Here is a 114213-nt window from a genome sequence, read left to right as displayed (position 1 = left end):
AAAACTATATATGCTTAGAAATCTCTATAATATTATTTGAGAAGTCAGTTTCCTATGTGTCGCTCTCATATTAACTCTCACGATGGTTGATTACACTGATACCCTTAATGAATTAAAAATATTAAACACTATTATTTTTTTATTTAGTTTCCTTTTAAAAAATTTCCAAAAACATATACATATAATAAAAAGGGAAATTTTTTATAAAGTTAAAAAAAATTGAAAACGAAAATATATGTATATATAATATGATTTCAAAAAAAAGGAAAGTTCACAAAGTAGTAATATTACATTTAAAAAATATTTTTAAATAAAACAAAATATAGTTTTGAAGTAATAAAATACTTTATTTATATCAATATTTTTGTAGATGAAAAACATAAATTTGTATATAATGTGATTTTATTAAAAATATTTACACGGATAATCTTGATATTAGAAAAAGAAATAACATTTCTTTCAAAACATAATTTTAAACAATACAAAAAAAAATTCAAACTAATAGAAGTATTTTTATATATCTAACTATTTTCTTAGAAGATTACACAAAATAATTGAGAAACATAAATTGATATATGTTTAATTGACTAAAAATAGTTTATAATTAGTATTATTGAAGTGATTTATTTATTTTTCATATATTGTTTTGACTATAATAGCTTCCAATTACATCAAAAATAATATCGATAAATTATATTTTACTTATATAATATTATTTTCAAATAAAATTACAATTTTGTGTACTGCTTATTTTTAATAGATATTGAAAACAAAAACAAAAATCAAATAGTTGCAAAATAGATATATTATATTTTATCATTATTAAAGTTATTTGTTTTTTAATATTAAATTTTCTTTTAAATTTTATGTTTGTGGAACTTAATATAACTATAATCAAAATACCATAGCAAATCTGAATTCTCATTTTTAATATTAATTTAAATAAATTTTAGTTTCCATTCAATAAATCAAAGGCATAAAGTTATTTAGAATTTATAGAATATTTTAATTATTATAAATATTAATATGTGTTCATGAGCTTCCAGAAATGTATCACCTACTTATGTATGTAACTTCCTATTGAGCATCACTTTCTTTTATAATTTATTTTTAAAAACATCAATATATAATTTGATAAATATTATGAAAATACATGCACGTTTAAACGATAAATAAAATTGATTTGATTTGACTTGATTATAATAAAAATAAAAATATATCATTTGAATTTGAAAGAATAACAATAACTCAATATACTCACAACATGAGTGATTCGACTAATCTAACTTATATATAAAATCATAGATTTAACTAAAATAAAATATATAATTTTATAAGAATAGTAATTTATTTTATAAATATAAATCATAGAACAACTCAAAACATATTAAAATGAAAATAAAATATTAAACAACTGTTACAATTTAGTTCTTTTCTAAAATTTATATATATATATGCATGAGACTTGAGAATATTATCGTTATATTAATTTATGTAAATTGGAATCAGACACTTTAGTTTATTTTATTTTAGTCTAAGCACAGAATAGTTGAAGTTATACATAATATTCATAAAATATATTTATATATTTAAGACAATAACCACCTAAATGCAAATAAGAAATTAATCAAAATTTTAATATATTTAGAATAAAAAATATTATAGTTGAATTCATAGATGCATTCCAAATTATGCAAATGATGACTAAATTGACTGTAAAAACAACAAAACCGATTAAATATAACATATATAAAATCATATCTATTCTATTAAATTAGAAACATGACCTATTGATATAAGTTTAGTCCAACATTTTTCCCACGTGATCTACTTAAAAATAACTGTAACTACTTTTTATTAACCCTCCACTTTAATCCCAAAAATCTTGGGAACCATTTCACTCTAATACATATATTAGTGGATGATTATATATTGAGAATATTAAAACTTCCACTTCTATTGAATTCACAATAAAAACAAACTAAACTGAATGGCCACTAAAATAAATTAAGACGGATGCATTGTAGAGAACATATAACTGATGCATTGTTTGTATTTAACTGTCCACTTTATATGTTTATACAAAATTTATGGACACACAAACTAATAATTTTAACCTATTTAATTTTCTAAATATAAAATCTTGCACAGGTTCAAAATTCAGCACTACGAACAATGTTTAACTTCTTTTTAACAATGAAAACACAAATATGAAAATTAATTTTCTAAACAAAAGTTTAAAACAAAAGATTTTACGTGCCTTTTGAAAGAGCGGGTCTGAATCTAGTGTATTATTAAAGTAATATAATATTATAAATATAAATGATGCTTACAAATTATAAATTAATTTAAAATTAAAAGTAAATATCAATCAATTATTATAGTATATTTATTTCAAAAACATTTATACCCGTGCATGAGCACGGGAAAATCACCTAGTATGAGCTTAAACGGGAAAAATAACAGAAAAAGAGTTTTAACGTACGTACCCGTCAAAATTTTAAGTTAAAAGGTATTTGACATTTTGAAGACATAACTTAACTCTGTGTCTTTTGGTCTTTAACTCTTTGACTCCACCTACTCCATTTTATTTCTATCCATGCTTCGTACTATAATGCTTATGAAATTATATATTTGCTACAAAATGTAATAATTGATCAGATTCTATTTGAACTGGCCCAATTTAATTAATTCTGACATATCTATATAGAGATACTTTTATGAATAGATTGACAGTGATTATAGTCATGTTGGCGTACTTTTAAATTCATACACAATATATTCGAAAATCAAAGTAGACTATTCAGCTTTGTAAATAAGAGAATAAAATGTATATAGTCCTTAAATATAAAGTTTGAACTATAATTTTGTAAAAATATACGTTGACTATAGTGGGATAGAGAGCACCAATCACCAAAGTTTAAAAAAGATCCTAGTATATATATATATATATATATATTGCATATACTTAGACACAGTCTGTCTAAGCTCAAACAGATCAACCTATGAGTTTGCCATCCTTTTATATGTTTCTTCGGCATATTCTATTGGTTCCCAAAAAATGCATTTAATACTATAAAATAGATTATCTACATTATCTTATTCGAGTTTAAAAATGTCTTCGGACTAATGCTAATGAATAGATGGATCTAGTGTTACCAGACTACCTGTAAACTGTTTGAATCGGATCTCAAATCCAAACTTCTTTTCATGTAATTGTGATTTTGTTTCATGTGAAACTTGAATCTGCCATCCTTATATTTATTTGACATTTTTAATCATAATTTTTAAATATATATATGCAAAGCTTATATATTATTTCTTCTCGGATATGAGGTTTCAAAACTTGGAAATGGTTAAATATATCAATAAAAAAATATTTTATATTTTTCTCTTAAGAAATCAGGGAAAATGGAAAAGTATGTAAATGATACACTTATTCCCAACGTGAAAGAAAAATCATCGAAGAAATATCGACGAATTCTACAAAATAATTTGGAATAAGGTGTCCACTTCATATCTGGTTAATCTCTAATAACAACCAATACATAATATACATACACACACATTATATATGAATAAAACATCATGTTTAATAAATGAATGAGAAAAATTAAGGTTTTTAACAGCGAGCGAGATAGCCACATTATTCTCTTTTAAAAAACTTCACATTTTAATTTATTGTCTTATAAAATCGAATGATAAAGCAACATATATAAACAACAAAAACAATTATTTTTAGGAAAGAGCGATGATATATATAGTATAATATATACATATAAGAGTGATGATGAATATGCATGTTTATGTATGCATAGATAAATAGTGATGAACTAGAAATCAAATCTATAGTAAAAAAAGTCTGGTGAAAAAAGTGGACGACTGAATCATAAAAGAACATGACGATCAATGGATATATAAATTTTTTTGAAGAAAACAAAAAATTCAAAAACATTTTTTTTTTTGATAAACGATATCGGCTGATCCGGTCGGTCTCGGAAAGAACCACTTAGTGCTACAAAGTGGATTGACTATCAAACTGCCTGATTCGAATTTGGAATACCTTTCGACTAATACCAAAGGGTGAACCGATCATTTATTACGATTCACTTTGTAAATCACTTGGGCCGAAACTCAAGTCCATGACTGATGTGAATACACAATAAATCCCAAAAGATTACCAATAGACTACCACCACCACTTAGTTTCAAAAAATATATTTTTATCCATTGCGGTTTTGTTGCTATTTTCCTCCTCCTTACAGTTTTAATATTCAGTTTTGTTAAACTGCAAACCATAGAACAAATTTTTTTTTGTGATACACTTTATTTTGTGCATCTTCTTTTTGTTAGCATTTGCTTAGTTATTACGTTTTCCTTTTATTTTCGTCAACATCCCTATTCTAAGGATTCAACTGTTAAATTTTTTATTTAATATTTCCATTGTACGTAATCTAATGAAGTATTTTAAGTGGGGTTTGCAGCTAAATCTGTGGACACAAACGGTTCTTTGTTTTTGTCTAGCTATGCAAAAGCCAGCCCTGCCTCCACAGCACACTCGTCAATTTTAGTTGATAATACGTTAATAATCGACAAACACAATCCTAATTTCTAAAAACATAGCGTCAATTCAACTTTGGTATGACCTCAATTCTTATAATCTGTCGAACTGAACTTGATTTAGCTCATACTTTTATGATTGGAGATTTTTAACCAAAACATATAGACGAATCTTCAAAATTTATATGGCCATATGCAATTATATCTAATAAAAATAATCATTGCACCATATGTTTTTCAACAATATATTTTATTTTCTTTGAAATCTATGAAATCAAAATAATATTATACTATTTAAAAAACATGGCATGTTCTTTTGTGTCTCCTAGAGTTACATATATCATTGCACAATAGTGTATATATATATACTTTGAATCATGATCTGCTGTTCTAATGGTTTTTAGTATTCAGTACACAAGCAAATTTCCTAATGTATTTTTTTTCAAACGAAACATGAAAGGAAAGCCACAATCATATACGATGATTATGTATGAAGAGAAGATGAATGGTGAACCAAAAAAAAAGAGAGAAGATGAACGTTGAGACAGGATATTGTTGATTCTAGGCCGTTAACTTAACTTTGATGGGGACAAGACAAGTTTGTGGATAACAGTATTGCATATATGGATACATATCGATACAGATACCAATATAACAAATTATATAAAACGTGAAAAGATTTTAGGCAAAGCATCACAAGACACACACTCGTGACAACGCCAACTGTCCTTCGAAATGAAAAGAAATTAGCAAATAGCAAAAAGGTAAATTAGAAAAAATAAAAACGCACACGCACACTAGAATAATCACCTCCTCTTTACTGCCCTATGCAATGATATGACAATAAATGTGACAGGCCAGAAAAGTCCTTAGATTCTATTTTGTGTTTGTCAAATAAAATAGTTAGATACCGAAGAAAAATAAAAGGAGAATACAAAACGACACATTTTTTCGTTTATTAATCGTTTTTAATGTTTATTTTTTTCTAATAATACCAACTATTAGTATTTTTACTTTATAATGACGATCAGTAATCAACTTCATACAGAAACGATCACGTCTATTAATCGTTTACTTCGGATGCTCCCAAAAGAATAGATATAGGGGAGCATCTGAAAAAATAAAAAAACTCACGTCTGAAAAGTCTGTTAAATAAGAGGGGTGGAGGGGGGGAGATATGAAGAAATTATTATTTTTGGAAGATATGAAGGATTAATTTTGTAATTTTGTGAATAAAAACGAGTTTTGATCAATTAATTCTAACTACAACGTTAACCCAAAAAAACTATAAACATTGCTCAATGACATAACGAAGATGCATACACCTTAGTATAATACTTATGTCCGGTCTAAAATTTCGAGTTATGAAGTCTAACGGTAGAGCGCAAGCATAGGCTTTGTTGGTATATATTCACCGAAGAAATTGTTATTTTGGGAGATATGAAGGATTAATTTTGTAATTTTGTGAATAAAAACGAGTTTTGATCAATTAATTCTAACTACAACGTTAACCCAAAAAAACTATAAACATTGCTCAATGATATAACGAAGATGCATACACCTTAGTATAATACCTATGTCCGGCCAAAAATCTCGAGTTATGAAGTCTAACGGTAGAGACGATTAGTCGGATATTGCTAGTGAACCAATATCGAGGGTGGTGACTGTATTAAAAAGTCAACACATAACGGATGAAGATGACGTGCCGTATCATGATCTTGTTGATGAAAATTAGGGTTTTGAAATTCAGTGTCCGAATGGAGGAACGGGACAAGTGCAGATCTCCTGCACATGCAGTTCTCCTGCACTGTATTCACCATTCACCATTTTCTTTTTACAAAAGCAGTTCAAGCGGGAGATCTGCATGCAGTTCAATATTTTTTGTCTTTTTGTGAAAAAAGCAGGAGATCTGCATGCAGATCTCACCCGCCAATATTTGGTGGTGTTGATCTGCTTTTTTTTTTGTCTGGTCAATAAATAACTTTGTTACAACATATAACTTTAAAAATATATTTATCTAGTTTTATGAATACAATATTTTTATTTTATTTTATTTACAATTTTAACAATATAAAATTATCATTCTCTACTTATTATTTTTTGTCATATAATTTTTAATTTTTATAAATAAGAAAATAAAATAAGTATAAGTATCTTTTAAAACATTTACAGGCATTTCGGTCGATCCTATAATATCTAAGATATTTGTTTAGATATCTAAGTGTCATTTTTATTGTTTTAATATATGATCTATAGTTTTGAACTCATTTTGTCATTCCTAAGTTATAATAAATTATTTGATCCGGTTTTCTCCTGCATGATCCGCTTGATCTGCACTTGTCCTGCTTGATCTGTACTTGTCCTGCTTGATCTGCATGATCTGCTTGATCTGTCCTGCTTGAACTGCTTTTACCATTCGAAGCCTCAAGGTACGTGGAAAAAGTTTCACAAAGAGAGAGAGAGAGAATAATTGTCCGTCGAATATTTCGAGAATGTTTATCTAACTTCGAAAATCCTACTCTCTGTCTTTCATTAAATGCAACTCGATTATGTGTCGAATTAAAAAAATTCTTCTTGTCATCTTATTAAATGTACACACTATTGCTAGCACTACAAATAAGGTTTTTCTAAACCATTTCAATTTTATCGGATGCTCCCCAAAGGAATATAGGAATTTAGTAACATATGAAATCATTAATGATATCGGTGTATCCAAGGCAGAGTTTTCGTGTGGTTAAAGCATCAAATATTAGCTAAATTTATTTTTAAATTTCACTGACACATATAATATCATTTAATCCAATTTGAAAATTTCTACAAAAGTTTTTTTTTTGACAATTTATTTTTTTTGCTGGGAAAACAAAAGTTCCCCTATCCCCCCGCTAATACTTTTTGTCACTGCAAATTTACTGGATTGCAAAAAGAAATAAAAGACTACAAGAGGCCCGCCCAGCCCAATACAATTTTAGTTAGCCCACCACATTGAACCACTAGTAGAAATGCAATTTGGAAAAACCGTGGAAACAGGTTCCTGAACCTCATCACATCCATTTATGAAAACAAAACTGTATTCCAATTTCAAGAACGGACCGCAAGAGATCAATTACTTGTCCTTATAGAAGGATATAGAGTATCAAAGATATTATTAGCAAATATTGTATATTTATTATATAATATATATTACATATATTTGTACTACATAGATTAGGAAAAAATCACTAATACAAAAATGTACGTTGTCCTAATTATTATTCTTACGAGAGTAAATACAATTCTTCACATGTATCTCTCGTCATATTAACATGATATCAAAATCCGATCCTTAAATTTGATCCACACTTATCTAGTTTAAAGTTGGTCCATCGATCTATATAGATTAAGCCTAAAGTTGGTTAATTGATCTTTGTCCAAACACACTGAAATTGACGTTCAAAGAACCATCATTTCGAATGAGCGTGTTAGAGACTAAATCTCTCACGGCTGTTGGAATAGATTTTAAATAATATAAGGTAAATGAATCAATCCACTTATCACCGATTAATTTAATGTTAGAAGTCTTAGCTTAACTGTCCTCATCATTTTCAAGTAAGCCGGGTCATAAAATAGGCTTCTCGAGAAAAATCAACTCATTCCCTCACAAGGCTGAAACAATGCTTGTGGAGTGGTAAGCAACACACACACGCCTTAGCATCCAATGCAACAATCACCAAATGGTCCAAGAGTCTGCTTGTTTCTTCCCCGGTTCTAAAACTCTGGAAAGTAAAGTCAAGAATATTAGAAAGCAATACATAGTTTAGCAGAACTTGTAGCTTTAAAATTAAAGTCATAGCAGCAACGATCGTAGTGGATCCAAATTCACAAGAACAATTACAACCCACATGCAACCACAAACAATCGCAATACTGCTATTTCCCATAAATAATTTAAATTTCTGCTATCACTTTTTCCCGCAAAATTAACGGTTATAAATTTAATGCGTACATAAATTAAATTACACCAAAAAATAATTACACCCACTACTTAACGGTAAAACGTTGCCTTTAATGCTTCTTTTCTGGAATACATATACCAACAAAGATTAGGCAAACACACTAATCACCGGATGAGCCATTAATTTTCATTCAAACAAAAACAAAATGTAATCCTGTCTTCCCTCTTAACATGTCATGTAATCCAAGTGCTTCATGTGAAAACCAAATCTAATCATAAGTTTACAACCACTCAAATTGCTTAGGCTCCAAATCGACCGTGACAACGTACGAAGGCCCATAAAAACATCGCGAACGAGAACAAATCTAGAAGCCTAGCTAAAACACTGCGTTAAAAAAAAACCTAAATGTTCACTACACTAATATTGAAAACAAAGGAACAAATATTCAGCTAAGAAGAAGAGGAGGAAAAGGAGAGATTAAGATTAAGATCAATCTTTGAAGAAGCGAAACAATCCCTGGAAATGAAAGCAGACGAGACTGCTTCGCTGGTTTCACTAAGTGACGACGACGTATTGCTTCTCCAACGTTTCTGAGAATTATGAGGATGATTCAACGATAGAGACAGTGTTAAATCTTCTTCTTCGTTGACCCAAATGTTCTTCGTTCTCTGTACCTGAATAAGCTCAAAGCCACAAGTTCTTAGTTCCTGATAGCTATTTTAGCTTTAGTTGTTAAAAAAATCTCTTATTATGTAATAGCATTTCACAGTCGAAACTTAAGACAAGTCCACAATGTATTAGTATAGTCTAAATCATTTAAAATCTCAAATGATATGGGTATTAGTTATTAGAAGCTGTAGATTATAGAATAGGAAAATATTATGATTAGGTTATAAAATCAGATTAATTCACTAAGTAATATTGTGTACAGAATTTTGATCTGTAGAATTTAATGTTGTAGTTGTAATTAAAAAAAATAAAGTTCAACATCAAAACATCAAATTTGGTGCTTTTTAACACCAAAACATCAAATTTTATTTTGGTGTTTCATTTGACCTCATCCATATCCTCTAGTGTTGTCATTAGATTATTTCCAATGGAACACAAAAATTTACTCTATATTTCACTCTAAAATAGAGTAATTCTATTATAGAGTTGAATTTACATCAATAATTCACTCTATAATAGAGTGAAATATAAAGTAATGTTGTTTTTTTACTCTAAATTCAATATAGAGTAATATAGAATAAAAAAACAACATTACTCTAAATTTCACTCTATTATAAAGTGAACTATTGGAGCAAATTCAACTATATAACAGAGTTACACTATTTTAGTGTGAAATATAAAGTAAATTTGTGTGTTCCATTGGAAATGTTCCTACACTGCTCAATCGTTTTATATAATGAGTGTTAATCTGAATCTAAAATACTGTTTTACTTCGTAAATGCTATTTATGAAACCATATTCTGAAACTGAATATATTTTTATTACCTCGAGAAAGTGGTTAGACTGAAATTTGTTGGACTCGCCAATGCCTGCAAATGTCTTCGTTCTCTCCATGCTAATGTTGTTGAGAAAGTCATCGTCATCATTATCAGCTGAAGTCCGCCCTCTTCTCCCCAAACAAAAAAGGAGAAAGCAAAAATTAAAAAAATTCGACAATTCATATTCAAACAAAAATATATGATAGCATACCTATTTTCTGGAATAAAATTAAAAGACTTGTCAGAAACAAATTAATATTCCCTTTCCATTTCTGCCAAAAAGTAAAATAAAAAAAAAATTAAAAAAAAATTACCTAAAGTTGAAAGAGTGAAAACCCAAAAGACAATCATTCCTTGCGTGTTCAGACAAGTTGTCATAAAAATGATCTTCATTGTCTTGTCTTCTTCTTCTTGAAGATGATGAACTCTCTTTTGTCGCCCAAAAATATATGATAAAAACATTAATTAATTAATTGACCATCAAATTTAAGAAGCATCTATTTACCTACAAGACCATAGATAAATTCTTTTTCCCTTGTTATAATAAATATTTCACCAGTATTTATACTTTTATGACAATGGGTCCAGTGAAAAATACATTCATGCAGTACAATTTTGATGTGAATGGTGGGAACAAGACCAACTGTATGACTGAATTACCCTATGTATATGTATGACAATGGTCTAACACGACTTAAATTTATAAATTACAGTTTTGATGCCTATAGTTGGAGTTTGAAATTAACCGTCATAGTCTTGACTTTTGGCGTAATAAGTGTAATTGACTGCCTTAATATGTGATCCCAAATATTTCTAAAATTTATTACCTGATCGTCCAAGAAGAGTGTGTTTGTATCCTCTATACATCTGCGGCATGATCAAAACAAAAAAGAAACGTTTTAAATATTCAGATTACTAAACAAACAATCAAATTATTATAAGCTAAGGTGAATAAAGTAGTATGATGGCCAAGATAATAAAAATAATAAAAATGAAATGTTTCATCATTTTGTTTGACCTGGAGATGGCTCTTGACGTGTGATATTGTTAGTCCCTTTACATCCATTATCTTAAGAACAAGTTTTGGAGTTGCTTCTGTTTCATTCAAACCCAAAAAAATACAAACATTTAGATCTTGAAGATGACGATTGATGAACTTTTTAAAAAAACTTTTAAGACATGTTTTTTATAAAAAGGACAAAAAGAAATAAAAGTTGGTTTGACAAAACTGACTGTATTGACCACCGAGCATATCAACGGCGTGAACGAAGTTCTGGTGAAGCTCCGGCGTCCATTTCAGGCGAGGTACCGGAGACCGTACGTACGGTCTAGCTCCACTAATCCCTCCGTCGCTGCTCCTTCCGCATCTACCCATTTAGATATTAGCCCACGAAAACCCTAGTCTTTTTGTGGTGAAGAAGAGAGATTGTGAAGAAAAAGAAGTAAAGAACCCTACGAGTGGAGAAGGTTATAGACTAATAAGGACGATCTTTTCTGTTTTTATAAAGGATAAAGGTTTCTTTTCCTTCTATTCGCTTTTGTCTCTTTTAGAAGAACTCGTGCTTATTTGTGTGTTTGTGTTCGTGTTTATGTTTGTTCAATGTGAATATTTATATTATATTTGTGCGTGTGTATAAAAAGGTAAAGAAAATAAAATTTCAGAAATTATGATATATGATAATTAATTTCTTGGACGACCAAAACAGAAAGAAGAAATATGGGATATTTTTTTAAATTACCAGCTGGAATGTTGTTATACTCATATAGTCTGAGGTGACATGTGTTTTGACCTAACAGAATAGAATACATACAATCTTGATAGAAAAAAGAATAGAATACATTCAACGCAAATTTATCATCCATTTGACTTTGCATGTATTAGTAGAAAATAGCTTTTCAAGAATCTTTTTGGATTTTGGTTGGTATCAATAATCCATGGACCACTCCCGTTGGAGAAAAGTTGTCATGCAAACTATTATCCAGATAGTAAAGAGGTTAGAGCTTTTGGTGTTGACACAGTAAGTGTCTATGAAAAATATGAGATTTGCATACTTTGAAAACTAGTCTACATACAAAATTCATGTGATACGTGTAATACAAAGTGGTTCTCTTATATCAGAATATTTGCTTTCGATTTGTCCAATCCTAATTGCTTACAATAATTACCTTATTGGGATTTGGGATTTACCCAAATGAAAAATTTCCCTAACGGTGTCAAAACTTCTTTTTTCATCATAACTCTTTTTAGATCAGATTTTAAAAATGTAAATAACCCAACTGCAATGCTTTGACCTTAAGATCATCATTCTTTTTTTTTAGTTTCCTATTTTCTCATCGTTTTTTTTTGTTTTTTTTTTACGTATTTAAACCAACTTTTTTACTTCATTACCCTAATTTCCCTTTTTCATATTCGTCCATCTCCATTTCATCACTTTCTGGTTCGTTTCTAATAGTTTTTTTATGATCAAATTTCGTTTTTAATAGTTTTATATACGCAGTTTTCATTAAAAATGTAATGATATTCACTACACAAGCCCCTATGCTTCTGCTTCTTTCCTGTCCTCTTACCTTTTCTGATTTCTTGCTGCATGTTGAAAACAAATTTAAATCATTTCCCTATGTGGTAGCCCAGTAAAATTACTGGTTCGTGATTGCAGTAATTCGGATCCCACATTGTTATAGATAAATTAAATTAAAATTAAAATTAAAATAGAGAGAAGAAGAGGAAGAGAAAAAACGTAGGAGGTTGCTTAAAGTAGGAAGGTGGTGGGACGTAAATGTCGTCGATGACGAAATGGCCAAATGGGTATGTAAGTGGTGCTGTGCACATCTTCTTGACCGTAGACCCGGTTTGTCATCAGCTTAGTTTTTATTACAATATATATTTCAGTTTTTCCCCTGGGTTTATTCTATGTTTTTTTGGGGTGTAAATGTTAATACTTCCGTGTAGGATCAAAAACTAATCAAAAAGTATAGGGTTTAGTAAAATGATTACTGTCATCATTTTTAAAGTAAACAAACCTATATAGATTTTATCAATCAATCCGTTTGTTTGCAGTAGGCGGAACTTATTTGGCATGTTTAACTTATTTTACACCCTTTCTTAAGATGTACCAATAATACCTTTTTCAACTGTGTATTTTATTTAGATCCTAGATATTCAACAAAACTGCATATGCAAGAATTCCAACAAAACCGACCAAAAAGAGAAAGTTGCATGTATAACACTACAAAAATCAAACCAAGCCGTAATACCAAAATCAATTAGAGGTGATTTTAGAGGTTACGTACGTCCAAAGTAGACCTTTTACCCCATATAAATCACGAATTCTAATGTAAGAATATTTCAAGGAGATGTTTATTGACTTTCAAGATAAAGACTTGTTGTAACACATAAAATACGCTATGATTTTCTTCACGCTGCACCTAAAATCTAGCCGTAGTGTCGTATACGTGATATAATACACATGTAAAATATGTACGACATATAAGTCAAAACCCACTTTTCTTTTATGCTTTCGAAAATCAAAGTAAATTTTGTGAAATTTAACCTTGATTAAATGGTTAATCAAGTAAAATATTTAAATATTGGTTTTACACACAAAAGACATACGAGTTACCTATTATGTATGTAAGATGATCAAGCATTAGCTTTAGGGCCAGTTAAGTCAATAATAATTTAGGGGCCAATTGATCACAAAAAAAAATTAGGGGCCAATTGCATTAAAGATCAGTTGGTTCTGATGGTAACTAAACTTGGTTGGTAGTGTATTCAAAGTGCTAAATTCGAACCCATATTTCTATATATTATAACACTACTTTTAGTTATAAAATGGCAAAAAAAATTAGTTGCTCCTAACTTTATATATGTTGTCAGGCACGGCCCTGATCGCATACGAGTTAAGCAATTTCTCACATATAAAGTTGGTGCGACGAAATTCATTCGGTGGGTACATGTCGCGACATTAGTTAATTGCTCTCTGAAATAATTCTTATGATAACGAAAAATCAAACATGCAATGAATTCCCAAATAGATCCAAAATCAATTTAATGTGAAATTGACCACAGGTCCATGATTCATGGCTTTTACTACAAACCAACATTCAATAAGTTTCTTCAACTGATACATATTTGTGTCTGTGAGTTGTATATATACATGCAGCTTGACAATAATATAGGATTGTTGAAAAGTTTTGGATTATCATAACAGCTAAATTCTATTTTGATTGGTCAAATTTCTTACCGAACCATTTTATTAGATTTGACCACTATAATAATCAATACTATTAAAAAAGGAAGAAATTTTAATAAATCTACTTAAAAAAGTTGTTTGAACTCTTTCTTTTTTTATTTTCTTGGACTTCTCCTATATATTATAACAATACGTGACAAGATATTTACCTATATAAGCGATTTTTACTCTAACTATCAAACTGGATACATTATTATTTATTTTTAACTATTTAAATCATTGATTGCTAAACCACCATACCCAAACAAAATAAATTACACGAACCAAAACCAAAGCACAACCTATTATAACATAACTTTATCGAAATATTCATTTTACCCACAAGGAGCATAGTACCATCGACTACACAATTAATTTCTAACACAGATAAACTCCAAATTAATAAAACCAAAAACTTAAACATAATTAAATTGAGACTCACATTAAATTTAAAATAGAATAAAGCCTAAATACTTAAGAACATAACTTACAAAAATATATGTGAATAAAACATTCTTTTTAAAATCTAACTTTTAATAATGGAACATATGTCTCTGATACTCTTATAAAATAGTAAATTCTAGTTTAGATTTACATTATATATACTTTTATATAAAAAAATTGAAAATATTCTAATACTTGGTTTTATAATTGGTAGTTTGATTGTTAATAGACATACAATTAAATGTAACATAAATCGTTACTAATAACACTATATTTATCCCAGTTTCAAATTGCTATACTATTTTTACACACGAATGAATCTTAAAACAAACTTCAAAAACACAAACGCGTAATCTAATTTCATACAAATTAATTGTGCTTACGCAAATGACCTATATATTAGTGATATAATCTTCAAAATTATATGATTCAAACCTTAAATTTCATAATTATAAAAAGCAAAACAAAATCAAACCCGCGCTTTCAAGCGCGGATCAAAATCTAGTTATCATTTATTACTCCATATGTTTCGGAGTAAGTGTCATTCTAACTTTTTTTGTTATACAAAAATATCACTTTACAATTTCATAAAATTATACTTATTTTCAATTGAAAATTAATTGAAAACTGTATTAATTTTATAAATAATTTTATTTATCTCAAAAATTATTTGTTAAAGAGGTAATTAATAACAATTTATATATATTTCTACTATTTTTTTTAATTTGTGTAGAAAATGTCAAATGACACTTATTTAAAAAGGGAAGGAGTAATTGATTTCAATCACATATATAACACATACACGAGGGATCTAAAATCGAAAAAATATAATAGTAGAAAGGTGCAATCACCCGAGAGAGAAAAACACCTAGAGAGGGTTTGTTTAAAAGTGTGATTTGAGAATAGGTGGGTCACCAACAAAACATATTTAATACATAACTTTTCTTCTTAAAACGGTTTAACAAAAAAAACTTTTTGCCAGAAAATATGTTATTGTTACTAATCAAAATAATGAAATATACAATAGTATAGATGTGGCAATGTGAATAAAATTTATGGTAGTGGATGTATATAACAAGCTTAGTAGGGGATAAGGACCAGTTAAACAAACAATCCGTGATTTTTCTTTCCTTAAAAGAAAAATCATCTTACCCCTATATCTTTAGCTCCCTTGTCCAAATATATCAAACTATGAATTCTAACTCAAACAAAAGGATATCGCAACAGGTAGAAAATTCAGTGCTATAAAATTAGTCTAGGTGCCACCCGGATGTCCGCCTAATCGACAAATCGGATTTAAACTGGATCTAAACAAAACAATTTTTTTACACTTTTTCAAAAATCGATCTAGACATTAAAAAAATTGGTCTAATCACCCGATTAATCAATAATTTCATATAAAACGCTTAACGACCGCCTATAAATTTCTTGATCATTGAAAAAATTCAAGAGAAAGTGTAGGTTCTAAAGGCACCACACATGGTTATAATCATGGCAATATAGAGATAATTGAAGAACAACACAAAACTGATTGTGTAGGTTGTAATGTGGCAGGTCAAAAGGAAGAAGGAGAGGGACATAGAATAATAATCTCCCTTTACAGGCTTTGTATAAGTTCTCTTATCCACCAACCATTATTGCAATTTTTGACGAATTTCCTATACAATGCAGAGTGTTCAGGCCGGCCGGTCTAGTGTTTATGGAGCCCCTACAGGAAACTTAAAACTTCTGACAATTCATTTTTTCTTCAAATGTAGACAAAAATAATTAAAAAAAAATCAACATTTGTTTCATGTGCTCTAGATCGGTATGAGAGTATATATGTTCCCTGGTTCTATATTCTTTTCTTGGAATGCACAACATTATATACAGGTATGAGTTGTTGGAGATGAACAAATCATAAGTTTTCATATCCAGATAAAGGGTCTGAGAGTATGTATCAAACGTTAATATACAAAGCTAATTTAATTGGAGTCCTGGCCAGGCGAATAATTATAACCTTTTACCTAACAAATGATCTCACCAAAGAGAAAATCAGACACTTACCTGATGTTCCAGGGAAAGCGGCAATGAAGTATAATGGGCACTAAGACTTATGTAAAGAGTTATAAGAGTGAGCATCATTACATCAAAGAATGAAGGGATACCAAATATATGTTAGATAAACACTTTGAGGAAATGAAAAGGCTGCAGCAAAGTAATCGTGGGTCCAGTAATACTTATTCAAGTTATTGAAAGCAGATCAAACGTTTGATAGAAAAAAAAAAGAACAGAAAGAAAAAGGAAGATATTTTGTACTAGAGATGGAATATGGCATTTTATGTATACTTGTCTTGCAAAATTGTCAAAAAAAAAACTTAAACTATGGTTGGTTTTTTGTCTGAAAACATTGCTAACATTAGGTTCGTTTTCGGTTTGAGAAAACAACAAATAAAATTGATGAATTTCTACAGATAAGTTTGATAATTTTATATTCTGATTAGACAACAACAACAAAAACGTGAATAAAAAGTAAAAGTTTATAACGTCTTCTTCTGTTTGTAATTAACAGCAGAGAAAACGTAAACCACCGCATTCAAAATGCTTAAACCGGCCAATAACCAGAAGAAATAATCAAGATGTCCTTCATTGAGATCATCCGTAATCCACCCATCTCCACCGTCCAGGGTCGTGAGATACGTCACCACCGTGAGCAGCAACGAGCTCAAGTAACTCCCAAACGCATAAGTCAACAGTCCCAATGCACAACACAGACTCCTCATCGACTCTGGTGATTGACCATAGAAAAACTCAAGCTGTCCTATACAGTAGAAAACCTCGGCTGCACCGAGTATGAAAATCTGAGGAACCTGCCACAACACAGTTAAAGAAACAGCTGTTCCTGTTTCCACCACCCCAAGCCGCACCTTCTCAACGATGGCTGCTGATACAATAGAGAAGACCGAAATGACAAGACCTATTCCTATTCGTTGAAGCACGGTGAACCCATTGTCGTTCCTTGTAATAAGTTTGGCGAGCGGGACGTTGAAACGGTTGTAGAGTGGAACCCAAACTAGGACGGTGATGCAGTCGAAGACCCCGAGGGTCGCTGGGGGGATCTTGAAAGAGCCGATGTTGCAGTTCATGGCTCTTCCTTGTTGGACAAACATTGTGGAGACTTGAGCGTGGAGAGATGAGAAGAGGATACCTGAAGCCCATATTGGAAACATTCGTATAAGAATCTTGAGTTCTTCGACCTGGGTAACAGTGCATAGACTCCAAGGACTTAAAATATCTCCAGAGTTCGCTTCTTGTGCTGATATAACAGCAGCTTTGTCAAGGTACCTACATTAATATACAAATATTTTTTTTATCAAATTGTATACCGTCAAGCGGTTCCCATAGAGTGGTGCATTCATGTCTTTCGTATGAATGCAGAATTATCGAATGTATAATCGTCAATAAAATTTTCATAATTTATAATAACATAATCCATCGTAAAAAGAGTGTATATATAGAACCAAACTAAAATTGATCTTCAATCTTGAAATCTATTTTTAGTGAGTTTCAAATCATTAGTGAGTTTTAAATGATTTTGGAGGTTATTAATATTTTTTAACTAATAAACTATATATATATAAAACTTTCAAATCACTATAAATTTTCTTAAATCTACAATTTAAAATGTTTTCAGTGTTTTTTAAAAGAATCCTTCATGTTTGAATAACATTAGAATTGTCAGTTAATACAAATGATTTCAAATGTCATTTTGAACAAAAAATAATCATGAAAATCAAAGATATGATGAGAAGAGAAAGGATTACTTGTAATCATCTGTGTGCTCGAGTATCCTACTTTGGACCACCGCGTAACTCAGGTTTTGTGTTTCAGTTTCATATAAGAGTGTTGTGTCTTCAGGGACTTCGAGATATATCTTACGAAACGAAGCGACAAGAACTTGACAAATCCGTGTGATGGGACTACCTCTAGGTTTCTGAAACCTATAAAGTGGCGTGCCAAAGAAGAAACAGATGATAGCTAATCCCATGAAGATAGTAGGTATCCCGAAACCTAACCCCCAACCGATATTCTCTTGAACCAACACTAGACCAGACGATCCAAACGACCCGATATTGATACAGAAGTAAAACCAGTTGAAAAAAGAAGACTTTCTCACTCGTTCACTCGAGTCGCTGTCGTCAAACTGGTCTGCACCAAAGGTTGCAACGCACGGTTTGATTCCCCCGGTGGCAAGAGCTATAAGGTAAAGCCCGAGAAAGAATGTTATGTTCTGAGCTGTGGTCGGTGATGGGCAGGAGTCTCCAACGCAGTCAGCGGGTTTCAGATATGGAACCGTAGCAGAGAGAGTCAGAGCAGACATTCCCTGAACATCAAGTAAAGAATGGCAAATTTCCAAAACAGCATTTTTAAAATGTTTATTCAAAAAAAAAATCTAATGATAGAAATATCAAAATAGCACTAATTTGATAAGAAAAACACTAAATTATTTTAAGTCCTAAACTCTAATCTCATCCCACCACTTTAATACTAAACTATAATTTCTATGATGTTGTATTGTTACCCAGTGTTAAAAAGGAAAATCAATAAATCTAAACTAAAATATAAACAAAAAATGTATTTTTAATTTTTAATTAATACTATTTCTGTTTCAGATTAATTACCGTTCTACAGTCCGCAATATGTTTCATTTCAATTGTCATTTTATGTTTACAATTCATTTAATTTCAAAATTTTCAATTTTATCTTTATTCTTTTAGTTCATATAATCAAAATAATAATATAGTAATTGGGAGTAAATTAAATTTAATAATTTTCAATGTGTAAAAAAACCAACGACAAACAAAATGAAATGGAAAGTGTATTTTTCTTGTGAGCTAGTTTTGTTATAAAACATTATTTAGTGTTATTTAAGGGTATTTATCGATAAAGAACAAAACCGCGTTCAACACACACTCCCCAAAAAGACTGGTCCAAACATAGTATAGATAATACTTACGAGGAAATAAATGGAGGAGAAGCAAGCAATGGTCCAGTATCGACCCAAATAAGCATCGGCTAAGACGGCTCCAATGAGAGGAGTGATATAACAAGTCCCTTGCCATGTTGTGACGTTTCTAGCAGCGGAAACGTTTCCTTGGTGCAACTTAGTGGTTAGGTAAGTAATGAGATTGATAGCAATGCCGTAGTAAGCCAACCGCTCACAACATTCATTCCCTGCACATTTAAAAAAAAAAAGAGAGATCAGTCTCTCGGAGCAGTTAAAGACAACGAAAACAAAGTGAAGAAAATTTATTCACCTAGAATAAACGGACAAGCTTTCCAGTTTCCGGTTCTGTCTTTTAATGGTGGGTTTCCTTTGATGTCGACTGAACCATCTTCAGCATATAGTTTCAGTTCCTCCTGGTTAATTTGAAAACTTGTTTAGCAAACGCAACTGATGTTTGTATCCTTACAAATCTTTTATCATAATGATGTTGACTGAACCTGTATTAACACTTGTTCGATGAGGGACTGCTCTTCTGCAACGGAACCCATAGCTTCGTCAGAGAAATTCCTGTTATCAATCACTCACGCTTCTAGCATTTTCAAAATTCTCTATGTTAGACAATTGGTCAAGTCCCAAGTTATAAAGGGTCCGTTACAGAACTTGATGATGGCATGCAAGCCACGTGCTTACTTCTATACAAACCCAATTCTATACATCTCCAATGTATTTCTCTATTTTTTCCTCTATAATTGAAAAACTCTATAATAGATATGAGTTTCTCTCCAAAGTATTTCTCTATTTTCTCATCTAAAAAGGAATATTCTTAATAGATTCTTTTAAAATTTTACAATTAACACATTTTAACTTATAAATATTAAAAATTGACCCATTCATTATATCTTTTGGATTTTTTTCATAAAAGTGCAATATTATTTAATTTAAACAGTTTGTTACAAAAAAAACATTAAACAAAAATAATAAAACAAAGTATACATTATCTAACCATCATTATGGAGATCCGGAAGTAATTTACCATAATATTAAGGTGTTTTAATATGTTGTATTAATTAATATTTAAATAAATATGTTATCAATATGTAAAGTTTATGTAGATTTTTTTAGTAATTAAACTATAATTAATATTTTTAGTTTTAAATATAAAATTAAGTATTATTTGTTAAAAATTAGACTTTCACATAAAATAATATTATTATTTATTTATTTTATTTACTTATAACTGTAAAAATTAAAAATATTATGTAAACAAAAGATAATAGGGTTTTATATGTAAAATAATGTATTTCTACATAAACATGTATTTTAATTATAACCACAAAAAGTTAAAGGACTATTGTGTAAATAAAAAAATGTCTCTAAATATAGAGGAGAAAATAACAATTTCTATTTTAGAGTAAGAAATATAGATGTGATGGAGTAAATTTTCCTCTATTATAACATATAGAGGTAAATATAGGAGTGAGTTGGAAATGCTCTTATTTATTTCTCCATATGTTTTGCTTTGTTCACATATATGACCCGTAACTTTTCTAATTACAATTATTTCCCTTCAGCAGCCTCCCCGGTCGAGGCTAATTACGACTTTTAACAACAATTCAAGTGAGTACTAAAAATTTTACCAAAACAAATGGTCTCTTGACTGATCTCTTCACAACTAAACAAGGTTTTGCAATAGTCAAAAACCAGTTAACAATAACATCAAACTTTGTTTCTCAGACCTCAATTGTTTCATATGCTTTCGTCCAATGCAGGACATAAACTGTGACTTTGTCTTTCACTATTGCTCATTTCCTGTCTCTGCAACGAGACGAGCATTTTCCTTCTCAAAGAAATCGAATTCTTGGAGAATCTTAGCAAGCTTTGTCGCGTTGTCTTCTTTGATGTTCGCAGGGACCTTCTCTTCGTACCCGGACGCGCTCATCACCTTCTGCAACTTCTCCTTTTGTCTGATGAGACACGAAAATCAAATGTCAGATGAGGACTTACTTTCAAACATTTTGTTTCGATTCAGTTGATGGGTTTAGAGGGGCTTTACTTTTGTAGTTCGTCAATCTTGTTTCTGATCTTTTCTTGTTCAGCTTCTGTGTTAATGGCTCTGTTAACTTTGAGATATACCTTGAGGTTCTCGTTCACCGTCTCAACTGCGGATCCAGGTGGGGCTGCGTGTTCTCCCTTTAACAGAACCTATACCAAAGCCCCAAATAAACTAGGAAACAGGAAAAAGAAACAGTAGAGAAACCATAAGAAAGAAACTAAAGGTGGGCTTGTTTACCTCCAAGGACGATAGATTTGCAAGGGTTCTGATCTCCAACTCGTGAGATTTTACAATTTCAGATGTTACGTTGTTTTCACACACAGCAAAAGCAGGTAACCTGAGATAAATGTACACAAAATGACCAGTTATTCGAAAAATGCAGAATGGTTATAAAAATGTTTCGAAATGTTCATTTTAGTTAACTACTCAGACCTTTCATTCTTCTGTTTCTCCATTAACCCAGCCCGGAGTGCCCTCAGGCACTTCACGCTCGCTAGAACGGTTTCCATTTCGGTCTCCACTTTTTCATTTGTCCAATTCTGGGCTCACAACAACACCAAGAGGAAAAGAGAGTTAGAAAACCGAACAAGCTAATAACAGACATAAGTCACTTTGATAATCTTACTGACCTCTATTGCAGATGGATAGTCACATATCATAATAGAAGCCTTCCTTTCAGTGTTTTTGGGTGACGGCAGCCATTGCCATAGCTCTTCAGTAACAAAGGGCATAAGCGGGTGAAGCAGTCTCAAACCAGTCTCCAGAGATACCCAGAGAGCATGTTGTGCATGAGCCCTCTCTGAAGCAAACGCAGGGTTGTCGCCAGCAAAATAAGGCTTGATAGCTTCGATGTAGACATCGCAGAATTGATATTGCCACCATGCATAGACTGTGTTGGCTGCATCCGAGAACTCAAATGCATTCAGTGACTCCACTGTCTTTGCTATTGCCTTGTTTAGCACAGAGAGAATCCACTGGCAGCTGAATGGCATCGTTTCAGGGGTTAGAGTCAGCGGAGGCGAATAATCATCGCCAAGCCTCATCATCGCAAATCTAACGGCGTTCCACAGCTTATTACACCATTGGCGGTAACCAACCACTCGGAGGATGTCCAAGTTTATTTTGTCAGACTACAAAGAAAGCAAGAGTAAAGAAACATTCTTAGAGTACAAAAATAAAGAGGTTGTGAGGCTGTGTGCAATGGATTGTACCTGAGCAGTGTAAGAGACGAGTGCAAAGCGAAGAGCGTCAGCACCACATTCAGAAATACCATTTGGAAAGTCCTTCACTTGTCCTTCTTTGGCAACAACCAGCTCTTTTGGATCCAAGTTGCCCTCTTCTAATCTCTTATGAAGAGCATCAAGAGTTACCCCGTTTATTACTTCAAGCGGATCAATGACATTTCCAAGAGATTTTGACATCTTACGCCCATGTGCATCACGTATCATAGGATGGAAATAAACCTACAGCAACCACAACGAATATGTTTTGGTATACACAGACAGTCGCAAGATAATGGAAAAGATAAGACTTGGATCGAAAAGGATTGATTTAACTAAAACTTTTATGTACCTTACTGAATGGAACATCACCACCTAGTTTCATTCCCATCATAACCATACGAGCAACCCAAAAAAAGAGAATATCGTGTCCAGTTTCTAGGACAGATGTTGGATAGAAAGCTTTGAAGTCTTCAGTTTCATCGGGCCATCCCAAAACAGATAATGGAAAGAGCCCAGAAGAAAACCACGTATCAAGTACATCCTGATCTTGCGTCAGTTCAAACTTTTTCCCAGAAAATTTTTCAGCAGCCTCTTTCCGAGCTTCTTCCTCAGTTCTAGCAACAACCCAATGGTCATTGTACGCCCCAACCTCCTTGCGCTCATCTTCCTCTAGAGCGGCGTACCATGCTGGAATCCGGTGGCCCCACCAAAGCTGTCTTGAAATACACCAGTCACGTATGTTCTCTAGCCATCTGTTAAGGTCCATTGTGATTGTTAATAGATTAATAATAGAAGAACCATAAGAGTAAATGACAAATGAAAGCAACCTTCTCCATTCTGCAGTGTACTGCTTTGGTACAAACTCGAGCTTCTTGTTCTCATCATTGATAGCAACATCGAGAGCCTCCTTTCCAATCATGCTGCAATTGACGTACCATTGAGGTTTAATCATAGGCTCAATAACGTCACCGGTTCTTTGGCAAAGTCCAAGCCTCATTTCATTGTTTTGGGCACCTCTGTAAAGCCCCTGGAACATATAAAATTATATTAACGAAAAAGTTAAGGTACATCTATCTCTGTACAAACAATATCTCCTCAAACGAAGAATAATCAAGTTGCTATGATATGTTTACGTGAAGTACTAATGAATTACCTTCTTGTTCAGAGCTTCAAGAACTGCCTCACGCGCTGCAAAGCGTGGCATCCCTGTGAAGTCAGACCCGCCATTTGTGTTGATTTTTCCATCATCAGCTAATATGTTTATAAATTCAAGATTGTGACGCTTTCCGACCTCACAATCATTGGGGTCATGGGCAGGAGTAATCTACAAAAGAAGAATAAAAATACTTTGATACAAGAAAAATCAACTAATAGGGGCAGAAACATATACAAAAATATAAGAGCACGTACCTTAACACAGCCAGTACCAAAGTTTGGATCAACAAGTATTCCATCACAGATGATTGGTATTTTCCGTCCATTAAATGGGTGCACAGCAAATTTCCCATGAAGATGCTTGTATCTTGCATCATCGGGATGAATAGCAATGGCAGTATCTCCAAGCATCGTTTCCACCCTTGTAGTGGCAACAACAACCTCTCCCAAGCCTCCCTCCAGAGGGTAAGCAAATGACGTAAGAAGACCAAATTCTACTGGCTTATCATAGCCAGGAACATTTAGTAGCGTTTTTTCTTTGATATCGATATGCTCCACCTACATAGACACACTCCGCATAAAAAGGATGCCATCTAATAATCATAGTCTAACAATTGTTGACTTACCTCAACGTCAGATACGGCTGTTCTCAAAACACAATCCCAATTAACAAGCCTAATGTCCCTGCGTAAGCCATGGTATATGTTTCAGTTAATTGTGCTTTCTTTAACCAGTTAACTGAAAAGGTAAAAAGAGCACATTTCCTTTCTTTTTTTTGTATATTCCTGTTTCTAAGGATTTTTACATACCTGTAGATAAGCCCTTCCTTGTATAACCGTACAAAGCCCTCAGTGACAGCTTTTGATCTTTGCTCGTCCATTGTAAAACACTACAAAATACAAGCGTAAACAAATCTGTTATATAAATAGCCAGAGATACAAGTCACGATAAAAGGTCCATTTACATATAAGTTCACCTAGTGGCTAAAGAAACTAAACATTGCCAATTTTCCATAACACTTGTCCGGGAAAGGTCCGGTCATTGAATTTTACCTCACGAGACCAATCAAGAGAAGCTCCTAGACGCCGAAGCTGTGTCAGAATCGTGCCACCATGTTGGTTCTTCCACTTCCACACCTTTTCCATGATCAAAAATGAACCACAGATAAATTTTTAAGCAATGCAAAATGGAAAACGATTCATGAGCGTGTATTTATTTTCAACTTACTTCATTTACGAATTCTTCGCGGCCAACGTCATGCCTAGTCAATCCTCTTTCACGCATGAGCTTCTTTTCAACCACAACCTAGAATGTACATCCAAATAAATAGCATCAACCAATGTGCAAAATAAAATATTCTACAACCATGCCAAACATGGAGTTTTACACTGTAGACTGAATTTTTCTAATACGGAAATGATAGGGAGAGAACAACGATGTAAATGGCGAACCTGTGTAGCTATACCAGCATGGTCCATCCCGGGCACCCATAAAGCATTATACCCAGACATTCTCTTCCAACGAATAATCGTATCCTGCATCAAAAAAATTCAATCCGTTGATCATCAGGAGAAGCATTTGACTGAGAAATAGCACCAATATATTAGTGCAAATGAAACCTCAATGGCAGATGTTAGGGCATGGCCAATATGCAAGGCTCCAGTCACATTTGGAGGAGGAAGAACCTGCAGAATCAATTAGGGACGATTTAAGAGCTAGAGAATACAATTAAAAGAAAGGTATAATCCAGAATGAACATGGATTCAAGAATCGAGTATGGTCTTACAATAACAAAGGGCGGCTTGGAACTCTTAGCATCCGCCTTAAAAAGGTCAGATTTCTCCCACCAAGCATACCATCTGACCAAATCACAGAATAACACAGAGGTTATGTAGAGAGAAACTTTTACAGAATAAATGAACACCACGCCTCAAATCTATACACACTTACGATTTCTCAACGGCAGCAGGACTGTACTGTTTAGCCATCTGAGATGAGAGCCTTTTCTTATCACCAAGAGGAGTTTCAGGGTCCACAAAATCCGCAGGATTCTCATCTGACGCGTCTCGTTTGGAACTCTTCTTTGCGCTCTTTTTAGGGGCACTGGTTCCATCTTTCGCCTGTTTCGCCTACACCATGATTTAAAACTAAGGATATACCTTTCACCCGAGATGCATAACTGGAGTTCCTTTAGAAACTACCTTCAGTTCTGCAAGCTTCGCTTTCTCCAAAGCTTTGAGCTTCTTCAACTCCTTTTCTTTAGCCTATAAAACGTTGTTTAAAAATCACTTTTAAAGTAAAGTGATGTAGTCATAAGCAATAGATATAAACAATTAAGAGAAGTATTCAAGAGTCAAGACTATTAGTGTAGAACACTTTGATTCTTGATATAGCAAAGATGATGGATCAGACTTTCCTATCTAAAGAAAACAAACACATTCGATCTATCTACCTACGTTCTCATCAAATTCAATTTTACATTGCATCACTATCCAATCTCTAGGCTGATTGAGCATTTTATGAGAAATTGGAGAAAGAAAAAGTCAAACCTTGTCATCCTTCTTCTTCTTGCGCTCAAGCTCCTCTTCTGTGAGGATCTTCTTCTCTGCTTCGGACTGCGAATTAAGAAAAAAACAAAAACAAATTGGATTCTCAAGACTTATACACAATTCGAGAATCAGGCGATGATGATTATCCTCCGTACCATTGTTGCGGAGCCGTGAAAGGAGCGACGTAGTAGATTGGTAGGCGCCGGAGAGAGGAAGGAGGAGAGATAGCGAGATAGAAATAACGGCTTGGCTCTCGTGAGGAAGAGCAGTGACATACAGACACACACCAACGAGATTTGCTTCCTAGGGCTTTACTGAAACTCTTTTTTTATTGTTATTGACTGATGCTAACAAAAAGAAAAATGAAAATTTTGATTTGAGATTTGGGTTTGTAAAACGAAGCGGGCATTATCGTTTTCAGCCCAGTGGGCTATGGACTTACAGGTGTCTTTTTTTCAATCGGAAAAGGACTATTTTATTCAAAAGAAAAGGAAATATCTAGTCGGCTGGTTTTAAAAAATGAAATATCGAGTCTCCTTGTTTTTTTTCTATAAAGAAAAGCATATATCTAGTCGGCTAGTTTTTTCAAAAATAATAATATATATATATATATCGAATCTCCTTGTTTTTAAAAAAAAGGATAGTCCTTGTCGTATATTGTCGTATATGTTGTATGTAAGAAAACCTTGGTTGAAATCTATCCCCACCAAAAGAAAATTTGTTTAAACAGAGTATTAGTATATAATTAATCTCAATATTCTACAACAGATTTTTGAAAATCATCTCGGACCCATACAAAACAAAAGATGTTTTATATCTTGGATCAATCATATCGTTTGAATTTATATTATTAGATACTGATTATCACCTTGCTAGTATTTTCAGTGCTGTGTTCGCGGTTTTACAAAACATAACTATTTCTGAAATCATGCAATTAAGTAGACGAGTCAATGGTTGAATCAAGTGAGTTTTGTTGTGTCTAAACAAATAGAATGCTGCAAGTTTCAATTATGTTGTAGACTTCGGCACACGAAAAAATACTACTACTATATTATCAGCCAAACTTTAATTGGTAGCCTTACCTAAAAATATAAATGAAACATCATAAATATTGTATTATTTTTTGAACTTATAATCGTGAGATTAATATAACACGCACAATCTCTGTTTATAGTGAAAACCAAGTAAATCGCAATCATCAGATTTGATTAATAAGGAGTATATGTTTGAGTTGAGTTTTCGTAATTTGTAGAATGTCTCAGACCTCAATGTGCGTTTGTTGGACCATTCAAAGTCGAATTTAAAGAAGAAGGCCCCACAATTGATACGATTGCAATCTTTACAATTTTCCAAATGGGCCCCGCCGGCATGCATACCTTCGGGCCCACTGAAATTCGTATGCCGGCTATATGCATTGCAATCGGGACAAAAGACAAATATTTTTCCTTTGTCGCACTAGTAGACTGTAGACATTGTATCTAAGAAACCACACTGTATAAGATTGTATTGATAAAATGCCAAGTAATTCTCCCCTTTCTAGATTAATTATCCGTAGTGTGTGGCCAGCTACTACTATAATCATATGATCCAATGAAAAACATAAAATTTGAACACTTATCATCTCTAAATAGAGTTAGTAATTAGTATGCGTCGGCCGATTATTCTCATCATACAGAAATATATGGTACATGAAAGAAAAAAAAATGTGGAAATTATAAATAACAATCAGTTCAAAAAAAAAGAGAAATTGAAATAAAGGTATGTAATGATGGAGTAAACGTGATAGGTATGATATGACCCCACGATGTGGAAGAAATGAAAGTAAATAAACCTTAGAATTTGTTCCCAAAAAAAAAAAATTAAAACCTTAGAAAAAGTACCTAATAATAGAAGAACAGATTGTTCCCCAAATCTTAAAGCAAAAACTATTTTGAAGAATATACATACAAAATACAAAGTTAAAGCTGCAAATTTGAAATCCTCTCATGTGTATTTTTTTTGGGTCAACAACTCCGCATGCATGATCTTGATAAACCATCTTTCTTTACTTCATTTCCTGGTACATTTATATATATTGGTACATTTATATATATATATATTAATGGCTTTTCACTGTATTTACAAATTACATTATTTCTTTAGAATGTGAACATTTCACGTAACACACATTCAATTATGGTATTTGGAACCAAAGTTAATTATATAATTAAGGGTATAGCCTTGATATTTTTTATCCTTTTCACCTCTTTCGTTTTATGATATTGTCAAACCCATTATCTTTAATTTTACCATGTAGCAAATTTATATGTCTATATATCCGTCTATTCAAACTTAAAAGCCGAGTTCAAGGACAATATTTTCATTTAGCGATAAGTTGCTTTCGCATTCTGAACCCATCATAAATATATTATAGATGCTATCTCATTGTATGTGTACAAACCAAAAATAAAATAGCTTCTCATTACTTTGTTAATCGTACTAATAGTCTAGTACGTAACAGGACTAAGAAATCAAGTTATAGATCATCGTTCTCTCTCTTCCATGAGTAACATGCACGAGCAGCAATAGAACATAGACATCATGATGATAGTATTATCACCTTTAGCCATTATTCAGTCCCCCATTTACCTAACCCCACTCAAATTTCAAAACGTTAATGTCCATCGTTTTCCATTTTTGTTTTGTACATTGGTCAATGTCGATTTTTTTAGTGACCCTGCATATAGTTCATTTCGTACACTATGCAAACCATATGCATCATAGTTTCAATTATTCAATTTAATATACTTTTTTGTTAAAGGCAATCTGATATACTGACCAAAGCGTTTACAACATGGTAGTTTCTGGAAAACATGGTAATTTATATAAGCATTACCATTATGACAATTTAATCCTGCTTAAATGTGGTATACATATTGCATGGAAAGGTAAATACATACCACATTGTTCAGTATTCACTCTAGTAAACATACTTTTGGACCAAATGATCAGTCTCTACAAATTATACACCTGTACATATCTAAAAGCACACTTACTTGTCTAGTTGTTTTCAGCATGCATATATGTACGTCTGTGATATTTTGGTTTTGTAGTCTATGAAATGATCTTTTTGGTCAAATGAAATTATTTTATATCATTCGTTTCATAACAACGAATGAGTGATAAGGACGTAATACAACCGTTACTATTACCCCATAACACTAACAGTGGGGTTTATATTAAATTACAACAAAATAACATGGTAGACTACGTAGACTTCATTTTTTTGAAAAATAGACTCATTTTTTTTTAACACAATTAATAGACTTCATTTTTAATGCTTTTTACTTGTTGATTTTGATGATTGTAGAATTCTTAAAACAATGCGGTTAATGGGAAACAGTATAGCAAAATGATAGTTTCACCATCTCACGAATAAACTATAATATTATATTATTTTGGCTGATATTAATCTTCATGACACACTATCCAACCATTATTGTTATTTGTCTTTTCTTTAGAGTTGACCGTGTTGAGTACTAAATTTGATTTCTTCTAAATTTCTTCAGTGCTTTTACTTTTCTCTTTTTTTCCCACCACGTCGTTTTATTCATTTTATTTAATTTTCACCTTTTTATTCACAACCCATCAAGATAAATAGGCAGCCACAGGATAGCCCCCTAATTCAACACACTCACAATCAATCAACTATATTAGAAAAAAAAAACAATGAGTGAGCTTTTCTACTCTCTCCCCACTTGGGATCTCCATAACCTTGGATCATTCTTCAACCAAAACTTCAGTTTAGGTATAAACGCACACATAAATCTAAATGTACGCATACATGCATTTTTATAGACATGATTTATGCTGAGTTTGTTGATATATAAACGAGGGTGGCTTCAAGCAGACGATAGTGCATTCTTTTTGTTGAAATGTGAATGTATTGTACTGATAATTCAAGGGATTCATATGATGATGCGACATATTTGGCTGTGCAATGTATTTGTAGATTCATGTGGCCACATTGATGGATCGCCGGAGCATATATTACATTCGCCGGAGGAGGATATTATCGGTGCCGTTTCCACCGGCTATCTCGAAGACGCACTCATCGAATTCAGTGTGAAAAGCAAACGGAGACGTCTTTCGTTCAACGCCGAGGACAAACCAACTAACCACTTTGATAATCACCAGGTTTACATAATTACTTCGTTTTTTCGGTAGTCATTTACGTAATTGTTCAATAATTTTCTTAAACTTATAAAAATATAATTGTGCAGAATAATTGGGGTATGTCTGAGACTTATAGTTGCACGAGTAGTCAGTTTGCAGGTGAGACCTACTTTATTATTGTCACCGATATACTATATAATATATATATATATATTAATTATTTATATTTAATATATATTAATATTAATATTACTTTATTTGTGATCGTTCATAATCTTCATGAATGAAATTTCTTATATATTGAGCAGATGAATCTCCACATTCATCCATCAATATTTGTTCAGAGGCCTCAAATCACTCGAAACACTCCTTCGAGCCATCTACGTCCAATTCAAGTACGTATGCTTTATTTCCTTCCGAAATTATGGTAGCATGCATATAAAATCAGATTGTTTTTCTTGTTTGCGTTAAGCGGATTTAAGTTTATATTTAGCTGTAAGCTGTATACATTAATACTATAATATCTTTGTGTTAATTTTTATATATATATACTAATCTAACACATGTGTTACAGAGGAAAATCTCTATGACAAGAAGAAGAGAGTGGTGGTGTATCCATTTGGAGTGGTGAAACCAGGTGGTCGAGAAGAAGATGTAACCCTAAATGACATAAATAAGAGGATTCTCATGCCATCGGCTCGGCCAGTTCGGCATCCCGTTGGAGCCTTTGCCTGCCGTCCGTGTCTTTCTGCTCATGGACCGGGTCTCTCAGGCAAAGCCGTGGTTGCTTTCACGAAGATACACACATTAGGGAAGGGTACAATTACCATAATAAGAACTAAGGGGTGAGACATGTAATTAGACTGGGTCGTTATAGTGTGTACTCGAGATGACGTGACAAGAATAAAAGACATGTTAAACCTGTTTTATTTATAAAGAAAAAGATGTTTTCAATAATCGAATTAGATTTTTCTTTTTCAGTATTTGTTTATTTGAATAATTGCAGATTTTAGTATAAAGTATCATTTAGGAACTTATCAACCAAAAATTTGAATCACAAAGAATATCGTTTTGGTTTATTATGTTCTTGCATGTTCGTACTTTTTGTTCTTTACGCTTTTCCCCTTAGGAACCCCTTTGTTCTTAAATAAACATTCAGTAGAGACTAGCAAATAAATAAACGAAGCGTGAAGAAGAATAAATAATAAAGAATAAAAAGCAAAAAGGGAAGAATGTGCTGAAAAGCAAGTAAACAACAACTGAAAAGAGAATGAGAAAATGTAGTACATTATCATGAAATTTTCGTAGGTGGTTGTAACGATTTTTAAAAAACTTTCTTACCATGTTAAATATTTGAGTAGGTTTACCATATAGTAAGTACAACATGGCATAGGTAAATTCTGAACTAAAAGAAATGTTATACTTATTGACCAACAAATTTTAAATCTGTATAAATTTGATGGTTTTTATTAAACTAGTATATCAAGAATCTAAAAATAAACATATAGTGAGATACACAATAAATCATTTTTAACATGAATAATTATGCTATTACAAACTATGCAGGACGATTATACGTATAATTATTTATGAAGATCCACGTCTAACTGAATCACTTAAATTGTCCTATGAAACTCACACTTGACGGTACTATTTGCGGCATGATACAAATCTCTTGTAAACATTTTGTCTATGAATTTGCATAATTTCAGTGTCTATAGGATTCGAAACTCAAATCTTTTGGCGTAGAAACATTAATGAATTTAAGATCATTGGATCAAGGGTTTCCGTAAATGGGTTTGCTTATGGAAATTTGAATTTGAATTACCCTTTTAATTCAGATATTATGCAAAAATGTTAAAATGAAACCAAATCAACCTTTTAACTATTTTATGATATCAGTGTCTTCATGGGCCCGATATGTCGTAGGCCCAGCTGGATTTGCACACAGTCAGATACATGAGGTCATGTTTATGTAATGTGACGTTTGTCGGCATGAGTTTATACGGCAAAAAAAAAAAAAAAAAAAAAAGAAAAAAAAAGGCTGTTTCCCCCCCTCTAGCAGTCGTAACAGGAAGTGTTTAGCATGTGCGAAAAAAATAAACACATATTCAGGTGGTAAATGACGTGGATTAGTAATAGTAATAGTATAATTTAATGCTCTATTTCTTAGGATAGCTGAAACTAAATGGAACATTAGTTGCAAATTTACTGGTCATCACCATTGTTTTTCCTCTACAAAGGACCAACCTAGCTTTTGACCTTAGTGGGTTGGGTCCATTTAGGCAGACAAGTAGCTAAAATTAACAATGATGAAAAAACAATAGTAGTTTGCATGTTCATCTTTCTCCAAATATTTGTAATAATAAAAGTTTACAGTGTCAGTGTAAATCAACAGGACAATTTAAAAAGCTTTGTAAGTTTCACTAATCTATGATGAAACAGATGAATTTCAAAATCAAACGTGTGAAATGTTACTAGCAATGTATTTAGAAACCCGTTTAGAGTAACAATTTTCACCTTGAACATTGGATTTTGTATTACACATTTTAAATCATTAAGTCTTGTTAATCATGATCTGATTAAACACACATTTTTTAGCAAGACGTTTTGTTAAGGTCTGGTTAAACATAGGCCGCCTAATATCTATAGGTTTGGTATTGGCTTATATCAAATGTAGGCTTGTGGATTTTCTGTTTTTCCCTTCGCCTTGTTCGTAAATGGGCCTAACAAATTACAGCGGACCAAAGTTAAAAGCCCAACCTGAAAACGGCTTTCGCTCAGAAAAGTCAATAACGACTGTTCTCGCGGCGGAGCTGTTCCTTACCGGCTCAGGTACGGTGTTTCTTATCTATCTTTTTTCTCTCTCATTAATCATTATCTCAAGAAAAACTCTGAAGTATGATCTCTTTCTTTCCGTGCTCAAATCAAGATGGAGCTCAGGCTACAGATACAGATGGTACAAATCTTCAACTGCTTCTGAGGGTGAAGGAGATGAAGATGCAAAACCCTACCCTACCTTCAGGCTCAATTTAGGGTTCCTCCTAAGCCTCTATAACCTCCTGAGCCTGTGAAGAAGAAAGGTTGTTACTGACTTAAGTTTGTTTTGGATTTGCAGCTAGTTCTAGACTAGGCAACGTTTTGGCTCTGTAGTCTTAAGAAAACCTCTCTTTTACTATGTGATCTTTTGTTTTGTCTTTGCCTGGATCATGTTTTTTTCTTACTATGGTTAAGTTTATTGTGCCTTCTCTGTAGGTACTTTAAGAGGATGCTGTTTTGCCTTTTTCTCTACGGGCTCATCATTGTCGCAGGTACACAGTTAGAATATAGATAGCTGAAACATTGAGAACCTTTTAGGATTTAAAATTTAAATATAGGTTTTCTTGTTTGTTTGTACTAGTTTGGTAGGCAGAACTACGTCATGTCTCTGTTTCAAGTCCTTGGGATAAAGTTTATTGGATAAAACCTCCCATTTCGCATTTCTTACTTTTACAAAAACATTTGAAGTTTAAACGGTAACTGAAAAATGTTTTTTCATTTAAAAGATGCGAATATTTTTTTTCATAATATTTGCATAAATTGCGTTTGAAACAATGGATACCTAGGACTAATGAAATCACACACACCACATAGCATTGATTTGCCAGAAAGCTCTCAGAATCATATGCTCTTGCTTTAACCATGGTACTAATTTTTCTTCTTTCACTTTAGTCACTCAAAAACGTTAGACTTTATTGAACAACGTTACAATGATAGATGATAAATCTCTGAAACAACATGAGAAAAGAGCAGACACTTATACTTTCTATTTTGAGATTTACGACCACACAAAAATAAACACTAGAATGACTCTGAAGTCTGAACCCATCTTGTATCGTTGTAAAACGCCCTCTGGATGACTCTGAAGTCTGAACCCATCTTGTATCAAATGGGTCTTTGACTCTTGGCTAACAAGTTCAAATAAAAAACTGAATAAGAGAGTTGGGTTTCGTTCTTATTTGTTTTTTATTTATTTGATCCTAGTGCTTGATGACATCAAGAGAATGTGTGACAGCAGAAGATGATCGGAGACGAGACTGGCTAGTTTTCCGGGAAGAGAAACAAAGACAAGTAAAGAAAGCAGCTCTCAGAACTCTTCTAAGGACTTCTCCTCTCCTTGGGACTAGACTAGTAGCTTCTCTTGCACCCATTTCTTTCTCTTTCTTGCTTGGTTTTTTCCGGTTTGGTTTGTTTTAGTTACTTTAGTATTGGAGCTGATGATCTGTCTGCAAGCTGGAACTGCCGACTTGTGTCTATATAGGTGAAGCGTTGGAGAGACAATACAAGACCGCGTGGAAAATCTCAAGACGCGTTGTTGGCTCGTTCTTCGTTTCATGGAAATTCATTTTTATTTGTACATTGACATATTTTGGATTTAAATTTGTTGCATATAAGAGAATAATATAGGTTTAGTTTTTGAAAGTGTTAGTACTGTTTAGAGTTTGAAGTGGTCAGGACTTTCTTTCTTTGGTACCAAGTTAACGCGTTTTGCTTAGGGAACGACCTGGTTTTAGTTTTGTTATTATTGGTTTTATTTTCCCTTATCCTAATTAAGCCTAAATTTCAGTTTTTATATAAAAATATATATATATATATATATATATATATATATATATAGATTATGAACTTTTACCAATGGTTGTAGATTTACGGACAAAAGTGTAGGTTCTGAAACTAAGTCTCCTCTGATTCTGACAAGAATACTTAAATCTTGAGCCGCCACTGAAGGTTTGATGAACTCGTTCATGGCCAAACTCTTAGGCTAATATTGCTCAGAGAGCTCTCACTAAACGATTGGTGGCAATCAGATCGTTTTACAGTTGGAAGTTTCAGTGAAGGAGGATTTCTCGGGAGCTTCTTATAGTCTAAGAGACAAAAGATAGAGCATATAGCATAGAACATGGAACAATATAATCTAGAATTGGTGGGTAACAGTACATGTGCATCATCTTGAAGATGAGAACCATCTTTCCCTTCTAACAGTCCGACCTTCTCAACTTTCAAGGTTATGATATATTCCCAAAGTCATCACTGTCAAAATTACAGAAATCCTAGCTCACTCTTAAGCCTGAACATGATAGAGTAATTCGTACGCTCCGGACTAGTTTTGAGCAAGGAAATTGATTATGAAACTCCACTCCAGTCAGGGCTATTCCCCATCACCATGATGGTAAACATAAGAGTTTAGATGATTGGCAGCAAAGTTTAACATGATTACTCGTCATTCTAGTGAGAGATTTAGAAGATCAGCCCAAAATCAATGGTAAAATTAAGGATGTATATCAATATTTTAGAATAGAAAACTTAATTATCATTATCTATAATGTATTATTTCATATTAGTTTAGGAAATTAAGTTTATTCATTTCTATATAAATCTATGCATATTGTAATCTATTTTCCATGAGAGTCAATAATAATTCTTCTATATACTCACATCAGTATTAGAGGCAAGATCAAAATCCTAGTGGTGTAAAATAATGTTTCTATAGTTTGGTGTTCTTTTTTAAAGAAACAAAAATGTTGGGAAAAAAGAAAGTCACAAAACTTCCTCTTCCTAACGTGAAGTCACTTCATGAGGTTATAATGGTTTCTTTTTTTTCCTTTTTTTTTTCAATTATTCCCACTTAGTTTCTAATGTTGATTTGATTTATGAAAGTTTTCTGATAAATTTATTTGTTTATGGAGAGAAAGAAGATTTTGATGAAGGAAATTTCTAGATTATGTGTTGGAAAACTTGAAGACTTTGAATGCTTTGGAAGAAAACTTTTTAGCATATGCAATTGCAATCATCGCACTTTCAATTGCAATCATATGCACATACATTTGCTGATACTTGTGAGTCAAGTTCCAATAATAACATCAACAATAGTTTATGAAATCAATTGATAATTTCCTAAATCAACGTCCACGTCTAACGTTGAAATCTTTTTGAAAATTCTAAAATCTAATTGAGAAACTACTCATATATAAAATAATCAAAACAAAAGACTAAAAGTGCTCCAAGCAACAGAAATGTTTCCCAACCCCAGTTATATGGAAAAGTGGGGTACATGAGCATAACATAATTACAGCTTAGTGGATAGTCATTGGTCACGGTATGCATATCCAAACAAATGCATACCTTCAAAAGAGATCAAAACTCCAGAGGGCCAGCAAGCAGAACCATTTGTCCAAAACATTTCTAACAAATGATGTAGACAATCAAGAGCAAGGTCTTAAAACACAAACAAGTAGCTCAAACCACATACTTTAGGAAAGTTCAACGCCACACAGAAGGTAGAATTTTTTTTTTTAGTTACTTGCATGGCTTTATGATTAATGGATCCATAATCCATTAGAAAGGTAGAAACGTTGTAACTTCTCACTGGTTCCTTACAAAATCGAAAACCAGCTTGCAGTAATCATGCCGCATAAAACGTTGCACGGTGTTGTATTGATGAATGCTTTAGATTGTTTAATGCAAAGTAATTAATTTAAGTATAATTTAAATGACTTGAATCTTGATTATGGGAAATTTGGATTCATAACGATTAATTTGAACTGCAGCAAGTTGGATATTTTTCTTTATCATATAACATCAACGGTCATTCTTCATCGTCCCTACAATTTTTTTTATTTTAGTTAGCTTTCCTAAATTTATTTTGTAACATCTAAAACAATTTAACAGTTATAAACGATTATTAGAGAAAATTATTAAGCACTTTGCAAAGATAATTACACTTAACTCACAGGTGGGACAATTTAATATTCTGCCAAACCTTTCTTTTGGGCCAAATTATTCTGCCAAACCTATTTTCAATTAGTGAGTAAACAAATATTGGTGTGTCAACATGCAAATATCATCATCGATCGATCAAATGCGAATAAGAAGTCTATCTTCTTCCACTAGTTTCTTCTTCTGCCTCCTTAAGAATTTTGCTAGAATAAAGAAAGACAAAGACATAGGTTGTTAGAACGAATAGAGAGACACAATACATTGTTTGATTATAGTCTAAAGAAGCATCTCTTCTTTTCATTAAGAGGTTTCTTTAGGTGTGAGTCTCTCTTCTTCTATATAGTATATTTTACAGATTGTAAAAGATGATCAACACTGCTTCATTGTATATCTAATCAAATGTCAGAACACTTATCAACTCGTTGTTGTGTGTTTTGATCTCTTAAGAGTCTCTTGCTCTGTGTGCACAGTGGCATATGGGCTTTTATATTTCGGCCCAACCACAAAAAGTTCATAGAATAAATAGAACCTCTTCAGTTTTGAACCCTAGAGTTTGAGATTTCTTTTGGATCAAGCAACAACGGATCTCCCGCGAGACGTGGAGACGACCAGTCACTCTTTAGAGATTCCGATCACCATGGATGCTCTCGAGAAGAAACTCTTCGCGGCTCAAGGGTCTCAGCTTCGTCTATATGAACAGTACATGTCTTCGGTTTCAAGATTGAAGGAGAAAGATCAAGTCATCGACCTCGTTAGATCTGAGGCGAGTATCAACGCGCAGGCTCTGAAGAAACTCGTTGAAGAGGAGCAGATACTGAGAGGTGCGTACGATGATTTGGTGTATCAGTGCAAGGATTTGGAAAGAGAATGCTTCATCTATCGACTAGATCTTGAAGCATCGAAGCGTTCTGGGAACGAATAAGAAGAAAGGGCCAGGGAAGCAGCTTGTCGGGTTCAAGAAAAAAATCAAGAACTGAGACACGTGTGTTCTGTAATTAAGAAGCATGAATCTTTAGTTGATTCAGTTTTGGCAACGATCGTTAGTGAAGACGAGACTAAGTTGAGCAAATGGGATCAGAAACCGTCAATGCAAAAGGCTGCGTCTTTGGTTTCATTGGTGACAGAGATGCACAACGAAAGAAAGTTTCTCACCTTCAAGCTGGATAGAGCGGAGCAAGAAGTGGAACGTGTGAGGGAGCAAAACAGAGAGCTGAAAAAAGAGTTGCGTAGGAGTCATCTTACTTCCAAGAAGAGAAAAGAGAAAGTGGCCTAAGAATGATGAGGATCTATGGATGGATAATCTCAGGTAGTGATGAAACCATTTTACAGTTTATGTTTATTTGAATTTGAATTTGATTGAATAGAATGTTGTGAGGGACAAGCTCTGACTATGATTAATGCAAGTGTATAGAATATGGGAATGAAACAGATGCAACTCGATAGTTTTTAAAATGGTCCGTCTCAGTTTGGAAACACAGAACATAGAAAGTATATATATTACCAAAATTTTTCGTGCTCTACACAACTAGAATTGGAAATGTTTTTTTTTTATAAATAGTAAACATGTTATATCCACGACCCATATGTAACAAAAGATTATAGTAAGAATAATATTCATTCAATAAATGTATAGTCTCCTCTCCCATCGTAATCTCCTTTAATCAAATGATCTCGTTGCCTTTTAAAAAATTGGTAATGAAAAGATGTGTAAGGAAAGACTTTAATGTGCGTGGGCTTTGGTTTTTGTCTTCTTCTCAAATGGCTTTCCTTATCTTTTATGTTCCTTCACAGACCAAACATAAAAATAGTCTGAAAGAAGCCTTTTAGGATATTTATTTTAGAAACAGATAATAATTTTTTATTAGAAAATGTTTCAATTTTAGGGTTCTCTTCTGTTCCACTCAAAAATAAAAACCCTTTCCCTTTCTTCAGATCTCCTTTTTTTTTCCCCTTCTCCTTATCATATCATCTCTCTCCTCTCTCTTCAATCTCTTTCCCCAATCTCTCTCTCAGGTTTCTCTCTCCTCTCTCTCCAGAAGGGAAAAAAAAATTCCCTTAAAGAAACCCGCTTGTTTGTTTAACCAAATCTCTCTCATGTAAGTTTTCTCTCTCCTAATCCATTACCATCTATCATGTCTCTCTCTCCTTTGAATTTACAATGGGACCTTTCTGTGTACTGTTGCCCCCTCTCTTTTTCTTTATATATATATACAGTTTCATTAGATTTTGGCTGTTGAAATACTCGATCCATGTCTAGTTTCCTTAGATCTAGCTCTGGATTCTCCAGATCTATAATCTCTATTTTGTATCTGCATGTTAGTTTCCACAAGATCTGATACGTTTTTTACCTATTGGTATAAGAAATGTTAATTTTGCTCTGCTGCATTCCGACACGAACAGGAAAGAAACTGAGCTTTATGTTCTGTCTGAATTTGGATCTGAATCTGTTTTTTATTTTATTTAAAACTTTTTTTTTTGTAGATCTTTGCGATGGATGACGATGGGTTTCGCAATTGGGGTTACTACGAACCAGCGGCTGCTACATCGTTCAAAGGTAACCTCGGTTTGCAGCTAATGCCAACCATTGATCGGAACACTAAACCGTTTCTACCCGGTCGAGATCCTAATCTAATGATCGGCCAAACCGGTTCATACCACCACCAGCACCACCACCCTGAGCCTCACATGAGCTACAATTGGATTAACCAACACAAAGACAAGTTCTTCAACATGTTACCCGTCACAACCACTCCTAATTACGGAAATGTCCTCCCCCAAACTTCCTCATCCCCATCCATGCACATGAATCTCCACCATCACCATCATCAAACCGATGAACACCCGGTTAAATGCGAACCGGACATTATCGAGACCAAGAAGAGAAAGCCTAATTCAAAAGCCGGTGGGGCCCCAACAAAGGCGAAGAAGCCTCGTAAACCAAAAGAGGAGAACGGTGACAGCAACAACGCTAACATTTCGCGAGTCAAACCGGCTAAGAAAAGCTTCGACCTGGTTATCAACGGAGTGAACATGGACATTTCCGGTTTACCCGTACCGGTCTGCACCTGCACTGGAGCTCCTCAGCAATGTTACCGTTGGGGGTGTGGAGGTTGGCAATCTGCGTGTTGCACCACGAACATATCGATGCATCCGTTGCCGATGAGTACTAAGCGGCGTGGGGCGAGGATCTCGGGGAGGAAGATGAGTCAAGGCGCGTTTAAGAAGGTGCTCGAGAAACTTGCTTCTGATGGGTTTAACTTTGGGAGCCCGATTGATCTTAAGAGCCATTGGGCAAGACATGGGACTAACAAGTTCGTCACCATCAGATGATTAGTTATCGTTACTTTGCTTTACTTTTTTGCTGAAGTCTCTGTTTGTTTGTTTGTCTGAGAGGAAGAAAGCGACTTAGAAAATCTGCAGGGAAGTTTGAATTCTTCTTCTTCTTCTTTTTTTGTATTTTTTTCCTTCCTTCCTGTTATCGTTATAAACATTTCACTGACTTGTAATAGTAAGTTGTAACAGATAATTCTTTTCAATTAAATGTTTTTATTTCTCAGATTACCATTGACCGTGCAATAATTTGTACTAGTCGTTGAATTTGTTCTCCTTAACAATCCAAATTTAATTAATAATAAACATGATTAGAGACAAACAGAGTAGTAAGGAAAGCATGTGGTTTGAAATCTAATGCTACCAAGTACTAAGGTAATACGTGTGGTTTGAAATTGGGGTGGGAGTTTAAGACAGAGAAAAGATAACAGAGAGAGAGACGTCTGCTTATGAACTTTTTTGTATATTTGATTAGACTGTCTCTATAGGGTGTGATTGTTATAATTTAACTGTAAACTAACCACTTAGTTTGCTAATTACACAAATGAAAAGTAGATGCAATAAACATGCGGCCAAGATATTCAACTTGTGGGTCACACAATTGCTTGAAAATTCATAACCGGTTTTGCTAATCATCTAAGAAAAAGAAAGCTTTTCGGACTCTTTTCCTTACAAATGAAATCTGAATGGTTAAGATCAACTCATCTTTGCTTTTTGAAGTATCAATACTGTGACTAGTAGCATTTAGTTGAAATTTTTGTTTCTCAATGTATTTAGAAAACATGTGACTAGTGTTTACAATATTTTTTAAATTTAAACTATAAACTAGATTTTGACCCGCGCTTTTAAAGCGCGGGTTTATTTTTGTTTTTTTTTTCAATTGACAAATATTTAGTAAATGTTACATTTTCATATATTTGTGCTTTATTTTATAAAAGACTTAAAATTTTTATCTTTATTTATCGTATTTCATTTTAAATGACTATTTATGTTTAAAAAATTAAATTTTATTTTTTAATGAATTAAGTTGGTATAATTCTGATAAATTAATTTTACTATGTGGTTAATATTTTAATTAAAAAATTATATACTTTTAATAAATATTTATACTTTTCAATAAAAAAATCAATTATTTTTATGAATGCTTAAATTATATTAAGAAAAGAAAAAAATAATAATTAAGAATAGTTGAAAAAAAATTATTTTAACTTGGACTCAATGGCCCAAAGGAAAAAAAAGTGAGAATTGAATCTGATTTTTTAATAGGCCCAAATGGCCCAAGAGAGATTTGATTTGGGCTGGATAATGACCCAATATAGATTTGTTATTAATATTATTTAATTGCACTTAATGAAACATACAATGTTAGTGAAGGAAACATGCCCCTAAGGTAATTATGACAATAGAATCCTGCTTTAATAGTATAGATATTCTGGTTATCATATTTAGAATACATGTGACCACTCAGTCGCTCATACAATCCAAACTCATGATATTATTCATTACTAATAAATTAATCTTTTCTTGATTGGTTTAGTTTAAAATTAATAAATCTTATTACTACAAAACAGTTTATAGATTTGTCTATAGGTATTTTTCTTTAGATGCCAAAAATGAAAAGATACTTTAATTTATTAATACAACTATTTTTTGTCAACAAGTCTACTTCATTTTGTTTTACAAAAAAAAAAAAAGTCTACTACATTTTTTGGTTACTACTGGTTTCTCTAATCTCTTACTTATTTGTTAGAAGCTATCAAAACCATTTCACCACACTAGCTAAAACTTGGCTACAACCGGTTTCTGAACAATAATTATGGGTAAATGACAACTCTATGAGCTAAAGTTAAGATATGAAATCAATTTTGAAAATTATTGGACGTAAGAAAAAAGCAAAAGCCAGTAAAACAGTTCAAAAAGTAGAGGTTTCACATTTATTATGACACCTAATAAACATGTAAGTACAAAATCTTAAGGCAGTAATTTTTGCCTTTTTGTAACTCCCAACTCCTACTTTCTGACACACACAGCATATCATATCTTAACCCAAACCAAAGCCTAAAACCAAGTTTTATTTACTCAAAACTCTCAAAAACAACTATTAGAGAGAAAGAAAAACAAGAGATGCAGAGTTCTTGTCTCTACAGAGAATGCATGCGCAACCACGCGGCCAAGCTCGGCTCTTACGCTGTCGATGGCTGCCGCGAGTACTCTCAACCATCCACGGGAGATCTCTGCGCCGCCTGTGGTTGCCACCGGAGCTACCACCGTCGCATTGAAGTACAACCTTCTGGTCAAGTTACTCGCGCGCGGTTCCCTTTCACGAGCTTGAGGCGCGTGAAGCAGCTGGCGAGGCTGAAATGGAAAGCAGCTGCGGAGGACAGAGAAGAGCAAGAAGAGCAGGAGGAGGAGGACACGGAGGAGACTTCTACGGAAGAGAGGATGACAGTGAAGCGTCGAAGGAAGTCGAAATTCACGGCGGAGCAAAGAGAGGCGATGAGAGATTACGCGGCGAAGCTGGGATGGACGTTGAAGGATAAGAGAGCGGTTAGAGAAGAGATAAGTGTCTTCTGCGAAAGGATTGGTGTTACTCGTTATCTTTTCAAGACTTGGGTTAACAATAACAAAAAGTTTTATCACTAATCATTAACTAAATCCTTAGTTAAAAGTAGCATAATTCTAGTTCCATTTCGTTTTCACTCCTAATGTTATTCTTCTTGTCATCCTTGATGTTCTTATTTTAATGCAATAATCTTGTTACTATTACTAGGAGTTTATTGCGTGTGTTTTTATTTAATGATGTCCTTAATTACTACTGGCTTCACTCCTTAATCGTCTTTATTAATCCTACTTTTACGTCGGTGGGTTTTGAGTTTTGACAAGACAACTAGCTGACGCTTAATTTGTGGCCACTACTGCTAACCAATCAGAATATTATGCGAAAATAATTTTTAAGTAGTTGAAATGCACCGTGGACTAATAACGTTAACAGCGACGGACAATGAGAAACAATAAATACATGTCTTTGCTTTTTTGAACAAAAATACATAATTATTTGTTTTCACCACGAATTATTACTGAATATCTAATTTATTTTTTTTGTAATCGAATAATGAAAAGACAATTGGTTACGGAAATAACTCAACACTGAATTTGTCTCTTTATTTTGAGATTTTGTTACTAAAAATTTTAATGACGTAATCAAAGTCCAATAAAACTTGTAATAGTTCCTTTTAGAAAATAATAAAAATAAATTATATAATATTCGCAAAACCATATTAGTTGACTAAAAAGAAAAATCTACAATAATGAACATCTCAACTCGTATATGGGCCCAGAAGGATTATAGAATGTTATTGGGCATTTCAATACCAATAAGAACTTTTTGGAGAAAGCTCGTTAAGCGATTTTTCAAATTAAAAAGTCTCTGACCATTGGCTCTGTAATCAAACAAACAATATCTCTCAATACCTGCATCTGGTGAGCAAACAAAGAGCACCATATACACACACACACACATTACACAAATTCACCAACACACCAAAAAGAAAAGACAATCTTGAAGCTCTTAATAAGAACATAACATCCATCAGTTTCTACTCTTCTACTATTAATATCCTAATGTCAGTCACAAAAAGTCAACTCAAAGTGTCACACACACATAACGGTCATTAATATGTCAACAAATTACACCTCCTTCTGATCACATTCATCTCTAACCTCCCAACTCCTACTCCGTTAACTGCTTCAAACAGACACTCAGTTATGTAACGGCGAATCTGGTTCAGAGTAAGTGTATGTAGAAGCAGAATCTTCCTTTGGTATAGCCACAAAGTTTAAAGGAGCTGTTGACAGTTTCCTCACTTCCTTGAAATAACCATTTTGACCTGAGTAAGATCTTGGGGTCATCATAACGTCGCTATTTGCTGCTCCTGCTGAGTTTCTGCGCGGCGTAGGAGGCATAGACACATTCCCACTGTAACCATTAGCCTTTCTTATGCTGGTGCTTCTTCTTGGACTCGGTTTTGATCCATAAATGGACTCCCTCCGGTTTAGTAACAGATCCTGCATCTTCTTCTGATCCTGCAAAGGAAATAATAAGCTCGTTTTAACACATGCAAGCCATATTACAAACCTTTAAAGAGAGCATTATGACAAACCCTGTAACGTTTCTTTTCCTCTTCCTGTTGTTTCCTTGTCAGTTTATAATCTTCAAGTATGGATACAAGTCGAACCTGGAGGAAAACAAGTAAACCATAGTCAAAGGAGTGAACTTTCAAAATCTAAGAATGTGTCTACTACTTTAATGTTTACTTTTTACTTACACCATCGTATAGAAATGACTTCTGTGTTTGTTCCTCCCATAAAAGAGTTTTCTTGATGAGATTGTCAACCATTGCTACAGAAAACAATAATAAGCTAAAAAGATCTCATGTGAATGTAGTGGACAAGAGACAAGAAACATACATGGAATCTTGTTTACTGTAACCCTAGCTCTTTCAGCATGCTTTAGGTTCACATGTCCTCCTCTTCCAGCGCTGTAGCGGTTCTCATCCTGAAACCAAAAAAGGTACTATAACTCAGTTACACCCTTCAACAAACCAGAGTTTCAAGAAAAGTTTTCTTACCCGGTTGTATTCTTCTAGCCAGTTCTCCTCTTCACAAGCAGATAGCCAACGGTCAATCCTATCAATAATCTCTTTCCGGCTCTGTGCCTCTTCTTTGATTCTGTTTATCTGCGCTTCGATGTTAGCAAGAAGCTCTGAAGGGTCCACTAACCCTGAAGAAACGTCAGGATCATCAGCAAGTGAACCAGCTACTCATATTTGTGAGGATAATAACACAAAACTCTGATTAGTATTTTTACCAGAGTTAATCAGTGCAGTTGATTTCTCAAGAGATGTGCTTGTGTCAGGTTCAATGTGAGCCAATCTGCAAAGATCCTCTAACTCAGACCTTCTTTTCATCACCAGCTCCTTCATTCTACTAGATTTCAGCTTGTTGAAACGGTCTACTTCTGCAGAAACCTAATAACGTAGAAGGCAAATACACAAACTCAGAGATCTTGAATGAGATTAATGGCATTTAAAGTTTGTAGTAGTAACCTGTTCAATTGTTTCAGTAGAAAGGATGTTTGGCTCAGTGACATCAGATTCAGATGATCTCACAACACAACTGACTCTTGCAAATCTCATTCTCTCTTCTTGAGATGTGTCCATTAGATTCCATAGCTCCAAAAGTGACTCCACCACATCCTTCAACTGCAACACAAAAGGTTAAAATCCTAAACCATACCATTGAGATTGAAGACATGTTTTACTATCTAACCTTTTGAAAGCGGAGTCTCCTCTCAGTTTTCAGCTTTTCAATCATTTGCTGTAAACCATCCAACGTCTCATCGCTAATGTTTGTAGACTGCTCGTGGTTAGTCCTATGTAAGCTCGGGTGAACCTCACTAACAGTCTGACAAAAGTCAACTCCAAGAACACCGCATAGACAGTGAACCTCATTCACATAATCCAACACCTTGTTTAGACGATCCGCCTGCAATTTAAAAACAAAGAACAAATGAGTAATTCATCTTCTTATGCTTTCATGATAAACAAATCTTCCCCACCTTCTCCTTCTGGAGAGAGCGGAGATGTGTTTGATACTCGTTAAGCTTCCTAAGAGTCAAGTCTTGATCATCATCAAGAGTCAAAGAACCAATCATGCCACTGTAACCAGAGATTTCACCGCTCATCTTCTCAATCTGCGCCTTAACATCCACAAACTGCTTCACTCTTTCTTCCTTTTGCAACCTCAAATCCTCAAGCAGAGGTGTCACATAGGCAAGCTTCTCTTTCAATGATTTTGAACCTTTCTCTTTAATCTGCAATGACCAAAATTAAAAAAAGATCAAAACTTTCCCTTTTGTTTCCAAGATAGTAGTGATAAACTTGCACATACCGGTGAGTGGATGTTTAAGACACCAAGAGCAGCCATTATAGAAGCAATCTCAGCTTCAATTGATACAAGTGATTGATGAAGCTGTGCCTTGGAGTTTGCAGCTTCATCAACTTTTCTTCTGTAGATTTCAAGACACTCCTTCTCCAACTCCATTAGCATCCTGTCTTTCTCAGCGTCACTCTCACCAATATCAACCCATATCTTCTGCTCCATACCCAAAAAAAAAAACAAAATTTACCATTAAACCCATCCAAAAACAGAGTTCTTACAGAGACATGTAGAAGAAAACTCTTAAACTAAAAAAGGAGAAGACTTTATTATTCTATAGAAAAAAAAAACAGAGTTGTTCTGTGAAGCATCGTTTTCAAGAACCCTAAATATAGAAGAAAAGGTGAAGACTTTATCAAATAATTTGAATACTACACAAAAAAAACCCAAATTCTAGAACGAGATACAAAGTTCACAGTAAACCCTTAAGCCTAAAAAAGGAGAAGACTTTGTCCTATAGTGACCGTTATCAAGAAACAGAGGAGAAAGGTTGAAGAAGAGACCTGAAGCTCTTGAAGCAGAGCATTACAAGTAGTGTTTGTACGGAAACAGAGACTCGTGGGGCTTCCAATCTCAAGCATTTCACCGAGTTTTGCTTCTCTATCTCGCTTACTTTTCTCTCAAAAGTTAGAATCTTGAACCAGAACAGAGAGAGCAGAGCTTGTGAGAACAATGTCTGCTTGAAAAAATCAAAGAAACAACACTAGTCAGCAGAGTTAACAAGTATCAGATCTGAAGCTCTTAACATAGAAAAATGCTTTTCTCATTACTTTTGCAGAGAGGAGAAAGATTGATCAGCGAAGCATAGAATTCCGAGCTAAAGTTGCAAGAAAAGAGAGAAGAGGTTATGTTGAAGAATGTATAAAGAAAGAAGTTTTTTTCCTTTAATGAGAAAAAAAACTGAGCTTCTTTTTGTCATATTACATAAATGTTAATTTTTTGGCCGTTACTTAAAATGTTATTTAATATCCTGTTATGTTACATGAAAAAATATAAAAAAGGGGAGCCAATTAGGAAAAAAGGAATGAGATTTGGCTTCTTTAATGAGATGTTGTATTCGAAGTATATAATATGCATTACATTACCCTAGTGTATAGTGTCATCATAGTGTATAATATGCATACGTTGTATGATTTGAGCTGTTACTAGAATATGCCAGTCGTGGACCAACCAACCAATATGTATTAACTATTAAGTTAGTATATGCATCATATGATTAAAGTGGTATAAATTATAAACTAGTTGATTTTCTAAGCAAAACAATTGCAATGAATAGACTAATACCGACATTGCAATGAAGCTTTTATCATGAGAAGAAAAAGTTAAAGCACTTGCAAACATAAATTCTTCTTTTTTTTTTGGTGTATGGAGCTTTGCATTAATGTAAAGTTGTAATGTTTTTTTTACAAGAAAAATACGCCAAAGTGGCCTAATCAAAAGGAGGATGTGGTGGTGGCCAATGTCACACCACTCCACTAGTTTCCATTAAGAAGTTGAAAATCTTATTCTCTTTATTAAATCGGCACAAAGTTAGAATCCTATCCAAACCTTTCATTATTGCGCTCCGCAACTACTAATCAAATATGCAATTATTATGACACTATTTATTTATATTCTGATTTTTATGTGTGTATCTTAACCCATACTTGACCATAAACATACAAACATAACAAGATCAGTGTACAGAGAAGTCAATTTCTAATAAATTTAGGTGGGTGCTGATATAAAAAAAGAAGTCAAAATCATTTTGGTTAACAGCAAAAAAGGCGACCAGTACTGGTAAACAATGAATTATTAGCCGATAGTTTAAATTCTAACCACTCCATATATGAATTATTAAATTTCATGCAAAGTTGTACAATAATATTGTCTTGGCGCATCAATGATAAACAAACAATATATAAAGATCAACAATGGAGTTTTTTTTTTGCTAAAACGTTAATATCATATAATATGAAAAAAGGAACTTACAAAGTTGTAATCCTAAATACAACACTTCCAAGGCAAAAAAGGAAAAACAAGGAAGTATTACAAAGGGTTTTAGAAAACAATGGAGTTTTTAGTCAAAAAAACAAGATTGACAATGGAGTAGTCATAAAAAAGATTGTGTTTGTCTCCTGTTCCATGGAGGTTGTTAAAATCTAAACATATTTAATTCTAGGAACACGTTTGTTTTTATTTCCTATGGCTCGCTGAACTTTAATTATTTTTCGGATGTGCGATTAAAAAAATACTTAGTAATACTTGGTTCATGAATATAATTTCAATTTGCGTATGTGTTAGTTATATGCATTTTATATATGATTATTACACAAATCAATAAAACACACACGCAAAAATGACACATATCATTTGAGAACTTGCATGGATTCTGCGTTAAAGAAATAACAAGGAAATGATGAAGATTGTGTTCTCTAATTTGTTTTGAAGGGTTAAGATAATTTAAAACTAAAATGGGCGTGTGGTCGACCCCACATGTCCGGATACTAATTGCTTATTATATCGTATATTATATAGATTCAACTTATACAAGAAGTTAAAGATGTAATCATGTAAATGAGAACTGGAAAAAAAAAATTATTAGTGGAAAGAGAAAAGGATAAAATGTGATCATCACAAAAGGCAGAAGGGGTTTGATTAGAGAAAGATAGTATATATGAATATATGCATCATTTCTCAAATGGCTCCTCCTCTCCACTTCCTTTATTCTTATTTCTCTGTTTACACTTGTTTTTACTTCATACAATTGTAAGAAGATTAGTGACAAAGTAATGATCATTAAGAAGACTACAAACCAATGACATTGAACAATAATGAATCACGTTCCTAATAATATCAAAACTTCTATCAACAGAAAACATGCAAAACAAATTCATGTTGTACTTTACATGGTCCAAGTTATAGATATATAGATCTCTAATCGCCAATTCATTACGAGAAGAATCCCCTTGAGATCAATGAGTAGCTGACAACATGATTCAGTTTCTTTGGGAAGCATTTGCTTTCCATTCATCATACACAGACTAATCAACACACGTGTAACCTGAAAAGAGCTTACGTTTTGTTAACGTAAAGACACAAACAGCACATGGATCTAATAGTATATAGTCAGTCATATATTGCATCGAGGAGGAGGAAGAAGAGGTTGTTGAATAAAATGATTTAGGCAATTACATCAGCAAACCCAGTGCTGTTTCAATAATTTTTCGTTAGGTGAATACAAGATATGTGTGATTGTGAATACAGCTAGAGAATTCCCATCCCCAACGCTAATTGGTCAAAACTTTTGACTCAAAGATAATGCTGACCTAACTTCAGAAACTGACAAAAGACATGTCCCTATCTGTACCGTCCGGTTTGAGACTTTCTTAACCGGATTGATGTTACAGTAGGGGTACTGTCTAGGACCACCATTGATTCAATGGAGATTCAAGGGTCACATAAGTCAACCTTGCAGACTGCATCATGCTATAATTAGTAGTCTGAAGCCCACTTACTAAATTACTAGAGGAACTGGACTAAACCAGCAATAAGCCCAAACATATGATTATTGTAGATGAAAACGATGGACACTATAGGAATGGCATGGATACAACTCTATTTTGTGGATGAGTTGTATTGACAAGTATAGTTCACAAGCACGTTTGATTGTAAAGTTGATAACTAAGTGATTTTAGAGAGAAGAAAACGTCAAAACATGTAAATTTCGCTCGTTCTCTTTGTTCCTAATAAACAATTTTCTGAAGTAGCAAACAAAAAAAAAACAAAAAGAGATAACGTTTCATAGCAGTAGCTGCTCTTTTTATAGTTTAAAAACTGCAGCTCCAAGTTTCTATCTCTGCTCTCTATATCTTTCCTTCTGCACAGTTGCTTCCATTGCTGTCGTTGGATTTCTCTGTGGAGCCTAGTACAACCTGTTGTTGGGCTGAACCTGGTGGGAGGAACACACCAGTGCCAGGGACAGGCACTCTTGGCTGAGGTGGTGGCAGTGGCCAGCTCGTTCCCACAGGTAAGACACCACCTGGGAACGGCATTGGAGAGGCAAGCGGAGGAGAAGGTACTTTGAATATCGGCTGAACACTGTTGTGATGATTCTGCGGCGATCTGCTAGGCGGTGGACTCCAGTTAGTTCCCCCTATAGAGTTTCTCGGCTGAGATTTGGTGAAAGTGATGAGAATCCTCTTCTTTGGGATTGAGTGAATAGCAAACTTGGCAAGATCTGCGGAGTTGCCTTCCACCAGAAGAAGAGATCTGTTCAAACATAAACGGATTGAAAGATCAAAAACTTAACAAACTTGAGAGTGAAGCTTGAACCAGTTATATATACCCTGGAGTGAGAGACAGCTTGAGAGAGCCCATGTAGTCTCCCGGATAGTCAGAGACAATGACTCTTCCAAATGTGAAATCACATTCAGACAAGGACAAGATCCCAACGGGTCGTCCAAACCAGGGAACAAACATATGAGGCTGAGAGTGATCTCCCTATAGTTTCAGAACAAGACTTGCACTTAGTTATAAGAAAAACAGATTAATTAGTTAAGAAAAACTAATCTAACCTCGTTGAAGAAATCAATGATGCATGCGTCTGGTTTCACAGGTATGATTTGCTTTGAGACCAAACGTTCAATGATGTCTGAAATAAACGATGGGATTGGCTCTATTCCTCTATCTGCATTTTAAAAAAAACTCATGTTTTAACCAAAACAGTTATTATAAAGTAAAAAAAAAACATTTTTTTAACAGAACTTGCCTTTGACTTTGGCACTCTCATCATCATCAGGCATTGTATCAGCTATAGGGAGACCGAGCTGGATCATCTCGCGTCCATGTCCTCTATTTGGACGTTTATAACTCACATATGCCTCACCTGTTTTTGATCATGAAACAACGGTTTCAAGACCTGAGATTCAAATCATTAGAAGAGTGTATAAAAAAAGATTCTTACTTTGGAGTTGACCTCTTCTTCCAGCGTTTCTCAGATTGTTTGCAAGAGATACCAGTTGAGAAACTTCACTGACGTCAACCATTTTTTCATATAGCTTTAATCCTTCAACAACATTGACCTAAACACACACAAAAAAAACAAAAACAAAAAAAATACAGAAGTTAGTATTGTAGGTGTGAAGTGTAAACAAACATTAAAGAACATACAACTCACCAACTCACAAACATTAAACACAAAAAACAAAAACAAAAAAATAAGAAATACAATGTAGGTGTGAAGTATAAACAAACAGTTTCTCAAAAAAAAAAAGAGTAAAAACAAACATTAAAGAACATACAACTCACCAACTTTGCTTCATACATCTCTTCAACAACAAAAGTCTTTGCCATGCTTGCAGGACACTCTTTATCTTTCTCTTCCTGTTTTTTCTTAGAACTGAGATTGTTATCTGAAAGAAAGTAACAACACATAACCATAACATTTCAATGAAAGTCTAATATCAAGTGAAAAATCAAAGAGTCTAGAGCTTCCACTATTAACATGTTCCACAATATACAGCCAAAAAAAACTTTACTTTTCTTACAAGCAAGCAAGCTAATAAGCCTACACCAAAAGACTATTCACATTACCTATCTTCTCCTCAGCAACAGACAATGCCTTATCATCACTTGCTACTTTAATCTCACTCTTGTTTCTCACCATAGACTCAGCTCCTCCTCCTCTGTAACCACCACCACCCCCACCATGATGATGCTTGTTAAATCCAGGCCCTGATCTCCTCCCTCCAAACTGATCAGAACTGTAATAATGCCTTTGCTGAGGCCTTCCCTGTTGCCGCCGCTTCAAAGCAGCTTGATGCAGAGAGTGAGAGATGTCAGCGATCGAGTAGAACTGCTGCATATAAAGAACTTGAGACCAGCTTGCTTGACGGTGTTGGATTGCTGAGACAACGGATTCGTATTCGTTTTGATCTCCGACAGCTACAAGATGTTGGCAGAGGGAGTCGATGATGGCGTTGGCTGCGGCGAACTCCCCACGAATTCACGAGATGAACCCGTCTCGCCCGTCGGGGATCCAGTTACCCGGTGGCATTGCCATTTTGTGGTAAGTGGTAACAATAAAGTTTGATTCTTTCAAACGCAAGGCAAAGGTTTTACTTCAAACAGATCTGCAGAAAACAGAGGAAATATAATGAGCTAAATAGTGTAAAGATGTCGACTTTAACGTGATTCAGATAAAACCCAGGAAGAAAGTTGTTGAATTTCGGATTTTTAAATTAAATTAAAAAATTATAGAATGAATGACCATTAAAATGTGAAGGTTTTTATTATGAGGCGAAACAGAGCAGATCTGACAAAAAACGAGAATAACGTCGTGATGGTGAAGCTGAGTAAATAAAAGAGGTGTAATCTAGTTAAAAGTGATGATGTATAAAGTGTTACGGGGGAAGCTTCGTAAAAGGCAAGACGAGAGACGGATCTTAGGTTTTGTTTTTAGGACAAGAAGGGGTAAGTGATAAGTTTAGCCTAGTTAATACGCATGCGTTTTAACAGAGTCTAAAATGGTGGCTTACTCAGATCACTTCACATCTCTCTCAATGAGTCTCAATCTCATTTTTTCCTCATTCATGAAAACTTTATTGGAAATTAATATTTTCGGTCGTCGATAATCTCTACTAATAAAAGGGAGCTTTTGAGGCTCCATAGGGCGTCCACATCAGCGGAAAAAATTTATCCCGAAAGATGACACGTGGCATAAAATATAGTTTTACATTTTAATATTAATTATTTTCAAAAATTGTAAAAAATATGTAAACATACAGCATTAAAAAATGGAAAAACTACATTAAACATATGTAAGATTACTATTTTTCACTTAAAAAAAAGACGGCTTATCTCAATAATGTAACATTACCGTTTTATAAAAAAAACAAAAAACATTATATATAATTTCGAAAATAATAAATATAAGTAAAACATACAACATAAAAATGGAAATACTATATTAAACATAAATATGTTTGACTATTTGTCCAAGTTCTTCTATTAAACATTGCCGTTTTACATTAAAAATAGAAAAATACGTAAAGATTTAAACATCTATCTTAAAATATAAAATATAGACATTAACTAAATATAAAGTATAAAAAAGAGAAATACTCAATATATAAAAAAATAAATAATAAGTAAATATTATAAATATATAAATATATGAATTATATATACAATAATAAGTAAATGCACAATTTTTTAAAAATGGAAAGAGTATATTAAATATTAAACATCTATCTTAAAATGTAAAATATAGATATTAAGTAAATAGAAAATATAAGAAAAAGAAATACACAACTTAAAAACAATGGAAAAAGTATATTAAGATTTAAACATCTATCTTAAAATGTAAAATATAGATATTACGCAAATAGAAAGTATAAGAAAAGGAAATACACAATTTAAAAAAATAGAAAAAGTACATTAGTATTTAAACATCTATCTTAAAATGTAAATCAATCTTAAAATATAAAATTATTAGTAAATAGAAAGTATAAGAAATAAAAATACACAATATAAAGAAAAATAAATAATAAGTAAATATATAATATAATCTCGAAAGATGACACATGGCATTAAAATATAGTTTTACATTTTAATATTACTTATTTTCGAAAATTATAAAAAATATGTAAACATACAGCATAAAAAAAATGTAAAAACTACATTAAACATATGTAAGATTACTATTTTTCACTTAAAAAAAGACGGCTTATCTCCATAATGTAACATTACCGTTTTATAAAGAAAACAAAAAACATTATATATAATTTTGAAAATAATAAATATATGTAAAACATACAACATAAAAATGGAAATACTACATTAAACATATGTAAGATTACCATTTTACATTTTTATTTTAAGAAAATAATATGTAAACATACAACATAAAAAATGAAAAAACTACATTAAACATATGTAAGATTACCATTTTTCACTAAAAAAAAGACGGCTTATCTCCATAATGTAACATTACTATTTTGTAAAAAAAAAAATTATATATAATTTCGAAAATAATAAATAATATGTAAACATACAACATAAAAAATGGAAATACTACATTAAACATATGTAAAATTACCATTTTACATTTAAAAATAACAATAATATGTAAACATACAACATAAAAAAATGGAAAAACTACATTAAACATGTGTAAGATTACCATTGTTCACTAAAAAAACGGGTTATCTTCATAATGTAACATTAGAATTTTATTAAAAAAAAAAAACATAAATATAACTATTTGACTATTTGTCCAAGTTTTTTTTTTTTTTTTTTGACAGCAAGACATTCACAGACTCATGTTGACTCTGTAAACCAAATCGGTAACTCCGCATCCATATGAACGACGAAAGACGGTTGTTTCCTAGCACTACGTGCCAAGCTATCCGCCCTTTGGTTCTCTGTTCGGAGTACATGGATGATGTCTGAGTTGAGGAAACTTCTTCGTAAAAGCTTGATATCTTCCAGGTAGCTTCCAGGTACATGGATGATGTCCAAGTTCTTCTATTAAACATTGCCGTTTTACATTAAAAATAGAAAAATACGTAAAGATTTAAACATCTATCTTAAAATATAAAATATATACATTAACTAAATATAAAGTATAAGAAAAAGAAATACTCAATATATAGAAAAATAAATAATAAGTAAATATTATAAATATATAAATATACGAATTATATATACAATAATAAGTAAATGCACAATTATTAAAAAATGAAAAGAGTATATTAAATATTAAACATCTATCTTAAAATGTAAAATATAGATATTAAGTAAATAGAAAGTATTAGAAAAGAAAATACACAATTTAAAAAAATGGAAAAAATACATTAGTATTTAAACATCTATCTTAAAATGTAAATCAATCTTAAAATATAAAATTATTAGTAAATAGAAAGTATAAGAAATAGAAATACACAATATAAAGAAAAATAAATAATAAGTAATATATAATATAAGTGAATACCAAATTTAAAAAATGGGAAATTACATTAAGATTTAAAAATATATATTAAAATTTAAAATATAGATATTACGTAAATAGAAAGTATAACAAATAGAAATATACAATTTTAAAAATGGAAAACATACATTAAGATTTAAACATCTATCTAAAAATGTAAAATATAGATATTAAGTAAATTAAAAGTACAAGAAATGGAAATACATATACATGAAAATAAATAATAAGTAAATATATAATATATGAATTATATATGTAATAATAAGTAAATACACTTTTTTTTTTAAAAATGGAAAAAGTTCATCAAGCATTAAACATCTATCTTAAAATGTAAAATATATAATATAAGTAAATACACAATTTAAAAATGGAAAAAGTGCATTAATATTTAAATATCTACTTAAAAATATAAAATTTAGATATTACGTAAATAAAAATATAAGAAATGGAAATAAACATATTAAAAAATGGAAAAAGTACATTAAGATTTAAGCATCTATCTTAAAATGTACTTCTATCTTTAAATGGTAGTAAATTATATAAAAATGGAAATACCACATTAAACAAAAAAAAATGTATAGTTTTACATTAAGAAAGTCCCTATAAAACTCATTATTCCATCCACATCAACCTCACACTATTAAGCAAAATTTCAAAGCACTCGAGAAAAAAAATAGTTTCACTATCAACTCTTGCCGTCCCAGAAACCTTTAATGACATTGAATGATATTTTTTTATAACAACAAACTTTTTGTTAGGTGGATTCATTGTTGGGAAACCCGCAACTTCCAAAAGCCAAACTTATTCATGGGAATTGAATTGATTTTCATAGACTCAAAGGTATTCTTACAAATTTAAATTAATCTAATCTATAATTTTATTGTTAATATTCATACTAACTCTTTCATAATCAAACCATTTCAGTTGATAACCATTCAAGCGTTTATCTCGAAACACTTCCTTCCTCGCCGAATCAGGTATTGGTTCATGTTGGTTTAGTATTGTTTTTGGTTTACTAACCGGTTTAGGATGGTCTTATTGTAAATATAATTTAAGTTGGTTTAGCATATATTATGTTTAAAATAACTTAAATTAAATAATAATAATATTATGCTTCAAATATAATTTTAGAGAGTTTTCAAATATAGTTTACAAAACATTATAGGTGATGAATTTAATTTATTAAATTCGTTTATTACTTAAAACTAAGTTTTTTAAAAAACATACTGAGTTATAAATATCAATGATGGATTGGTGAGTATAACATGAAGACAAAAATATAACTATCTGATTTTCAAGATAAGAAATTCAGCTTTTATTCAGATACTCAATATATAATATCTTAAATTATGTTTTAAAAAATATACATAATTTATATATATAGATTAATCTTCCAAACTTAAACTATTATATTATATATGAATAATGTTTTTAAATAAAAATAATTTCTGATTTAAAATAAAAATAAAAACAACAAATGTTTATTTTCAAATAATGGATGTAATTTACATTATACTATCATTTAACAAGTATTAGATACGTTTTGATATATCATTATTTTCTATTCCCAGAAAACAATAAATTGTTAAACATCAATATCATCTAGGTTAAGTATACGAACAACAAAAATTCAAACATCACAAAAAATATTTACATAACCATTATAATACAATAATTTAATCAAAAATACAATTAAAAAAATATTAAAAAGAATAGTTATATACTTAATATTTGAAAATAAAAGATATTTTTGCTAAAATTGTACTTACCTGGCCAAGGAGATCGACCATCTTTTTACGGATCAATCGAATGTTGAGCATGTGGTCGATCCAAAAATACTCTGCAGCTTAATAAAATCTCTAAAACATTTATTCCAACACTCAAAAGATAGTTTTGCTAAATATGATAACTAAATAGCCAATAAAATTATAAAAAAATATTTAAATAGTAAAAAATATGTTAATTTAACGTGTTAAAATTTAAAAATAAATTTTAATTATGACATGCATTTTAACATTTATATAAATATAAATCATAGCCTAAATATAAATAATTTAACAACTTAAATTAGAAAAAAATAAAAATCCCGGGCGTAGCCCGGGTTAATCCCTAGTAATTTCGAAAGATTACATTCACATTAGTGAGTTAAGGTACGTTTTGTGCAAATCATAATCGAGATTCCGCATCTTTTTTAAAGATGCTGATTATGATTAAGATTGATTTTTCTTCGATCAAATGGGCCTAGTGACCCGATATGTTATGATAAGATTTACATATGGATCAAACATGGGCCTACAAGATAGGTTCTAGGTTTTGTTTTATTTTCTTGCAACAGACAGATTGTAGGCTTTGTTGGAACTTAGAAGTTATGTCCCTTTGAAATTGAACACACAATCCCAAAAAGAACTTTCGTCACTTGTTTAATTATATGAGATTTGTCTTATGGTTGTTTCCAACTTTTATTGTGTAAAATGAAACTTTAGATAATTCAGATCAGTAGTTATCGACACGTATAATAAACATATATACTATGTGAAAGATGAGTCAGCTGAGTATGACTAGTAATCCAATCTTATTCTTACACTAACTAGGCAAAGAGCCCGTGCGATATCGCACGGGAACTCATTTTATAAAAAATATATTATAATCTATAATTTATAATTTTATATGCCTGATAAAAAAATTAAATCATATAAATAATTAAATTTAATTTTGATGATTAAAATATGATTTACAAAGTATTCAAATATATATATATATATATATATATATATATATATTTTTTTTATAAACCTTAATGTTCCCTTTAATTTTTTATCAAAACACATATTGCATACACAATTGTGTCTTCATCCTTTTTAAGTTTTTTCATACATTTTTCACATGATAGTTATCTTCAACCACTTTTTGAACAAAATGCAATTTTTTTTTTGCATGATATATAATTTTTTTCCTATTTAAGACATAATATTAAAATTATTAGTTTATAATTTTAAACAATTATAATTTATATGTTGGTAACTGTTATTTTGTATATTTATCTACCTGCTTTATTTATTGAAAATGAATATTCAGAAAATTGAATATTGTAATAAATATATGTTGATTTACGTTAATATGACCCGTCTCATTTATAATATTTTTTTTTTTAATTTTTGGGAGAGTTCTTATAAAATACCAACACTTATTATATATAAACTAACACATTACTTAAATAAAACCAATATTTTTTAAAGCAATCCTACTTTGAGATGAAAAGACACCTTGTTTAGATGAAAAGTTGCAACTTTGACATTATTTTTTTCACCATTTTATTATTAGTAGATTAGTGAAAATTTGATTTGAAAAATGCATGGGAGAGACTATTTATAGATTTTTTAAAGCCTATTTGAATAGTCACAACCCTTCAATATGAATAGTCACATTCTTCTAATACTCACAATTTCTCACTTTTTAAAAGACGATACTAGTGAATAGTCACAACTTTTAGACTATTTTTAAAAGGACACAACCTTATAACATATAACTTTTAGAAAAGACACAACCCTCTACACATATTTTTCAAAAGACAACCTTTCAACATAATTGAAGTTCACAACCTTAGGAATTAATTGGAAAAGACACAACCTTACAACATAGAACTTTTAGAAAAGACACAACCCTTTACACTGCTTTTTCAAAAGACACAACCTTTCAACATAAGTGGATTCACAACCTTAGAAATTAATTGGAAAAGACATAACCTTCCAACATAGAACTTTTAGAAAAGACACAACCCTTTATATTTTTTTTTCAAAAGACACAATCTTTCAACATAAGTGGACTCACAACCTTTGGAATTAATTGGGATTGCTATTATTAGTAGATTACGGATTTTTTCTGCTTTCCTTAGTAAAGTCGTTGATTAATTAATGGGATGTAATTGTATATAACCGCGTCCACATATAATAAGACGACACGTATAGATATCATTGTTGTTGACGTTTTATCTTACTCTTATTTTATGTGATCCTCTATAACCAAAAGGTCCAAAACACTAAGTAAAAGTAAACATGTCATAATGGCTCAATGGGTATCTTCACCAGGATTCAGGAAGATGCCATCTGGAGACACCACTTGTTAAAACTTACAAGGTACACGACATGGTATTCGACAAATATATACGATCTTTTTTCTCGAACAATTTAAAGTTTGTCACAGATTATCTTCAAGGTGCCATTTGTTTTCGCCCAAGTGCTCCATGTTTGAATGTTTCTACACTGAAAAATAAGTGTAACTCGGAAAACATCGCACGAAAGTCATCCCAAACGGACCCACAATTTCTAACGTCGATGCACCTTGAAATGACACTGTTGATGACGCATTGTGTATATGTGAATGAACTGAAATGTGCAATGTGGTCACCTCACGTAAAATAGACAGTGAAGTCAATAATATATGCTGGCAGGACCAAAAAGTCAATAATATTTACTGGAGCCATTGAAATACTTGTACAGGATAAACAAACGTACTCATTTTTGTTGAAAACCAAGAATTATGAGGACCATACATGCATAATTCATAGTATGAAGAATGAGAATATATGAAGAATGAGAATAGCTTACGAAAACAAAAATTGATATCTTATATTCCATCTGCTTATTTTATGAATATTCGTGTTTGATTATTTATTGCCACTTTCTCCAGTTTGACATTGTATTCCTAAATTTTTAGCTTACAAATAACAATTCTATTAATTTATTCGTGTTAAATAAAATATTCAAAATATTTTATTATTATGTTTCACGACAATTTTTAGTGGGGGTAAATAAAAATATCTCAGTACTGTCAATCCATCGCTCAGTCCATAATTCATATTCCTATACAAGATAGAAAATGCCAAAAAAAAAACCCCTCTAGCTAAAATAATACACACCACCAAATCATATCGACTGGCGGCTCTTGCTACGGTGCTTCCCATGACGGTGACGGTGAGGGATCCCACCGAACGTTACCGGATCATAGACCCTAAGCCGCTTAGCCTCCTCCGGGTTCACCACACACTCCGGCAAAGCCACCTTGTACCTCGTACGGTCATAACAATACGAATAAGTCATGTGTTTCCGCCGCAAGCTGTCCATTTTCTTCCTCTGAGACTCTGTTATCTCCGACGCTAGCCGTAGATCCTCTGCGGCTCCGTCTTGGCAGCTCAGAACCTTCTCGATAGGGTCAACGGCGCAGCCGTGGAGGATCATATCGGTGAACTGAGCAACATATGGGGCAAATTTGTAATTTACACCATACTTGCCACCGTTGGTCGCCCATTTGGAACCATCCCATATGGTTGCGTATAAAGACATAGGCTTCGCCGGGAAGTCACCGCCCATTGACGCCGTACGTTTGACCTCTCTGATCGGAATATTGTCTACATAAAATCTGCCATAAATAAAAAAAATAAGAATCATAATTTGAAAATTATCTTAAAAATATGACATTTTTGGTTACAAGATTCCAGGTTTTTTTTAGTGGACTGGATTAAGATTCTCTCTTCCAAAAATACTCTGTTTAGGTCTCTGATATTGCCAGGAACGAAAGCTGTAAAGCACATAAGTTTCCAGAACAAGAAACCAAACTCCACTCCACTAGCTTTACGTATAAAGTTGAATGAAACAAAAAAAATTAATTCATCACATAAAACCCATTTGGCTTTCTTTTAATAGAAACATCAGGCGACGGTTAAAAAGTCTGATAGATCATTAAAAGACTCATAAAAGCCCAAAACTATCAAGTGACTTGGTTAACTTTTCTAAGCTGAACCAGAGACTTAAGAGGATGATTAACTAGTAATTAAAATTGGTTTTGTTTATAAACTTACATGATGTGAGAGTGAGACCACATGATACTGTACTGGTGAAAATCTTCTGTTGGGTCGAACCAAAGATTGTATCTTTCTTCTCTGCCCAAATGCGTGCTTCCGTTACCATATATGTTGGTCTGAATCCTCCATTCTTTGCCTCTGATGTTCCCGAGAAACTCAAAATCAATCTCGTCATGATTCTTCTCATATATGTCCCCATTTGACAGCTGATAATGAGAAACATGCATAAACACACACAAAAAAAAAGATTTAGCCCTTGTATTCCTTATCTAATCCCATTGAAATAGTGAAACAAAGTCTTCAAGAAATATGTTTAATTAATTAGTAAAAGAAATAGAGATTAGATTTATGCTTACATAGAAGGCAATAACAACTCCTGCAGAGTAATCTGCTGGCAATTTGATAGAAGAACTGAAGAACCCATGTAAGTAAATATCATTTGAGACAAACCCTGAGCCTGCAAATTGATTACAGGTCAACATAACACTAAGTAAAAATAATTAAAAAAGAAAGCAGAAACAAAAAAGACCCAAGAGGGACCAAGAAGACAAACCGGTTCTCTCATCAAGTATTAACCGGACAGATTTTCCGTCTCTGTTAACAATCATATTCTGGTCACCGAATAGATGTGTGTAACCTTCGTCGAACTGTATAAGAGGAAGCTTTTGCAGAGCAAATCCGGAGACTAAACCGGTAAAGAGTGACATGAAAACTAAAAATCGAGCTACAAACCCCATTTTCTTGAAGATTAATTTCAACTGTGTATAGTATTACGAGGGGGAAAAGGGGTGAATAGATATAAATGGATAGCTGAGCGTGTTGAGGACGAGCGAGCTATGGAGGTGTGTTGAGAAAGAGAAAGAGAGAAATAGCATGCATACCAAGATATCGACTGCAGAGTACGTCTGGCTATAAATGGTTCATATTTCTAAGAATTTAAGTTTTTATTATAATGTCAACTTACTTCATAATTACTTTTAAATTTAGTACACTGAATTAATAGTACATGTTGACAACAACTAAAAAAAAGAACAGAAAACAAAAAAAAATTGGTAGTACATTGGACTGAAAGAATCTTGAGACATGAATGTAAACAAGTATAATCAACTTAATAACTAAGCACACTTTTTATTACAAGATCAATTTAATCACAGAAAATTTGATTAACAATTTAACTAGTAGTTATATAATTGAAAAATCTATATAATCACGTTGAAATTTAGGAGATCATAAAGAAAAGAACAAAAGATATATAAAAGACGGAGAGAAGCTGACAAAAAATAGCAATAAAGCACAAGGTGCTTTGGTGCTTACACATGTGTCCCGCCCGACAAATAGTCACAGGTAGACTCACTCACACCTCAAAATTATTTTATTTTCAGAGCAAAGAAAGAAAATTTATACAGATGAAATACTACAAATACTGTAGTATAAGTATTTGTTTCAATCATTACAACATTTTTAGTATCAATTATAATTTTTCTATAAAATACTAAGATAAAACAGGAGTTAAAAGGGTTAAAAATTGTGAAGGGAACAAAAAGCAGAAAATAATTAGAAACCAAGAGTACTTCTCGTTTATATTTACCATAACACAGCCCAATATTATTTTTTATGGATAGAAATAGTCACACTTGAGAACAAAAGGGGTCCCATTTAAAGAAAAAGTTAAATCACTTGGGTGAAAAAGTTGGTTCGACGCTTTACGATAATAAAAACAAATAAAAAGCCAATTTGATTAGCCTCCCCATTTGCCGTCCCGTTACATTCCCGACATGACCAAGTGATTGAATATTTTAAGATTTGCCCTTAATAAAGAAATCAATCCGCGATCGAAGGAGAATCGCGTAAACCAATCGCCAAAATAGTTGAAAACGCAGCTGTGACCTGACGGTAGCATCATGGAGCAGTGGCCAAGATGTAAACGTTTGACACGGCGGAGAAAAGCCAATTAATGCCTGAAAATTGCCGGTTGTTTTGAGAAAAGCGGTATGGTACGAATCAGCAGCGAAGTAATTGCAACTTTGTTTAACTACAAGAACTAGAAGTTAAATCTATGGTGGTATCAAAAGCATATATTCATAATATACTGCAAAGTTAAATCTATTAAACCCAACATTCTAGACTTATAGTTACACATATGCTATCAAAACCAGCTAGTCAACCACACAAGCTTGGTCGAGTGGTACATCGAAATTTGGAAAGGTGATAAGCACCCCATATTCGAAAACGAAACAAACTAAATTCAAATTTATCCGTTTCTGTGGTCATACGACATGTATATCTAATTTTCATTATGATCAACCAGATCTATTTGGTGTCGATAAACAAACCTCCCAATGACTAGACGGTTGGGTCTCGGTCTGCCAAATACCTCTGGATTATTAAAAAAACAGTGAATCGACTAGATTAATTGGTAAGAGCACCTTAAATACTCATAATCAAGATTCAAGACTATAAAAAAATTTCTCATACTTTTGATTGTTTTATATTCAAGCATAAAATTAAGGGAACTAGACCTTCCAAACTGTAGAGTACATAATTTTGTCTTTGTATAAAAGATACACACTACACAAGTACACATAATGTTGGGGGGGGGGGGGGGGGGGTGATATTTTTTCGGTGAATGATGAGTAATTTGATCGGCTTGTGACTCTGACGTTGTATAAGTCTGGCTTAAATTTTGTTAGGTAAGTACTGACGTATAGAAATTTACTTCAAGTCAGCATCAAGTAGCCGTTGGTCCTTGGCATAGTCTCACAGCTAAACTACTCTCTGCAACGCAATTTACGGCAACATTGACGCCGTTAATACTCCTCTGTAGATGAATATAAGTGTTTGTCAGCTGAGATGGGTCCATGCATAAATAAACCAATTTACAATATCATTGTTATGTATAGTACTATATGTTTGGTAGGTACATAAATAACATTTTGTTTGTTTTTAAAGTTAACTTTGGGAACTCACAACGGTCATCATCCCAACAAGTATGCTGGGAGCAAATTAGCGAATAACACAGTTTTCTGCTAACGTGTGCGTAGTAATGCACGTGAGCTAATGGAAGATCCCAATGAGCATCAGTGCATGAAATATTCACGTGCGATATTTTCCTCCCATGCATATCGGTAATTATTTTGTTGCTGGGTCCAACGGCTAAGATCCGAGATTTGGTTTTGTGCATTAACCCAAAAAATTAGCCGAGTAAATGGTAACCAATAATGTCTGATTCGCGTAGCAATATAAAGACGTTGTGAGGGCAACAAACCGGTGATATGATTTCATATACAAGAGGCTTCTTGTCAAGGACCCATTTGGAATTGAAATTATACTCGAAAGCTTATAAAGGCCATACAATTATATCAAAGCCCAATATTTAACATATCGTCACTATGAAACAAATATTAATCATTGTTTACAAAAAATATTATCCTTAGTTTTCCTTCTCCGTACATGAACTCATATGGTCAGGTGTCATCTAAATAATTAATTGACAAATACTCGATTTGTTGAGAAAAATAATATCTTCTCCATCTAAATTTGACCATGGATGCTTTGATATAATTATGCTATTTGAATGATTATGTTAAATCATATATTCAAAGAAACGAAATACAATGAGGTATGAATGCCCTTTTTCAAAAAAAAAAAAATATAAAAAATACAATGAGGTAAAACAAATTAAATTAGAGGGAGAGTCTGACCATGGACTCTTTGATATAACTATGCTGAATTCAATTGAAAAACTATCATAATACAATTCTCTGATCATACATTGAAAGAAACATACTTCGGGTCAAAGGATTAAGATTTAATCGCAAAAAACATTTAAACGATATTTTGCAAGGTTAGTCATACTTTTGAATCGTTCAAAGTATATATTTGGTCACGATAGTTGACCATAAATTGACATTTTATAAAATAAAATACATGTCGGTCTATATATTGACCAAAAGTTTTCTCGAGTCAAAAAGAAATTTCTAAGTTTCCTGGTTTCGGCGAACCAGAGATTAACGGCGTGTAAATTGAGTTATAGGATGAGTCCTAGTTTTTAGTTGGAGATTCCTGGTTAGAGTAAACTGTTATTAGCTAAAAAATCTAAACGCCTGTGACATATCCACTTGATTGGCGCATTAGCCACATATATAGGCCTGTGATTTAAACTCCATCTTCCCACTGACTGGATAAAAAAGGACGGTGATGTGGAGTCGTACAAAGTTTTAGTTTGGAATTTAATCTATCTAAACCAAATTAATACTCAGCTGAAATTCTGGTTCAATTCAATAATCTTATCCTAATTAACTTTAATTGTTTGTGCCCAATCCTTAGCCGTATAGTTATATAAACTATCAAATGTTCATTATTATCTGAAAAACGACTTATATATTTTGGCTGCGGATGATTGCCTTGCCTCAACCTTAGTTGAAACTTGAATCCATCTATATATTTTGCAATTTTTATAAGATTTACTATTATGCTCAAAAATGTATCAGTAGCCCTTGTTTCTTCCATCTTTTAACTCTTCCCTACCTCTCTCACATTTTAAGAATAAACATATTTGCTTTTATTGGACGTAGTAACTGGACCCAATCTCTTTCCTCTATTTTCCGTCTTGGAGCTCTCTCTTTATACAACTTAAAAGATCAATAATTTCTTACATCAAATAATTAAGGTTGGTTCTAGAAAAAGGCAACAGAAGGTAGGGCCAAAGTGAGTTAGATAGATGAGATTAGAATCAAACGTACGAAAAAATCCAAAAGTGTGTAACCTTAGCTGTTTTCGTTGTAGAAACCCCATTCATTTTTATTCCAAACCCTTATACGCAAGCAATTCATTCGTTCACCAATATCTTGCATGACCAAGTTATACTAATTTTAAAATTCTATAAATAAGTGATACTCATAAACTAATAACAAAGTCGAGCTAAGTTATGTTTTTGGTCATAGTTAATTAGTTATAGGTCACCGAACGATTCAGTTCATCAAAACAAATATGCATGTATAAGTCTTATATATTAGATTTTTGTTTTTAACTAGGGGAAGTTTGGGGTATGGACCTAATCTCCCCTAACCCGGAACTAGGGATGGGACTGAATAGAAGCAAGTGAATCATGTCCTTCAAGGCCGGCGAGACATATTTAGTTTAGGGGCCAAGAATAACCAAGAATGTTCCTAGCTCTAATGATATTGATGAACATAAATGTCTTCCGGTGATATTATAAATTAGATTTATATATGGCTTAAACACTTGCGTATGATTTTATGTTTCATATTTTGATTAAAGGCAGTCCTATTTATATATTGTTTTGGGTTGTTTTCACACATCAATTATATTAGTATAAATAACCCTTTAAGATATCATCCGTACCCGACAGAACCGATACGCAATACACAATCTAGCACATTCCCTTCTGTCATGTTCTCTCTCAGTATTGCTTGACTCATCATCGTGTTTAGCAAGAGAACCAAACTAAAATCAGATGGACGTCTCAGCAGATCGAACACCTTTTAAGCGTCACTCGTCGCTTTCAACGCTTGTGGCTCACTTCTTTGGCATATTAGCCGTTGTTCTAATGCTCATATGGCTTCTTCATTACCGCGAAGGCATCGAGTATGGCTCGGACAATCCCCTTAAGATTTTAAATGTAAGTTTGTGTCTTTACAGTTTGTGTGTATATAAATATATACTTCAAACCGTTCAGTCATGTTTTAACTAGTTTGTCATTTTTTTCTAATTACTCTTTTTGGTTCGGAAATGGTTGATATATATAGGTGCACCCATTTCTCATGTACTGTGGATTTCTCTTCCTCGTCGGCCAAGGTAATTCAATCACGACTTAAACAAATAACAAAAAAAAAAATGATAAAATGGTAGTTTTCTTGCATATACATAATATAACCAATAAAATGATTTAGGTTTCCAAAAAAATTACATTCGTGATTATGCATGAATTAATTATAAAAACAATAATTGACAATGATTGTGCAGCGATGATGACGTACAAAACGGCATATGCCTCGCACCAAGTACAGAAAATGGTTCACGGTGGGCTTCACTTAATAGGATTAGTTCTAGGTATTGTCGGAATCTCCGCTGCCTTTAGATTCCACGACAAACTAAACCTTAAAGACATGGTATCTCTTCACTCCTGGATCGGCCTCACCACTTTCATCCTCCTCGGCCTCCAGGTTAATATCAGTTCATAGACGTGGATTTTAACGTTAATTAAACCATCGCTTTGTTGAAAATTTGTGGTGGTGATGTAACTTTACAGTGGCTACTTGGTGCATTCACATTCCTTGCGCCACAATCTTCATCAGGGACAAGAGCAAGGATGATGCCGTGGCACGTCTTAGGTGGTCGGGCTCTATTTTATATGGGTATCGTCGCAGCACTTACCGGACTCATGCAGAGAGCCACGATGCTTGGTCAGAGCACAAACGCTGAGTCACGTCTCATTAACTTCACCGGCTTAGCCATTCTTCTCTTTGGCGTTTCCGTCGACTTCTCCGTCGCTCTTGGCCGTTATGGTTGACGGATTCCTATATTAGCCTACCGTTAAATTGATTTTTATGCATTGTATCATTGAATGAGTTCTTGTTTGATTGTTTGTTTTGGTGTGTAAATGTGATTGGGAGATATCTAATTGGGCCCTGAGAGTGTGATTGTTTGATATTTTGATTCTAAATTTTACTTATGTATGTTTTTTCTTTGTTGTTATTTCATCTTTGATGCTTACTAAAAGTCATTATTTGCATATTTTAATTGTAGTGATATATTCCCACGTCAGAAAGCAATTTAAACGGTCCGGAAAACTTCATGCCATTACCTTTTCAATTGTCTATAGTTTTATCATCTTTCTCAAACGAATATCTTTTAAAATGTCTAAAATGATAACCCAAAATGTGTTGAATGGTATATGTTTTAATGAAACTAGAGAAACAACAATTTTAACTTTTATATGCAAGTACTTATCTGAAATTTTAATGTTAAGACTTGAGAGTGAATGAATTCTGCTAAGTTCACATTGAACAGGATCTCAAGCTACTAGTGTAGATATAAACAAGAGATCATGTGAAATGATGTATTCCATAGAATTGTCAAATTTTGCGCCAGGATTCAAGCATTGGAATATAATTCCGGTGGCAACAATCAGCAATTATGTCATCATTTCATATCGTAGTTGTACCAAAAACCATATATATAATCCTACAGTCCTTCCAATTATATGTTTTATTTATTTTCAGACGCTAGGTTATTTACCTTAGAGACACAAAAAAATTGATCTTCTAACCAATATAAAAATGACAGTGATGACTGAAAATATAAGAAGTCTTTCACACCTTATTAAAGAAGAAATAGGAAAAAAAAGTTTTAATAAAATGAGATTGTAATGTATTGGACAAAATAAGCAATAAATGTGTGTGGCAGCACAAATGTGGCCTGATAATTGGTACTAGTAATGCAGAGACAAGAGCTAATTAAAGTCCAGAGATTAAGCATATAAATCTGTAGAGGCATTGGCTTGTTATATACCTTATAAAGGTTCGTTGCGTAAATGGTAATAATAACCTGTGAGTTCGTATTGGAGTATACTGTATTTGGTTTGTGGTGTAATTTGTTCTTGTGGATTGCTTACTGCTCAAGCAACCATTCCAGGCTCTGTATATAGAAACGCGAATTTAAAACACATCCGTCAACTCTTTTAGTGGAAAAAAGGAGATCTGATTCGATGAGAGTGATGTTGAACAAAATACCTCGACGCATTCAGGCAGGTCGTTATCTTTTGTTCTAACGTGAACCTGCAGAGAGAGAGAGAGAGAGATGGAGGTTTGGATTGTGAATGTTCTGTATGTTCTTTGAGATCAAAAAATCTTTAAGTATGTGTTGAAGAGATTGGTACCTTTATGACTCGTTGGTAGGCTGAGATTTTGTTGTGTTCACTGCAGGCGAGAACTACAACCCCGGCTGCTACAGTTGAGGGCCAAAAACAGAGTTGAGTGTGATCGGATAGTGAGGTTATGGCCAAGGATCTTGCTTTCTTTTCAACTTCCGGATTGGCTCGTGCAGCTTTTAGGTAAAACCTGAGATGTATCAATGATAATTATATGTATATTTCAGTCAGTGTGTGTATGTGTCTTGCAACAGAAAATAATCTTCAGTAATAAAGGATTTTACCATAAGAAGTTAAAGATTGTGGGTGAGAAGCATCTGAAGTTGAGAACTTCTTGAACCAGCCACTCCATTGCCACCACTTCATGCCGGCTGTACTTTAGGTTCTGGATGTAGAAGTTCCTTCTCCGGATGCTAATCATATGGAGAAAGTATCAGGTGAGGAGCTCAAGAAAATTGAACTATTAATATGTGTGTGTGTCCAGAAGCTTTTGTACTACAAAGCTTTTGAGAAACAGATTCCAATGTTTGACATACATGACCATATAAGATTTGTATATGGAAGCCATGTAGTCATCTTCTTATTGAGACCATTTTACCTAATGAACACTAGAAGTCAGAATAATGAAAGATGGAACATGGTTTGTTACCTATTGTAAGGTTGGTTTTCTTCAATTCTGGTGGCTAGAGTAAGACTCGCAATCCCGACTAGTACTAGAGTCCTCTCGCTTTTGAAGGTTCCTTTGCTCAGGAAACGATCCAGCAGACTAACTCCTAGAAACAACGTCTCTGGCTGAAGCTCCATTGCAGAGCATTGCTGCGTATAGTCAGGGAGAAGACAAATCAGCAAAACAGAAGAACACCATACACACATTTAGAATCGTTCCTTTATTAGACGGTTCAATCAAATGCAATGCATACAAGAAGAGAATGATGATAAATGTTCAACCTCCACAATCCATTGAACCATGATCAAGCGTAGCTGAGGGATGAAATCAGCATGATCCATCATGGAGCAGTAAGCCTTAGCGCAGTCACGCAGATACGCATGACTTCTCTCTCTTTCCCTCAGCCTTTGATAGCTCTCTTCCACCTCTTCATCTTCAAACCTTAGCAGCTAAAACAATAATCGAGTGATCGTTTCAAGCAATTAACAACACCTTCAAGCTGTAATCAATAGCAAGAGATATGAGAAAGCATTATACGCTTACGTCAGATTGAGTTTCACGGCTTAGTTCTTCGCGAGAGGATTCGAGATCGTTAGGGATCGTGGATCTACAGAACTGTTCCTTGAACGCGAGGTACAGAGAGCGAGTATGTGAAACAGGAGAATCATCAGAGCTAGATCTCTCCGAGAACTCGCTGCCAGAGTCGGAAAAAACTGAAGAAGTGTAATCCGATGAGTACTGTGAAAATATCTCCGACGACTCATCCTCTTCGTCGGAGAACGTCTCTTCGCAAGCGAGATCGGAGACGAATCCGATTGTCTCAAACTCCGTCTTCGCTTCCACGTGTCCGCTCGGTTTGGAGATTTCAGTTTCTTCGTAATCGCCTCCTCCTCCTCCGGTTACGCTCCCGAACTTGGAGCAAGACTCTACTCCCGAAACGACGTCGCTCTCCTTATTCTCGGCAAACGTCACGTCGGATCGTGTGAAGGACGTTTCGCTTACTTCGATCTCGTCTCCTTCCTTCTCCTTGGTTACCTTAGAGTATGACCTCGTGATCCTCCGAAGCTTCGGATCAGCAGCAGGTCCCCAAACTTCTTCTTCTTCCTCTTCGATTCGAATCTTCTTCAGCTTCGAGCTCTCCTCGACTCTGCTGGAACCGCATGAGACATTGTCATCGACTGCAGAAAGCAAATTGGAGCCGGAAGCAGCGGATAGTGGAGAGATCAGAGCTCTCTTCCGGATCGAACTCATCGACGGAAGGTTCTTCGCGGCGAACGGCGTCGCCCCAGCCTTACGCTTTGAGTTTCTCGACGCGATCACCTTCATCGACGAAACTTCTCCGATGAAAATTTGAAATTCGAATTTGAAAATGGAAACTCGTTTGGGTTTGTTAGAGTGGGGGATGCAGTTATAGTGAGAGAAGTGGTGATGGTGGAGAGTGAGAGAGGTTCTTATACGCTGCGGGTAGGTCCACGTGAACGTCCTTTTCATTCTTGTTTTATTGGTCGCAAATCGCATTCTTCGGACGCTTGTCTTCTTTCAGCGTTTGCGTTTGAATTTATACACTTTGTTTCTCAATGGCTGAAAACATGCGTTTTGATAATTACTTCAACTGGTTGGTTGATATTTTTCAATTAGTTTCTCGCTTTTATCAGCATACCGTCTAATCATTTTTCTTGGGTCACGTTCACATGCAAGTAATCGTAGCCAGAAATGTAGGAAATGAATTTCATTTTCTTATAAATATTCCAAAATTAATTTCTTCCATTTTTTTTACGGAACAACAACTTTCATTAACCAAATTACAAAGATTTTAACCTTAATGTAGTCCCAATCTCTCACTTTGACAAATTGTAATATTTTCCTAGTTAAACTATTCTTATAACAGAAAAGCATCTTTTTCAAACAAAAAATCCTATATTTTCTTTACACACAGTTTCACCTAGACAAAACAAAACGTCCCACTTACTATAGAATTTATCAAAACCTGCATAATCATGAAGGAACCTCCCAGTTTTCATTGATCTTAAGTGAGTAATTTAGATGTAATTATATATAAATATGTCACAAATTCCTTATGTATTTCTTAATTGTTTGAGGTGCCAGAGAGATGAGAATGAATTAGGAGAAGAAAACTTGTCCTGTATTCTGGCCATTAATGGTTCCATGCGATGCTAAAAAATGCGAGAAGATGTGTCTTGACTTTTACGGTCCACCTGTTTCCGCTTACTGTGATAAACCCGGATCATCAAACATTAATTGTCCATGTCTTTCACAGACTGTTAAGTCTTTTGATCGGTGTATTATTGTGTATTTATTTATCCAGATATAAGTAATGCAACAACCGTTAATTACTTTGTTCTAAGACACATAAATAGCCGCATGCGCATCCTAATGGTTTATGCGCATTGTCTAAGTCTTGGAAGAAAACGTCTACAGTTTGTCTTTGTTTATAAGGAGTATTAATGTATAATGTACAATACTTTTCCATAAACTTTTATTTTTCTTAAATGCAAAGCAGGAGGGCGTGATATATATAGTGCATTTTCTCAGATTGTGATTGCCGTTAATCGATTCTACAATAGCGTTTCTGAAAACGCAGCACAATAAAACACGAGTACACTAGTAATTTCACAATTTGGAAAATGCGTTTTGACATAATAGCACCGAAAGAGTTGTCATGTTTCCCCCTTATTAAGGGGGTGGTGACGAGAGAACAATGTCGTTTAGCTGAGTGTACACCGTATCTACAAAACGGTGCGCTTCGATAAGAGGCTTCTCCACGGCTTCCTTCAGCTCCCGTAGAGTCGAGCAATACGCTTCCTATAGGTGAATAATATTAGTTATATATCATTATTTTTTCTTCAACAAAATTCAATTAATTAGATATAGGTGAAATTTTAAGAAAGATGCAAAAACGACATGTAAAAATGTTGTTTGTTGTGAAATATATTTCGGCGGAAATAGTTTTAATTTATAGAAAATAATATAAAAGGAGAAAAATAACCATGAATTGATCAAGGTCTGAAGAGGTAGCTTCGAGTGAAGAATCAGGGTCGAGAGAGAGTTTGGTTAGGTCAAGATCATCCGCTGTGTTCATAATCTCCGGTAAGTCAAAGTCACCGGAGCACACCTGCAGGTTGTTGTGGATCCCGATATGTTAGAAATTAAATTAATTATTTTAACAAAACAAAGTAGTTTAAGAAAAGAGATATATAGAGATAGAGGACTGGACCTTTAAACAGCTGAGATGTGATTGAAGAAGAAGTCCATACAGAGGGTGGCTTGAGATTCTCTTCTTAAGAATCTCGTATTCTTCTTTTGTAATCTGATCAATATCTTGTTTCATGTTTTCTAAAAAACTGTTCTCACCTTTCTTCACCTCCATGTTTCAATCGTCTATCACATAAGCTCTACAAGCCCACATCATATATAGAGTATAGAGCCATGTAACCTATTTGGGAAGCTAGGGTTTTAAGATTACTTTTTGGTCTGTTTGTCGGTCTATGAGACTCTTATTTCTGTTACAAATATTTATTGTACATATATAATATTCATATAATATGATTACATTAGTCACTGGTCAGCGGTAACACCATGCGGTCAACATGTCACATATATATACATTGATATATTAAGCTGTTGTTGGTATTCATATTAAGAAAAAAATAACTATATGACCATTTTATTTATTAAAAATGAATACTCTCACAATTAACTGTCATTTGTATATACGAAGATAATAATTAATTAAGAAAATAGTGTGGAAATAAAAAGGAGTGATGAAGCGAAAGGAGAGGGAAGAGTGGAGGAACAGTGGAGGCAGAAAAGGGTGAAGCATTATTGTGTTATTGCTTACGAAAGCACTTTGAGTCAGACTGTCGATAAATAGAGTTATGCACAAGTCTCATTGCTTCTATTTTTGTTTCCACCGTGTTGCCTAATAATATTTGCTAATGAATTCTGTTTATATGGAATTCTATATTAAAAACGAAAGGAAATAAAAAAATGTTTGTATAATTTATTTTATTTGCAAGTAATTTTAAAATGCAATTGAATGAATATTTGGACAAATAACTTGTCTATACACGATTATAAATTTTATATATGATAAACATGAAAAATATGGGCACATACATCTCTAAATCCATGCATCTGCATATTAAAAGCTTATGAGTTATGACTACTACATAATTAATAAAATATCTGAAATTTACAATAATCTATACTTTGATGGCTATTTGGTGTGCTTTTGTATACTAACATGAAAACGCTTTAAATAATGATAGAACCAATAAAACAACACAGAACGAAATGTTGATTAGATTGACGTCTTGATTTTTTGTGCAAAACAACCTTTTTTAGATTGACGTCTTGATAAAAATGTATCCTTTAACAGCAAAAGAGATAGCTAGAAAAGAAGGTCGTCTTGATATCGTAGTCCGATAATCTAGGAGTGATTAAATTCGTGAGTTATTGGGACTGATCTTAACATATTTGCAAAATCTTGAATATTTGGAGGAGAGAGAGCAACAAAGCTTTTTTTTTTTTTTTTTGAAAATTGGCTTTCAAAATTAAGAGCAAAAAAGAAAACGTTTACAAGGCCATTAAGGTCTTAAGTGAGCAATACCCAATAGTGAAACTAATAGTTTAGAACTTTCTTTAGCCCTAAGCCCAGTAAGCCCATTTGATGGAGAATGGTTAACGACTTCTGGTCTTTTCCAGCGGAACAGAGATGATCAACGATCATACAGAGGAAAGCGGTCGCAAGTGAGATGGATGAGAGACGAGGCTTCATGCAAGATGGAACCATGTCTGCATCATACTAGAAGATAGGCGTGGGTTTGATTCTCTGAAACTTTGAATCCTGTTTCTGATTTGTAAATCTACAACCCGGAAGAGGCGATCAGCAGAACGAAAGGAGTTGGAATGCAGTCTGGCGTTCCTTTCATTCCAGATCCAGTATATTGTTGACTGCCATGCCAGTAGGGTGAGTAATCGAAGTGCCCTTGAAGCTCTGCTAGTTGGTAATGTAATCATCTGATTAAGCGCGTCCGGCCAGTTGCGTGAGGGTGTAAGGGAACATCTTCTGGAGCTTTTCAACCATAAGTCATAAGCAAATTCACACTCAAAATAGAGATGATCACGAGTTTCGGGGAAGCTGTTACACAGTAAGCAGACAGGCGGAACCTGAAGGCCCCAACGTAGAAGACGATCCCGTGTTGGGCAGCGATCCAAAACTACTAGCCAAGTGTGAAAATTATGTCGGGGGATTCCGTAAGATGTCCACACCGCAGTCGTCCAATTTACTTCGTCATGCGCCCCTCTCAGGTAATGATACACTTCACCAGTAGAGAACTTGCTGGAGATCCTTCCTTCTATCTCCCATTCAAAGTAGTCTGGCTCAGTTGTGAGGTTGACTGTGGTTAAATGTGCTTGAAGTTGTAGCTGTTGCTCTGATCTTGCAGGTGGAAGACGCCATGATCCATTACGGAATAGCGAAGCCACTGTTGCTTGTTGAGGAATGCCTAACCTTGATGATTGAGCGTTCAGCAGCGTAGCAACATTACCTAGGGGGGACCAGTTGTCATGCCAAAATCTAGCAGATAGTCCATTCTCCAATCGCAGTTTAATCAATGGGTAGACAACATCTTTGAATTTGAGGATCTTGTTTGCGAGCCAAGAGAAGGAAGCCTTTGGCTTGGTAGTCCAGTAGTTGTGGATCGATCCCTTAAGTACAACTTCTCTGAACCAAGCCACCCACATCGATCCTGATCTGAAAAACAAAAGCCATACTAGTTTCAGACAGCAAGCTTTGTTCCATGTATAAAGATCCTTCACACCGAGACCTCCTTGCTGTGTTGTTAGGACCACTGTCTCCCATGCGACCCTAGCAGTGTTATGGCTATCAATATCACCTCTCCAAAGGAATACACTACAGAGGGAATTAATTCGAGCAATACACGCCTTTGGGAGGACGAAAGCTGAGCACCAGAAGGTAGTAATACCAGCTATAACCGTTTTGATTAGAAGTAATCTGCCAGCAAAAGACAGGGATTTTACTGACCAGGATGAAAACTTCCTTTTGATTTGATGTATCAGGGGCTCACAAGTGACGAGGTTGAGCTTTCTGGAGTTCAAGGGGACGCCTAAATAACGAACAGGAAGTGTGCCACAGATCATACCCGTTGAAGCCTGAATGGTATCCACTTCTTGGTCTGTCATACCTGAGGCATAGAAGCTTGTTTTCTGCATACTGATGGCCAGTCCTGATCTTTTCTCGAATTCCTTCAGGACTTGCAGCACTTGTTGGACCGAGTGGAGGGAACCGTCAATGAAGATCAGTAGATCGTCGGCGAAAGAGAGGTGAGTCATCTTCATAGACTTGCAGTTTGCATGATACTTTATCTTTTCCTGAGCTGCTGCGGAGTTAAGCATGAATGATAGACAGTTCATAGCTATTACAAAGAGATAAGGGGAGAGGGGGTCTCCTTGTCTCAAACCTCTGCTCCCTTTGAAGTACCCGTTTACAGTTCCATTATAACCGACCATGAAGCTCGTTTTGCAGATGCAAGCTTTAAGCAGTTTGACGAAGTGAGGAGGAAGTCCCAAGCTTTCCAGACATGAGAAGAGGAAGTCCCACGAAAGTGTATCAAAAGCCTTCGCTATGTCCACTTTAATGGTAATCCTCGGGGTCCCTTTGTTCTTGTGATACCCATGTACGAGCTCGCTAGCTAGTATGGTATTTTCCACCAACAGACGGTCTTTAACAAATGCAGTTTGACACGGGAGTATCAAACCTTGTAGTATTGGCTTAATCCTTGCAACGAGAAGTCTGGAGATTACTTTGTAGATAGTGTTTAGGCATGATATAGGTCGGTAGTCCGTGATATTTGTAGCTCCTGGGAACTTAGGAACGAGTGATAGAATGGTTGCATTCGTTGTCGCTGGCAGGAACCCCGTCTCAAAGAAATTAGTGATTGAAACTATCACCTCTTCACCCACAGTTTCCCAAGCATGTTTAAAAAATCCAGAAGTCAATCCGTCCGGCCCTGGAGCTTTGTTAGGATTTAACTTGAAGAAAAGAGCCTTTATATCCTCTCCCGTTGGGACTGTAAGCATAACTTGTGTTTGTTGCAGTGTACATTGGAAGTTCATGAGGTTGTGAAACCATTGATGAGGAGAGGCCAGCATTGGTCGGTAGCCATTTTCTGGCCCGAGAATTGATTTAAAATGAGCAACAGCCAGCTTACTCATTTCCACAGGGTCAGTCATCAGTACTCCATCAGCAGCTAAGAAGCAGCGAATGGCATTATAGCTTGCTCTTACTTGACACATTCGGTGGAAGAAAAGTGTGTTGAAATCTCCTTCTCGAAGCCAGTTTATTCGAGATTTCTGTCTGAAATAGCTCTCTTCGATCTCTCGCAGGAAGAGCCACTTCTGGTGAAGGTCCTTTTCTTCTTGGAACAGCTGCGGAGTTGGTGTCTGAAGGGCTTGCACCTGCACACATTGAAGTAAACTGTAAGTTTCGCTCACTCTCTCTTGAATTTTAGAAAAATTCTCTCTGTTTAAAGTTTTTAGATCTTTTTTGATGTTCTTTAGTTTCCAACAAAGTTGTGCTAGAGTCGAGCTTGTGCTTCCGGCCTGAACCCACGCGTCTGATACAACCTTCAGAAAGTCAGGGTGTTTGGTTAGATAGTTTTGAAATTTGAAGGGCTTTGTTCCAGTGGAGGGGAGGCTATAGGCTAGGTCTACAATGCAAGGGCTATGATCGGAGAACAGAGGGGGGAGGAAAGAGGCGTGGGCATGAGGATGGGTAGATATGGTTCGCGAATTTACGAGGAGACGATCAAGCTTTTTCCCCACCGGTTTTACAGGTTGCTTATTGGACCAGGAGTGTGAGGGTCCGTTAAACCGCAGGTCAAACACGCCACATTGCATCAAGCAGTCTTGAAACTGGTACATCAAGCTATCATGAACAACTACAGATGGAGAAGAGTGTTCATGTGGATGTAGAATTTGGTTGAAGTCACCACCAATCATCCACTGATTGTTGTCCATATCTAGGGTCGCATGAAGATGCAGAAGCTCAGCCCAAAGGTCCACTCTTTCTTCACTGAGATTTGAAGCATAGACAGCAGTGTAATAAATGGGATCCTGATTGGGCAGAGAGAGCGTTACAGTCATTGACTGGCTGGACTGATGCATTATCTGAAGCTTGAGAGGGTCTTTCCATATCAAGATGATTCTTCCGTCCTCGTCAGAAGAGTGGTTAGAGACATAGTTCCAGGTATTGCAGAGAATGGACATTAAGGGAGCCAGAGAAAGTTCTTTGATATGAGTTTCTAATAAAGCACCAAAAAGAGGCTTATGGGTAAGAAGCCAAGAAGTAAAATTCCGATGTTTTCTCGGGTCATTTAGACCACGAGTGTTCCAAAAAAAGAGCTTGACACTCATTAATTAATATAGGGGTGGTCACCACCATGAGAGATGGCTTCCTGGTTAACAAAAGATGTAATAGGGGCAGTTTTTGAACTGGGAAGGTCACCACCATGAGAGATGGCTTCCTGGATAGCAAGAGAGGTTGGGGGGTCAGTGTTTATACAAGGAGGGGGCATAGAGGATGATTGGTCAGACAGCGGAAAGGAATTAGTTTCTGTGGCTGAAAATTGTGAAACTAGAGGAGGGGAATTTTTTTCTGTGGCTGGAGGTAGTTGAAAGACTGTTAGTGAGGCTAAGCCAGAGCTAGGGAGTACAAAAGGTGAGGGAGGACGAGAGAAAAAAGGATTGGGATTTTGGTTAGAGGTGTTTGGCGGGGAGAGTGTTGGTGAAGATCGGCATCTTTTGAGTGAGGGCCTAGGGGTTGGATCAGGGGAGGTCGAGGCGTAATTTTTCAGGAATGGGGTAAGTTGTTTGTCTACTTCCATTGCATCAGCAAGTGGAGAGTTTGGGGTGGCAGTAGGCAGGTCCGTAGGCAGTGAAGAGAACTTGTTGCTAAGGATTGGAGCATACTTTTGAGGAGTTGGGGCGGGCTTAGAGTTTTTCTTTTTGGGTAAGGTTTTTTTTGGTTGATTGGGTTGAGTTGATCGAAGGATCAATTGGTTTTTTTCCTTGGGCTTTGGTTTGAGTTTCTGGGGGATCATTTGGAGGAGAGTAGGTAAGGCAATTACGGACAATGTGTCCAAGCTCATGGCAATGAGAGCAAGTCGGAGGAACCCACGGATAATGAACATTGACTTCGACAACTTCTCCACTCTCTCGTTCAAACTCAACAACTGGTGGCAGAGGCAAGGTGAGGTCAACCTCTACTTTAACATGAGAAACCGTCAAGCTAACAAGATTCTTTGTGAAGTCATCGGTCTCTTTGGGATCTCCAACAAGTCCAGCAACTAGACTTAACCCTTCTTCATGCCTGAGGTCTAATGGTACCCCAATAAGATGAGCCCAGATTCTTATAGCTTTGAGAGACGGAGTAGAGGCAGAGTGTTGTGAGGACCATTGCGCTGTGTGGAACATTGAATCTCCCACATACCAGATGTTCTTCTCTAGGATTTTTTGCCTCAGATAATCACTTGGGATCCTTACAATTGCAGATCGGTTGAGGGGGTTGTTGTGGATTTCTAGTCTTTTCCCTTTCCCCCACATATGGTTGAAAACACTTTGGATTTGATTAAAGGGAGGCGCTTTTCCATTGAAATAGCAGATGATGAAATCTTTGTGCATCTCTGCTCCTTTTTGGAAAACTGAGTCTGGGATGAGCACTCTTGGTCTTCCCGAAGGTGCTAGAGTGACAGGACCTAACCGTCTCAGAGTCTTATTCTCAGAAGCCCTTATTTTCTCAACAAGGGAAGGAGGATCGGGAAGAAGAGAATGTGAGGTGGAGCTGAGGGGTTCAACAAGCGGGGATGGGGTTTGAGGAGGTGGAGTGGTAGTTTGAATTTGTGGAATGGGAGGGTTTTCAGTTGAGTCTTGTAACTGTAGTTGGGCGGAAAGTGATGAGGCTTTGTTTGCTTGAATCGGTGTGGAGTGTTTAGGTTCAAGGATTTTGAAAACTAGGTTATGGTTTTCTTGCTGGGAACCAAAAACAGTACTTTGAACAGTGATGTTTTCAGATCTAGGAAAATATTTTTCTCTAGATTCAATTATAGGTTTCTTTGTGCTTGCAGGAGCCACAGCTGAGGCACCAGTTGAGGGGAGAAGCTGTTGCGTTGATGCAGCAGCAGTTAGTGGGGGAGTCAGGGTCCTTGTCTCTCTTTTCTGAGAAGAGAATGACTTGGAACCAGTTGAAAAAGCAGAGGAGAGGGGTGGAAATTGGATTGGGGATAGAGGGGAGGCTGGATCCGGTGGGTCAGGTGGGATAGGGGGCGGAGGGATAGGCTCACTGGAGGTGAACGACGGTGGGTTCAGGGCGGAAGCCTTGCCGGGAATCTTCCAAGCATTCTTCATTGGGAACTGCGCCAGAGAGAGTCTGACTTTTACAAATTTAAGAGCAACAAAGCTGGAAAGAGAAAAGAGAATCAAATGAGTAAACAGTGAGAAGATCATAAATAGGAACAGAACTGTTGTATCAATGGGACAGTTCCATTTTTGATGAGTTATGTTTTTGCCAGTTTCGGTGCCCCAAAACCCTATTATTGATCTCTGGATAACGACCTTTCGTGCTATCCACTTTAGTCTTTTCTTTAAACACATTGAAAAATAAGTAAATTAATCCCATCTACAATTATCACAACCATAAGATCTTACGCTACCTCATTTATTGGCCTCTTGATCAAAGCTGAAAACCAAAATTAATTTCCATACAGTCTTACGTTACTTCATTGATTATTTTTTTGGTGTAAAACTTCATTGATTATTATCTTTTGTTAAAAAGGTTACTTCATTTGTATGGCTACGCTCCAAAAAAAAAAACTAAACATCTGGCTGTGCATGGGTTGTATTTTTCTCTCTTATGCATTTAACCAAGAAAAAAAAGCTTTTAAAATGTTACTCCATTGATTGGTTTCTTGATTTATGCTGAAGACTACAATCTCCATACAGAATACTAAATACTTCTAATTTGACACTGCACCAAAAATATATGTAGCTATTAGGTATTAATAACTGGAAAATATTTTAGAGATACATATCTTTGTATGAATGTTTTTAGAAGACAGAAGAAGAATAGCAAAGGTAAAATTGAACATAATACCGAGAAGCTTGGTTTAATAGTTGCAACTGTTAGATTAGATTATCTAGAAGATGTTTAAGTGGTCCTAATTTCAAGCCCTTTTAGAAGGTATTTTCTCCGAAAATTGTTTTTAATGGTTTGAACATCGTGCTCTATGAAGATGCATGGCATCACCAGAACCGGATTTGGATATAGCCGCATAAATTATTGACAGACCCCCAAATTGTTTAACATAAGGATATGACCCCAAATTACAAAATAAAAAAAAATATTAAAGTTTTAAAGAAATGTTTATAGCTCCAAACTCATATCTGGCCTAGACATAACAAATACCATTCATGCTCGTAGTTCTGATACTGGAATCTAACATTTGATAAACAAAAGACTACAATCTGAAACCCATATCAACACATCCTAATTCTACTACTGCTAGTCAAAACAATGTATAGCTCTTTCAGAATTGCTCCTCTGAGAACATCGGTGTTGCTCAAAGACAAATCAAACTCAACTATTTCCTATGAACTAGAAGCAACACCAAGACCCCTAGAATCATTCTTACTCATCAATGTTCATCAAATCTGAATCACAAGAGATTTCCTGATATAACACCTTGCTCCCAACATACACATACGTATTCAATACACCATGACCATTAATTGGGCCGTAAAGGCCTTGCATGTTAGGTTAAATTCCAATTAGTATTATTATATAAAAAGGCTTGGCCCACTTAATTGGAGTCCGTTCTGCATGCAAATTAAACTAAAACAAAAAAACGAACAACCAAAGACGCGTCGTCGCGAAAGCTGGCGTTCACACAGACGCAACACGTAAAATTTGATCATGAGAGCAATCTTCTTTTTTTTTTAACTATTTCTATCATGTGAGCAATCTTATTGGGATAGTAAAATGGGTTCTAACAAATATATAACAGTACAGTATTTTAATATAATTTAGTTTTAATGATGCAAAAAGAATTGGACTAATTAGAAAATAACAAGTGTATATATGGGTAATATGGTATTCCATGAGTATTTCATAAGAGACTCATTTTCCTTTTCTCTCATATTTTTACAGTTTTTAATGTTAAAATACTCTCTTTGAGAACCTCTCATTGGAGATGTTTGGATTGAGATCATATCCGGGGACGAACGCACATTGGATCACTTGACATCATAAAAAAAAATATAAATCATACTTTATAAACTGTGTCCACTAGTCTGACAGATATGCATAATTGGTTGAACATGGTATAATGAAACCCCTAAATTGGGGTTCGATAACCCTCGATGACCTTTTTATAATTTTGTACCCCTCGTCACTGATCATATCATCAATCTTAGTGATAGATAGTTGCACCTTTTTGTGTGTCAATTGTATGTATCCATCCTTACCTTAAAACAAACCACCAAACCCCATTCTCACTCAACCACTTATTAAAATGGTACAAAAACCCAAATAATATCGAGTAGAGAGGTAGTTGCAGATCGAATGTGAACTTTTTGTCACTATACCGACATAATAACATGTATCCCTTCTGCGTGTACGCAAATCTGTATAGTCACATCAGCTAAATGGTGTGTGTGTGAAGACAAAACTGGTTAAGTAAGAAGAATAAGAGGCAACTTCTTATGTTTGTTCTGTAGATGTTTTAATTACGTAAGAAAGCGACGTTGGACATTGCTATCCAATTTCATAAAAAATCAGTCAAACAAGTTTCGAAATAGAGTCATGTTCATTTTACATTCAGTGTTATCAGTAGCATTGGGGTACTGGTACTGGTACGGGTTAATTGACCGTACAAACTACTTCTCCCCTGAACAAATATAATTTATATAATTACTATTCACAACTGAGATAAACGGTTATTGCGTTTAAGTACAGTTTACCAATATTCATAACAGTTATAGAATGATCAAATCTCGCATATGGAACCTAGAATATAGACGACGAAATACAGAGGAAAAAATGGCAAATACTATAGTAAAGAGAATAACAGCTTATTTGATTGGTTGTGAAGCTCATATGCAAAATTGTTAAAATAAATATAACCGATATAGGTTTGACTTGGGGTATGACATTTGAAACATTCTTGTTCTTGAGACGCGGGTTCTATGGTCAAAGCTTTTTGTTTTGTTTCTTTAATGGAACTATAACAACAAAACATTTTATTTTTTATATTTAAAATTACCAAGTACTAGTTCAAATTTAAATAAAATGTATTAGCCATTTTTTTGGGTCAAAGTATTACAGTCAATAAAACCGTATTTAGTATACACTTTCTATATTTGATTCCCATGATTTAGTAGTCATCATGACCAACCAAACAAATAGCAAAATTTGCAAAATAAAAGTAACTTTACTAATCAGGGGATTCGGATAATAAATGTACATATAAATCAATGTAACGCATCATGATAATGTTTATTAAAATACACCGGTGCAATTAATCTATTTACGTGTTCCTCCGAAGACTTCATAAACGGCGCTGTTAACCGTCGTTTTCATACTTTAATCAAAGTATCACGTTCTTCTCTTCTGTTCAAGATTATATATATACTAATACTAATAATAATAATTAAGTTGATGATTAATCAACATTACAAGCAATAAAACATTATTTAGTTTTTTTGTCTCTATATATATGTATTCCTTCTTTCCCACAAAAGACTCGGTGCTTTAACTACCACATCCACAGGAAGAGATGAACAGAGCCGGCGGCGGCGGAGATGTGGTAGAAACGGTGGTAAAGAGTCTTGGCAGAGGGTTCGATATCACGACGGATTTCCGGTTAAAATACTGCAAAGACGGAGACGGCGGTGATGACAGGTTGGTTGTCCTCGACGAAACTCAAAACAGAGAACTGCATGTTCCTGGTTTCGGAGCTATTCAGAATGTCTCCGCCGATATCAACTGCGACAAAGGAGAACGTACTCGGTTTCGTTCCGACATTCTTGACTTCAGCAAGGTCGTCCTCAATTAAATCATTTTTACTATTAGTTTATAGCATAGATGTTTATACGTGTGTGTGTGTGTGTTCTGTTTTGCAAAACAGATGTCGGAATATTTTAATAAGAGGTCGTCGGTGACCGGAAAAATACCGTCGGGGAATTTCAACGCGACGTTCGGGTTTCAAAGCGGGTCATGGGCCACGGACGCCGCAAACGTCAAATCTTTAGGTCTCGACGCGTCTATCATAACGCTATTTAATCTACACATCCACAATCCCAATCGTTTGCGTCTCACTGATCGCGTTCGAAACGCTGTTCCGTCTTCCTGGGACCCGCAGTTACTTGCCAGGTATTACAATTCGTTTTTTTCTTCTAGTCTCATTTAATGAATTACTTGTGTGGCATTACATTACAAGCACAAACGTATAATCATCAAAGTTTTTTTCAAATTTGCCAATTCTTTGACTAATTCTATGTTATCATTTAATAATGTAGAATCCCTTTCTTATTATTTGAGGAGCATTAGATAAAACTAACCTTTACTTCATGTGTTTATTACATGTGTGCCATTTCCTACGTGGCATCACCACAAGCTCTCTCACACCTTATATTCAAACACCCTTTCTTAACTAGACTAATTACAAAATTTGCCATTGCTAATTACATTAAAACTTCCGTATATACTATAAGCTTATTGACTAACAAAATAATTTATCCCATGCCCTACTACTCTTTGATTACAAACGTTTTCATTTTCAAATACGCAGAGATTTTATTACCATAACCAAAGATTCGTCATAATTATCGATTTCAATATGGAAATTCGTATAAACTGACTTAAATATTAATATCTTTCTATATAGTTAAACTACATAAAATCCATTGTGTACGTATGTATCTACATATCTACTTATATCTGTGTTGCTATATCACGAATTCGTTATATATGTGTTGTCAAACACAATGTTCAACAATTCTTACATAATCGCAAAATCTTATAGATATATACATACACTTTTTCAAAAAAATTACATAAAATGATCTAATATATAGTATTTTTAAAAGCTAAAGCTAATAATAGTTTCAAATCTCCTCCATTGTATGTTAACCACGTTTATTGTTTCCATAATTATCAATGCAATTGTAATCGACGATCATTTTATGATAGTTTAGATTCAAGGCAACACAATATAATACATTACCATTTCGAATGTTCCGATAATATATGAATCAAAATTGATTTGTCAATCACGGGATCAAATATATTATTGTCAATGGCAATGTTAACGTAGGAAATTGCAACACAATTGACGTGAAAAGAGGAGTTTTCTATAAAATTTATGATACAATATTTCAAATGTAAATGTAGATTTTGTTTTCAAACAAAGACTTCCTTTTTGGGATATGTAATTACTGAGTATTTTTTTTACTCTCAATAAGCCATATATAATAACATTGCTATGCATTTTAAAAATATAGTTTACATGAAATCCTTGCTATGCATTATAAATATCATTGCTATGCATTTTAAAGATTTTCTTACAGCAATAATGGCATTGGTGAAAAGAAATATATATTAAAACTTACATATTACAATATTTTTCTACTTTCTTAATAATATAAGTTTTCACCTAAACGAACGGATTGTCAATCACGCACCACTTAATGGGACATACGATGATCTCCATGATATTTCAAATCAGGAATGTATAAAGATAAATATGACGCTATTTGAATAAATGTATGTTATAGGAGTTGAACTCAATAATTTATATACAAAAATTGCAACGAAAAATGAAAAGTTTCAAAATCAGAATTGATTATTGATTTGAGATCGATTGATTTTTTCAATCAAGCTGCAATCTTTGTTTCCTTATATTAAAAATAAGAATAAAATATTTTCTGATTTTGAAAGATCAATTCGCAAATGGAGTAATAAGGCGAGTTTCAAAATAGAATTGTAGAGAAAGTTATTCAGTATTAATTATTGAATATTACATATATTTAAAGCGATTTCGAATAAAGATAGCAAACCCTAGACCCAAAACTTTTTGTATATAAATATGTAGCCGATGTTAACATCTCCTCACCACAGTCTATATCTCAAAACATTGTTACCAAAACATTAGGTTTTTCTGATTTTACCTAGGTGGTAACATTGTCATTTTACCTAGGTGATAACATTGTGATTTCACGTCATCATTAAGTTAAGTGTGTTTCTTATGGTGTCCTTGCTCATGTTTTTCAAGAATTTTATTAGTTTATTGCTTATATTTCGTTTTATCTTATATGTATATTTTATTTTATGAAAACAATAATTTTATAGTATGTGTTTTTTTTTTCCTTCATAATTTAGTTTATATAAGTTTTTGATTACTCTTATAGATTAGCTTTCATCCGAATCACATACGCTTTCATCATCGTATATATAAACAGATTGTTTTGAGCACATCTACTCATCACATTCTTCTTCCCAAACCTTCATTACAAATTCGATCTTGCAAGCAAAACACTTATGGTGGGTCTCAACTCATTATATAATATGTAATCTTGTGACTATAAGTTTTGCATTTCTAATATTTATAGATTAAAAGTTATAATCTCTTTTAATCCATTCACTCCGCGCAGGGCGCGGCTATCACCTAGTATTTCTGTATTTCTCCAATATTATTATCTACTTAACTACTAAAATCAATTGTCAACGATTTCAACTATGAACGTACCCGAAAAATCAGGAATAAACTTGATTTTCTAGACACTTTTTAATTGAACCGGAGTTGGAAAAGTAATATAAACTTAGAATAACTGTAAACTGAAGAACTGAATGTTATTTGCAAAGACTTTGAAACAATAATGTAAACTATAGCCACCAAACTTGATTTTAAATAGTTTTATTATAAATAAATAAACATTTTTTTTGTTCAAATAAAAAATAATAATAATAATAAACATTTTAAATGGACAGGTTTATAGAGAAATATGGAACACACGTAATAACTGGGGTAAGCGTAGGAGGACAAGATGTGGTTGTTGTGAGACAAGACAGGTCCTCTGATCTCGACACCGACCTCCTCCGTCACCATCTCTACGACCTCGGCGACCAATTGTTCACCGGAACTTGTCTTCTTTCTTCACACCGGCCTAATAAGGCCAATCACTACTCACAATCTCAGCCCAAGGTCAGCTCAGTTTAACTTAAGCACAACATATTTCATTTGTGTTCACAACTAGAGTTCAATGTTGCAGTTTCCGGAGGCGTTCAATGTATTTGATGACAAACAAACGGTTGCTTTCAATAATTTCTCTATAAACTCCAAAGATGTAAGTAAGTTTCATATAATCTAAACAACAAACTGTATAATGTAACATTCTCATTACTAGAAAACCAATTTACATTTTCAGGGGATAACGGTCATATGCGCGAAAAGAGGAGGTGACGGACGAGCAAAAAGCCATAGCGAATGGCTAATAACAGTCCCGGACAAGCCAGACGCGATCAATTTCAACTTCATTCCGATCACATCACTACTCAAAGACGTTCCTGGCTGTGGTCTTTTATCTCATGCCATGTCTCTCTACCTTAGATGTAACTTCTTTCACTTATCTTATCTACTCTTTGTCCAAAAAAAAAAAATCTTATCTACTCTAACCTTAATAGTTGACTATTGAAGGGAGTAGTATGGTCAATGATTGAAGGTGTTAAATTTGGTAATTTTGACAGACAAGCCGCCGTTGATGGACGTACAGTACTTTTTGGAGTTTTCTGGGCCTAGAACGTGGGCTCCGATTCATAACGACCTTCCGTTTGGAGCAGCGCCAAATATGGCTTCGGCGTATCCGTCACTTCACATCAACTTCTTGGGTCCAAAACTATACGTTAATACCACTCCTGTACGTAACATAAATATACATTTCTAATTCTTGCTTGTGTTTTTTTTTTATTCCATTCAATGACGTCACTTATACTTACATGAACACATATTAATAAGTTTTACTAATCGTTGTATTTTTTTTCCTTAACGGGGTTAGGTGACCAGTGAGAAGAATCCAGTAACGGGAATGCGGTTTTTCCTCGAAGGCAAGAAATGCAATAGGTAAAAGTCAACCAAAGCAAACTTAAACTTGATATTTGTTTTCCAAGTCTTGGCTAGTAGGCGAAAGAGAACGAACTATAAGTCTAACTTCTTGGCTATCAAAAAGAGAACTACTTGGTTATAAGAAGTAAGAGCTATAGAGCTAGGCTTCAATAGTATGGCTCAAAAACATAAGTTTGGCCTAGAAGGGACTAACATAACACTTTGCCAGCTAAAAAAATTATAACAAAAATACCATATACAAAAAAACTTCGAAATAATATCAATTAAAGGATATTAAACCTTAAATTACTCCAAACTTTAAACCTTTATTTTAACCTCACCGTTAAATAATATAACTTTTATTTTTTTAATTATTATTATTTAAAGAATTTCTCAATTGTGTGATATTTTAGAATAAACAATGTTTTAGTGTTGTCTTATGATATTTCTCTTTCATAATTTGTGTACAAATGCGGTTTTCAATAAAGTTTAACCATATACATAGCTATAAATGTAACGAAATAATAATGAATTTCTGTACATCAGGTTGGCTATACACTTACAACATTTAGAGAATACGAGGACAACGGTCAATGAAAAGATCACCGACGATCACATATGGAGAGGCTCCGACGAAATCTCCGACAGCAACCGCTACTTCGAACCTTTAAACGGTAAAAAGTTCTCACACGTGTGTACAGCTCCAGTGAAGTACGACCCAAACTGGATCACAACAACAACAACAACCAGCAAAAACTCAAACAACATCGCTTACATAGTCACCGGAGCTCAACTAGAAGTGAAGAAACACGGCTCAAAATCCGTTCTCCATCTCCGTCTCCGTTTCACCGGAGTCTCTGATCATAACGTTGTTCAGAAGGAATGGGTCCATGGACCAGGAACTTCAAAAAAATCTGGTATCTTCTCAACAATGAGCTTACCGTTGACTAGTGGGAGTGTTCATCATAATATGGTTGATAACAAAGACAAAAACGAAGTCGTTTTGGACTCCGGTGTTTTCCCAAGAGGACCTCCTGTGCCGGCGAATAACAAGATTGTGAAGTTCGTGGATCTTTCGCAGTTATGTAGAGGACCTCAACATAGTCCTGGTCATTGGTTAGTCACTGGAGCTAGGCTTTACTTGGAAAAAGGGAAACTTAACTTGCATGTCAAGTTTGGTCTACTACATCGCCAACGCTTTCTTGCCTCTTCTTGAAAAAAATAGCATTATTTTTTTTGTATACAGTGACTTTTTTTTATTATTTCTTCCTAAACTGCGACATATAAATGGAGATTTCTTGATTTATTTAGAGATAAAGTTCATGATTGAAAAATAACAAAATTGGTCAAATATGGAAACATAAGAACTTCCACAGCGCGCAAAGATGAGACAAGTTCTTGGCTCAAATCTGATCATGCCAAGAATCAGAGAAGCATCTCAGCGATCTGAACAGCATTTAGAGCAGCTCCTTTGCGTATTTGATCTCCACAAACAAATATGTCCAGCCTGAAAAATTCAAAAAGTTAAGCCATTATTAACCAAATGACAAGAAAAAACACATTTGGTTGGTTCAGATTCAAAGGCAAAGAGTGTGTGAAACTTTTTACTTACCCGAAATTACCATCTTGAGACACATCTCGCCTGATCCTACCAACCGAAGCATCGTCTTTGTTAGATACATCAAGTGGAGTAGGTTAACGAGAAAGGGCTCCCGTGGTTCTTTGGGTAAAAAAATTTTGGACCCCAAAAAATACTTGTAAAACTTCAGTTCAGTTTTGGATAGGATATTTTCGGATCGATTCGGTTCGGGTTTTCGGGTACATGTTAAAATACTCAGGCCTACTTAAAGCAAATACTCAGCTAATCACTTCTCTTCAGTCTTGAACTCTTCATGTAGCTTGATTTAGACTATAAGTCTATAACACATCATCTTACAATGTGTTTAGTTGCTTCTTCTTCCCACTTCAAAAACCAAAAACAGGAAGAATGTTTTGAAGTGGGAAGCAAAACAGATCGTTTACCAGATTGAGTATACTATCACAACTTTCTCAAATGTTTCATTGATTCTCTAACGAAAGTTTTGTTATAGTCATTACATAATAGAAACAATAAAGCATAACTGATCCTTAAAAGTTAAACATTATTATTGTTTGTTGTTAACATTTGTGGAGACGTCTGAGGAAGAAGAACATCTTGGATTAGTGTGAGCTTAGCACTACCACCATATTCTTCCGGCAAGGCATCTACTCCGATCTCCTCCTTGAACTTTCTTTCTTCTTCTCCGTCCGTTACAATCACAATCTATACAACAACAAAAACAAAGACTAATGTTCTTGAGATTTGCTCAAGAACCTGTGGAGGTACTATTAAATCACGAGAATATTAAAGATCTCAAACCTTTTCCTTAGTTGCTTTGTCTAGAAAACGGCAAACAAATCTCCAAACGGTCAAGAAGAATCCAGGCATGTGCAAGATGTAGCATTTTGCAAGCCGTTCCGGGTAGTAAGACTATAGAAACATTTTCAATTTTTTTTTAAAAGAAAGATGAGACTCTTTTTGTGTGGATGTGTAATCTTACATTATTGAGAGAGAGAAGAAAAAGGAGATGATTACTTGTAAGAATTGGAAGCCAGTGATTAGTCCACGAGCATCAAGGTTCTTGTATGTAATGTTTGACAGATCGATAACGGCTACTAACTTCTCATCTCCTACTTCTTTGCCTTTGATGCCACTGTAATTACAAAAAAAAATGTGTGTAATACAATTAAAAACATGAATATTAGCGTTTTGAAATGTTTTGGTTCCAGTGATGTCTACACACCTTGCGATTGTTTTGTCTAGCACATGAACAACAAACTCTGCAGCACCAAACACATGAAAGATTAGTCCATATGTTGATCAATACAAAAAAAGATTAATCCATATATACTTTTTTTTTTTATTGAACATCAGTCCATATATTCTAAACTCAATGCTCCACTAAAATGAAACACATAATATGGACTGAAAAAAACTTGAAACTTCCTGCTTCTGTAGTGAACTGGATCACAAACAGAACATGTACATACTAAATGAACAGTTTACATTTAATGAAAGTCAAAAGTCTTGAATAGAGTGAGAGATGATTACTCTTGAAGATAACGTGATCCTTAGCAGGAAAATGCTTAGATGTTATGACAAGAACCATAGGGTGTCCTGATTTTGTTGGACCTTGAAGACAGACCTTTCTGAAATCCAATTCATCCTTCACTTCTGAGTCTGTGATCCCATTTGGAGGAACCAAGGAGGCTCTCCATTTCTGCCAATCCACAAACATCTTTGCTGCCTTGTCTGGATTCATTGATCTTGCAACCAAGAACCTCATCAATGTGGGTGCTTCGTATCCCTTCAAAGGAAACAACACGACAAAAACAACACAGGGATCATATTTTCTGATGTGAATGCCTTTTACTTAACTTCCTCTACTGTTAAGGTTCTTACCTCTGTGGAAGAAGAGAGTTTCTCGACCGATTTTCTGAACTGGGTCAGAGCAAGTTCTTGACTTTCCTCCATAATCTTTTGGCTTTCTAGTCCTCAAAACTCAAAAGGCTTGGGAGCAGAAGATAGAGAGTGAGGGAAAGAGAGAGACTTTGATGTTGATGTACACACTGCCCAACAGATTATAAAGAATCTTTCTCAAAAAAAAAAAACAGATTATAATGAATGAGAGAAAGCTAGATATGTGGACCGTACACATGCACACGCAAAAGTCGGTTTAAAAAAGTAAATAGCTTTGATGAGATTGACGTTGACAGAAACCCGGAAACCATCAAAAAGTCCAGAAACAGATAAATGATTGTGTGTACTTTGTGTCTTAACGGCACCGAAAATAGACAGGTGGATGTTGAAACTCTCGTTATCTCTTTTGACTTTTGTTTTTAATTACCTCATCACTACACAGCTGTGAGGATATCCCATGACTTTACTACTACTAAATACCGAATCTTACAAATTGAGATCTATCAATGAGATGTGTTTACTTGCTTCTTTTTTTTTTGTGCAACGTTTAGTTTAGTTGCTTCTTATGGAAGGCTAAAGTAGTTGAAAAGTTGTAATAACAAAAGTTTTGTTATAATCATGAAAAGCGCCAAGTTTTAAGGTTTTAAATGCTCCCAAAAGAAATAAAGAGCTACGCATTAGTGTTTGGTGTTAGCATTCATGGAGTAGTCAGAGGAAGAAGAACATCTTGGAATGCTGTTAGCTTAGCTCGTCCACCGTATTCTTCAGGCAATGCATCTAGTCCTACTTCCTCTTCTAGTTTTCGCTGTTCTTCACCGTCCGTTACTATTACAATCTAGTCAATGAAAGGTAAATGTGCTTGAGATTTGCTTATTAACCTGTCGAGATAGATAGATACATCACGAGAATATTAAAGATCAAAACCTTTTCTTTAGTTGCTTTGTCTAGAAAACGGCAGACAAATCTCCAAAGTGTCACGAAAATTCCAGGCATATGCAAGATGTAGCATTTTGAGAGGCGTTCAGGGTAGTAAGCCTGTAGATTAGTTTGTATAAGCTATTGCAAAGAAGTGATCTGCGTTTTCTAAAAGAAAAAAAAGAGGATATGATTGATTACTTGTAAGATTTGAAAGCCGGTGATAGTTCCACGAGCGTCAAGGTTCTTGTATGTAATGTTTTGTAGATCAATAAGGCATGCCACCTTCTCATCTCCTACTTCTTTTCCTTGGATGGCACTGTACCAAAGAGCCTTGTCAGGTAAAAGAAATCAAAAGGATATGCTGCTTTATAGTTTTGGTTTCAACCTTGCAATAGATTTGTCTAGCACATGAACAAGGAACTCTACAACACAAACACACACAAAAGATCTTGAGAACAATCAAGATTTGGAACAAGTGATAGGTTATAGAAGTTGATGATTACTTTTGAAATGAAGTTGATCCTTGGCGGGAAAATGCTTGGAGACTTTGCAAACTACCAGAGGTTGTCCTGATTTGGTTGGACCCTGAAGATACATCTTTCTTGTTTCCAATTCATCCTTCACTTCTGAATCTGGGATGAATCCGGAGGGAGGTATCATGGAGGCTCTCCACTTTTGCCAGTCTACAAACATCTTTGCTGCCTTGTTTGGGTTCATTGATCTTGCAATCAGGAACCTCATCAATGTCGGTTTCTCATATCCCTTTCAAGTGTAAACAACAAAACAACCAGTGGATCAGATTTTCTGATTTTTGAATGCTTTCTACTAAACTTTTTGCAATGCAAAGGTTTCTGATGTGAACCATTAGGGAGACAGAGAGACAAGACGCACGTCCTAAGAGTGTAGACCAGAAAGCTCATGGAAACAAATCTCAGAGCTTTCTCAACTTCTAAACTACATATTGTCAGTGAAACCAACCTTAAGAAGATAACCAAACGGCCAAAAGATTCAACTTCGTAATATGAAACTAAAGCATTGACTTTGATTTACCTCTGTGGAAGAAGAGAGTTTCTCGACTGATTTTCTTAACTGAGTCAAGGCAAGTTCTTGGCTTTCCTCCATGATCTATCTCTGCCTCTCAAATCCTCAAAATTCAAAAAAGCTTGCGCACAGGGGAGAAAATGGCGAGAGAAAGAGAGAGACTTCGTGAAAAAGGTCAACTGAAGAAAGTAACAGGAGGGCAAACACCAGAGACAGAACAGACAAATGATTGACAGCTGGAAGTTGAAGCTGTTGTATTTTAAGCATTACAAGTACAAACTCAGCTGTGATGATGATTCCATGACTTTGCTCCTACGTTTAACATTCCAGATCTTAAGGAGTACTTAATGTAAGTTTGAATTTGTCTTCTTGTCTATTTTCAAACGAACCATGTGAAGAATGCTCATTAGTTAAATCATTAAGGATTTGATACGTTGCAAGAGATTTTAGCTAATTATTAGTTCACTCCTTTAAAACACTTATGCAACCACATGCATAATCACACATGTAGAACGGTTGAACTAATGATATATAACCTGAAATAAATATCTACAATTTTAAAATAGTTAGATTTGAATATATACACATTTTTTGTGTTATAAGAGTCTACATTGGTTTCTGTTATCAGGTAGACAGTAAGTGGCAGTAGCCAGTTGTGGAGACCTTCAGAATACAAACACGCGGCTCAAATTCTTTCCTTATCTTAAAGTGTTCATAGTTCAATCATCCTTTTGTCTTAACAATGTAAAGAGTGCCAGAGACATCAAATATGACTCAACCGTTCTAAAACAGTATTCAAGAATCAAAAATACAAACCAAAAAAGTGGGAAACAAATATTAGCGGCAAAAGAAAATACGAGTTATCGTCTGTATGTGTGTGCAGCGATGGATAGGAGGTTAGAACTTCCAACATAAGTGCCCACACGAGCAAAGCAATTAAAAGATATAAAGAATATTTTCTTAGGAAACCCTTTTTGATCACACCTTACTTCCAAGCCACAGCATCGATGTCGTCTCTAGCTTGTTTGTAAAGCTCGAGCCGTTTGGCTAATGTTCCTCTTCTTTCCATCAGCTGTGGGTCTTCGTCCAACATCGCCCCCAGCTTCTCCTTCTGCACCCATTTTTTTATTTGATCATTAGAAAGTGTTCTTCACTCTTTAAAATGATTCAGATATTCTCTGGTTTTGAATTACTTACCTCTTTCCTGCCTACTTGAGCGTAGAAGAAGTTGAGGAGCGATCTCTTAGCTTCTCTAACTTGGCAGTAGACAACAGCTTTTGGAAGAGAGATTCTCAATGTGTCGCAGACCATGTTTATGTATGCACTCACGTTGGATCCTGAGTTATATTCAAAAGTCAACACACATTTGATATGTCTCATTCATTCATAGTGAGGTAAGCAGAGACGTACCGATCTTTCTGAAGTGACTGTCGGAGTATATGTCTGCGTTTGGCTGTGGGGCATTCCTCGGGTTTGGTTTCTCTTTCTCGGGTTCCATGTGAAGTTTCCTGAAGAACTCAACAGTGAGGTAGCTGGATTCCATGTCCACCAGACGCAGAACTGTTTTCCTGCTTTCGTCTCTGAATCTTTCAAGAGCTTCATTTGCAGCTGCTGCTATATCGCTAGCTAGAGTTGGGAATCGCTTCAGCTCCTGATCGAGAAAAGTATACACAATGTTAGAACTGAAACAGAACGTAAAGAGCTAAGAGGAGTTCTCACAACAGAAGGCCTCTTCTCACCTCTGTTTCGGAAATCGACTTTCTGACCAGCTCTTTCAATACAAAATGCACCTAGGAGATATCAAACAGGAGGCAAAGATCTGTCAATTTGTTGGAAAATAAGTCTAACAGGTAACTGAATCTAACAAAGGTTCAGAAGCATACTGCATCGACAGTGGCTTCAGCTGGCCCCTTGAAATAGCTAATGGATCCATCAATGAGCCTTCTGTATCCTTGTTCAGGAGCAATAAGATGTGGCTGATAACCATCTGCTTCTGAAACAACCTTCTGAACATTTTTGGTAGAGAGATGTCGATCAAAGGGAAGTTTCTTTAAGGCTGCAGGTAATTGATGGTCAAAAACTCCATAAATCCGGTCTCCACCAGGTCGTCTGGTACAAACAACATAATAATAAACATGAGAAAACTGACTTTGCCAGACTTGCAGACTTCTGAAAAGTCGCTGATTTGTAAGCCATTCATAGACTCCAAATTGATCTTCGTAGTTTAATATTACAGATAAATTTTTGAGCTATAGGACTAAGAAGCAGAATTACTAAATCACTTACCCTCCATCCAAGTGCTCCTTAAACACACGATCAAATGCTCGACAAAGTTCCAAAATTGTGTAAAGCTGAGCCTGTATAAAAAAAAATTGGAGAGTAACTATCCATTCGATTCTGATGCGACTCTGAATAGTGACCACATCATGGTTTAAGATCTTACCCCTGAATCTACCGCAATAGGTCTCCCAATCCTATCTAGCTCTGCATTGATCTCATCGATGCTTTTGTTGATCAAAGCAACAATACTGGGGATTTTCTGCCTGATGACAGTCTCCAAGTGCTGTCAGAGAGGAAAAGAACAAGTTGGACGCAAGTAAATCACTATGCATTCGGTGAAATCGGGGTTAGTAAATCACAAGGGTACCTGAGACAAGAGTTTTGCTAGATATTCTGATCCCATCCTACTGGCTAAGTGCCCGTATTCAGGACTTGTTTCAAAATATTCACGCTCCTTCCTCCGCGCAGCAATCATATCGACCCTCTTATTGATATCAGCCTGGGAACGATTCACAATTCCCACCCAGGGATGTTGCAAACGGTATGCCCTTCCCTCAAGAACCTTCATCAAATACCGAGAGGAAGTGTCAAAGTAATTAAACAAGGAAATGATTTATCTGAGTTGCAGGAGTAAAGAAAGATACTTACATCTAGACAATCTGTTCCTTTATCCATGATATCAAGCTTGGTTGCCACTCCAAAAGTCCTTTCTCCTACGGATAATATAGTAAGTAAAAATATTAGAAAATATTATGGAGAGTGAAAAGTAACTAATTATTAGCTACTATGAGACTACATCTAGATAGTACCTGTAGGATCAACCTCTTTAGCAAGTTTTATAGCGTCTGATGTAGCAATGTCTTGATTAGCTGGAGAAATAGCCAATATGATGCAATTTGGCTGCAGAAAGAACAGCTCATAGGATTAGATTCCAGGGTAAACATTATATAATATTATGAACCTTCCGAATCACTTTAGTACGTGTGCGATGCACGCTTCAATTCAACTTGGTGGGAAAAAAAATGACGAGAGCTTTAAACCTTCTAATCAATAGCTTAGACTAAAACTGACTGACCTTCTCAACATAAGAGCGGACCATATTTTCAATGTCAGCGACGATACTTTCCGGCTGTCCCTCTAAAAGAGTAACATCCATGTCAGTGAATTGTCTAAGAAAGAACCAATTATATCACGTATCAAAGTCTTACCTACAGCAACCTTGGTCAAACCCGGAAGATCTATGAGCGTCAGATTAACAACTGCAGAAAATAGTGTAAAAATGAGATATCAAGATATCTAACTCATCGCTAATAGTACCAACAATAAGGACGTGTTACATGAAAAAATAGGTCTAAAGCACAAACCATTAGGCGAATATATGCTCAGCTGAATTGGGATGTTTGAGATTGCTTTGGACTTCCCAGTCATACGATCTGTTTCATCCTCGATTTCCTTTCGCACAGCAGCTGCAAAAACAGAATAATATTTATCAACCTAAACCTTACCTTTCTATCTAGATCTCATTTTGAAAATCCCGATGAAAGATTCAATGAACCTACCAAAATCAGTAAACTTCTTCCTAGGAGCATGAAGAAACTCAGCATACTCGGTTGTCCCGTCCTCGGTCTTGTGAAGCTGTAACACCAATGGCCTCCTAGTAACGATACCTAATCAATCAAATGTAATCTAATCAGTCAACCATTAACGAAGAGCTAGTGTGTAGGTTCAATGGGAGAAACGAAAATTTTACCAGATCCACGAGGGAGAAAGTCTCTTCCCACGACGCTTTCGAGAACTGAAGACTTTCCGGAACTCTGATTCAAAAACGTTAAAGTGAGATCGGATCTTAACATACACAATCTCTATATGTGCATAGAGGGAGAGATCAAACCTGGCCACCGACGACGGCGACGGTTGGGAGAGCTTCCCAGAGGGACATTCCTTCGCCGCCGTGATCTCCGAGGACAGTGCACGCCCTCTGGATTTTGTTAATCAGACCTATCAAACTTTTCATCGTCGCCATTTTTTTTTCCCTGGAACGGATCGAAGATTCAGCGAAGCCTCGCACCGACACTTGGATCTAGATCGAACGGAAGCTAGGAGAGGTTATCGAACGGTGGATTTGAAATCTCTTGAGGCGGTAGAGGAGGTTGATGAATCTGGGAAAGAACCAATGGAGCAGAGCACGTTAATGGAAACACACAATTTCAAAATGGGAAAAGTGGGCCCTACTTATGCAAATAAAGAATACTTTTGGGCCAAAAGTGAAAATAATATTTAATTCCATGTCGTGGAATACGCGTGCCGGTCCATGATTCGAAGCCGGTTCAATTAATGTGGTTTTGTTCGGTTAAAGTTGTGCTTAACCAAACATTTGACTAACATAACTAAGGGACAACAAACAATCACACTAGAAGCTTAAAATGTTACATAATACAAAAGCATACCTCTTCTATACCAATATAACAAAATAAGAAAGCGGTTTTCACACCTAATCAAACCAAACCGGATTTTTCCTTTACATGCTTTCAAATCCAATGTGTTCATCAATTTGGCAAGAATAGAGATCAACCGGTTACTGATCGAAATGCTTGGGGGAGTGAGCTTGTTATTGTGTTCTCTTTCAAATATATAAATACTTTTGGGCCAAAAGTGAAAATAATATCAAATCCCACGTCCCGGGATATGCCTACCGCTTCATAATACGAAGCCGGTTTAATTGATGTGGTTTTGTTTGGTTAAGTTGTGATCATCTCTCTTTTTGCAGATTATGTTACCAAATATTCCCTCCGTTACTAAAAGATTCATATTTTAGAATTTTCATATTTTTTAATAAAACATATTAAAACATAGCTATAAATACATAGTTTTTTATAATTTTATATTTCCTATATTTTTAAACTAATAAGATTTTAAGAAATACAATGAATATTCTTGAACTTAATAATTTATCATTATTAGTTAACAAAAATTACATTAAAAATATAAAATATGTATTTTTTTGAAACAAAATTTTTCTCTAGAATATAAATCTTTAAAGAACGAAAGGAATATTTAACTTAAGGGACAAACAATCACGTGCTAAAAGATTAAAATGTTACATAATACTCCCTCTGTTTTTAAATGTAGGTAGTTTTAGCAAAAAAAGTTTGTTTCACAATATAAATAGTTTACATATTTCAATGCACTTTTTCATTTATTGGATATTGTGTGACCAATAAAATAATGTTAAGCTTTTTATAATTGGTTAAATTAATTGATTAAATGATATATTTTTTTAGATAACAACTTTCTAAATATTTGTGCTTTTAAGTAAAACTACTTATAATTAAAAACAGAGGGAGTACAAAACTTACCTCTCCTATACCAACATAAACTGTAACACACACATATCCCACAAGAGACAATTTTATATCTGCAGCACAGAAATATACAAGAGTATACATCTCTATAAACGATAAAACAAAATTAATATCTAAAACACTTGACGTAAACACTTTTTTTCTTCTTATTGTTAATGTTAAGAGTTGTTGTCCTCGAGACAAGAGTAGGATAAAAGGTCAAGCAAAGAAGGGGAAGCAAAAGCTGCCAACAAAATTCGACTTTGATTCTATGAAAATGTGTGAAATGGAATCCAACGTCGAGAAGCACGAATGGTCTTAATCGAAAATTTCATGTAAAGTATACTATTTCATTTAACCAGTGTGCAAATGTTTGCAACTTGCAAAGAAAAGTGATTGTGGCTCAGAAGGAGAATGTAAAGAGCTTCTCATCCATCATGTTGAGGTTTAAGTTTTAGCGCACATATACCATAAACTAACCAAATACTTTAAATACTTTAATCCTCATTACTTGTGATCTCAAATATCAACTTGGTTTGAATATAACAACAGTTACATAATACAAAGAAATGACACACAATGCCTCATATCTAAGAGCAACTAACAGTATTATTCTTTTCATATCTTTTGATTCTCTCTGAACTCTAAAGAAGGGGATATTTTCCCAAGAGTGATATAATAAAGCAAGATCAAAGCTGGTAAAAACTCCCTATAAAGCGAAGAAAACTGATGCAAATTAAAAGAGAAGAAGAGTGATGGTGGATCAGAAGGAGAATGGAGTAATGAGAGACTCGTCAAGTTCTTTGAAACCTGCGTATACACTCTCCGTCTTCGTCGGTGGTAGCGTCAGTCTCCTAACCTCCGTCATGTATCTGCCAAGATCCCAAAAGACATAAGAATTACACTAACTTTTATAAGCCAAGACTATATAATATATGATTTGGTTACAGTTCAATCATATATACAAAGATAAACTTGCCTGTTTGCGGCGTTTGCGATCTTATCACGGACCCCTTGGTTACGAACGGCCTTGTTCTCGTGCGCAAACGAGCCACCTAATATCATCAAAGAAGACCTGGTTGGACTCTGTCCCATTCTGTCTGACAACACAGACATTGCCCATTCAAGTAGCACCACCAGAACCGAACGAAGGAGCCGGATTCTTAGATTCGGCGATGGTACAATGGCTGCATTGGATAATAAACGGTCATAAGCGTTAAGCACAGGTTCGGCTGCGCCTTTGCAGGCGGCTAGTAGAGCTCTGGCTATGTCTTCATCCCCAACAATTTCATTCCTCTCTGCTCTCTCCTGTAAAAATTTGTCAGTAACTTCAATTCAGACCCAGCTCATAACCTGATGAAAAGAATCAAGAACATGACGTGTAGGAGGAGCTTACAAGTGCAGCTTTCTCGAGGTTGAGGCACAAAACATCGAGCGGTAAAACAACTCCATCACCAGGATATATATGGGAACCGACTCTCTTGAGAACTGAACAGGCTTCAGCAATCCCGCCTTGTGAAAGAGCTTGCTCCATGAGTCTAGCCCATGTTTCCCTTATGATGCTTGAATCAGCATCACCAGAATAGTTGGCAAAGTAGAGCATTTCCAGACAGATCTGCATATATGAGAGAATCCCAGAAAAGCATACATTCAGTATATGGAGAGCCTTCACAGAGAGTCAAAGACACTAGCAACATATGATAGTTTAGGACTTACCTCCCAAAGCTCAAATGGGACGGCATATTCATTATACAACTGCGTTATGTTTTTAAGTTTCAAGGAGAGCTCCATGGCCTTTTCATTTGCCGCATTTGCTAAGCTGGAATCATCGCTAGAATCACCGTCAAGTACTGGTTCATTCTGGTCAGAATCCTGCATGGCAACAGAGGACTCGAAACTAGAAGCAATAGCTTCAAGTTTGTCTCTGATTTTTATTTGGAACTGGAGAACTGCGAGTTTTCCTTCGAGCAGATCAAGCAACCCACTGTCAGAAGCACCTTGGGCAGAACCTACTAAACCATCACTGTTACTTGCATTCTTGGCCTGTAAAACTGCGAGGCTAAGGTATTGTCGCCTAAAATTCACAAAGCAGCAAACCATTATAGATGGAAAAGGAAGAGAGAGTAAAACAATCAATGTTCTTTGTGAATTAAGAGAAAATTTTCAAGACAACATACAAGATAGATACCTTTGTTCAAGAGTAGGACTCTCCCCCGGAATAATTGTGTGTCGTTCTGCAAGCCTTAAAAACACATGAGCAGCAAGCACATGCTGTCTCTTCGACACGTAGTATTTCGCAAGCAGATCAAAGTATTTTGCTTGATCAGATGAAATCTGTGTCCCTGATGATCCAGACGAAACGGCACCGACCTATAGCATAAGAAGAAATGAATAATTTTTCAAAAAAAGATGCAGTGTCTACCACTAAACCTTATTTGTTTTATGTTTTGCAGTTGGTAGCCGACTGAGGCTCCTAGTTTTCAGCTATGGAGGTTTTTAGGTAAGAGGTAGACAATATTTTAAGATTCATCGCTATGTCTTATTTATTGAGAAATTTCCATAGAAATCCTGACCATAAGATTTGAAATAGTTTAAAGGACTAACCTCTGATGCAGGACTGCCAGCATTCTTGAGAAAAGGTACCAAATCTGGACCTCCATACTCTAGCAGCTCGTTTTCAAGACCTAGCTCTATCATGGTCGTGTAGAGATACTCCCGGAAGGCTCTGTCAGTTGATTGCACACCAAGATGAACGATCTGGGATATAAATTGTCTACGTGAAGCCTCCGCGAGCATGGAACTAACTAGAGATCGCAAGGCATTGGCGATAATTTCGTAGCATTGTTTCCGCTGGGCAAGAGCATGCTCTCTAATGGAAGCATCAATCTGGTCATTGAAAGCATCGCCGTCAGGATCAAGGGCTTGGGCCTTCTGCAAAGGCAAGCAGACAACTGCTTCATAGAACCTGTAGAAAATTATTCATATTTCTTGAAATTCGTTTCAGATAGGTATAAGGGATTCAACTTCTTTTTGAGTGTCATCAAGAATAAAAGCTAACCAACCAATTGTGTAGACATCTACTTGAATGAAAAACTAACCTCAATTCCTCAAAACGTTTGCAGACAGTTCTGAGATCTGCGGATCCAGGGACTTTACTCAAGAAACTGAACGCCTCTCTAGCAACATTCTCTTTCTCCTCAGCATCTGAAGCTAACGCAGCTCTTTCAAGGCGTTCAACAGCTAAGAAGAATTTGTAATCAGACTCCTTGAAGTAACTTGGGCAACCTTCACGTAGTCGCCCACTTATATCATCAACTGTTCCCCTGCCATCTAAGCCAGTATAATACTGGGGCACCAATAGTAGCAGATTTAAGTTAGGACATTCAAAACAATTAGTAAGAGGACACTGACGTTAATTTTAAATTACAAAGTGAGGTACCTCCATCACGGCAGATATGAGCCTTGTTGCAATTTGGTCACCCTCTTCAGAACACACTAACTGATGGAATGTCAACTGAACCAAAGCTTGCTTTAAGTTTGCGTCAAGCCCCTGAACTAATCTAGCAACATGATGTTGAGAAAGAAGTTGCAGTAGGAAAAGGGCTTCTGCAGATCTGAGAAGCAACTGCCTAATACACTCCATCGCCCTCACCTGCAAGAGGGAAAGACTAATTAATCACTTCCTAAAAGGACCACCTGAAGAGAAAAAAAGTACACTAGATTTATAAGAACTCGACAAAGCTTACCTCCGTGGCAGCCAATTCAGCAGGACTATATGGCAACCGCTGTCTTTTATTTGCTGACTCGCCTCCATTAGAATATGCTCCAAACAAGTTCCTAACCATATTCCTTTCAGTAGCTCCCAACTCTGAACCAGTACCATACAAAATAGAGCCAGTCACACCCCCTAACCCAGCAACATATCCGTAAAGACCCCTTCTCTGGTTCCTTCTAGATCTTAAGAATCTCTCCAACGATCGAATCTTGCTTTCCAGCACATGCATAGCACTGGTAGAAAGACGACAAATCACCAGTCCGTCCGCACACATGGCATCAGAACTGGGTTTTTTAGACATTACAGAAAGTTCCCATATGGGGAAAAGTAGTCTTGAACTGCAAAGGCAGAGCCCATCGTGAGCGCCTGAGAAAATTGGCTCGGCTTCTTGAACGACTTGGCCCATGCTGAAACCTCCAGTTGCTGTTCTGGTGTTTGACAATCCACTACTGCCATCAAATTGTGGCATTCCTACAAGTCTAGGATCCTCAAAAGCCTCAGCTGCTCTATCGGCAACAACGTTACTAATTAAATCTTCAAAATTAATTATGCGGGCAGCCAACATCAAGCACATTGCAGCGGCTTCACCTGCTCCAAAGCGAGTGAAAAAATCTTCCAAAAGAGACCTTGGAGAGTTGGATTCTAGAAGTCTTCTCAATATATCAACAGGCCTATTAAAGATCAGTTCCATCATACCCATGGTGGTGAAAACGACTATCTTTCTTCTTGGCAAAATGTGCTGGGTTGAAAGATCACCTCTGGCCCAGAGTTTTCCACAAGCCTTTTCATAAGACTCTCCAGAGACTTCAACTCCACAGTATTCAAGTTCTGAATATAATGACTGAACAGTAGCAACAGTGTCGGAAGAGGGGAGGACGTCTGCTACAAAAAGCATACGGCCTTCAATGGGAAGAGAGGACACAACTTCCCGTAGTGCCCGAGAATTCCTTGAACTTGACCCTGAAGTGCCGCCAACCTGAGAGTGAACACTTGGATCTCTGCTAACAACCAGAAGAGAAGACATAGCAGGTGGCGATGAATCTGAAAGGACAAGGGTTCCAACAGAATAGTATGCTGTTTCAACCTTCATGGAGAGATCCTCAGTCTGAGTTCTACCAGCAAGAGATGCAGCTCCAAAACCAAGCCCAACACCAGCCCCCAATGGTGGAGATGGCCTAGTGGAAATGACTTTTAAGCAGTTTGGAGACTGGCGGTGGTTGCTGAAACCGCTGAAACTACTTCCACTTGACGAGGTGGAGAGATACATCCTCCTACCATCTGATAAGGAAGCAACAAGGTGCAACCACTTGGACTCCAGCATGGACAATGGTGAAATGCTGACTATGGTTGGCTTGTTAGATCGACCTGCCGCTGTCGACTGTCGATTCCCTTGGCTCACATCCTTCTGGTTTAACATATTCCTTTCTTCTGCAACCATCTTGAGAGGGCCTTCCCCGTTTGGCCCAAAAACATACGCTTGAAGCTTCATCTCTTCAGTGCGGGCATATAAGATTTGCCTTTCATTATCAACAACCATCTCTACAACAGGATCTACAGCTCCAAACTTGAACACATTTGGCACAACCCACCTATAATCGGCAGAATTGAAGATAAAAGTTTTAAGAACGATCAGAAAGGACAGAAAGAATGTCAAAAAAGGAAGAGGATATGTGTACCTGGAGATAATACTACCAACACCAGCAGTAAGGCACACCTTACGACAACGTTTATTCCAGCCCGAGCCAGTAGTATATAGAAGCTCATATATGTGCCCATCACGTCCAGCCATGAAAATGCGCCCTTTACTAGTACACGTAACGCATGTCATCGCCACTCCATCAGATGAAATCGTATAGTCAGGCAGAGGCTGTACTGAAATTTCAGCATAAGGATCTCTACCATCAGGTCCTTCAGTGCAGCAAACTCCCACAAGAACCAACTAATGAAAGCAACAACTTTTTCCTTCAGAAAAAAAATTATAGACAATACACAAAACTAAAGAATGAAAAACTGAATAGCTTCACCTCAACAGGAGTTGCCAACACCAACAGATACTGAATAGCTTCAACGAAAACTCCTGGTCTACATTTAGCTAAACCAACCGCACAAATAGCCTGGTCCTCCCCGCTATACTCAGGACATTGCCCATCCCTAATTAACATACCAACAACTATGTAAAAAAGGCATCTCTGTTAACTAAAAATTTTTAAAAAGCCAAACCTTTTATCGAAACGCCAAAGAAAGAGAGAGTTATCAACGGATGCCCAAGCCCGTCGAATCTCTGGGAAGATCCCACATAAAGCCGTCCCTTCACCTCCAGCTGTATTATACCTCTCGATAAGCACAGAAGGCAGCTCCCAAGTATCACCCACCTCTATCAACGGTGGCCACTGCAGCAAATTAAAGAAAAAAAAGGAGAAACCTTTTCGATTGTAATTGCTCGAATTCAACTAATTCCCCTTCGAATTCGAGAACCCAAATAAGCTAATCGCTTCAAAATAAGGTATTAACCTCTCTGGGATGAGTGGAGTAGGGATGACTAGCGTATCTGGAAGCTTCGAGAGCCTCTTCTAGATCGAGCTGAGACGCGGCTTCTCGGCCAATGCGGTCGCCGATGCAGAGTCCCGCGTTCGTCACATCCCGCATCACAATCTCCTCCTCTTGCGACATCTTTAATCGGGGTAATGAAACAACAACAACAACAAAAACCAAAACCCTAGATCGATGTTAGCTCCTTCGCGAAACGAAGAGAGCGGGAGCAGGAGAAAGGTTCGAACTTTATGTTCTGGAGAGAGGGGAGAAGGAGGAAGAAAGTGTTTGCGAGCAAGCAAAAGCCCACAGTAAAAAGAAAAAAAAACAGGGTTTATGTACGGAGAGTTTCGCCTTTCCTTTTCTCCGGCGACTTTCTCGGGTCGAACTTTTTGTTGTTTTCCGGGTCGGGTCAATTTCCTTTTTTTTTAATTAACAGAATTTCTAACCACGTGCTTAATTAAACTCGTCACGAAAATTGTAAAATCCGTGAGTTTCAAAAGTTCGTCAATTTAGTAGGCAACAAAAATTAGTTGATCCATTAAACGGACATCCAAAATAATTTGTGTATTTTATTAGTAAATGAATAGTAGTGCAGAGTTGTTAGTTGGAAATTTTTTTCTTTATCTATTGATTTGAACCTTGCTGAAATTTACTTCTCTCTATCCTTTTCAGGTTTAATTTAGAAGAAAATTATCATAAAATGTTGTGCACTATTCTGTTGAGAAGTATAATTAAAGGGTAAAATACCATGTCTCTACATGTTATCCAATTAGGGAGTGTCTCAATGCCCGCTTAATTGCGAATGAAAGTATGTTTAGTCCTCTTTGCATCACATTTACAACAGGTACTCGTCTTTAATTTTCAGTCCCTCTTTTGATAAATATTACCTTTTTCGTTTTATGTTGAGATCATCAAAAATAGTAAATACAACAAGATTAAGCTAGTGAAGGAGTTTGATGTATTTTTATTGCTATTCGGGTGAGAGTGGGAGGTACAAAGATGTATTAGAGGGAAGATAATAGCTAAGAATAAGGAGTTGAAAATTTTGAGTTATATGATCTAACAAAATTAACTTTCTTCCATGTTTGTACAACAACTTATCAGGAACCATTCGAATACTCTCATCCCGCCGTAGTTTTTTTTTTTTTTGAACTTAGCTTAATTACAAAACAAGCATATGTCATAATCTTTGGTCAAAACCTAGATTGTAATCATCGTTGATCAATATGTTTCTTTGTTCTATTAATTTTGTGTGTAGACACTTGGAAATGTTTCATATGATTGGACGTTTCCTGTGTACACAACATTCACATTTGGTAATTCTGACTAAAAAAATCGTTGAACATCGATGCATCTAGTTACAATGATACAAAAACGAATGCAACTACATACCTATCCATATTTTATTCGTCTAGGTACAATGGCACGCCACTGGTAGTAGTAACCAAACATGATTATGATTATAGTTGAATGATCCAACTTTAATCCTTTAAACTTTCAAGATGATAAATCCTTCAATCAATAAACTACTATGAGTTTGTTAAATGATAAATTGTTATTAGTTTGCAAATTTTCGAATAAATTGTAATATATAAACGAAGCTGGCCAAAATTTTGGAAAGTGACATTTTGCACTTTTCAGGATTTAGTGAAACCATTGTTCCATGTCGGTAGTTTCGATCTTACCCATGGGCTATGGACACAGACTCAGACTTAGTGGCATACGCGGGAAATGAGAGATTGCGATCAGAACACGTCCCTGGAGGGTGCACGGGGCATTGGGGCTTGATGCACGTGACGTCGTCCCGCCGCGTAAACATTAACCAGCCGCGTATGGATAGCGACTTTTATATATTTTGTTTTCTTTAATCATATATAATAGAGTCCCACCTAAACCTGGAACAAGAAACTACAGAGAAATTACATGCGATGACTACTCATTACTCTCCAATTATTATAACTGTTTTTATATGCCTTACTCTCTTGCTACGTAACTATGTGGCCCGCCATTATTTACGTACGTTTCATTATTTTACATCTATTAATATATCGAGATGAGTCGACATATTTGTTGGCTCCTTCCTGTTCACATTCGTTTACTCAGTTTGGTTCAGTTAGCTTTTTCTTTGATGTCCATCAAATATCTCGACCAATATGTAAATACTGAACCAGATTTAAGCACAAAAATTTAGATATAGAATAGTGGACTCTCGTTTTGAAAACAATGAAGTGCATTTCTTCAGTGATCATTAACGTTTTTACTAAAACATATATATGCTTAGTTGATGATGTGAGATAACGTAATTCACCATTCATAATTTCTTGTGCACTGCTTTATTTTCTAATTAATTATTACACCAAATTAAACTTAAAATTACCAAATACGATGGGAACAATAAAAAAAGAAAAAAGGAAAAAAAAATCGACCGTTTATCTATAAGAAGGATAAGCCATACGAGGCAGAGACAACGGTTTTTGTCTCATCTCAATCTTTTCTTCACTCAACCATCATATTTCATATCTCCTATCCACTCATTTTCTTATAATTAACACTTAAAAGACTTTGTAACTTCGATCTCCGAACCGACTAAACATTCGTGGGTTCTTCTTTCTTGTGAAGATTCATCCTCAGTCCAAACAAAACCGTGATCAGTCGTCTTTTGTACACACAAATGGTGTGTGTGGTCTCTCGTACGGGTCGTCAGTTCCAAAGATACAATAAGGGACGCCGTCAGGTCGTAGGGTATGTATCTCGGATTTGATTTCCATCTGAATTAAGTTTCTGAAATTTGAAATTTGGGTGAAACTTTAGGTGTATTCCGTATAGACTCAAAACTTCAAGCGATGGCATAGTTAGCGATGAATTTGAAGTGTTGGTTATCTCATCACAAAAAGGTCATGCTCTAATGTTCCCAAAGGTACTAACTCTATGTACTATGCACCAACTAAACCAAACAAAAAAATAAGCCCTAGCTTTTGATTATTAGTCTTATGGAAATTAACTATTTCATTACTCTGGAATAATGTCAGGGTGGTTGGGAGCTTGATGAGTCTATAGAAGAAGCTGCTTCAAGAGAGTCTCTGGAAGAAGCTGGAGTTATTGGAGACGTTGAGGTATATAGTTAATACTGATCTTATGGTACCGTTTTGACCTTATTTTATTTGGATTGTTTAAATATATGTGATGGTATTTGAGCAGAGACAACTTGGAAAATGGGATTTCTTAAGCAAAAGCAGAGGAACATTCTATGAAGGACTAATGTTCCCAATGCTTGTGAAAGAAGAACTTGAACTTTGGCCTGAACAACATCTTCGTCAAAGAATGTGGATGAAAGTAGATGAAGCAAGAGAAGCTTGTAGAGACTGGTGGATGAAAGAAGCTTTAGATGTTTTGGTTCACAGGCTTTCTTCACCACCACCATCAGTTATGAAGCCTATGGAAGAAGACAAGACAGTTCCATTGATCTCTATCTGCTGAAAAGAAAACTAATTTGATGTGCGCTTCATCACTTTTAGGTTAATCTCTGTAGAAAAACATCTTACGCCAGAGCAACGAAAAGCTTGTAGATTTTAGGTGTGTGGAGCTAGACTAGATAATGTGATCTCGTGGGGATTACTCTGGTTCGTTGCCAAAGAACAATGTTTTGTGATTGTTGTTATAATGCTTGTGTGTTAATATTCAGAAAATCACTAATCACAAATAAAACTATCTGAAATAAATTGCAATATAATTATGTAGTTCAAATTTTTAAATAAATACCAATAATAACTATTTCCGTTTCATTTTAATTGTAATTTTAGGTTTATGCTTATAAATTAAAAAAAAATATTTAGTTTTGCATATTTTCAAAATAAAAACATCTTTATATATACACCTAACCAATAGAAAACTAATTTAGAGAATATTGTTAATAAATTTTGCATTAAATTTTTAAAACAACATTTGTTTTGAAATAAAGTTTACTTGACTGAAATGAAGGGAGTGAATATATATGTAACCATAATTCTAATTTTATGAACAAACAAAAAAATATTATAAAAATATAATGATTTTGATAATTAAAAGACTATCAAATAATTATTTATTAAAATCCTATTTTTAGTTAAGACAGATATATAGACCACGTAATCGTTAACATTAGATTAGAACTTATAATGATGGTAGTACTAGCAAGTAACACGAAGAACATGGTGGTGACATCATTGATGATGGTTTGAGTACACGTGATAAGCTAAAGAAACTTGATGAATCATCCCTTGAATTTTGGCCTAATATTTTTTGCTTTATTTTATGGCAAACTTCCGTTCATAATTGTAAATTAGTAACCTGTATTTTCCACCTACTTCTAACTGTCATCAGCCAATGACATCGATTATTGGCAGAGGGGTGCTTACCATGGTTTTGATAAGGCTTCTACCTTAGGCCCCCTCAAAATGTGCAATTTTTAGAGCTTTTATTTTCATAAAATTATTCTGTAAAACTAAATGTATAGTTTTAGATATATTTTCACATGATTCTGAGTTTGACTTTTGTTTTCGATGAATGCTTTTATTCTAATAAATTTCAAAATGTATTATAACTAAAATGCAAAGCATTAATTGAAGAACTGACTATAACTCATAGTTCTGATTTTTGTTTTGCTTTTGTTACTTATTATAATCAAATTTTTTCCTTACCAAAAGTTAGCTATTTGTATTTTTATTTATACATTATGATAGTTTGATGAAATAGTTTATAGAAAAAATAAATAATACGTTTTAACATACATATTTTTTTATCTATCATCATTTTTTTAAACGACAAAATGTTCTATACTTAATCTACCATTATTTTTATTCAATATTTTTTATTATTACTTTTATTTTTATTATTTACATTGTATTTAAATGATTGTTTTTATCTTTCTAAATACCAAATCATTATTTTAGCTTTCTCTAAAAATACCAGTTTTCTACTTATCATTTTAATCTTTACTTTTAAATTACAAATTAAAAAAATTATATTTTTTATTACATATTATAAACATTTATTTTTAAAATTCGCCTTGAGCCCCCAAAAATCCTCGCACGGCACTGATTATTGGTACTTCTCACCTACATCAATGAAAAATTAAAAGTTGACACTATTAATAAGTCTCTGTCTCTTTTGAGTTAATCAGCGGTTTGGTTATTATCAATTGTGGAACACTCGGATGTTCCACGTCTTAGATGTCATTAGCTTTGTCGCGGTACACAGGAAAATATACATATCATCAGTTGGAAACACGCCATCCACAGTTTCCAATCTTTGTGAATGATGCAAATTTTAGATACACAAAACTATTAACTTTCGTCATCAACATATATACTGGAATATTTGATTTTGGATAAAACGAAAATTCGACCGTTTAGGTCAGCTGTTCTTTGTCGACAGCTTACTAATAATTAAAGCCGGTCCAAAATCATATGCGCCGAAACCATATAAAATATGCTTAAGAAATTTAAGTATTAAATGCCCGTAAATTCTATTCTCACATGCTCTTATTAATTCTCATATATTCTTTTTCTTAATCTTAATAAACATAGTTAAAATCTAAATTGCCTCCTCTATCTAAATCAGTCTTTCATACTTCATTTTTCTTTTGTCTTTCTCTCTCTTGCTGTCAAATTTACCATGACACAGATCAATCCAATTCTGCCATCATTCCTATTAATCTACTCTTAAAGAATTAAAAGTTTAAACTTTAGACTCGGCCGTCATCCCTCTTACTTATTTTGTTGTAGCTTAAATCCGGTTAAATCCTCTAAATTATCCAAAGTTTATCCACCAAATATGTCGTATTTGTAAATTGGACATTTGAGATCGATTGTATAATTTAATATAACTATATGTGGTATAACTAGATTGATAAAACTGTATAATTTGATGTAACTAAATAAGTAAAACTGTATTACTTGGTATAACTATATAATGATAAAACTGTGTAATTTGGTATAACTTTATTGTTATCTCTTTAATTTTCTTCGGAGACGATGGGTTCTTCCACACATACATTTTGGTTATGAATGATAAAGTTATTGACCATAAATGATTATGAATGCATTCCAAGAAAATGTCGCTTGTTCATTATACGGTATACCATTTAAGAAAAAAAGCTTATTTGACGTTACTAGATAAGATACGCATGAAGATTACAATTAATGAATATACAACAAAGCTGGATTTGATTATCTATACTATACTAAAAAGAGTATATAAGCTCTTCTTAAAGTGTCCACGTAGGCATAAAAAATCGTCCAATCAGAGAGTCTGAAGTTGTCACGTCATCTCATTTATTTTTTCGTAAAAAATGAAAACACAATGCAAAGGATCGAACCCGGGTTATTATGACATAAATATATGGCAAACACCACTAAGCCATTGAAACTTTCTTGGACACATATACAAGAATCACTAAATATGTAATCACAAACTCTTATGTACATTTACAATGATATGGATTCAACTTTCAAGACTTCGATACTTTTTTTTGTAAAAAAAATAAGTAAGTGACTAAGCTAATATATTCTTTGAAAGTGTGAGAACATTGACAAATATGAAAAATCATAGATTTTTGTTTTCGTGACAAAGTTAAGAATTTTTTAAAAAGTCAGTTTAACATATAAATTTTCGTGACAAATATGAAAAATCATAGTTTTTTGTACAATTTTTGACAAAACAACTCAAAACATAGTTCTCTAATATCTTAATAAAATATTATTTAAGGTGCAATAATAAATATATCAATTCAATAAATTTTGTAATTTAGAGACAAAACAATAACACAACAAATTTTGAAATATTTGTTTAACCTATCGATTTTTTTTCATGAGAATCCAACTAAACAAGATAAAAAAACAATTAGATTTATTTAATTACCATTTTATTCAATTTTGAATAATTTCAAATTGTAATAATGTATCTTTTTGAAGTTACAAGAATATAATGTTCTTTCTTTATTACACTAGCATTATATATAGGTTCCATATACACAAATAAATATAATAAAACAACATAAGTTTGTTTTCCCCGATTCATATGAAATTTTTTTAAGTTATCCACCAAAGCAAATTAATTAAATTAATCAAATTGTTAGAATAAAACAAATTAATATATAATTTTATTTTAAATTAAATTATTTAAAAAGTGTATTTTAATTAAAAACAAAATAATAAATAAGTCAAACTGGTTTGATGGTAATTTTTATGATATATATATATATATATATATATATTATGTGAAAGAAATATAAGCTTAATATAGAAAAAAATCTTAAATACAAAAACTCTAAAATTAACAATGAATAAAATGATATTTTAAGATGTTTAAGAAATGATGGACTTAAATGATATATGAACTATGAATAGTAGTATTTTGTAAAGCTGACTTTGATAACACATCTGCACATCATTTCCAATCCTTTTTGATGCCAAAATTCAATTTTTTCAGAGCAGTTATTCCACAAAGAGATCGTATGAGATATTGTTTTGATATTCAGATTTGTTTCTTAACTATTAAGAAGATTGATAATTGTAAAAATGTCTCCTTCGAATATTATATGTATATAACCGATCCCCAACATGAGACAACTTTGTTTAAAAAATAAATAATTTCATTTTTCTTATATTATATAATAAATATATATTATTTACTGATAATAAAAATATAGTTATTCATCTATCACAAATATCTATGCAAATATGTGAATCAAGTACAACAATCAAACAACATAATGATTTCCACAAAGAAAATTTAAAAAATATATTTATGTTAGGTAATCTTATTTTATATTCTTTAAATAATGTAATACAATATTGTACATTATTTTTTTAGAATTGAGAAATACATATATATCAGTTAGACAAATTAAGCGATAATTAGACAAATTTGATTTTTTTTGCCAGCCAAAAGTTTATTATTAATTAGCATCAGTTATTTCAAGATGTTTAAAAAAAGATTGACAAAAAATAGGATGGACATAAATGATATATGAATAGTATTTTGTAAAGTTGACTTAGATAACACATCTGCACATCCATTTCCAGTCCTTTATGATGCCTAAATTTAATTTTTCAGAGCAATAATTCCACAAAGAGATCGTATGAGATATTGTTTTGATATTCATATTTGTTTCTTGACTGTTAAGAAGATTGATAACTGTAAAAATGTCTCATTCGAATATGATATGTCTATAGCCGAGTCTCCAACATGAGACAAGATTGTGTTTAAAAGTAAATAATTTTATTTTTTTTATATTATATAATAAATATATATTATTTACTGATAATAAAAATATAGTTATTCATCCATCACAAATAACTAAGCAAATATGTGAATTAAGTACAACAATCAAACAACATAATGATTTCCA

The 114213-nt window shown here is 34.3% G+C and overlaps 18 protein-coding genes and 1 pseudogene across 24 annotated transcripts; 7 read left to right on the top strand and 12 right to left on the bottom strand.

The window, feature by feature from the left end:
* Window positions 1–8728: 8728 nt before the first annotated feature.
* On the bottom strand, window positions 8729–12347 carry LOC125578581 (putative Myb family transcription factor At1g14600). Its single transcript, XM_048741733.1, has 6 exons — window positions 11211–12347; window positions 10996–11072; window positions 10805–10844; window positions 10292–10406; window positions 9985–10105; window positions 8729–9164 (listed from the first exon to the last, which is right to left on the bottom strand). Exons 1-6 carry the CDS (start codon window positions 11350–11352, stop codon window positions 8940–8942), a joined length of 720 nt encoding a protein of 239 aa, XP_048597690.1. The 5' UTR covers window positions 11353–12347; the 3' UTR covers window positions 8729–8939.
* A 4760-nt stretch (window positions 12348–17107) lies between these two features.
* LOC106434653 (protein NRT1/ PTR FAMILY 8.3-like) lies at window positions 17108–20819 on the bottom strand. Its single transcript, XM_022691266.2, has 5 exons — window positions 20138–20819; window positions 19951–20053; window positions 19650–19867; window positions 18457–19016; window positions 17108–17977 (listed from the first exon to the last, which is right to left on the bottom strand). The coding sequence occupies exons 1-5, from the start codon at window positions 20186–20188 to the stop codon at window positions 17173–17175; spliced, it is 1737 nt and encodes a 578-aa protein (XP_022546987.2). The 5' UTR covers window positions 20189–20819; the 3' UTR covers window positions 17108–17172.
* Window positions 20820–21258: 439 nt separating this feature from the next.
* On the bottom strand, window positions 21259–26953 carry LOC106432392 (valine--tRNA ligase, mitochondrial 1). The gene is made up of 21 exons (XM_013873221.3): window positions 26776–26953; window positions 26621–26686; window positions 26273–26335; window positions 26022–26200; window positions 25858–25930; window positions 25691–25756; window positions 25523–25606; window positions 25299–25376; window positions 25124–25207; window positions 24881–24960; window positions 24698–24755; window positions 24327–24629; window positions 24070–24240; window positions 23744–23943; window positions 23266–23668; window positions 22905–23156; window positions 22323–22823; window positions 22126–22232; window positions 21931–22030; window positions 21694–21842; window positions 21259–21604 (listed from the first exon to the last, which is right to left on the bottom strand). The coding sequence occupies exons 1-21, from the start codon at window positions 26893–26895 to the stop codon at window positions 21436–21438; spliced, it is 3306 nt and encodes a 1101-aa protein (XP_013728675.2). The 5' UTR covers window positions 26896–26953; the 3' UTR covers window positions 21259–21435.
* Window positions 26954–30251: 3298 nt separating this feature from the next.
* On the top strand, window positions 30252–35336 carry LOC106434661. 2 transcript variants are annotated; one of them, XM_048741731.1, is made up of 7 exons: window positions 30252–30407; window positions 30612–30796; window positions 30883–30934; window positions 31084–31170; window positions 31350–33858; window positions 34031–34086; window positions 34799–35336. In XM_048741731.1, the coding sequence occupies exons 1-5, from the start codon at window positions 30329–30331 to the stop codon at window positions 31622–31624; spliced, it is 678 nt and encodes a 225-aa protein (XP_048597688.1). In that variant the 5' UTR covers window positions 30252–30328; the 3' UTR covers window positions 31625–33858; window positions 34031–34086; window positions 34799–35336. The 2 variants fall into 2 exon arrangements, with proteins under 2 accessions (XP_048597688.1, XP_013730976.2); XM_013875522.3 differs by lacking the exon at window positions 34031–34086.
* On the top strand, window positions 33496–39197 carry LOC125578241 (annotated as a pseudogene).
* Window positions 39198–39388: 191 nt separating this feature from the next.
* Window positions 39389–41092, top strand: LOC106434643 (protein BASIC PENTACYSTEINE2-like). Of its 2 annotated transcripts, none has more exons than XM_013875501.3 (2): window positions 39389–39627; window positions 40013–41092. In XM_013875501.3, exon 2 carries the CDS (start codon window positions 40022–40024, stop codon window positions 40859–40861), a length of 840 nt encoding a protein of 279 aa, XP_013730955.2. In that variant the 5' UTR covers window positions 39389–39627; window positions 40013–40021; the 3' UTR covers window positions 40862–41092. The 2 variants fall into 2 exon arrangements, with proteins under 2 accessions (XP_013730955.2, XP_013730953.2); XM_013875499.3 differs by lacking the exon at window positions 39389–39627 and adding an exon at window positions 39629–39704.
* Window positions 41093–42614: 1522 nt separating this feature from the next.
* Window positions 42615–43627, top strand: LOC106434665 (zinc-finger homeodomain protein 14-like). Its single transcript, XM_013875526.3, has one exon. It carries the CDS (start codon window positions 42986–42988, stop codon window positions 43502–43504), a length of 519 nt encoding a protein of 172 aa, XP_013730980.2. The 5' UTR covers window positions 42615–42985; the 3' UTR covers window positions 43505–43627.
* Window positions 43628–44304: 677 nt separating this feature from the next.
* On the bottom strand, window positions 44305–47937 carry LOC106434672 (65-kDa microtubule-associated protein 7). 3 transcript variants are annotated; one of them, XR_007316694.1, is made up of 13 exons: window positions 47629–47937; window positions 47362–47534; window positions 46811–47014; window positions 46479–46733; window positions 46190–46405; window positions 45967–46122; window positions 45729–45888; window positions 45490–45641; window positions 45329–45416; window positions 45187–45260; window positions 45022–45096; window positions 44514–44944; window positions 44305–44380 (listed from the first exon to the last, which is right to left on the bottom strand). XR_007316694.1 is itself a non-coding variant. In XM_013875532.3 (12 exons), exons 2-12 carry the CDS (start codon window positions 47437–47439, stop codon window positions 44621–44623), a joined length of 1782 nt encoding a protein of 593 aa, XP_013730986.2. In that variant the 5' UTR covers window positions 47440–47537; window positions 47629–47937; the 3' UTR covers window positions 44305–44620. The 3 variants fall into 3 exon arrangements, 2 of the variants coding, with proteins under 2 accessions (XP_013730986.2, XP_013730985.2); XM_013875532.3 differs by having other exon boundaries at window positions 44305–44944; window positions 47362–47537; XM_013875531.3 differs by having other exon boundaries at window positions 44305–44944.
* A 2602-nt stretch (window positions 47938–50539) lies between these two features.
* Window positions 50540–53339, bottom strand: LOC106434650 (RNA demethylase ALKBH10B). Of its 2 annotated transcripts, none has more exons than XM_048741730.1 (8): window positions 53246–53339; window positions 52433–52971; window positions 52148–52251; window positions 51804–51921; window positions 51609–51725; window positions 51415–51527; window positions 51186–51340; window positions 50540–51109 (listed from the first exon to the last, which is right to left on the bottom strand). In XM_048741730.1, the coding sequence occupies exons 2-8, from the start codon at window positions 52701–52703 to the stop codon at window positions 50704–50706; spliced, it is 1284 nt and encodes a 427-aa protein (XP_048597687.1). In that variant the 5' UTR covers window positions 52704–52971; window positions 53246–53339; the 3' UTR covers window positions 50540–50703. The 2 variants fall into 2 exon arrangements, with proteins under 2 accessions (XP_048597687.1, XP_013730965.2); XM_013875511.3 differs by having other exon boundaries at window positions 53109–53334.
* A 7241-nt stretch (window positions 53340–60580) lies between these two features.
* On the bottom strand, window positions 60581–62759 carry LOC106434646 (probable xyloglucan endotransglucosylase/hydrolase protein 28). The gene is made up of 4 exons (XM_013875503.3): window positions 62240–62759; window positions 62043–62143; window positions 61684–61892; window positions 60581–61244 (listed from the first exon to the last, which is right to left on the bottom strand). The coding sequence occupies exons 1-4, from the start codon at window positions 62421–62423 to the stop codon at window positions 60752–60754; spliced, it is 987 nt and encodes a 328-aa protein (XP_013730957.2). The 5' UTR covers window positions 62424–62759; the 3' UTR covers window positions 60581–60751.
* Window positions 62760–66594: 3835 nt separating this feature from the next.
* Window positions 66595–68442, top strand: LOC106414159 (probable transmembrane ascorbate ferrireductase 3). Its single transcript, XM_013854867.3, has 4 exons — window positions 66595–67327; window positions 67455–67503; window positions 67672–67871; window positions 67958–68442. The coding sequence occupies exons 1-4, from the start codon at window positions 67163–67165 to the stop codon at window positions 68216–68218; spliced, it is 675 nt and encodes a 224-aa protein (XP_013710321.2). The 5' UTR covers window positions 66595–67162; the 3' UTR covers window positions 68219–68442.
* Window positions 68443–68980: 538 nt separating this feature from the next.
* LOC106434658 (cyclin-SDS-like) lies at window positions 68981–72508 on the bottom strand. The gene is made up of 7 exons (XM_048741728.1): window positions 70788–72508; window positions 70526–70693; window positions 70227–70393; window positions 69862–69990; window positions 69587–69767; window positions 69441–69485; window positions 68981–69345 (listed from the first exon to the last, which is right to left on the bottom strand). Exons 1-7 carry the CDS (start codon window positions 71760–71762, stop codon window positions 69319–69321), a joined length of 1692 nt encoding a protein of 563 aa, XP_048597685.1. The 5' UTR covers window positions 71763–72508; the 3' UTR covers window positions 68981–69318.
* Window positions 72509–72727: 219 nt separating this feature from the next.
* LOC106414665 (protein KNATM) lies at window positions 72728–73859 on the bottom strand. Its single transcript, XM_013855278.3, has 3 exons — window positions 73480–73859; window positions 73252–73377; window positions 72728–73067 (listed from the first exon to the last, which is right to left on the bottom strand). The coding sequence occupies exons 1-3, from the start codon at window positions 73630–73632 to the stop codon at window positions 72939–72941; spliced, it is 408 nt and encodes a 135-aa protein (XP_013710732.2). The 5' UTR covers window positions 73633–73859; the 3' UTR covers window positions 72728–72938.
* A 10207-nt stretch (window positions 73860–84066) lies between these two features.
* On the top strand, window positions 84067–89744 carry LOC106434673 (MACPF domain-containing protein At1g14780). The gene is made up of 8 exons (XM_048741727.1): window positions 84067–84379; window positions 84467–84711; window positions 87328–87541; window positions 87609–87683; window positions 87765–87948; window positions 88084–88253; window positions 88392–88456; window positions 88985–89744. Exons 1-8 carry the CDS (start codon window positions 84116–84118, stop codon window positions 89652–89654), a joined length of 1887 nt encoding a protein of 628 aa, XP_048597684.1. The 5' UTR covers window positions 84067–84115; the 3' UTR covers window positions 89655–89744.
* A 727-nt stretch (window positions 89745–90471) lies between these two features.
* LOC106434651 (CRAL-TRIO domain-containing protein YKL091C) lies at window positions 90472–92142 on the bottom strand. Its single transcript, XM_022691459.2, has 6 exons — window positions 91920–92142; window positions 91569–91824; window positions 91261–91297; window positions 91053–91170; window positions 90837–90947; window positions 90472–90740 (listed from the first exon to the last, which is right to left on the bottom strand). Exons 1-6 carry the CDS (start codon window positions 91989–91991, stop codon window positions 90573–90575), a joined length of 762 nt encoding a protein of 253 aa, XP_022547180.2. The 5' UTR covers window positions 91992–92142; the 3' UTR covers window positions 90472–90572.
* A 385-nt stretch (window positions 92143–92527) lies between these two features.
* On the bottom strand, window positions 92528–94331 carry LOC111197991 (CRAL-TRIO domain-containing protein YKL091C-like). The gene is made up of 6 exons (XM_013875513.3): window positions 93906–94331; window positions 93359–93617; window positions 93241–93277; window positions 93054–93171; window positions 92862–92972; window positions 92528–92772 (listed from the first exon to the last, which is right to left on the bottom strand). The coding sequence occupies exons 1-6, from the start codon at window positions 93975–93977 to the stop codon at window positions 92635–92637; spliced, it is 735 nt and encodes a 244-aa protein (XP_013730967.2). The 5' UTR covers window positions 93978–94331; the 3' UTR covers window positions 92528–92634.
* Window positions 94332–94567: 236 nt separating this feature from the next.
* LOC106434674 (phragmoplastin DRP1C) lies at window positions 94568–98376 on the bottom strand. The gene is made up of 16 exons (XM_013875534.3): window positions 98068–98376; window positions 97927–97990; window positions 97736–97843; window positions 97541–97642; window positions 97385–97435; window positions 97252–97313; window positions 96986–97076; window positions 96825–96889; window positions 96544–96738; window positions 96340–96459; window positions 96183–96253; window positions 95780–96005; window positions 95636–95686; window positions 95307–95547; window positions 95094–95233; window positions 94568–95007 (listed from the first exon to the last, which is right to left on the bottom strand). The coding sequence occupies exons 1-16, from the start codon at window positions 98197–98199 to the stop codon at window positions 94882–94884; spliced, it is 1845 nt and encodes a 614-aa protein (XP_013730988.1). The 5' UTR covers window positions 98200–98376; the 3' UTR covers window positions 94568–94881.
* Window positions 98377–100041: 1665 nt separating this feature from the next.
* Window positions 100042–106139, bottom strand: LOC106434670 (nuclear pore complex protein NUP155). The gene is made up of 13 exons (XM_013875530.2): window positions 105804–106139; window positions 105513–105682; window positions 105317–105443; window positions 104969–105231; window positions 103264–104881; window positions 102957–103169; window positions 102616–102863; window positions 102122–102482; window positions 101706–101887; window positions 101234–101591; window positions 100914–101132; window positions 100497–100825; window positions 100042–100389 (listed from the first exon to the last, which is right to left on the bottom strand). Exons 1-13 carry the CDS (start codon window positions 105960–105962, stop codon window positions 100281–100283), a joined length of 4356 nt encoding a protein of 1451 aa, XP_013730984.2. The 5' UTR covers window positions 105963–106139; the 3' UTR covers window positions 100042–100280.
* Window positions 106140–107734: 1595 nt separating this feature from the next.
* LOC106434641 (nudix hydrolase 18, mitochondrial) lies at window positions 107735–109606 on the top strand. 2 transcript variants are annotated; one of them, XM_013875497.3, is made up of 4 exons: window positions 107735–108566; window positions 108636–108741; window positions 108854–108937; window positions 109023–109606. In XM_013875497.3, the coding sequence occupies exons 1-4, from the start codon at window positions 108496–108498 to the stop codon at window positions 109299–109301; spliced, it is 540 nt and encodes a 179-aa protein (XP_013730951.2). In that variant the 5' UTR covers window positions 107735–108495; the 3' UTR covers window positions 109302–109606. The 2 variants fall into 2 exon arrangements, with proteins under 2 accessions (XP_013730951.2, XP_022547178.2); XM_022691457.2 differs by having other exon boundaries at window positions 108282–108566; window positions 108651–108741.
* Window positions 109607–114213: the final 4607 nt, after the last annotated feature.

Source organism: Brassica napus, chromosome A9 (assembly GCF_020379485.1).
Source record: "Brassica napus cultivar Da-Ae chromosome A9, Da-Ae, whole genome shotgun sequence".
In the NCBI taxonomy this organism is placed as follows: domain Eukaryota; kingdom Viridiplantae; phylum Streptophyta; class Magnoliopsida; order Brassicales; family Brassicaceae; genus Brassica; species Brassica napus.
The sequence above is the reverse complement of the archived record's forward strand: the minus strand, read 5'-3'. Positions and strand labels throughout refer to the sequence as shown.

What these genes read in the sequence shown, in the direction of transcription:
- LOC125578581 (XM_048741733.1), bottom strand. Translation starts at nt 11,352, where the DNA reads ATGGGTAGATGCGGAAGGAGCAGCGACGGAGGGATTAGTGGAGCTAGA. An exon ending in ACGTCAAGAGCCATCTCCAG is followed by an intron (nt 10,845 to 10,995) that starts GTCAAACAAAAT and finishes ATCATGCCGCAG; the next exon opens with ATGTATAGAGGATACAAACA. An exon ending in CACTCTTCTTGGACGATCAG is followed by an intron (nt 10,407 to 10,804) that starts GTAATAAATTTT and finishes GGGCGACAAAAG; the next exon opens with AGAGTTCATCATCTTCAAGA.
- LOC106434653 (XM_022691266.2), bottom strand. Translation starts at nt 20,188, where the DNA reads ATGGGTTCCGTTGCAGAAGAGCAGTCCCTCATCGAACAAGTGTTAATA. An exon ending in TCGAACAAGTGTTAATACAG is followed by an intron (nt 20,054 to 20,137) that starts GTTCAGTCAACA and finishes CAAATTAACCAG; the next exon opens with GAGGAACTGAAACTATATGC. An exon ending in AGCTTGTCCGTTTATTCTAG is followed by an intron (nt 19,868 to 19,950) that starts GTGAATAAATTT and finishes TTAAATGTGCAG; the next exon opens with GGAATGAATGTTGTGAGCGG.
- LOC106432392 (XM_013873221.3), bottom strand. Translation starts at nt 26,895, where the DNA reads ATGTCACTGCTCTTCCTCACGAGAGCCAAGCCGTTATTTCTATCTCGC. An exon ending in CCAAGCCGCCCTTTGTTATT is followed by an intron (nt 25,757 to 25,857) that starts GTAAGACCATAC and finishes TTGATTCTGCAG; the next exon opens with GTTCTTCCTCCTCCAAATGT. An exon ending in CAAATCTATCGTCCTTGGAG is followed by an intron (nt 21,843 to 21,930) that starts GTAAACAAGCCC and finishes GCTTTGGTATAG; the next exon opens with GTTCTGTTAAAGGGAGAACA.
- LOC106434661 (XM_013875522.3), top strand. Translation starts at nt 30,329, where the DNA reads ATGAGTGAGCTTTTCTACTCTCTCCCCACTTGGGATCTCCATAACCTT. An exon ending in ACCACTTTGATAATCACCAG is followed by an intron (nt 30,797 to 30,882) that starts GTTTACATAATT and finishes ATAATTGTGCAG; the next exon opens with AATAATTGGGGTATGTCTGA. An exon ending in CACGAGTAGTCAGTTTGCAG is followed by an intron (nt 30,935 to 31,083) that starts GTGAGACCTACT and finishes TATATTGAGCAG; the next exon opens with ATGAATCTCCACATTCATCC.
- LOC106434665 (XM_013875526.3), top strand. Translation starts at nt 42,986, where the DNA reads ATGCAGAGTTCTTGTCTCTACAGAGAATGCATGCGCAACCACGCGGCC.
- LOC106434672 (XM_013875532.3), bottom strand. Translation starts at nt 47,439, where the DNA reads ATGCTTGAGATTGGAAGCCCCACGAGTCTCTGTTTCCGTACAAACACT. An exon ending in CTCTGCTTCAAGAGCTTCAG is followed by an intron (nt 47,015 to 47,361) that starts GTCTCTTCTTCA and finishes GGTATGGAGCAG; the next exon opens with AAGATATGGGTTGATATTGG. An exon ending in TCTTAAACATCCACTCACCG is followed by an intron (nt 46,734 to 46,810) that starts GTATGTGCAAGT and finishes TGGTCATTGCAG; the next exon opens with ATTAAAGAGAAAGGTTCAAA.
- LOC106434650 (XM_048741730.1), bottom strand. Translation starts at nt 52,703, where the DNA reads ATGCAGCAGTTCTACTCGATCGCTGACATCTCTCACTCTCTGCATCAA. An exon ending in TGTTGCTGAGGAGAAGATAG is followed by an intron (nt 52,252 to 52,432) that starts GTAATGTGAATA and finishes ACTTTCTTTCAG; the next exon opens with ATAACAATCTCAGTTCTAAG. An exon ending in TGAGAGTGCCAAAGTCAAAG is followed by an intron (nt 51,528 to 51,608) that starts GCAAGTTCTGTT and finishes TTTAAAATGCAG; the next exon opens with ATAGAGGAATAGAGCCAATC.
- LOC106434646 (XM_013875503.3), bottom strand. Translation starts at nt 62,423, where the DNA reads ATGGGGTTTGTAGCTCGATTTTTAGTTTTCATGTCACTCTTTACCGGT. An exon ending in AATACTTGATGAGAGAACCG is followed by an intron (nt 62,144 to 62,239) that starts GTTTGTCTTCTT and finishes ATCAATTTGCAG; the next exon opens with GCTCAGGGTTTGTCTCAAAT. An exon ending in GAGTTGTTATTGCCTTCTAT is followed by an intron (nt 61,893 to 62,042) that starts GTAAGCATAAAT and finishes TCTCATTATCAG; the next exon opens with CTGTCAAATGGGGACATATA.
- LOC106414159 (XM_013854867.3), top strand. Translation starts at nt 67,163, where the DNA reads ATGGACGTCTCAGCAGATCGAACACCTTTTAAGCGTCACTCGTCGCTT. An exon ending in ATCCCCTTAAGATTTTAAAT is followed by an intron (nt 67,328 to 67,454) that starts GTAAGTTTGTGT and finishes TGATATATATAG; the next exon opens with GTGCACCCATTTCTCATGTA. An exon ending in TCATCCTCCTCGGCCTCCAG is followed by an intron (nt 67,872 to 67,957) that starts GTTAATATCAGT and finishes GTAACTTTACAG; the next exon opens with TGGCTACTTGGTGCATTCAC.
- LOC106434658 (XM_048741728.1), bottom strand. Translation starts at nt 71,762, where the DNA reads ATGCGATTTGCGACCAATAAAACAAGAATGAAAAGGACGTTCACGTGG. An exon ending in TGGTTCAATGGATTGTGGAG is followed by an intron (nt 70,394 to 70,525) that starts GTTGAACATTTA and finishes GACTATACGCAG; the next exon opens with CAATGCTCTGCAATGGAGCT. An exon ending in CCTACCAACGAGTCATAAAG is followed by an intron (nt 69,486 to 69,586) that starts GTACCAATCTCT and finishes CTCTCTCTGCAG; the next exon opens with GTTCACGTTAGAACAAAAGA.
- LOC106414665 (XM_013855278.3), bottom strand. Translation starts at nt 73,632, where the DNA reads ATGGAGGTGAAGAAAGGTGAGAACAGTTTTTTAGAAAACATGAAACAA. An exon ending in CACATCTCAGCTGTTTAAAG is followed by an intron (nt 73,378 to 73,479) that starts GTCCAGTCCTCT and finishes AACAACCTGCAG; the next exon opens with GTGTGCTCCGGTGACTTTGA. An exon ending in CAGACCTTGATCAATTCATG is followed by an intron (nt 73,068 to 73,251) that starts GTTATTTTTCTC and finishes ATTCACCTATAG; the next exon opens with GAAGCGTATTGCTCGACTCT.
- LOC106434673 (XM_048741727.1), top strand. Translation starts at nt 84,116, where the DNA reads ATGAACAGAGCCGGCGGCGGCGGAGATGTGGTAGAAACGGTGGTAAAG. An exon ending in CATGTCTCTCTACCTTAGAT is followed by an intron (nt 87,949 to 88,083) that starts GTAACTTCTTTC and finishes TAATTTTGACAG; the next exon opens with ACAAGCCGCCGTTGATGGAC. An exon ending in TATACGTTAATACCACTCCT is followed by an intron (nt 88,254 to 88,391) that starts GTACGTAACATA and finishes TAACGGGGTTAG; the next exon opens with GTGACCAGTGAGAAGAATCC.
- LOC106434651 (XM_022691459.2), bottom strand. Translation starts at nt 91,991, where the DNA reads ATGGAGGAAAGTCAAGAACTTGCTCTGACCCAGTTCAGAAAATCGGTC. An exon ending in GGATCACGTTATCTTCAAGA is followed by an intron (nt 91,298 to 91,568) that starts GTAATCATCTCT and finishes TTGGTGCTGCAG; the next exon opens with AGTTTGTTGTTCATGTGCTA. An exon ending in ACAAAGCAACTAAGGAAAAG is followed by an intron (nt 90,741 to 90,836) that starts GTTTGAGATCTT and finishes GTTGTTGTATAG; the next exon opens with ATTGTGATTGTAACGGACGG.
- LOC111197991 (XM_013875513.3), bottom strand. Translation starts at nt 93,977, where the DNA reads ATGGAGGAAAGCCAAGAACTTGCCTTGACTCAGTTAAGAAAATCAGTC. An exon ending in CCGGCTTTCAAATCTTACAA is followed by an intron (nt 92,973 to 93,053) that starts GTAATCAATCAT and finishes ACTAATCTACAG; the next exon opens with GCTTACTACCCTGAACGCCT. An exon ending in ACAAAGCAACTAAAGAAAAG is followed by an intron (nt 92,773 to 92,861) that starts GTTTTGATCTTT and finishes TTCATTGACTAG; the next exon opens with ATTGTAATAGTAACGGACGG.
- LOC106434674 (XM_013875534.3), bottom strand. Translation starts at nt 98,199, where the DNA reads ATGGCGACGATGAAAAGTTTGATAGGTCTGATTAACAAAATCCAGAGG. An exon ending in AAGGAACAGATTGTCTAGAT is followed by an intron (nt 96,739 to 96,824) that starts GTAAGTATCTTT and finishes TATTTGATGAAG; the next exon opens with GTTCTTGAGGGAAGGGCATA. An exon ending in CTGAAGCCACTGTCGATGCA is followed by an intron (nt 95,687 to 95,779) that starts GTATGCTTCTGA and finishes GATATCTCCTAG; the next exon opens with GTGCATTTTGTATTGAAAGA.
- LOC106434670 (XM_013875530.2), bottom strand. Translation starts at nt 105,962, where the DNA reads ATGTCGCAAGAGGAGGAGATTGTGATGCGGGATGTGACGAACGCGGGA. An exon ending in ACTCCACTCATCCCAGAGAG is followed by an intron (nt 105,683 to 105,803) that starts GTTAATACCTTA and finishes AATTTGCTGCAG; the next exon opens with TGGCCACCGTTGATAGAGGT. An exon ending in AGTCCTACTCTTGAACAAAG is followed by an intron (nt 101,592 to 101,705) that starts GTATCTATCTTG and finishes TGTGAATTTTAG; the next exon opens with GCGACAATACCTTAGCCTCG.
- LOC106434641 (XM_013875497.3), top strand. Translation starts at nt 108,496, where the DNA reads ATGGTGTGTGTGGTCTCTCGTACGGGTCGTCAGTTCCAAAGATACAAT. An exon ending in GGACGCCGTCAGGTCGTAGG is followed by an intron (nt 108,567 to 108,635) that starts GTATGTATCTCG and finishes GTGAAACTTTAG; the next exon opens with GTGTATTCCGTATAGACTCA. An exon ending in GAGTTATTGGAGACGTTGAG is followed by an intron (nt 108,938 to 109,022) that starts GTATATAGTTAA and finishes GTATTTGAGCAG; the next exon opens with AGACAACTTGGAAAATGGGA.